At 31.0% G+C, this 121896-nt stretch overlaps 3 protein-coding genes and 1 long non-coding RNA gene across 8 annotated transcripts; 2 read left to right on the top strand and 2 right to left on the bottom strand.

Moving 5' to 3' along the window:
• Window positions 1–3127: 3127 nt before the first annotated feature.
• Window positions 3128–5443, bottom strand: LOC134706035 (membrane metallo-endopeptidase-like 1). The gene has a single exon (XM_063564744.1). The coding sequence runs from the start codon at window positions 5426–5428 to the stop codon at window positions 3209–3211; it is 2220 nt and encodes a 739-aa protein (XP_063420814.1). The 5' UTR covers window positions 5429–5443; the 3' UTR covers window positions 3128–3208.
• A 1948-nt stretch (window positions 5444–7391) lies between these two features.
• Window positions 7392–16627, top strand: LOC134708143 (uncharacterized). 3 transcript variants are annotated; one of them, XM_063568459.1, is made up of 10 exons: window positions 7392–7505; window positions 8483–8799; window positions 9479–9646; window positions 10101–10273; window positions 10611–10781; window positions 11659–11771; window positions 12328–12385; window positions 12726–12956; window positions 13439–13571; window positions 14243–16627. In XM_063568459.1, the coding sequence occupies exons 2-10, from the start codon at window positions 8492–8494 to the stop codon at window positions 14331–14333; spliced, it is 1446 nt and encodes a 481-aa protein (XP_063424529.1). In that variant the 5' UTR covers window positions 7392–7505; window positions 8483–8491; the 3' UTR covers window positions 14334–16627. The 3 variants fall into 3 exon arrangements, with proteins under 3 accessions (XP_063424529.1, XP_063424528.1, XP_063424530.1); XM_063568458.1 differs by lacking the exon at window positions 7392–7505 and adding an exon at window positions 7665–7820; XM_063568460.1 differs by lacking the exon at window positions 7392–7505 and adding an exon at window positions 7764–7852.
• Window positions 16628–36278: 19651 nt separating this feature from the next.
• Window positions 36279–78828, bottom strand: LOC134708142 (nuclear hormone receptor FTZ-F1-like). 3 transcript variants are annotated; one of them, XM_063568455.1, is made up of 8 exons: window positions 78798–78828; window positions 76481–76591; window positions 47283–47411; window positions 46108–46248; window positions 45165–45829; window positions 42969–43073; window positions 42333–42486; window positions 36279–41861 (listed from the first exon to the last, which is right to left on the bottom strand). In XM_063568455.1, exons 2-8 carry the CDS (start codon window positions 76578–76580, stop codon window positions 41614–41616), a joined length of 1542 nt encoding a protein of 513 aa, XP_063424525.1. In that variant the 5' UTR covers window positions 76581–76591; window positions 78798–78828; the 3' UTR covers window positions 36279–41613. The 3 variants fall into 3 exon arrangements, with proteins under 3 accessions (XP_063424525.1, XP_063424524.1, XP_063424527.1); XM_063568454.1 differs by lacking the exons at window positions 76481–76591; window positions 78798–78828 and adding an exon at window positions 49210–49450; XM_063568457.1 differs by lacking the exons at window positions 76481–76591; window positions 78798–78828 and adding an exon at window positions 48196–48694.
• On the top strand, window positions 64620–66247 carry LOC134705453 (uncharacterized). Its single transcript, XR_010105569.1, has 2 exons — window positions 64620–64750; window positions 65364–66247. It is a non-coding gene; the product is annotated as an uncharacterized LOC134705453 (long non-coding RNA).
• Window positions 78829–121896: the final 43068 nt, after the last annotated feature.

Here is a 121896-nt window from a genome sequence, read left to right as displayed (position 1 = left end):
TGAAAATAGAAGATGATGTAGTATGATTGCAATACCAAATCAGTACCAAATGACTTAATTTGTTTGGTGTTGGTATCGAGCTTTGTCAAATGTCTTCAAGTTTGTAGTTGTAAATCTTTTTTTTCTGTTGTATTATTACGTTGTGTTGGAGATAACTACTCATCCAGTTCATTTGGTAGATTTAATTTTGGATCAACGAAATTAACACTATATATTTGGTTTGCAGTTTGATCAGAAGAAACACCCACAAAGCTAGATAATACAATTACTACTACAATTAAATATTAATTGGCATTATAATTTCCAGTGTTATCAATATAAGTTAGATAAATCAAATCTTGAATTTCATCCAAATTCTTTCTTAATTTTCGAAACACGTTTTAGAAATATAAATGTGACGTCACTTTTGGCGTTGCATTGACTATTGCTAACAGGGCTGTGATTTTGTAATGTATTCGTTTTTATTCTATAGCTAGTCACAATTTAAGTTTAATCATGTATATCTATCATATAGTAATTTTCTAAAATTGACTGTTTGCAAATAAAGGCAACTGTAGTATACCGCGGTTCAAAACTCATAAATCCATGGACAAAAAACAAAATCGGGGCAACAAACCAAAACCGAGGGAAACGCATTAAATATAAGAGGAGAACAACGACACAACACCGAAACGCAACAGCACACAGAAACGGACCAAGCAACAGACAATACACCACGAGAATAACAAATATAACATCCAAACCAAATACATGAATATGGGATAGACAAGTACCGTGCCACGTCTTATCTCAAAAATAAGAGAAAACAGAAACGACTCGACGTTAAAATGCAACACACACACAGAAACGAACAATATTATAACAATGGCCATCTTCCTGACTTGGTACAGGACACTTTTAAAGGGGAATAAAAGTGGTGGGTTGAACCTGGTTTTAAGGCATGCCAAACCTCGCTCTTTAATGGCACAGTTAAATATAACATTGAAATGAAAACAAAATATTACAGGACTACAATACAAATAAAAAGCAGAACATATTAGACAAAGAAAAGCATGATTAATAGATAACAAAAAGCATCAGGTTTAAAATTCAATACGCCAAAAACGATTGTGCAAAACTATGTATTATTCTTGATAATAATGATTTTTTTGTCCTAGGCGGATAACCCTGGCCTCACAACTTTTTGGAAGTTTTGGTCCTCGGCGATCTTTTCCTTTGTAGTTGTTATGGCTTTCAAACTTTTACATCTGAGCATAGTTTTGTGTGGACGTAGCGCGCGTCTGGCGTATAAAAATATGTTTTAACCTATTACCTTTTGATGGCTATTATTCGTTTGTTTCTCTGTCCTATATTTTCTGCCATTTATCTGTTTATTTATTGTAACCATGCCGTGTAATGTTGTCATTTTAATGTTATAATTAACACTGCCATTAAAGTGGGAGGTTTGGCATGCCACAAAACCAGGTTCAACCCACCATTTTTTTTTCATAAAATACCCTGTGCCAAGTCAGGAAAATGGCCATTGTTGCATTATAGTTCGTTTCTGTGTGTGCTACGTTTCGGTGATGTGTCTCTGTTGTGTCGGTCGTAGTTCTCTTATATTTTATACGTTCCCTCAGTTTTAGTTTGTAACCCGGATTTGTTTTTTCTCTATCGATTTATGAATTTAAAACAGCGGTATACTACGGTTGCCTTTATTTAGATGTGAACAAACGCATGGCCTTTGACAATGTGATATTCCTATAACGTATAGTATGTCATAAAACCTAAAGGCCAGAAATGACCAAATGTAAAATCAAACGAGACGCAACATATCTGAAGATATGGTTTTATGTCTTAATATTTTGTCAGTCTTCGTACTTTATTTTGCCTTTTACGTTTGATTATTCGATTGTCACTGATAATTGTTTTGAAGAGGGAAAGAGCGAAATTTTAATTTTGATATCTTTGATGATTTTATATGGATGCTTCGTGGTTTGTGTTGATAGAAAAAAAACGATTTTACTTTAACCCATAGACAAATTGTAATCTGGCTTGAAACGAAATTAACTTTACAAGAAAATTTATTATCCATAGTTACACAGCAATGTCCTACCCAAAGTAAATGATTTATTATCATTTACAGAACTATTCCGTCATTGTAGGAATTATAACTTGCGCAGTCCTTACAGTATAATAAAGAAGTAGTGCTTTGACTGCCATGGTGACAACTCTTCTAATGAGACCAAACGACATAAAAATTAACTACTATGAGTCTCCGTACGGTCTTCATCATACCGCATAGTTAGTTATAAAAGGCCCCGAAGTGACAAATATAAAACAATTACAACGAGAAAAACTAAAGGACTAATAATATATGTACAAAATAATGAACGAAAAATAAATATGTGACATAGCAACAAACGAAAACCATTGAATTACAGGTTATTGGTTTGGGACGGGCACCCACATACAGAATTTTACGGGGTTAAAACATGTTAGGGGCGCCCAGTTCTCCCCTGATCCTGAGACAGTGGTGCAATAGACCAATACAAGAACTGTAAAAAACAAAAACAAACACTCAAGTACATGCGTAAGACTTGGGACATGCGTATTTAGAATGTGGCGGGATAAAACATGTTCGCGGGTGCCCATCCCTCCTCTGACCTCAGACAGTGGTTTTACAGTCCATACAAAGAACAAACAATAAAAAAGTTGAAAACGTAATCCCTCAATAGATGGATACAAATAGTAATACATCTAACAAAAACACAGAATGGACGTGATCGGACTGAGGGTACTTGTAGTCACTGGTAGTTCAAAGCCAATAAAAACTAATAAGAAAAAAATAGTTAGTGTGAAGAAGTCATTATCAATCGGAGAAAAACATGATCTTGTGCAGTGCCAAGATACAGGTATCGACATATTGTAGAGCCATGTATGTGCATAAGTATTTTACAATACAATTTACTTTGCTTTTTAATTACTAATAACAAAAGCAATATTAATCCCATAAAAAAAGTATTCAGTTATCTAATCACAGTGTTCAATTGGTACCCTTCTAGAAAAAGTTTATTTATAGGATCGACGATTTTAACCAGGATCGCTTCTAAATTTCAGGGCACGGTAAACAACGTCTCCATAAAAATGATTTTATTTGTAACTAATTAATTACAAACATATATAAATAAATATCTCGCATATGACTGGTACTGCTGATATAAACTGTCTACCAAAACCCACATTTGTTTATGGGATTCATAAATGAACCTCTAGGACACTGAAAAGTTGATGCGAATTCTGGGCTGTTTTGTAGTGGACCAATCACTCTTAACCTAGGGAGAGTATGATGGTCAATTAATTGTACTTTTCTTATAAATAAAGGTGATGAGTTACTACACCATACTCTTGCCATATTTATGAAGAACAGTTGGTCGTCAGTAAACGGTAGTCCTGGAACTTTCTCACTTATGTTTCTATCGCGCTGAAATTTTTTAAATGCATAAAATGCTGCTTTTACGCCCATATTGTCACACATATTTTCATTTAATGTTTTGTTTCCATTTGTAACATATAAATCTGCTTCCGGTATATAATATTGCGAGTATTGACGTACGTAACAGTCAGCTTCTTCGGCAAACTTAACAGCAGATTTATCGGACCAATATCTTCGAATAAGTCCGTTCCAGTCAAATTTCATCCCTATAACTTCAAATCCATGAGCGTATTCGTGTCCAATTAAAAACCCAATGCCGCCAAAATTCATTCCAGGTGAATAATAGTTTTCGAAGAACGGGTCACTTATTATTCCCAATGGTATTTCAATGGATGTTGTAGCCAAATTATGCCACGCATTTACTACCCCAGGACGGAGGAGCCATTCATTCTTGGGTGTGTTTACAAGTTTCAATAGAACAATTTTGTAATTTTCTGTTAGTGATTCCATCATGTTTTCAAAAAAATATTTTCCAATATCAAAATGTCGATAATAAAAATCGAGAAAACTATCCTGTAAATTTTCTTCTGGGAATCCTATCTTATCTTCAATTGATTGCATTTTTATAAGGAGTTGTGATTTTGTTCCCTCTGATAACCATTTTGATTTACTTATCATATCTGTAAAAACAAACCGAACGTATCCTCTGATCTCGTTTACGTATGCCAGAGTTTGATCAGAATCTGTTTGATTTTCTATGAATATTCGACTGGTTACCCAGTCCATCTGTTCAATAACTATATCAGTACAAAAGTCAGACCTTGGTGGTAACGTAGGTTCACTTAATCCGTTGACAGTCGCAATGTATCGAAGGTTTATATATTGTAGAGTTTTACTTATACTTGGTAATAAAGGCTGAATCGCTCGGAATAAAATGTAATTAGCCAAAGTTCTTGTTGATGTTTTAGTAAGAATTGAGCTTAACTGATCGAAGTAGGGAGAAGCCCAAAGGATAACCTTAGTTTGATAAGATACATGAATATTCGCTACGGATAGAATTTTCCTTAAAAATCGTAGCCAGTCAATTTGCGGATACCTAATTGACATTTCTAGAATACTTATCTTATTATATCGTATATTTACTAGTCTTCTCTCTTCCTCGAATAACATTATGTTTGCTAATGCAGTTTCAAATTTTACAACATCACACATGTCCTTCTTGGCGATGTCAGGATGTGCCCCCAGTGAAACTGCAACATCTACTAAATATTCTTCATAAGCCTTGTTGTACAAGTTTTTTCTCCCAAGCCGATAAACCTCCTGGTTTGGTAATCCAGTAAAGTCAAATTGTCCTAATCGTGGCTGGTCTAAATATATCACATATTGACCTTTTTTACCGAAATCTTGTTGCACCGTCACACCAATAATTACACCAGACATCTGGTAATGAAATTGAAAGTCTTTCAGTTGTGGTTTTGTTGCCGCTAACATGTCTATACAATCAAAATTCTTATCATCCCATGCTCCTAGCACAGGCAATCCACCCAAGGCAGACAAATATTTAAGGATAGGCTCTACTCCTCGGGATTCTATGGTTTGCTCATCCATGCATGACTGGAAAAGGAGTTTTGCTTTTTTCAGTGGAATTTTGTCATTTTGTTCAACGATACTTTGAAGTTCCGTCTTGACAGCATCTCTGATTTTATTCCTTGGTCTGCTAAAAGCCCACTGACCTCCGCTTGGCGGATTGGTTTCTTTAATATAACCACCACAAGCAAATTTAAAGAAATTATCACACGGGTTCACATTCATATCGAGAGATTTAAGAACAGTCTCCGTAATTGTTTGTTGCATAGTTGGATTTGGCTCAGGATTAGGTTGTTTCATCAATTTATTTCTATTTTCCGTTTCAAAAATGGAAAACTGGTTTTCAAAACGTTGCACGCTACCGGATTGTACAAGAGTTTTCCAGTAATGTGATCCCGGTACTTCGGCACGTACATCCGAATTCATGTTTGTGTCACCAGAGTGGACATTCTGTATGGAGTTATAACATCCCACATGTCTAGATACCAAAAGTAAATAAAATAGATATACACACATGTTTCCAATAATTATGAAACATGCAAGACAAGTCCCATTATACACAGAAATAAAATATCTGTCAATGTTACACTGAAGAAGATTTTATTGTCGCCGATCCATTACAAATCTGTGTCATGGTATAAAAATATGATATTAGTCCTTAGTACTAATATATCAAACTTTTTATACAAATAAATGTGTGACCCTGACTTACATTATTTGATGGTTTGATGACATCGACATACATGTGCGAATTCTAGCGTTAGTGGCAGTGTTGCGATTGTGGGACCGTTTACAACCTGATTTAAAACTTTTAAAATGGCATGCGTTACATTTTTATCAAGTAAAATAACTCTTATGTTCCGTGAGTGGGTGCAAGCAGTCGCGTGCAGCTTCGAAATCTATAACTATGTCGTGTTGTCTGGTGGACACTATTTATATTAAAAAAAGGCATACAGACACTGCAGTTAGTCACAACACAATAATGATGAAGGATAATTCTGATCAGTCAGAAAAGAAACTGAATACCATGACTGATATGGTTCTTCAAATATGCTGCATTTGGTATTCAATTTGTCAAGCTTAAACTCCCAAGGATAATTTGAAATTTAAATATTTGAAATACAAATTGGTTGAATCCTCAGAAATATGAATTGAATGCAGGTAAAGTATCAATATTTCAGAATATCACTGAAACGGATTAGAAATAATAACGAAAATACTTTAAATGCATTCATGTCTCGCCTTTTTGGTCTCAGTCCATTTTCACTATTCAAAACGTGAACTTTTAAAATGGGATCATCGGCATTAGGCTTTGACAATTTGGAACTTATTTCAACATGCATAGTCATAGACTCCAGAGGCCAAAGAGAAATTTGAGGATTTAAATACTAAGTAACAATTCAAATTTATTGACTCTTCTAATATATGAAACTAATATTTCAGTTGAATATATTACTAAAATTTGTTATAATTTTTAAATCCTTGATAATCTTTAAAATGTGCAAGACGCTTAATTGACACAAGAAATGTATCTCTAGAAATGCCGGTGTGCTTTTATAAAACAAAATGAAAAATTACTCATAATTCATATTCATACCATTGTTTGTGGGTTTTTTTGTATTCTCTTTTTTCTCTTATAGCATTGGGACAGGTTGTACTAGAGGCTGCATCCAAATCCAAATATTTTAACACAGAAATGTATTCGCTCATATGCATCAGCCACGAGGAAGGACTTAACTCGAAGTTTTTTTTTCTATAATGGATGTGATGCTGCTTCTGGTGCATGTTCAATAATCACTAACTTGAACATACAGGTTTTAATATGTGACCACATGTATTATTAACTCAATTTATATTTCATGTTTTTTGTCAAACGTATTTCTATTTTTATATTTGTTTATGGTCTATTCAGTATTGCAATTGTGTGATAAAAAAATCAATGTACTAATTATGCCTGTAATTAATTGGTCCTCTATTGGAAATAAAATATATATCTTATCTTATGGGGAAATGGGCTGTTATGTGTGAGAGCGTTTTGAATTTCAGTCCGCCAGAGAAATAATTTGAGTATGAATGCATCGAGGAATGCATCGTAATTCTATTAGTTAATTGTGCATTCATCGTGACATATGTCATATATTGTCAGCTAATTGTCTTAATTTTGTATGCCATAATTAACGGTAAACCATTTAATGTAAATGTGTTCTGTGCTAATAAATATTGTCCATTATATTGTTGTTGGCTCTAATTCTGACCAATGTAGGCTTAAAAACCTTCTGATTTCCTGTCATTTCTATTAATAAAGTGATGTTCACCTTTTTTGTAGGTTTGTAAAGCGAGGGCATTTAAACTTGTGACCCGATATATAATAAGTTTGTGTCAGCTAAGCGCTTTTTGTAACGTGTGGTTTATTAATAACTGAAGACTTTCCACGATGCAACCAATGTAAACAATAAGAAGAAAACGTGCAGACTGCATGCCAGTAAACACAGTTAATTAACAGGTAACCATGCAATAAAACGTTGTTAATTAAATCAAACATCCAGAGATAATTGCATCAAATTAAAACAACTAAATAAAACTGTATACGAGTGTTTGCAGGTGAACTCAGGTAAAAATAAACGTGTGTTTTGCTTGATTAATCAGGGATATTGTTATTGTTTATATGTCTCTGTTGGTTACGCGTGGCCGATTGACCAGTTACGACACATCTAAAGAGAAAGATTAATTAATAAATCAATACTTCCACATGATAAGAAACGACACGTCCGAAAGTCCCAGTAATTCCAGCCAAGTTATTTTAGTGAAAGAAGCGACGGTGAGTAGAATTGATATTCTAATGAATGACATGTTAGTTTAAAATTCCCTTTACTATTTCATCCTCGGGATTTCATCAATATACATGTATGATCAGCTGATAGTAACATGCATGTATAATCTAATATTTTAAAAATGTATAATATTCAATCTACAAAATAAGCAATGTTTTGTGTCTAATATCTTATTATTGACTATTAAACATCTAAATTTCAAACAGAATATACAATAACAGATAGGGGAAGTTATAAACATAGAAGGAACATTTTGATAAGGGATCTAATAAGGAAAACATTCTTTTATTACAAAAAAATATTATAGGTTCTGTATTTTTATGAGTCTTTATCCTTACATTACAGATCATTACAATGATTAACCATTGTTTTCAATTTATGACTGTCTATATATATAATATAAATTTACCAACATACACAAATTAAACCAGTTACTTTATATTTTTTGAAAATGGTGGCAATAGGTCTGCAAAGATAAATAAATGGAAAAAAGAAGGATGCAGCAATAAAAAAAAATCTGGAAATTTATTAAAAAAAAAATTACAGATGTCTTCCCAACCAGGTAATTGTTTTAACTATAATTTGCTGTAATATTGGTGACTGGAAATTAATTTCATTTTGGTTACATCCATACCATTTTTGATTACAGATTAATACAATGGCTACACAAGAAGAAGTTGAATTACCTAACATGGTAGGAGAAATGAAGCTTGATAGTGGTGTAACAAATGATAGCCCTGTGCTGGAAATCAACTGTAACACATCAAACCCTGACCAGACGGAGGATCAACAGACCACAGACACCCAACAAACACTCAATGATCAGAAGAAAAACGGCATCAATAATCCGGTATTTTCTGAGGAGGGAACAATTGAAGAAACAATTCCCCCTTTGACATATGTGGATTTTCTACCTCAGAAAACTCATGCAGAAATTGCAACTGATCCAACATTTACAGATTTTAGGTGAGTCTATTGATTAAACAGGTATAAAAAAAATTAATACATCTGATAGGTTCACTATAAAACAAGGAAGGATAGCAATACTATACCAATCCTTGGAACAAGGAACAATTTATTTTTTCAATCTGAAATAATTTTGAATTCTAGAACACTGATAATATAAAAAAGAAGATGTGGTATGATTGCCAATGAGACAACTACCAACAAAAGACCAAAATGACAGAGACATTTACAACTATAGGTCACCGTACAGCCTTCAACAATGAGCAAAGCCCATACCACATAGTCAGCCCTTGAAAGGCCCCGACAAGACAATGTAAAACAATTCAAACGAGAAAACTAACGGCCTTATTTTAAAAAAATTAACGAAAAACAAATATGTAACACATAAACTAATGACAACCACTGAAATAACAGGCTCCTGACTTGGGACAGACACATACATAAATAATGTGGCAGGGTTGAACATGTTAGCGGGATCCCAACCCTCCCCTAACCTGGGACAGTGGTATAACAGTACAACATAAAAACTGTATGATGTAAACTATCCAAATGAAAGTGGGTTAGCTATAGTCAATGCTGCTTACATTGCTATATGGTTCAAGTTTCTTTCACTGAATCAGATATTTATTTTAAACATAATAAACATTTAAGTATTGACATCAATGTTTTTCATTGACAGCTCCATCATTGAACAGGCCAATTCCTGGCTGACACTGAACCCAGAATACAGTTTGTGGAAATGTGAAACAGTGACATTTAAAATAAAGAATGATTTTACGTCTGACCAGGATGACCCTGTTTATATGGAATCAGCATTTGGGTTAAACAGATATTTATCAGGGTTAAGGTAAATATTTATATATCAGTATTTCCCCCCTTGATTCTCCCATGAAGGAGAGGTACAATTAGGTACTTATTAAGACAAGAAAAACATGGACAATTGTTATCCCACATATTATCAGTCTGAAATTGACTGGTTTTGCATTTTTCCTTGTGATTGAATCCGTTTTCTACCCTGAATGCACAAATATTAAAGAAATTTGTAAGTCTACTTAGTTCACTTTTTTTATTTATGTGAATTTCAATAAGTATTTTTTTATATAATGTATTAATTGAGAACTCCTACAAAATTTATTTGAAAGTCGGTTAAACTGTGAAAATTTGTCATAATTTTTCAAGGAAAAAGTAAAATCTTTCCATTTGAATGAAATCATTGCAATAACATGGAAAGGGAGATAATCCATCAAGTTTTCTATTTGTTGCCTTCTTAAATTATTTACTGAATTGTTTATTGCTTTTAGGTTATGGTTAGTTCCACAGATGAATTCCACTTTACCTGTAGCACAGATAGGTTTTACTACAGCGTTACCAGGGAAACTGGATGAATATAATAATGTTATTGCTTCATCTCATAGTACAATTCATGATTCCATTGAACAACTCAATAAACAGTTCATTAAAAAACCATTACCAGGTAAGATCTAGGATATATTTTTTTTCAAAACTTTATAGTAAAAGTGGTACAGCATTAACTGTAAAAGGAGTATCTATGGGAAATTACATTGTCAATATTTTACAAAAATGCAACCTATAACAAACAGAATATTGCCTGAATGCAAAGTGAATTCATGTTACTCAGTTTTGAAAACAAATGATTGTTGTTTGTTTAACATACAGAGGCAAATTGAAAAATATAATTGACTGGATCAGTATATATTTTTATATTGTGACTGCTATAATAATTATAAATAAAGGAGAACATTTCTCTTTTCACAAAACATATATGTACATCATTTTAATTTTTTTTTTAGGTGTAATTTTAAACATAGAAATGATTGAATTTCATGAGAATGAATCAAGTGGTTCCATGTCGGTAGATCCTAACAAGACCTACTGGGAAGAAAAGGGAACAGAAAACATGGTGAAAATATCTGCAGTCAGAGTCTACTTCATCATTGGTAAACCTGAATATGTAAAGATTGGTAAGTTATATGAAAGGAAAAATAGAGAGCCTCATTCTCACTTTGCAGAACCCAGGGGGAGAAATCATTGGAAAAGTAAATGGCCTGCCATTTTATTTATAAATCACTGAAAACACCATTTTTTTTCATTTTCCATTGATGGTCAAAATCAAAAGGCCAACCACTTATGACATATCCTTTCAATCAATATCTTTTTAACTTGTTCTAGTCCTAAATTATCAAAAAACAATTGCTGTGACTTTTAGGGAAACAATTGATCTTGCAAGAGTAGATTAATTATTTGATGCCCTTAGCCACATCCATCTGTTGTCAACATAAAATAAGAAGAAGTGGTATGATTGCCAATGAAACAACTATCACCACACTCCAAATTGTGTAAATGTTAGCAACTATGAGTTGATCCCAGTACAGTTTTAAACAATGAGCTTATACTGCAAAGAAATCTATAGATGACCCTAACATAGCATAATGTAAAACAATTCAAATGAAAAAATAAACAGCCTATAAACTTAAACTACAAATGATCGGAAGTGTCATATAATTGTTAGGTCTATAATTTTCAATTGTTTAAGGAAGTAAACTTTTGTTCAGGGAGATAACTCTTGAAATTAGTAACACATTGGTAAAAGTCCAGTTTCGTCAATGTATTTTTAGCATTTACCTGAAACAGATTGCAAATAATCATTGTCACCTAGAAGTTTAGAACATATTTATGAAAATGGTTGACACAAGCGTACTGATGATTTTAGGAGTTATATCCCTTATTCCAGGTCTACCTCCTTAAGGATACTCAGTCTTTTAGATTTTATCATTATCCTATGAGTTCAAAATATCAATAATCAAATCCTTCTGTTAATTATTTATTTTGTTTTTTTAGGTTTTCATGATGAACAACCAAGCATGCAACATGTTCCATTTTCGGCTGTTGTAAAGTTTGGACCATTCAGAGATGTAGTAACTAAAATGGGATATTGGTTGAAATCTCAAAAGGTATGTGATAGTTGAAATATTATATATGTAGGATAAAATATCTAATGGGATATGTTATACATGAATTTTATTGCAATTTTGAAATGGGTGGTTCCGTGCAAATTGATAAAATTACAAGCGTATCACTGGAAAGTCACTCAGTGATAATTTATACAAAAGGGTGGAAAATGTATATATTTTTGCAATTTAAGAACATTAAAACATGTGCTCATAGTGTATTTAGTTAATTATTGGCCTTTGGATACTATCAATTTAAGACTGAATGATCAAAAGCAGTCAATGTCTTTTGATTATTCCTGTATGTTTAGAAACCATTTCAATTGAATGATATATCAAGTTTTTTTTACAAATGTTGATAAAAGTCTTCTTTTTTTTTATTATCCTCCTTGTTCAGATTTAAAAATAAAAATAAAAAGATACTTTGAATCCTATATCTTAACTATCTTTCATCAAATTTTCCTTAGTAACACAGATTTTATAAGTTATCCCCTTTTTATACTGGGGTATTGAAGACATATTTTAAAGTTATATTTATATAATTTGTTTTGTGTTTCAGGGTATAAGAGTTGTGAATTTACAGAGTATTAATGTTGTAGTTAGTTATAGCAGAGATGGTAAGTACTAAATATTATTTATAATTAGTTCAGATCAAAATTTAACAAATGCTTAAAAGATAACCAAATTCATGATTTTTTTTGGATTTTATTATTTTTGAAATTAAAAAAGAAAATTAAGAGTACATCTGACATAAGGGTAAAGTTCAAACATAAGAAGAGAAGAAAATGCAGAAACTCTAGCAAATCATTTTAAAACTTAGTACAAGTTTCCTTGGTCCTCATGAAATGATTACATATTTTAAAAGTTACCTAGTACATTTTTTTGTGTATATTTTTTTATATGTAAGATGTTGAATTAGTGATACCTGTTTTAATATATATTTTGTAAATTTTGCAGTTAAAGCTCATTTAGATGCAACTCAAAATTGCTCCACTGAAAAGTCTGGAATAGAATCTCGATATGCAAAGGTCTTGAGAGCGTTTTATGTCCAACAGAAATCTGATGAAGTGCCATACTCCTCATTGAATCTGCACACCAGACTTTTTGTACCTGTCTTGAGGGAAGGAAAGCTGTTTGAAAGTGTCTCAAAAACCATGCAGAGGACCATTAAATGGCTTGATTATACAAGTAAGTTTAGTAATACTTAGGGCCTTACCAATCAGATAAAAAAAAATTATGGAGATGTAGGATGATTGTCGATGAGACAACTTATGTCCACCACAAACCAGGAAGGGGATGTAAACAACTTAAGATCACTGGACAATATTCATCAATTTAATCAATGAGCAAATTCTATCATTCAATAAACTATAAAAGAACTCAACATACCAATATATGAAACCCTGAACACAAAAAAAACAGGAAAAACTTATTTTAACAGAAAATTTAGGATATCCAGGCAGCTATTGTATTTCATTTCATTGAATTCTGTTAATTTCTCTAACAGACCAGCTATTTTCATAGCATTGATCTGTATTTGATTATATTTAATTGTATTTATGAAGCATTATAATTACTTAAATAACATTATGTTATCGTGCTTGTAAGTCCACTTATCAACACTAGAATACCAACTTCTGATTTTTTAATGAAAGTTTTAATTTTTCCAGGAGTACCACCATTTTCCGTAGAAACAATACAGTACCAAGTGTACCTCGGTGGAGAATCCGTAGGTAACCTGGAGGACAAGGTAGATAAATCTGTCAGACGTACTAATGGTAGATATCAGCTCAGTACCTTCAGGTTAGTTTATTAATAGAATAATTTAATATACTCTCTTCATGAGAGATATAATACAGAAGATATAGTATGATTGCTAATGAGACAACTCTCCACAAATTAAACCAAATGACACAGAAATGAACAACTATAGGTCACCGTACAGCCTGCAACAATGAACAAAGCCCATACCGCAAAGTCAGCTATAAAAGACCCAAAATGACAAATTGCATATCCTTTTATAGCTATTTAACTATATATTATTACATGTATCAAAAACTAACCTAGAGAGAATATATCAATATTATGATATATAGCCGGATAATTAACGGATATTAAAAATGTTTTAGAATTCAACAATATAAAAATAATATGATTTTGATTTATTTCAATTGGTCGTTTCAGAATCTATTAAGCATCATGGGTGATTTCATTAATCATACCCCAAAATGAAAATAACGTCACGTCATTGATTAAATTTCCATTGTCTGACATTTTGGTGTATACTTTTGAAAATATTACCCGTGATGCATTAGATTCTAAAACGGCAAACTGGGTACATGCCTTGAACTCTATTCTTTAGAATAAAGTTTTCTAACAAACTGTAGTCATGATCATATTATCAAAAAAGACTGTGAGAGAATAAATGATATGAATTTTATTTAACTGAACACATTTTATCTTTTTCATTGTAGAATTTACTTCCCAAGTGAGTTTTCAGAACCTCCACCAGAAATAGCACCAGAAGTTGATACTGCTGCCGGCTGGGGATGTGTTTTATCATAATATATATCATTTAGTAAACCCAAAACGTGTTCGGACTTACAATAATAGAAAAGAGATAATGTGAAATCATAAGTATTATTGGTGTACAAATTTCTCATTGCATTTGTCAGAACAGAAATGAAAATTAATCAATTAATCAATGAACATACATATCATAGGTTGATTTTATATTACCAAATAATTTAGCTATGATTGTGAGTGGGTTATCTTCAAGATACTGGCTTGCAACAGCTTAAAACCAATTTGTCCCCATAAAATTAATGATTTCAAAATTCCATATGGTTATTTTTTTTGCATCAAATCATTGGGAAAAAGGTTGTATTATTCCCCTTTTAACAGAAGGTCACAATTAGCCCAAAACAAAATGATCTTAAAAAAAAGATGTGCAATTTCTTTTTGACTTATTCATCACCGAAACTGGTAATTTTAACATTAGAAATATTCCATAATCAAATGAACTTAAAATTCATTATTTGATTAACAGTCAAAGAAGTTCAAATGCAGTATTACTGCCTGTCAACAGAGTTGTTGTTATATCATTCGATTCTAATCCAAACTTTTCCTGCCTGAAGTTGTTGTTTCTATTCAGGCACATCTTTGTCTTACACATTCAAAAAAAATTGGTGTCTAAGATATATCAAAGAAAACTAAATGTAGGATAATATAAATGATAAAATAAGTATATTAGTATTGTTAAAGAATTCAATATCAATCTCTTTCTGATTCACTTTCATTTTGTATAGTGCTTTGATTCATAAGAAGTTTAGTGTTTGTATCCATAACTGAATCATCATTCAAACATATACTTTTTGGAACCTACAAGGTTACTCCTAAATGTCTTTCTGTATGGTCAATTTTATATGACAGTCATAAACATGTATGATTGCATGAACTCACCCATTTTTCAGATGTTTCTCTTCAGAATAACACAAGTTATTTTTAAATGATTATGTAACCATGGTATATTTTCCAGAAAATAATTACCTTATTCTTACAAGGTGTATAATTTTGCATGTTTGAACTAATTTATCTAGTGCAATGTATTCTTTTATCAAGTGAGATTATGTTTGTAAAGGGGAGTTAACTTGTCGTAGTTGAAAAGGAAATATACAAGACCATCTTTTAAATCAATTTGCTTATACTTGATCTGTTTAAGATCAAATATTTTCATAAGAGCAGTAAAATTCACATGCACAAAGTTTGTGCCACAAACATATTCTTGCACATTTTTAGCAATGATTTGAATCATATGCTATTTCTTACATTCTTTAAAACATTTCTTCAATTTATCCAAAAGTAGTCTAGTTCATATAGTAAGCAATTAATATTTGATTGAATTTTATTTTTAAGGTCAGTTTGAACTTATTTTTAATTGTCTTCCATCTAAAATTTGAAATATTTGAACCATAAGCAAAAAAAGTGTTTTTTTTTTAAACGTTTGGATAAAAATATCAAGCACATCAAAATCCCTAGATATGGATGAAATCTTCCATTAAGGTTAAAACACTGAGAAATAAATGTGTTGGATTGTTTCCATTTGATTAAACCTTATGTATATCTCATGGACATAACACACAGTATAATTCTCCAACACTTGTCACACAAGAAATCTGCAAAGTCATATAATTCATGTAAATTCTTACAAAAAAAACCATTTCATATACTGTAAATTCAGAAATTATTGCGTGCATTTATTATTGCGATTTTGTCATTGTACACTTGAATGCGATTTTAATTTTTGCGATTTTGAGAACAGTCATGCTAAATTCAGTTAAAATATTACAAAATGCGAGTTTTAATTATTGCGTTTACAACCAAGTCGCATTATTCGCAATAATAAAAACCTCGCAATAATTTCTGAATTTACAGTAATAAAATGTATAGGGATATAATTTTTATCAACCCTAAAAAGAAAAAGGTTAACCAGGGTAAATATTCATAGCATTTTGGGGTTAATGAAAAATTTTATCCACCTCAGTAAAAGTCATTAAATGTATAATTTTCCTGATTATTTTGATGACATTTTGGTCTTGTTTGTATTTCTATGCGTTTATCACAGCTGTTAAAGGTCCTAATAGGTTATTGGACAATTTATTGAATTGGTATTATCTTATACAATGAAATCTTGAACCGTCCATGTTCTTTTTGTGTGTTCATAACAAAAGACAATATTGTTGATTTTTTTTTTAGATATATACTTTTTACTATGTATATTTATTCAGCTGTATCTTTATTTATATGTTAATATTGATGACTATTTATCAATGTTTACTATTAAAATTGTTGAAAACAAAGCTCTTTTGTCTGTCATATTTATTGCCATCAGCAGCATTCCAAATAGATAAGTTTGTCCTCATCCTGGCCTAATTGTTAATGGTTTCATTTTTGTGGAGCCTTCAACTTTAGTTGAAAAAGGGAGACTTAGGGATCCTACATTCCGTCTTCAGTGTCGGCGGCGGCTGCGGCCACAAATATTCACTCTGTGGTTAAAGTTTTTAAAATTTTGATAACTTTCTTAAACTATCCTGGATTTCTACCAAACTTGGACAGAAGCTTGTTTATGATCATAAGATAGTATCCAAAAGTAAATTTTGTAAAAATAAAATTCCATTTTTTTCGTATTTTACTTTTAAATGGACTAAGTTTTTCTGCCAGGAAATATTACATTCACTCTGTGGTTAAAGTTTTTAAAATTTTGATAACGTTCTTAAACTATCCTGGGTTGGTACCAAACTTGGACAGAAGCTTGTTTATGATCATAAGATAGTATCCAGAAGTAAATTTGTGAAAAGATAAATCCATTTTTTCCGTATTTTACTTTTAAATGGACTTAGATTTTCTGCCAGGAAACAACACATTCACTCTGTGGTTAAACTTTTTTAAATTTTAATAACTTTCTTATACTCTTTTGGATTTGTACCAAACTTGGACAGAAGCTTGTTTATGATGAAAAGCTAGTATCTAGAAGGTATCTTTTTTAAATTCTAATTTTTCGTATTTTACTTTTAAATGGACTTAGATTTTCTACCAGGAAACAACACATTCACTCTGTGGTTTAACTTTCTTATACTATTTTGGATTTGTACCAATCTTGGACAGAACTTTGTTAATAATCAAAAGCTAGTATTTAGAAGGAAATTTAGTTTTCTTCCAGTTCACATTATATTGATTTAATTCCTCATTTTTGTTGAGAGTAGGAGAGACACTGGGTTCCGTGGAACACTTACGAATTTTTCATGTTTAAGGTTGTTCTGTTTTTATTCTTTTATATAAAAAAATCTTTTTGGTTGTGCAGTTATGGTTTGAACATTTGGGAGATTGATTGAGTGTTGATTGCTAAATGTTCAATTGCAAACATTTCATACATGATCAGGACAATAATAAATTAACCGTAAACATGGTAAATACAATGTGTAAGTACTGTAATAGATACAGTCTGTGAAAAAGGTCAATACTGCAACTGGGGTATATTTGATAGGATAGACATTTTACCATGCAACAGACCACACGAGGACCATTCAAAGCAAACTGATAAAAGTTTTCAATGTGCATCGACCGTCACATTCTATTATAATAGGCACAATGCTTTTATCAGTTGTGTTATTTTTGTAGAAATTTTAAGTCTATGAATAGAGACAACAGTAGTTTTCCGGTGTTCAAAAGTCATAAATCTATTGAGAGAAAACTAGCCTTGGTAACAAACCAAAACCGAGTGAACTATAAGAGGAAAACATAGGAACAACAGGAAAACCAAAAAGCAACAAAAACAAACACCAACATACATAGAAACGAAGTATTTGATAACAACTGATATATTCCTGACTTGGTACAGGACTTTTAAGAAAGAAAAAATGGTGGGTTGAACCTGGTTTAATGGCATGCCAAACCTCCCGCTTCATGACATGTTAAATATATCGTTAAAACACTACATCACTGAAATACAGCACAAACACAGACAAGAATATTCAAAACAGAGAAACACACAAACTGATAATATAATAGTTGACACAACATGCGAACGGCAAAACAACAATGAACATCTTCCATCAACAAGATATATTCTAATATGTAATTCAGTTAAATGCTAATATCCGTCTCTTGAGTTTATATCTTTATCAATAATTGCAGTTGCATAAAAGAATTTGGTCTGTGCGTCCGTTAGCTCGTTTGTCCGTCTGTCTGTTCGTTCGTCCGTCCTTTCGTCCGTCCGTCTGTCTGTCCCGCTTCAGGTTAAAGTTTTTGGTCGAGTTAGTGTATGATGAAGTTGAAGTCCAATCAACTTGAAACCTAGTACAATGTTCCCTATGGTATGATCTTTCTAACTTTAATGTCAAAGTAGAGTTTTATACTATTTTCACGGTCCACTGAACATAGAAAATGATAGTGCGGATGGGACACCCATGTACTAGGGACACATTCTTGTTATCAATGTTTGCATTCGATTTTGGCCTCTTACTAAGTGTATATTTGTCTATGGTTTCGTGTCTTTTTTTTAATAATCTTTTTTTTTTTATAATCCTTTAAACGTTTTTTTTTTATTTTGCATGTGTGAGGCTCAGGGATATCTTTTCGTAAAGCAAGTATTTTAAAAATGGAGTAATGTAACCAGATTTTTCTTTTTTTTTTTTAATTTGAGCTTCCATCATATGTGTACCAATTGATTTCAGTCTGGGAAACAAAATTAATTTATTAGCTTTAGTTGGATTGAACTAGCTCCAGTAACTGTGAAACTTCTAGATCTGTTCATTGTGCGTTTTCGGTGTTTTTAGTTTTGCTTTGTGTTTGAACAGTGGTATACTACTGTTGCCTTTATTAATCTGTAGGATCCATTTTTTCCAACTATTTTTTTCTATATATATGCATATCAATAGTCCGGAACCTGTATTTTTTTGTCGCCTTTCGTTGAAATATATTGCATTTTGCTTTGCTAGTGCCAGTGTCTTTTTTAAGCTGACCTGGTGGAAAAGCCAAATAATTATTTGGTATCCGTCAGCCGATGTCGTTTGTTAACTTGTACTAAAATCTTCTCTAACACTATTTGACCAAAATTATTATTATAATATCTTGTTGAAAAACTGTGTCCGATGATTCATCTGTCAACCAAAAATATAACAGATGGGTAAACATGTAAGTTTTGCCTATCATTCCGAAAACCGCTTTTAATAGAGAAAATCTGCAATGCAAAACATTCTCAGCATGTTGAGCACTACCTTTTCTAATATTCTCATTTTAAATCAAAACTTTCTTTTTATAGGAGTTGTGGCCCTAAAATGACAAATTAAACCATTTCCTTTTAATTTTTTTCTCATAAATTGTGTAGAAAGTCATAAAATGATACAGGCAGAAACTGCAAAAATAAAAAGCGAACATTATCAGCAAGACAGGATCTACAAATAGGCCATCATAGCCGAAATCTTCCGTTGACTACTTATTAGATTTATTGCTCTTAATGACAATATTTTTGCGTTTTTGCTTATGCTTTAAGCTAAAGTAAAGAGATAGAAACTTCGATGAGGAAAAACTATTTTCAGGATAAGATCTACAAATATGTTAAACAAAGGCAACAGTAGTATACCGCTGTTTGAAACTCATAAATCGATTGAGAAGAAAAAAAAATCCGGATTGCAAACTAAAACTGAGGGAAACGCATCAAATATAAGAGGAAAAGAACGACACTACAGAAAAACAACATTAAAATGTGACACACACAGGAACGAACTATGATATAACAATGGCCATTTTCCTGACTTGGTACAGTTAATTTTAAGAAAAAATGGTGGGTTGAACCTGGTTTTGTGGAATGCCGAACCTCCAACTTTTATGGCAACATTAAATGACAGGACATAATACAAATAAATGGAAGAACATACAGGACAGAGAAACACACGAATAATAGCCAAAAACAAAGAACAAAGTTGAAGAGCACTGAGGACTAATAGTTCCACAAAGTTGTGCGCAATACCGCTAGGGGTTTCTAACTTGGATAAGAACATCCTTATTATCTAGAATAATTCATACTTTGTAAACAGTAAATTTTATAAAATGACTTTATAAAATATATACATGATAAAACCGATGTGGTGACTGACTACAGAATAAAAACGGATACATTACATGAACATGACTGACATTCAAGTGTAACTTAACTCCTAATAGAGTTATTCCCCTTAAATGCTGATTTTTTTTTAACTATGTTGAAGATGCAGATCAAAAGTAAAATTAAAATATCAAGGACAATTCAAAACGGAAATTCTTTATAAAACACATCAACGGAATGGAAAACAACTGTCATATTTATGATTTGCTACAGACATGTCCTTATGTAGAAAATGGTCGATTTAACCTAGTTTCATAACTAGCTAGACCTCATACTTGTATGGCATTCGAGTAACATTCACTAGAATCTTAATCACTGTAAAAACAAACAAATATGTCAACAAATAAAAATGAAAAGGCATATATACAAAGAACACTAGTAAAAGACGAAAGACAAGAATCCAAAAATTAAACATAGCACAATTACACAATTACGGAATGTATATGTACCGAACCACGGTAAGGGATTATAATAAAAAAGACAAAAAAATTCAAAGACAAAGAAAAGAACACTATTTGTAATTAAGATGATAAACGACGTCAGAACCCATAAACTGTACTTCAAGACTTGTGAAGTTGATACGGAATATTCATAAACAAGGCCTTTGTTTTTCGATGAAATTTGTTTAGAAACTTTTACACAATCCTGGTTCATCAACCTTTTGTTCAGACACTGGCGACTTTTATAACGTCTGAGTAGCAGCTGCACGCCCTTAAATGCCGTGTCGGTTGGTTTTTTTCAATTGGAGGATATATTCATGTAACTCAATCAGAATAGTTAGATTGTTCGTCTTAGTTCTTATTATTTTTGTAAAAGTGGCCTATTTGCGTATTACCTAACAAATTTATGAAAAATTTGCAGTCGCTAAAGCTAATTTAAAACAAGCACCGTAATATTTATTTTTTATCATATTAAAAGAAACATTTTTACAAAAATATTCACAGTATATTAATATTCGTACTTTATAGTACCATCATAAGAATGAATTCGTTTAATATACGTTGGCGATATTAGAAAAAAGACTAACAGTTAGAGTCCTGTCAAACTGTTAAAAAGTTTCTTCGTGAACTTTATTCATACTATCATATTATTATATCATATAATGAAATAAAACTATGAACCTTTGACTATCTCGTGAAAAACAAAGACTACAATTTTACAGTCCAGTCAAACTGCGAAAATTTGTTTAAGTATACATGTATTATCATATTATAATATGCACTAAAACTTTGGACCTTTGCATATCTCGTGAAAAACAAAGACTAAACATTCACATTCCTGTCAAACTGCGAACATTGGTTCCCTTGAACTTTATATATATTATAGTATGATATAATGAAATAAAACTATGAACCTTTAGGAATATTTTTTCATTAACACAAGCAAGATAATTAAAAGTCACCTGTTTTGAAGGAACCTCTTTTAAATTATATTTTAAGAATTTCGCAGGGTTACTAGTTTTCAGTACCAGATTTTTTTTTAATATATGACTATCTATTATAGTGTCATTAAAAAGTTTTATACATGGTATTTTATTATTTTGACAATAGAGGAGAAAGTGGTTTTCGTCTTCTATGGTTTTCCAAATTAGACATGTTATTTGGCTTCGTATTAAGACATATGCCTTTTTCTACAAGTATATTATGTTCACTGATTTTACTTTTCGAAAATAAATGTATAGTTTCATTGGGTATCTTAGATAAAAATTTTGGTCTTGTTTGTCCATTTAGGCTTTTATAAAGAAAAAAAGTTTTTTTTTGTTTAAACATTCTATTATTCAATTTTCAAGTTACTCTGCAAATGTTGATTGAAACATTCTTAATCCAAGTCTTAAGTTTTTTTTACGTCTTACATATGTTAACAGGACTTTTTTTGTGTATATCAATTTTCATTTCTTGTGTAGAATCTTTGATTAAAGAGGTCTACTACCAAAATGTTAAGGACAATTCAAAACAGAAAGTCCTTATCAAATTGTATAATCAAAAGCATAAACACACGAAACCAATGGAATGTGGACTATTCATATACTCCTCGTGAGCCAAGATGTCTACTTAATGTACACAAAACTGGAGGCTCTTTATCAACTGACAAAATCAAAGCTCAAACACACCAAATGGATGGACAGTAGACTATTTATACACTCCCAGTGTATCGAAGTATTACGTAGTGTTCACGTGTATCACATTATTTAATCTAGCCAAATGAAGGATTGCTTGTGATTTTTTTTTGGTATTGATTTATCTGATAAATAAAGACCACAGTATTATACTCTTATAGTCAGAGCACATTTCAAGGAAGTTAAGAAAGTTGTAGTCGTTTTGGTACCTAGAATAAAAGACAAATAACACAAATACCGGACACAAAATTCAAGACGGAAGTCACTGAACAAATGGCAAAATCAAAAGCTCAAATACATATTATGCGAATAAAAAACAACTGTCACATTCCTGACGTGGTACACACATTTCCCTTTTCTTTTGAGAAAATTGTGGATTAAACATGGTTTTATAGCTAGCTAAACCTCTCACTTGTATGACCGTTGCATATATTTCTATTATGTTGACAGCAATGTGTGAGCAAAACCGGCAGACATGATAGTGAAAAATGGCAATAAGACACTCTTTAAACAAAGCACATAAGCTAGCTGAAAGCAAGTACAAGAACACAAAAGATGACCATAAAACAAAAAACACGATGGCGGGATGTATAAATACTGAGCCATGCCGAAAGGATATTATCGATAATGGACTAAACAGTGAAGGTTGAAAATATACTAAGACAAATACAAAAATGCGCTTTTCTACATTTGAAAACGCCTGTATCAAGTCAGAAACATGACAGTTGATGCGTTTTATCATTTAATTTTGCCTCTTGATAAGGGACATTCCGTTTTGAATTTTTCTAAGAGTTCAGTACTTTTGTGATTTTACTTTTTTTTTAAAATATATTGATAAACAACAATACTAAGAATCTATACAAAATCAAGACCATCAAGTTTTATTTGTGAAGTTGATACGGAATATTTATCAACAAGGTCTGTATCTTTCAATCAACTTTTTTTAATGGACACGCTGTTTTTTGACATAATCCTGGTCCATCATCTACACAGACACTGGTGAACTTTAAGTCTGATTTGCAGCTGCAAGCACTTGAACACCAAATGATGTACATTGAGAGTTAACATAATGATGCAGCCAGCCAAATAGGCTTACGATGAACTAAAAGTGTATATCAGATATGCAGACAAAGTTAGTATATTACTGCTAATGTTTGGAAAATTTTATAATTAAAACAATCAAAATCGTCTTGTTATTCATAGAATCTGGTACTGAGATGACCGTTTATGTTAAATTCGAGGTTTAAGTCTAAAACTGAGGCGATTATTTCTTTTATACGATTTCAATTTCAATTTGACATGGAGAATGGTTGTATTTAGGGTAGAAGATCGAAAGTATTTATCTCAGAGAAATATCGAATTTCAAATTATCCAGAGTATTTTAGATTCAAATTATGATTATGAGATTACATGAAATATTAACAGGGAAATTTCCCCATTAAAGGTGGCTGTATTTTTATTCAGAAGGAGCTTTCTTAGCTTTTTGTCTTAATATGTTAAGCTCGCATTTACTGGTGAACCTTACTGTACATGGATCAAATTTTGAATTTCTTTGTTGGATTATCAGTTTTTTCGTTTATTCAATTAATTAAACATAACTGTCGTTTTTCACAGTAATTTGATTAGTTATTGAATTTTCTACACGTTAAGATAATAAGATAAGGTCATAAATGAAACATACACATATGTATATGTACGTATAAAAAAAACTATTTATGATATAGGTTCTCGACCGAGAATCCATTAAATCCAAGTCAATTCCTGTATACTCATTATAAGTTCTCTTGAAAAGGGTAAATTTCGTTCAATGAAAACGAGTATTTCGTTCCATGTAAATATTATTCCAAATGCCTCAAAACAACATTGATTTGTATTTCTACATGAACCTATAAGATAAGTTGATATATAACATAAAATAAATGCTATCATAAAGATATGGTATTAAAAGAATATTAACCATAAAAAAGCTCGGTTCGTGTTGCAACCAACAGTTTACGATTTTTAAATGATTTTTTTAAATGGGATTTGTGTTATATTTTCATTGAGTATCCAACGAATATTAACGAATCCATAGAATGTGTAAATGCAGGAATGAGGCAGACAATTTTGTATATGTATTACTTTTGTAACAACAAATTCAAAAAGATATGCAAGATCAACATGTTTTGCATTTTTCAGTAAAAGGACATCATTCTATAGCAGAACATAAAATTCAAAGATAACGCATATGCATAATGAATCAGGTTGACAAGTGGACGAGCATAATTGGTTTCACCTGAAAAATGATGACTGGCTTTTGATAAACACAACACAAAGTTGACAATAACATATTCAATCATCTATAAACCTTAGGCAATCTTGTCCAATTTCGAAGACTACAGCAGGAATAATTTCAAAGACCAGAAGACAAAGACAACTTCTCCAACCATACATTGCTTCATTCTTTTGTTTACCAATTTAACTTGGAATGGATAAATAGAAACAAAATATTGATCTGACCATAATCATCTACTAGTTTCCTCTGGACACTACTCCATTTCTTGTGGTTCCATTTGAACTCCAGAAATGATTAATTTTGTTCAGATCCTTGCCAAAAAATCTGGAAATGGCAAAATATTGTTTTGTAGTAGAGGGTTCATACTGAATTGAAACACCAAAGATTATATCATCGAAATGCTGTCCTATTTAATCAACAACATATTGATCTATTTTGTTAAAGATAGATTCATATTTGAGGTCGATTTTCAAATGGTGCACATTGTATTTATTCCCCTCTATCCGACTTGTTTTTTACACAGATTTAACAGATAAAACAGATTTATACATCACTTTATCAAACATTTGAATAAGACAAACAGAAAATTGATTTCGCAAAATTCTTTGGTGTACGTTCAGATGATGATGCACAGTTACTCATTAACCAACATTTTGCCCGACTTTTTTAATAATCAATCTGGCATATTCCAATGCACTTCTTGGATTATATTGAAACAAATGAGGTACGAAAGATATCAGAGAGACAGTCAAACTCATAAATCGAAAATAAACTGACAACCGCATGGCTAAAAATGAAAAAAAAAACCAAACAGACAAACAATAGTACACATGACACAACATAGAAAACTAAAGATTAAGCAACACGAACCCCACAAAAAACTAAGGGTGATCTCAGGGGCTGCGGCAGGGTAAGCAGACCCTGCTCCACATGTGGCACCCGTAGTGTTGCTTATGTGATAACAAATCCGGTAAATAGTCTAATTCGGTAAGTCAAATTCATGAAAGGGAAGGGTATTGTAGTTACGACGTAAGGAACATATCCGATATCATTTGTGAAACGGTTATTTCATAACGGTCAACCAACTCATGATGGCGTCCATAAAATTTACGACGGGATGATTTCAACTTCACCATTTGGAACTCTTGGTTTAATAGCTTCCTTGTGAGCAGCAACCCTCTATCAAGAAGTTCATGATAGGAAATACATGCACGGGAATATCGTATCAATTGGGAGATATATACTCCGTATGCAGGTGCTGCTGGAATGTTGCTACTTAGAAATGAAAAGATCACAATTGGAAAGCAGAAATCATCTCTTTTGGCGTAAAGTTTTGTTTTCAACCGACCCTCATTGTCAATTTCTAGATATAAGGCAAGAAATGAGGCCGACTTTACTGTATCTGGAGTATCCTTTATCTCTAGTTCGATGGGATAGATGAGTTCAACATAGTCACCAAACTTTGAATTATTTAGTGAAAGAACATCATCTATTTAGCGGAAAATAGAATTAAAGGATGATGCTAACTTCTTGTCCTTCTTCCTAAGAATTTCCTGTATGAAGTCAGCCTCATAATAATAAAGAAACAAGTCGGCAAAAAGAGGGACACAATTTGTACCCATTTGAAGGCCGACAGTTTGTTGAAAAAAACACGTCCTCCGAACGTAACAAATATTTTGTCAATCAATAAATCAAGCATCTTGATAATGGCAGTTTCAGAGAATTTTTTGTTTGAATCAATGCGGGGACAACAACATATTTGTCACAGAGGTAGGATAAGTGTTTTGCAACATTTGGGACTTTAAAGACTGACGTAGCATGGGCGTTTATAGATCCATTCAGGTTCTCAATTCTGATTTTTATCAACGAACTCACTGCTTTAATCCATTATGAAAGAGTGTCCACGTCTTGCTTCTCGCGCTTAACCCAGTGCCTGGCCTAATCCTCGACTGAATCCATTAAAATTTTAAAGTTGTATTTTCAATTGATTGCTTTAGGCTCACGATATTTCGGACCTTTAGATAACACAGTTCGCTAGGAAGTGTTATTAACAATGTTGAGGTTACCGGTAATAAAGTGTCCAGCCGGGTTATATGTGAATTGGGAACTAACACAAGTGAAATCAGGAGGTTAAGACTTGAAGTCGTCAACATTGAGAGCCTCCAAAAATTGTTTGTAATTGAAATTTTTTAGTTGCAATAGGTTTGGTAAAGATATAAGAAATGATTGGCACAGACTGATCTATGAAATAAAGGAGTTTTTTCAATGAAACTAATCTATGATGAAGAATATTGCCTAGGTTGACGCCATCGAGACCTTTGTTGGCAAAGGGAAGATTAAGGAAATATCTTTTTTCTTTTTCATCTTTGCCACTGCGGACTGGCTTGAAAAGTCTGTGACTTGCAATATCCGAAATCGAAGCTGTAAGCTTGTATGGGTTTAAATGAGGGTTTGTAACAGTGGTTTCAAACCATAAATTGAACAGAGAATGAAGTTTAGAAAGGGGAAATGAATAAAGTTTCGTGCGAATCTTAGGAATATCTAACGGCTTTTGCATAAATGGCAGCAAGTCATTAATAGAGACATCATGCAGAGTAGGTGAACACATCGAGACACATTTTGGGGGGATTTGATACAAATAATAAATTTTAAACAACGACTAGAACACACCCGTGATATAGCGGATCCGTGACTGAATTAAGGTATATAACTAAACGTAGCCTTATTTTAGTATTGGTATTGTCATCAGATAAAGGCATGCCGATTATAAGATAAACAGTTTTCTCTTCTTTTAAACTCTTTTTGTTTAAACCCGTCGACCTGGAATCAATTATTGATAATATTAATTATTTGGAAAACAAAGGTCCTGGAATTGAAATTGCCTTTATTTTTTAATCAACAGCATTTTCCTATATCAGTTATAAATAAAGTTGAATTCTTTGATTCGCTGTTTTTTCTTCATGCCTGCTAACAAATTGAAAACTGTACCTATACGCCTTATTCAAGTCCAGATTTTTAGTATCAGTATTGTTATCTAAGAAAGTCTTACTGATTAAATAACTACAATAGGGAACAATTTGACAATGATTGAATTTAGTAGTGTCAACCCTGTGATTATGACCCGTGTATATAGCAAAATCCTAAATACACCGTTAGGTGGTGCGCCTGTCAGATGCGGAACGTACAGATAAGATAAAAGGTAACAGGTGGTAAATATACTATTGGTATCGGTATCGGAATCGACCCGGAACTTGTTCTTTATTGGCAATATTAATTAAGTAGAAAACAGAAGGGTCTGGAGTGGTGTAAATTTTAATCTACACCATTGTCCTATATTAGCTATATATAAAGATGAATTCTTTGATTTGCCGTTTTTACCCCATGACGGCTGACAATTGGACCTCTTTATTTTAGTATTATAGATATATGACAAAAGCAACAGTTGTTTATAAATATACAAATCTTACAAATCGCGTAGAAACAGACAAATCAAGGTAAAACAAACAGAAACAAAAAACAATCTGTGCACTCAAAAAGATTCGAGACACGAGTAAAGCGACTCTTGTTATGTCGTGACGTATCGATGTCAATTATACAACTGTTATATTCTAATTTCTCCGAATTCCCATTGAAAGACGCGTCTTGCGTGACGTGCATGGACTTTCGCATTATATGGAATTCATTATCATGGTTGTGATCTGACGTAAACACTCTTCCATTAAGAAATCAGAAAGAGGGACAACAACCGGCACCACTCAAGTTGTCCGGCTCCTTTTTCGAATCGGTTGACTTATACGATGTGTCTGTATCTCATCGCATGAAAGACATATTAGTCCTCAGGACACCAGATAATCTTCCGATCAGTAAAATTGTCGAATTTTGAATTGGAGTGACCATTATTTCTTGAATCTTCATTTCAACGAGATGTAATGAGCAGTAACATTTATATGTCATTTTTATTATCTATATAGGCTGTGTTAACCATTATATTCTTTCCTTGTTCCCTTTAAAATTTCTACAAAGGCTAATGTGTATTAAATATTTGGATTATGTTTTGATAACAAGCAAAAAAAAAAAAACCCGGTAGGCCATATGTCGTAATAATGTGGGAGCATATGGTCCTTTCTTTTATTTCTAAATCCAAGACATTATGACAATAGATTGTTCTGGGCTGATGTACCCAAATTTCATGACATTTTAACTGTTATGTTCTTTGTTTTGCTCAGGCATACTTCGTTTTCAATATAAAGGAATAATATTTAAGTGAAATATTTAGCTAACTATTAAACCAGGTTTAATCCATCATTTGTTATCTAGGGAAATGCCTGCAACAAGTCAGGAATATGAACTTTGTTTTCCATTTGATTGAATTTTTTTAGTGTGGACATTTGATGATGGCTTTCTGATTTCAGTTTTCTTGGATTTATTGTTGTTTTACTCTTTACTCTTTACTATTATATTTTTTTGAATACCAATATATTACATTCATAAATCAAAGCTTGCTAAAACTGTCAAATACAATCAACTACAATCAGAATGTTGTCGTACATGTGATAACATACTGTCTGCTAGACGGACATAGAACATCCAGAAAAATGTTTGTCTTATGAACAATTGACAGAGTAAATGAAAAAATAGGGTCCTTAATGCTCTTCAACTTTGTACTTTTTTGGCTTTATAACTCCTAGTATATTGATCTGAACGTGTTATGTAGACGAAACGCGCGTCTTCCGTATTAATCCCGGTATCTTTGATAACTATTTATATTTATATGAGATTACTTTTGTCTGTTCTCATTGATGTCCAGGTTTACCGTATGGTCATTTAGCAAAATACAATAGTACGTACCAACAAACGCAAATGATTACCGTAACACACTAATTTTTACAACCTTACCAAGAAGCGAAAAGGTGTGTAATCACAGAACGATTTAATGAAATACACCATCATAATGTCATGGACGGAAACTGTTAAAACATAGCAAAGCGTGACAAACAACAAAGAAAAGAGAGGCGGAAGATAATTAAGGGATAGCTGAATCCTTAAGTCTAAAACGAACTATATCTTACACGCACGCAAAAAAAGGAAAGAAAATATGAAATACGACTAAAAACAAACAACAGTCTTATTGCAAAACATTTTTTTTAAAACAACCTGTCCTTTGATTTTAAACAGGATATATGGAAACGGTTACCCAGAAATGACGATACGAAATAACAAGAATTAAGTAATTTGACTAATCAGTATCGTAGATTTCCTCTGGCGGCCATGATTTCATTTAATGAGACCTCAATGTAGACGATTTAAGATCACCTTTCGAGGGTCTTCAAAACATTAATCACAACTGGAAAGGAAACAAACTATATTGATCACCATTGTAGTGTACCAAATAAAGGCAACAGTATTATAGCGCTGTTCGAAAGTAATAAATCGATTGGCAGAAAATCGGACATGCGTTATTGTCGAGCCCTGCAAATCCATAACATTTTCCAATCTTTCTTGTTTCACTCACTGAAATCTGGGTAACAAACTAAAAAACCCAAAGGAAACACTTTACATAAAAGAGGAAAACAACGAAACAACAGAAACACTGAAGTGTGACAAAAAAAGAAAACGACGATATATAACACATACAGAACAAACTATAAGATAACAACTGTTATTTCTCTGACTTGGTACAGTACATTTTAAGAAAATAATAGTGTGTTAAACCTGGTTTTGAGTCTAGCTGAACCTCTCACTTGTATGACAGTCACATCAAATTTCAATATTAACCACTGACCACTACAGGAGAGCACGCAAACGATTGATCACCAATACAGGGCAACAGAACCGTTGGTCACCAATAGAGAGCATTCAAATCATAGAACACCATTGGAGACAATCTCATACATTCCTGATTTCATCTGGTGGATACATAAATTGTTGTTCGCAATTTGAGGGTACGCAAACCATTGATCACTACAAGAGACCATATATACCAACCATTGATCACTACAGGAGACCACAGCAACCATTGATCACTATTTGAGGTCTTTGTAAAACGGTAATCATCATTTGACGACACATGAACCGAAGGTCCCTACTGTAGAGCACACAATCTAGTGATCACCATTGGATAACACACACACATCATTGATAATTTTTGGAGAGCACAGTAACCTTTGATCACAATAAGAAGGTAAATCAATATTGGATGATTCAGAAACCTTGATCACCAGTGGAAATTATACAAACCATTCATCACCATTTGAGGGTATACAAACCATTGATCACCATGGGGTGGTGAGGGTTAGGTGATGATTAACAAAAAGACATTATTTGAGTAATTACACTCTAGTGATTACCATTGGAGGGTCCAAACATCAATGATCACTATTTGAAAGCACTCTAACTGTTGATCTCTATTAGAAGCACAAAACCGTTGATCACACTTGGGCGGTTGAGAAAAAAGTAAAATAACAAAATATTGAATTCAATATGAAAGTCCCTAATCACATGGTTAAATCAAATGACAAAACACATCAAACGAATGGACAACAAGTATCATATTCCTGACTTGGTACAGGCATTTTCAAATGTAGAAAATGGTAGATTAAACCAGGTTTTATAGCGCTAAATCTTTCACTTGTACGACAGTCATATTAATTTAATAATATTGATTATGATGTGTGGACAAAACAAACAGACACGATAGGTAAAAAGAGCACAGATAAAGGTAAAACGTAGTGTTGTCAACGGTTAACCGGTTAACCGTTTAACCGTTTGAACGACCGAAAACCAAATACAAAAAAAAAGAAATACCGGTCTACCGGGCATTTTAAAATTTTGATATATTTGCATTGAAATCACTGAATAGTTATGTTTTCTTAAAAAAAAATCGTCGTGCTAATTAATTTGACAGATCAATTGTCCAGTATATTAATTGCTATTGCTAATCCAAAATATAAAATTTATTAGAACTTGTCTATCAGCTCGAGACAATATCTTAAGGAAACATAATTAGTATACATGCACATGTTTTTTTTAACTGTAACTTTAAATCAGTAAACGATTTAAATTTATTTATTTCATTATTTCATGTTTGTTCTAATATTGTTGAGACTTAAATCTGAATGTAAAATCTCCGACGTGCAAGACTTTGTCATACTTTAAACGAAATGCTAACTCAATAATTGTGAAATGCAAACCAATGTAAGTGTTATCAATGTATACTTGGTAGTACGAGTAACAAGCCTTGGCATAATCATTTCAAATTGAAACATCCACATTCAAACTTATTTTCGGAGACAACAAGAGAAATTGAAAGAATCATGGGTTTCTGACATATTAAATTCTACGGGATCACGAAATTTTGTTATTTTTTCCAATCTGAAGTTAGTACAAACGCCGTAGTTGATACGGTGTGTTTGATTATCAAAAGCCAAACTTCGCCAGGAATCTTTTACAGACAAGCCTTATAATACCGAAGGACAAACTTCAATTCATCGTAATATAAAAACGTAAATGTATAACATATATGGAAGGTTGTCACATTGACACTTATACTACATCTTTATATATATATATATATATATATACATTTATGTGTAAGGTACTATAGATAAGGCCGTCAACCATAAACTAACATAACCGGTTAACAGGTTAATCGGTCGAACGATTATCCGAATAGCAGGTTAGGCAAAAATGTACGATTTGACAACACTAGAAAAAGTCTAATTCTGTAGGTCACATTCGTGAAAAGGGAACGGGATTGTAGTCAAGACATAAGGAACAAATCCGATATCATCTATATAACAGATATTTTATAACGGTCGACCAAGTCTTGATTGCGTCCGTAAAATATACGAAGTGATGATTTCAGCTTCCCAATGCTTCACTGTTGGAAAAATTAAATCATCTTTTTGTCGTAAAGTTTTGTTTTCAACCGACCCTCATAGTGAATGTTCAGATATAAATTATAATAAAGTGACAAAATCAAGAGCTCAAACACATCAAACGAAGGGATAACAACTGTCATATTCCTGACTTGGTACATGTATTTCCTAAGAAGAAAATGGTGGGTTGAACCTGGTTTTATAGCGCTAAACCTCTCACTTTTACAACAGTCTCATCAAATTGAAAACATTGATGACCTTTGCAGGGCACACACCGATCATTCACCGTTGGAGGGCACACAAACGATTGATCATTGTTGGAAGCCTCACACCCCATTGACTACTGTAATAGGGCGCAAAAATCATTTATCAGCATAAGAGGTCCACAAACCATTACTACCCAATGACCCCCATTGAAGGTTGCACAAACACCCAATTGATCACCTCAATCTAGCCATTGGTCACCAGTGGAAACACCCTCACAATTTAAAGTCACACAAACCATTGACCACTATTTGAAGGCACCAGAACCGTTGATTTTCATGGGCGGGAACACAAACCATCGAACAACGCTTCCATCGGAAGGTACCTTCACCTTGACCTTGTTCATATATATTCCGTAACAACATCCCAAATACCCGGTAATAAACGATGGTCTTGAAGTAAATAATCTGGGAACTGACGTTGTTTATCATCTGAATAACGTGTAATAGTATTATTTTATTTGTCTTTATGAATATTACTTTTACTGTCTGTTTTGGTGATATTTATTCGACTCGTCATTGTGTTATTGTGCTTTTCGAAATGTTTGTATTCTTGTCTTTCATTTAATCTTATATGCTTTGTCTTTCATTTAAGCTAAATTAATATACTTTGTCTTTATGCCTTTTTGTGCTTTTTTGTTACATATTTGTTTGTTTTTATAGTCAAAAAGATTATTACACAATGTTGACTGCTGTAACCCTATTTTTGACGTTTTACCTTTTATGTCCAATATAATGGAATTTGATGCTACTGCCATACAAGTGAGACTCACTGAAAGGTTTAGCTAGCTATAAAACCAGATTTAATCCACTATTTTTTACCTAAGAAAATGACTGTACCAAGTCAGGAATGTTTCAGTTGTTTTCCATTCGTTTAATATGTTTGAGCTTTATGTTTCGCCATTTGATAAAGGACATTTCGTTTTATATTTTCCTTGGAGGTTCGGTTCTATTGCTATGTAGCTTTTTGGAGACCAATATATGATATTCAGAAATCAAATCTTGAAAAAATGTCAAGCACGACCAACTGATGACAACATGTTGTCGGACATTTTATAAAAACACTGTCCTCTGGATGGACATTTGAGTTAATTTATAAATAAAGAAATGTCGGTATACACCATACGACATTACTTTAAAAAAGAGGGGCGAAAGATACCAGAGACTTAGATAAAAAAATTAACATAAAAAGACAAACAGACAAATAAAAGTACAAAGACACAACATAGAAATCTAAATTGTTACATGGGAGTTTTATCTAGACTTAGATAAAAAAAAAAACAACAACATAAAAAGACAAACTGAAACAGACAAATAATAGTAGAAAAGAAAACAGCATAGAAAAGTAAAGCTTTACATGGGAGTTTTATCTATTGGTGAGTTTAGATTTTCTACTGGTATCTGTAGTAAGGCTCCCAAAAATGCCTCATCTCGCTCTTTTGAAATATAACCTCAGGATCATGTATGTTAGTGATTATTCTTGGTTGGTGTTAGTTACTTTGTATTCATTGTTACATACCGTACTGCAAATTCTAATTTATTCTAATGTTTTTATTAATGTCTAAAAATGGGACAGAAGCAGGTTCGAAATAGTAAAACTGACATTCAATGTTTCAGTAATGATTTACCTTCATTAAATTTTCGCAATGGCGTAAATATCATTTCACATTTTTGCCAGTCCTCCCGGATTCGCAAAATTAATAGATGCATTGGTTTTTGGAATTTCAATAAGGCAAGTTTGTATGTTGGGAAATATTATAGGTTTTAGTACTATAATATATGGGTTTTTGTCATTGTTTAAGGCTTTGCGGTGAACTTTTGTATCTTGAATATTGTTATTTGTGGGTAGTTTTTTATTTATACTTTGATTTGCTTCTTTGTGTAAATGTATTTGATAATGTTTACTTTTAATTCTTTTGTAGTATATTGAGTATGCTTAATTTGTAAATACATAATTTTGTCTTGTTCATCATTTCAATGTTTTTAATGACTTTTTTGTAGACAGCAAATCATTTAGGGTTTACAAAAAGTTAAAGACGGATTTATAAGTTACAATATTAAAATAATTTGATTGCTCTGAATACTCATATATCTTAATAGTTTCAGTAAGGTTTTTGGGTTTGTTTTTTTCTTTTACTCCAAGTTTAAGTAAATCCTGTCTTATTGCATATCATTTTACATTTCTAATATTTTATATTTTTTTTCTCTTTTATCTACCAACTATAAAGTTTTAATTCATTTTCCCAACCAGAACAAAGATATTCCCATGATTTCGGCGAAAGCAATAATAGGAAATGACAAGCCATACAAGTCATAAATATCTATTTTGAAAAAAGACTATGGAAAATCCAGGCACAATAGATATCAGGCTTATAATTTAATGCGCCAGAAGCGTGTTTCGTCTACATAAGTCTCATCAGTGACGCTCATATCAAAATAGTTATAAAGCCAGACAAGTACAAAGTTGAAGAGCACTCAGGACCCAAAATTCCATAAAGTTGTGCCAAATACGTCTACAGTAATATATGCCTGTAATAAGAAAATCCTTAATATTTCAAATAATTCATACTTTTACAAACAGTAAATTTATGAAAATGACAATATCATTTATAATTTTCCAACACCAAGAGCTGACTACTGGGCTGCTGATTCCTTTGGGGACAAAACGCCCACCAGCAGTGGCATCAACCCAGTGGAATTAATAGTTAGCAAAGGTACATGGCTAATAATTTGATATGCCAGACATGTGTTTCACAACTGTTGTAGATTCCAAACTGTCCAGGTCACGTATTAAGGAATTAAGGTCATTAACTAAATGACTAACATAGATTGGTAAATCAGAAAGCTTCATTGGGTGACATATACAGATATATGATAACACAAAATGCCAGTTCTATACCTTGTCCTGGCTACTGAAGGGTTTACATAAAGAGTGCTAAAAACATCCATCTCTTCAAGTTTTATACTTGTTTAGCTTTCTACCTTTTCTTTATCTAGGCTTAACTGATGAGTCTTTTGAAGACCAATCGCATGTCTGGCATATCAAATTATAAGACTGGAACCTTTCATAACAATACTTTGAATTTTTTTTTTTTTTTTGTTACCAATTTTCCAGGATTGAGGAAAAATTATATTTGCCGTGAGATTAGACTTTGTGGATAAACAAAAATTCGGACAGACGCCTAAAGACACAATGTAGAACTATGAACTTTCTATAGAATTTTGTGTGTGGTACAATTCTTTCATAACATCATCATCACCAGCTCTCAAATGGAGACCAAATATTTTTTCTTCATGAAAACAAAACAACTTTGTATTTTTATTTTTATCTTTTATTGTTTAGATTTCTCCAGAGAATCTCTGGATTAACAAGTCTAACAAGAGAATGTACACATTATAAATGCTACATCTGAAAACATTAGTAATATTTCTCTACTTGTTAAAGACTCAGTCAAAGTACAATCAACAATATATATATTATTATCAATATACAATTTTCAATGAATGAAGCCAAATTGTCTCCCTTGTTTACAACATAACCATTAACATTATCTGATTTAACCAATCACAATTGTTCATTTGTATACATTTGTAGATGAGCTGTTGGCTTAAAACTTTCAAATTTAATTTAACAGACAAACTTAAAAATGGAATGAGTTGGGTTTTTTCACAGCAAATTTTTTTTTTATCAAAAGGATCTAGTCATAAGAAAATATATGTACTACAATTTTAAGATCCAATTAATAAATTTAAATTAAATCAAAAAGGCTAATTATTATTTCTGCATAATAGATTTTGTGTGACTAGAAGATGATTGCAATTGCTTTTTTTTTCTAGGTTTTGATATCCTATAAAAAAAAAATTAAGAATGAAAAAATAATTTCACCGAATAGGCTAGACTATTGTCAGGTTCAAACCACTAAAATCTGGAATTCAAAATAAATTTTCTTTTATCCTTGAATTTTTTTAATTTTTGGGGGTAAATTTTTTTTGCAAAAACTGCCAGTTTCACATCATAAATGAACTCTTCTTTCATCCTTCAACAAGCGAGATCAGACAAAATGCTCTTCAAAAAAGTCTATTTTATCATGTTGATGGCAAAAACATATAATATCAAATTATCTGTGTGAATATACATTGAAATAGACTTAAAATGAGGCAAAAAATATGAAATAAAAATTTTTAAATCATTATAATCTTATAACTCTTAAATGATACTTTCATAATAAATACACCTAAAATACACCTGATGTGTCATAAAAATTTCATCATTTCTATAAATACATCATAAACCTTCTTAACAATCATACTTATAAAATAACAAGAAAATGTAATACATACACACACATATATATAAAATGTAATGACCCCATAAAAACATGGCACTAGTTACTGTAATATTTACATCATCTACATCACAAGTCAATGAGTTAGCATCTGATATGATCAATCCTATTTTTCTACGTGTAATGAAACTTCAATCTTTTAGAAATTTTTGATAATAAGATTGTGGTTTTTTCTCTCTTTTAATTTTATTATTTTCCCTTAAAATGCTTTAATTTTGATAACAGTTTTATTTTAATTTTGTATTAGTCAAAGAAAGCTGGGATTTGACCATGCTCCTATTATAAGTTATCCAAAAAGCTATAGTTATAACACTTAAGGGTGTGGTAAAAAATTTATTTTGAGTAGTTTCACAATGCTTAATACAATGTAATTACCTGTGTAACTTGCTGTTATTTATGTCTTTTTGATACAGAAACATTATTTTTTTATAAAATGAAACGAAATATACAATTGATCATAACAGATGGAAAGGTTCGATATAAATTCACTTTTTCACAATTTATGAAGGTATGAGATCACAAGTGAATAATAAATAAACAATAAGCACTTTCTGATTATAAATAACATAAATTATACATAGACAGCAGCACATTAGAGAAATAAATGATTTTCATCCTCATCTATGCATCTGCAATCAGCTTATTTGCTCAATAATTAAAAACCTGTGTGTGAATTCATTTTAAATGATCACAATTTTCAAGATTTTTTATAACCATTATTATATTATCATGAAGAGAAATTCTTAAATGTTAAATTTAATATAATGTTGAAAATAAATGTATATGCAATTATTCCTTATAAGCAAGGAAATGCAACAAATTCACAAATATATATATATATCATAAATATCAATTACACAGGAAAATTCATAAACATGATTTTAGTACTTATTCTGTATTAGTTTAAATGAAGCTAAAACGCTATCTAAAAATAAAAATCTAAGATAAAAAGCACTTTTCTCAGAAATAATTAACAATAGAACAAATTAAAAATATCTCTTAAAAATATAACATTTGTGATGCACTAACAAAATGTGTAGCACTTTTCCATGTTCATCAGAAAGTAAATCACCAAGATTGTCTGAAAAACATCCCATATAATTTTGCAATACAAATTGCTGCCCTATTTCATAACATGGGTATGTTTATCAAAATGCAAAAAAGAGAATGAAATAGCACTTATATATGTAACTAGAAAATTTAATAATAGCTACAGATGTTTGGTCTTCCTAAAAAGAGAAAAAAATGATTTTCTTTACTTGCCCAACTTTGAATAAGTAACTCGGCACAAAAAACTACTCAATCAGTAAAAAAGAATTAACATATGACCTTGTTTTCAATTAAATTATTCCATGATAGTTATCAAATAAAATACTATCAATTCAGATTTGCATATCACCTTAAGCATGGCTACATGTAGATCATGTAAACAAAAAAAAATGTTGAATAAAATCTTCTATTAAAAATTGTTACTGATATTTTTTCTTTTCTTTTTAAATAATTATTTTACATTTTCAATTCTATGAAGTCTTTACTATTTAAATTTTTCATTTCTATGGACAAATAAAATATCTGCTACCTTCATTTAGTTAATTACTTTCCTCATATGCAATAAAAAACATTCCCAAAATAAAGGGGGAAAAAAGTTCATGTGGACCTCTTATGAATAACAAAAAAAAGAGCAAATAAAGTAAATTAACGGGAGAGTATTTAAATCAATTGTATCTTATTTAGAATAAAAACCTGAAAGAACTTAAATACCATCATGGTAAACCTATGCATTGTTTTAAAGTACCATATATGGTACATGTATCTTTAATATTCAAAGGAAAAAATAAAATCGAAATCCATCACAAGTCTAAAATATTTCTTCAATAATTATGTCCTAAGATAAGGGTAGACATTGCTTGCTTTCAATTTTAAAATCTGAACGACAAACAAACATATTTTCTTCATAGAAACTTCATCGAATTTAAGTAATAATATCAGTGCAACTATTTTATTTTGAAGAAAAAAATCTAGACTTGGTACTTTTAAATAATACTGCTTTTAATCAGAGATCTATTCCTTTACTTTTCTTTTATATATTTTTTATATTATTTTTGTATTCATGGACACCCATCCATGCCATCCCTCAACATTTTCTAGCCCAGCCTTGAACCCTGTAAATACTGAAACACATGCACAGTACATATATTGTAATTTACATATTGGTAGTTCACCATTAGTAAGTCAAAAAGACATTTACATTTGACATATGCATAGTACCATAAAAATCAATAAAAGATGTTTAATTTCCATAAACTGTTGTTGCATATAAAAAAAATATAGTTTGAGCCAAATTTTGTAAAAAAGGAGAATGAATGCTGAAACAATTTTCAATAATAACTGTTTAAAGCTACTTTTGTGCCTTTTCTAATAATGTTTCCAAACAAAATCTGCCTAACACAATGAACCTTTGAAGAGTAAGCTAAAATTTTGATAAAATTAATTTTAGAGTAATTATCTGGAAGATTGGTGTTATTCTGCACTATTGTAGATTCAGGGTTTTAATTTTCAAGGATTTCATTGGTTAAGATGAACCAAGTATTTAAATGTTCAATGAGGTATCTGTTTCCTATAGAAGTTAATTCTAAAGATGGACAAATCCACGAAATCTAGTATCCATGATTAGATTTTTTTCTTCTTTAATCTACAGGATGTAATGTAAAATGTTTCTATTTTTAGGATAATTACTTTGTTTACTTCGTGAAATCTTCTCACATTTGAGTGACACGTGTGAAAGTATTCTTTAAGATAATGTCAAAGTTGACTGATATTTAGAAATATCCCAACTTATAACAAGTTATTTCTAAAAAAAAATTAAACAAAAGGTGGCACATTATTGACATTCTATCAAAATGAATTCGCAGTAAAAAAAAGTAAAATATTTCTATTTTTAGAACCAAACTTTGTTTACTTCTTGACTTCTTCTCACATTTGAGAGACACATGTGAAATTAGCACTAAAGATAATGTCAATGTTGACTTTGATATTTACAAATATCCAAATTAATCACATGTCAGTTCTATAAAAAGAAAAGAAAAGATATAACATCATTAACAGGTATTGAACAACAAACATCTGGAAACTCAAGAAAAACAGGAAACAAAACTTTAAATAAATTCTCTTTAAAAAGGACTTTTAATATAAGACCCGAAAAGGGCAAAATGTGTGAAGACCTGATCAAAACGACAAACGATATATCACTTTATTGATATTCCGCTGAAAATGTTAATAAATAGTCGTACATGAACCTTTAATGAGTGTTTTGTTTAGACTTGCCAAAATAAAACCAAAATTGATGTTGATAAAAAATAATCGCTTTTTTTTAGTTATACAATAAGAGTTCACTGTATTAAATATTTTTTTTTTAGAAAAAATATTCTCATGAGCTGTATTACAAGAGGTAGACCACAACAAAATGCATTATCTGAAATATACAGACAAATGTGATTTTATAAGTATAATATTTGATTTCAATAACTTTTCAGGAGGGGGAATATACACATTTTGAAAGCTTGTAACTAACAAAAGGAAATTTACATCCCTGAATATTCATTCCATTTGTATGCATTAGCAAGAAATATCTTTATGCATAAATGCACGTCAACAACAAAATATACATATATATCATAAACAGTATATATATGAATAATGGAAACGTTATTTGTCTTTTGACTTGTCTAATTCAGCATTCTCACAAAAATATAACATTTTCTGACCAAGGTCAAATCAAAAGTCAAAACCTGAGCTGATCTGTATGAGGGAAACCATGAAACAGTATAAAAACTTCATGTGACAAACTATACGGAAAGAATGATATACACCAATACAAAAAGAAAAGAATTTACAATTCAGACTGAACACAAAGTTTTCAGACATATTCAGGACAACTATAACCTTTTTAGAAAATCTGTAAATAGTTCACAATAATGCTTAATCTATTTGAACAAAAATCTATCCCTTATCCCTGTCTATCATTGAAAAGCTCCTTTACAGCTCTCAGACTACTGGCCATGAATATCAAATAGGCTCTAACTTCAGAAAATACAGATGAATTAAAATGAATATTGCAAAGATTTCATTCTGAGGTCATCATCTGCACAAACCAGTAGTACATAGTACACGTTTCATTCTCTGAACAATATATATCGCTGCCGGAGCTTCTTACCATAACCATGGTAACCAATATTCTGATTTTACAAAGGAGCAGGCGTCACCTGTCTATGGCACAAGTTAATCTAGTTTATATATATATTTATCACTATTTTTTCTTTGAATGGAGCATTTCTATCAAAAGAGTCTGGTCCGGAATTTCATTGTTTAAATGCTTGTAGTAAAGAAATTCTTCTGCACGAATACTTATAACCCTAACTTCTGGTAGCCGTAGTAAAACTTGGCCAAATTTGTCTTTTAAACTTGGATAAAAGTTAATACAGTATTCCATTAATGCTGCATTGATATTTTCTTGGCACTGCTCCACATGTTGTCTGTTCTCTAGCCCAGGGACATCTAAAATAAAATATGAATACAAATATTTACTTCTCAATTCTGTTAAAATTTCTTTCATTCAAAGAAACAACTTTAACATGATAAATGCAAATATCCTTATAGATATAAATATATTAGGCAAAAAAATCATGACTATTTAATGAAAAAATGTATGGAACACCTCAACATTTTTTCTAGGGGTTATTAATATTCCCTCGTTGCAACTGAATGAGAAAAAAATCATAAAGAATTGTAACAATGCTTTAGCTGGTTTATATCAACAATGTTGCATGTTTTGAAAAAAACAAGTGAACATGGTGAACAGTTGGTGAAATATTTTTGAAGAAATCCTAATCAGAAGAGGTTCTGCTTGTATTTGGTTCTACATGTATGTGTATTTTCCTGTGTTTTTATCGTTGTAAATTTTTGTTCATAAACATAATAAATTAAGTTAGATTTTACAGTATAAAGAATTTCAACTGATGGACTTACCTGGATTAAGGAGAATCAGGTATTTCAGACAAAGATATTCGTTGACATCAATTTTCAATTCTCTCATTTTTCGTACCATGTCTCTTATCCTATCTTTACAGTCTGATAATCCTAGTTTATCTAAACAATCTATATTTAGTCGCTGACCATTTCCCTAAAATAGAAATTAAGTTTAATAATCCTAATTTATCTAAACAATCTATAGTTAGTCTCTGACCATTTCCCTTAAATAGAAATAAACAGTCTATAATCAGTCCAATACTGACCATTTCTCATGAATTCACTGGGCAAATTACTGTTGGCTTTAACATGTGTTTCAATCCCAACATTTTTAGTATGATTTTATAAAAGTTTTGAAATCAATACCAATTCCATACCATTAGTTTAATCATATATACATACTGTTAACAATATACAAGAGCTTTGGAAAGCTGTTTGACTGTAATCACAGTTCAAATGTAACTTTTTTAAAACATTTTTCAATGTTAACTTTACATTGACTAAAATTGTTTCATTAAGAATAAAGATTTAACTATTTTGAAAAGTCTTCTAGTGGAATAAATATCTTGTTGACATTTTTAAAATGAACATGAAAAAGACTACACAAAAACATTTTGAAAATAAATGAAGACTTACCATTAATACCTCTCCACTCCATGTATCATGAGCAAGTCTATGTACAAAGTCTAATATTAAAATCTCACTCCAACTGTGTTGTAATAGTTTCATTTGGTCTTCAACCTAAAAATATAAACACATTCCATTAACTATGATCATATACAGATAGAACAATAAATGGAGCGTTCTGCCCTAGCTACTGAAAATTCAAACTGGCTTCTACAGTTTTAAATATATATTGCTTATATACAGCTATACATGTAGGATCACAAAAATTACAGTTTCTGCTTCTAACTGTGAATTCAAAGAACACAAACTGCCAACAACACACAAATCTACATTTTTTTGTACATAAACATTATAAACACACAAACTGTCAGCAACACTCAAATGTTTATAAACAAATCAAATTTCCATTTCTGAATGAAAACTCTGTTTAGCATAAAACATAGTGAGGACATCTAATCGCTCATTTTGTTTGCTTCCTCGTGATATGCTAGGTTGTAATTCATTACATTTGTTACTTTACTAGAAACTTTGTGTTTGCTTAGCATGCTTAGAAACAATGCAAGACTTAAATCAAGGGCCAGCTATATAAAATATATTAACTATTTCTACTTACAGATACTTAGAATGGAGTGAATAAAAAGTGTGTGCAATCATATCAATAGACAATATATTATTGTACATGTATAAAATACATGTTTGTATGTACAAAATACATGTTTGTAAGTACATTTGTACATGTACAAAATGTGTATGCAAGTCTAAAGATTTTTTAAAACCTTTAAAATACATTGAACTCCCCATAACATGCATACATTTTTTTTTATGGTACCGGTCTTCAATCATGACAAGTGTATTTCTAATTTATACTAAAAACAACCATTTCCATTAAAAAGTCCATAGAGCATTTACAGTTCTTTAAGCCATTATTATTAGTACATGTACTTTCACCTATGTACAGTTGTACTTAGCTAAATTTACTTGTACATTTTTTCTACCACCTAGAGTCTGCATGTACTTTGATGTAGCACACCTACCCATGGTGTTTACAAAAATGTATGTAATTATTTAGTTACTTGTATAACTATTTTTTTTTTCTACTTATGAATATTATGTAATTGTAATTTATGACAATGTAAATGTATTAGTACACAGTATTAAGTTGTCCCTGCAGTACATCACCTGAATGATGGAATGTTCTTACAAGACATGCAAGATTTGTGACTAATATTCTTTTTATTTAGGGTAAAACACATATATGTCTGTTTCCTGCTTACTATAAACAAAAATATGGGGATGGAAGGCACAAAACTTCATTTTCTATCAAAAATCTGGATAAACTATCACACTTTTTATTAAGTACAATCTGAATTTACACTATATATGTCCTATAATTTTGCACATCAAACTGTTTCCAAAATGTAATGTCAGATGTAATTATAATCCATTGTTTTGCAAATAAATTTGATTATAAATTATCTGAATGACACAACAAAATATTGAGAAAATCAAACAGACATACATTATTTTTACTACAGCATATAATTTTATAAATGATTATTTTGTGGAGTTTTAAAGTTTTGTGTACTTAATTAAGGGACTAACTACATTTGTACTTCAGTTCTTTAAGTGCCTGACACATTAGCCACATGACAAGATAACAAACAAATAAAATGTTTAATCTATCTTCTTCTTCTATGCAAATATATGGTCAAGTTACATTCTGAAGTGTCTGCTTACATTTTTACATCAACAGGAAAGTGTGCATCCACAACATGTCATCATACTCATTGTGATGTCACTTTTATAACTAAAATTTTTAATATTCAAATGCACATATTACAAAAAAGTAATTGGTATTAGGCTTGATTGATCTGATTCCTTTTACAATATACATGAAATATGCAACAGTTGTAGCTGATTATCAACACATATACATTGTATATCTGTTTATAATTTAATGGACTTTCAGTGGCGGATTCAGAACTTTTCCTAAGGGGGGGCCTGCTGACTGATCTAAGGAGGGGCCCGCTCCAGTCATGCTTCAATGATTCCCTATATAATCGACCAAATTTTCCCTACGAAACCTGGATCCCCGCATGACTCTCTTGTACAGCTACAAACATTGTTAAATGTAATTTAGCTAAGAAATAAACCTGAATAAACCCTACCTCTAAATGTATGGCTGTGATTTAAAAGTATACTAACCTTAAGTTCTTTAAAATAAGTAGAAGTCCTGGCCCACTCCACCATTAGAAATAATAGCTGATCTGACAGTTTACAAATCATCTGTAATAATTTGATTGGCTGACTAAGAATATCTTCAGCACCAAATGCATTATGAAGAAATGATAAAAGTTTGTGTTTGATTTCCATTTCATCAGTCATATTTGCTTTCATATTTATAATAGTCTGAGGCACAATTGGTATAACAGGTGGTGCCATCTGGTGATGATATTGATATGATGGCATGGAGTAATGGTTCCTGGGGTCGTGCATCATCGAAGGTGGATGGAAGTTCTGGGTCATGGTGTATGGCGATTGTGGGTGTGACGTAATGGGCGACGGCTGGGAGGAGGACACACAGCTGATGTCAGAGTTAGGAGAGTCAGGCATGGAAGGTGATGGCATGCCGGACATGTTTGAGCTGTTATATCCCATGCTGTTTGAGACCATCTGTGAAATATGTTGTAACATTGCTGGGTCTGGTTTAATATCCTCATCTGGACTTGTCATCCCATTCTGTAGTCGTATTTGGCATTGTGCCAGCATCTGTTGCTGTTGTCTAACTGCTTGTTGCTTCAGTGCTCTGTCTCGTTTATACATTGGGCCAAATTTGTTCCTTCCACCTCTCATCCTGTCTGCACGTACAGCTAAAAAATATTTTAAATTTAATATACAAATTCAAAAAAAATCAATCAATGAAGTTAGTAATTATATATATACATTAAGAAACTATCAATGCATTAGTTCTGTGTATGTACTAAACTATGAAATAGTTTTTTCTTTAGCATTTCATGTACATTTAGGTAGGTCCTCTAATTTTCTTTTTACATGTCTGAAGTTTGTTATCCTATGAATACACAACATATATGAATTTCACATGTATTAAAGTAATGTAATTATCTATCATCTAAAGATCAAAACTTACCTTCTAATTTCATACCAACATTCAAACATTTTTGAAATCTACAAAAGGGACATCTCTTTCTTTGTGCTTTGTCAATTAGACATGATCTATTATCCACACAGGAGTACACCTTTTTATTTTGAACTGTTCGTTTAAAGAAACCTGAAAATGTTAAAAGTTTATATGTTAATAAATGTACAGCATATAGACAAGATTGGGTACTATTTTTGTTTGCTTTGGCAAATTCCTATTTTAACATTTTTTACTTCATTTTAACATGTTAATATGTGAACAATTTGTACAATAACAGAAAACAGTTGGTGTTAAGTGCCAGTCTTTGTAAAAATCAGGCAATTTAGGTAAAATTCAAAACATGATCAGAAAAAACCCACTGAGCTAATCATGCTATTTATTACTAACCATCGTCCTGAGTTAAAAATAATTAGTCTTTCGTTTGTGTGTGTCTGGTAATATCAAATAACTTGGTTAATAAATTGGTTAGAATGATAGCAAATTATAGCAAATTACAGAGTTATCTCCCCTTATTTGTTAATTTCTAGTGCATTTCAACCAAATTGTATCTTCTATTACCAGAACAGATAACGGATATAAATGTTATTTTTGTCCATAACTACATTTTATGAACTGAAATCAATGTCAAATTTGGTGGGTTTTTTTGGTCATGTTTTCACCACTGCCTGATTCTTAGGCAGACTGGCACTTAAATCTTAAATTGAATGCAGTGTTTATTGTTACCTTCATTGTTTAATGTACAGGAGTCTAATGGTTAATACAACCATGGTAACAGAAATTAAGAATAATTGGTTACAAGGGTTTTTCATACAACATCCTATAAATTTGGATCTGCTTTATGATTCCACTTTTCTTATTACAAATAATACAGGCTTAAAATATAATTTTCTTAAGAATAGATTTTGTACCTTCAAGTTAATAGGTTCTTCTATGCAATGGGGATATCATAGATTTTGCTCAATTAAAAACAAATTGTGAGATTTAATTATTGTGTCACATGTGTCAATACATGTAGGTGTACATGTGTACATGTGTATATTGATGTACATTTTTACCTGTACAGTTAAGGTCATTTTCATGTACCAAAATATATCTATTTAATTCTAACACATAACTCTGTCAAAGAGAAATATGAGTTGTAAGTCTGTCAGTAATATATTTACCTTTACAGCTTTCACATGTAAGTAGACCGTAGTGGTATCCAGAGACCTTGTCACCACAGACTGGACAGAGCTCATCCCATCCAAACTTCATGTCACCAGAGTACTGCATGTCATTACTAGAGGATGAAGCTAAAAATAACAAAAGTTTTTCTCATTAAAATTATCAATCACACTCACATTTTCTGTGAAAACATAGATTCAATGAGGGAGTAATATTGGTCATTCAAATGACAAATCTAGAGGATATGCATACACTTATTACAGTGGATGTACATGATGTATAACCGAACATAAATAAATAAATCAAAACCATTGAACTTAACATTTCCAGTTTAAAAAAATCTGTATAGGGTTCCCTCCATGTAAAATCACCCATAACATAAGCATATATAAGACAATCTCCAAATTCACTTTCAGGCCTTTGTACAATGTCAATGTATGTAAATAAGTTACTTAAAATGTTATTGATACATGTAATTAGAAAAATATTTGAAGTTCTCCTGTGGAAAACAGGAAAAGCAGATCATAAGATGTGCAAAATGTCCATTTAATGAACTACTGAAACCCATGATGAACAAAGACTTTAGTGGTAGAATTTATTACTCTTGACTTGAGTCTCTACTTTTATTTTTAACATGTTTAAAATTCCGCTTGATGCAGTGAAAGAACAATATTTTCCATACTGGCTTACAGTGTGATATGAAAAGAATTTTATTAAACCAACAGAAAACACATAATTGAAAACTTGTTGAAAGTTTAAATATTTATTTTATCGGGGTTATTGTACTCTCGAACAACCAACACAGGGCACGACCTCTGAACTACTTTGTGTAAACAGCACATCAGGGTTTCACGGAGAGGTTATCTATGATCAACGTAACTGTATAAGCAATTCTGTATCGTTTCTACTAACTTTTCAAATTAACTGGCTCCTCTGTTTCGTCCATTTTGATGAAATATTGAATTTTTCATCTCATCAAAATAATGACAGCATCCATTTTAGTGCATAATTAGGGCACCTTCAATTTTTAAGAGTTGCACTCAAGGGAAATAATTCAAAATTGTATACCAATATAATGCCAACATTTCAATAGACCTGTTTTGAAAGGAAATACTTTAAATAAAAAAAGAATGATACATAAGATTTATTTAAAGGTTGGTTTGAAAAATATATCTAATCGGAATAGTGATCAATTTCAGAGTTAAAGGGCTATATTTAACCCACAATCAAAACAAATAAAATTACCAAGAGACCGTCAATGCCACAAACTGTAAACGAATTACCTTCCAGACTGTTTAAAATGTCAAAATTTATAGAATACACAGTACATTATCTAAATCAACAGATCAAATGATGTCATACACAATAAACTATGAACCACAAATCATACTTTAATAAACATGCACTAATCATGATTAAAAAAAAATCAAAGATTCAACATGAACATTCTTTCAAAGATAAATATCAACGAATTTCAGAAATGTATCCCCTACCAAAATTATTCTTTAAAAAATCTATGTTTGAATATTTGCATCATGTTCCGATGTCCATCTATTCAAATTTAATTTATTATGTTTTTCTAACTATATTTTTTTTTATGAAATGTTTTTAAAAAGTAACTTCAATATAAAAAAAAAAATTGAAAAAAAAATTAAATCTGCATATGTGTCATGTTGATTCCGAAAGAAATTTTCAATCAGCTGATTTAACCCTTGGCGGACCTCGCGGAAAACCGCATGTCAAACTTATCTATGCCGGCGAACATTTGGACGCTGATAAAACCGTTTTAAAACCAATAAAGTCGAATGACAACTCATGAAACAGCAAAATGTTAATATAAAAACTATTATTTAATAGAAATAAACAATATTTGAACTTAAAATTAAAACATATAAGGATGCCGCAATTATTTGTATTCCTGCTTACCTTCAACGTCGAGAGGCCCGTTAGTAGAGCCAGATTCAACACCATTTTCTCCATTCGATAAGGAATTTTGAGCCGAAATATCTAAATCAAGTCTTTCCGTATGTTGAATCATTATTAGTAACGTTCATTAAATTTTAATTAGTTATTAAGACATCCAAATATTGAGAAAGAAAACCAAATCATCTGTAAACTGTAATCCGACCTGAGGTTTTAGTACTGAACAAATAGATCTAGACACCAACGCGCATGCTCAGTCCAGAAAGTAGGACACATTTGGACAGTGAGAGTAAACAACTTAGTCAGTAAACCGAAAATAATAAATTTTGTCGCATTTAAGCATTTTATTTCAAGAAATATGTATATTTTGATAAGATGTTATAATTTTGACATGAACAATGGAAGGTAAATTATTGAAGTGCTTCGGTTTATTGATATTCAATTAGAAGGTGTAACAAGGTACGAGCAGGTACTTAACCGTTACGATAGATTGCAATATTGATCTTTATTGACAACTATTACTGCAAATTTATCTGCAGGTACAATTATAATATGATAATCTAACCATCGAAGAAAAAACACGGTAACTTATTCCATACATCCTCAAATTATTTACAGGGGAAATCTTGGTATCAGATTAACTAAAAATTTCATTATTTAACTTTTGAAGATGATCGGAGATGCAAAGCTCAAAAGGCTGCTGCTGCTGCTGCTAGCAAAACAACACAAAAAAATTATAAAAAAAAACAACACAAAAAAAAATGCAATCAGTGATCCCTAGCGTCTGCACAGTGAAGTGCCTACTTCATGATTAAGAAAAATTACAAGCGGCTCTTAAGGAACGATTATGCAAAAGTCAACAAAAACACGAAATATTATTCCAGAAAGATCTGGAGTTTCAGAAGTTTTGAAATGAAGGTAATTCAAAGCTTGATTAAAAGAAAGCTGAAGTATATGGGCCATGTCGGTTATTACGCGATCATTATGCAGTTGCCGTTAAATTGCACTGCTTCACAATTTTTGCCATTTCATTTAACCATTCAATATGGATTCAGTATAGACTGAAAATTGAAATTATAACTTGAAGACATAGTACAGTACAATTGACACAATATACTAGTTGCATTATTTATCGCAATGTAGGTGTCTGGAGTTCATCAAAGTCTACCACCTATTACTACAAACATTTGCTTAACTGTTAGGAAACATAAGGAAGTCAATAGAATACTGAGAGGACACGTACAAACAATAACAACAACCTGTGCTTTGGTATTAGCATTGTTACCGTGTTTACAAACAACCGGTGGTCCCATATGATTTTCATTTTTCTTACTAAAATAAAACCGGTAATAGTTTTGTTAGTTTTTGTAATTATAATAAATAAAATTTTAACTCTCACGGACAAAGCTAGCCCTAGAAAAAAATATTTTTATGTTATGTTTCATTTATGTCCCGTACTATCAACTATAGATGTATTTGTATAGTTTTAAATAACTAAGCTGCAATGAGCTATCCCGGAGAACATTTATGATAATGTGGATGGATACATGGTCCTTTATTTATTTATTACATATTTAGACCATTTCTCTATTCTTTATATATTATCATCCCGTTATTCCTATTGTTTGCCATTTTTTCTATCCTTTTCCCAACAGAATCATGTTTTTACTATTCTGTTATCCCCATACAGGTTCTCATGTATCCATGCAATAAGCGACAAATTAATACCACACCTTTAGCTACACCGAATTTTGAACTAAGCATACATTTGTCACACACTTTTCGTTTACAGTTTATATGGCAATACATATTTGAGATATATAGACACAAATCCAAATACAGAATAATGGAGAGTTAAAAGCGGGTCCAATGCAACACATCTGAAATGATTGACTGTAATATAGATACAACAACATCACACCAATAAGATTCAACTAAACATTACCATTCACGCTTCCTTAAACAATCAAAAATTGTACAAAATTCATGCAATCTGTACTAGGTTTATTGAGAAAAAAATCTCTTTAATTTTTTTTAGATATTCAACGAAAGAGTAAAACTTTGCCATGTGCAGATAAAGATACATTGTTTTGTTTGTGTTGCTTGTTAATGTGTCAATGACGTAGAAGCAGTTTTTAACAGTTTCTTTTAATTATAATCCGAGCAACAGAAAAGTCACTAGCCTATAGCAGGTAAAACCATAACTTGACCTTTAATATTGAAAATTATAATATTTATACCGAAATTTTTGCAAAAATTCTATGTGACCGTAACCCGAATATTTCAGTCTTTAATTGTATTCCACCGATCTACGATTATACTACTTTAACTCCCAAGTAGGAAAGATCAGGGAGGGACTGAATTATTAGGATTATACCGCCCCATGCATCGAAAATCACAAACTGACAAGACGGAGGAGGATAACACTGTCTGTGTTACAAGTAAAAGGTCGGCTATACGTATAGGATAGGTAGGATAGGAATAGTGACGGCATCGGTGATTATCGATGAGGAAGACTGAATTTATGACAAACAAACCACGCAAAAAGTTAAAAAAAAAAAGACATATAAAAGATCACTAAAATAAACATAACGCAAAAAAACGAAAAAAAAAAAATCAAAATTGAATTTCATGTTTTTTTTTTTATTATACCTTATTCGTTTGATATCGCACGTTTCTTTTATTTTTTGTTTATTTTTGGGTGTTGTTAGCGTTCCTGGTGTTGATGTATTCGGCCTTTTTTGTTCTACAATCAAGTAAAGTATTTCCTTTTATACGTTGTTATCCTGCATTTTATCAGGAATATGACAACTGTTTCCAATAACTTTGATGTGTTTGAGCTTATGATTTTGCTATTTGATTACTGAGGACCTTTTTTGAATTTTACTTGGAGTTCGGTATTTTGCTATTTTAGTATTTTTTATATTATACTAGAACACACCCGTGATATCGCGGGTTAGTGACTGAATTAAAGTATATAACTATGCGGAAGCCTTATTTTAGTGTTAGTATTGACATCTGATAAAGTCATGCCGATTATAAGATACACAGTTTTCTCTGCTTTCAAATCTTTCTGTTTGAACCCGTCGAACTGGAACTTATTAATTATTGGAAATTTTAATTATTTGGAAAACAAAAGGTCCTGGAATGGAGTATTTTTTAATCAACAGCATTGTCCAATATTAGTTATAAATAAAGTTGAATTCTTTGATTCGCTGTATTACGTCATGCCCGCTAACAAATTGAAAACTGTACCTATACGTCTTATTTTTAGTCCAGATTTTTAGTATTCATATTGTTATCTTAGAAAGTCTTACTGATTAAAATACTACAATAGGTAACACTTTGACAATTTAGCAGTGTCAATCCTGTGATTATGACCCGTGTATATAGCATATTAATCCTGAATACACCGTTTGGTGGTGCGCCTTGTCAGATGCGGAACGTACAGATAAGGTGATAGGTAACAGGTGATTATACTATTGGTATCGGTATCTGACTTGACCCGGAACTTCTTAATTATTGGCAATATTAATTACGTGGAAAACAAAAGGGCCTGGAGTGGTGTAATTTTTAATCTGCACCTTTGTTCTATATTAGTTGTATATACAGTTGAATTCTTTGATTCGTCGTTTTTACGTGATGACGGCTGACAATTTGGACCTCGTAATTTTAGTATTATAGATATACATGAGCTTTGTCCGGAATGGTGACATCAAAATATTATCACAGATTTGAAACCGGGAAATAATCGAGCGATGATTCACCATGGGGGAATGATTGCATCCTCTTTGAATGTTAATTAGGTTAATTATTTATAATTCATTGTTATTTGCTGGTCGAAAGAGATCCCCAACAAAGATGAGAAGTGACAAGAAAATATTTTAAAGACCGTCTTCTTTTAAATTTGTGTTTCTAAAGAAGGCAAATTATAACTAAATCCCACCCCTTGTAATGCTATCTATTTTCCTCTCACTTCTCAATATAAAGCCGTGAAAATGGTGTAGAAAAGCCAACAATTTGATCGAATCTATTCTTTTCTAAACCATTGATCCTCAACATAGGTTAAAAAACAAAATTATATTTAATAAGGGTGACAAAAATGTGATAATGATCGCTATGTCTTCTCACGCGAACAGACAGATTTTCCTGTTGTAATGACTCATTTGGTATCGTTCATTTTATATATTAGGCCTTAAAATACATGTTTAACCTAATCTTATATCAGCCGTAATTCTTTGTCCATACCTCATTTCCTAAATAAAATAAGTCACTTAAAAGTATTGTTAGATCAAAATGTCACGAATGTAACTAGAATGTTTGCATTACTTATCCCCGAAATTGCGCTTCTAATTTTGAACAACACGACGGGTGCCACATTTAGAGCTGGATCTGGTCACCCTTTAGAAGCACTTGTTATATATCCCCGAAATTTTTGTTAGGTTCGTGTTGCTCAGGTTTGAGTTTTCATTGTTCTGTTTTGTGGACGATTGTTTGTCTTTTTTTAACATGACAGTCAGATCACTTTAAAGTTGAACTCTTTTAACGTTTAATGATCAAAATGTTTAATCCATATACTTGAAATTTAATTGGATTAAAATATATGAAAATTGAGATTTGTATAACAATTTTCACCACTAGTTATTCCCCTTTGTTCACTCACAACCGAATGTTAATTATATCTATATATGTGTAAGATTTTAAAAGCTGATTTAAGAGAACAAACGGAAATATTCATGTAAGAAGGATATGTGAGTGTACGAAGCTTTTATTTTTAAGACAAACTTTCCACAGAGTCTGCAGATCTATATTGTGAAATAAGAGAATTCCATAATTTCATTAAACATGTTAAATCTAAAAAAAAACATTATTTAAAAAAATCTAACATTTTTTTAATTTCATAAAATCTAATGTTGACTTATAAAAGATGTCAAGACCAAGCAAACAACGTCTTTTTTTCTATTCAAACTTTTTCTGTGCACACGTGGTTTGATTTAATTATATAGAATCAATTAAACAATAAGATTTATTATCTGATATTATTCCTTTTTCGAACTTCTTAACCCTTGTTATCGTTTTTCTGGAAAAGCTGCATCAGCTGTTAAAATCAAATCATTAATTTTTCAAACATAAAAAGAATGCACCGTTGTAAAATTAAATTATGCATCATTGTTAAACAACACAAATCAGGATATTCAGATTTTGAAAAATATAACTAAATGATAACATCATCATATCATCATTTATCAATTTAAGCATGAATGTGACCATTGAAAAGAATTAGGATAATGGTTTGTGGTCTTCCTTTCATTTCAATGGTTACGTCATTTGATAAAAAGATAACCACACTGTATTATTATTATTTAATATGAGTCTGTATAGAATTTTCCTTCATTAAAACCTGTCTCAGTCAAAAACTTTACTCGTTAACCAGTAAAATTTAACAGTAGTTTACAGCTTTTGAAATTTCATGAATTCACATAAAAGATGCAAATCTTGGTTAAAAAAAAGTCGCGAGGATAGTGACTTTATCATCGGCGATTTAGTCTTTTTCCCTCAGAACTCTAATGGAGCTGTACAAGATGGTACATTATTGCTGAGAACTAGATTGTTGAAATGATTACGTTTGCCAAAGACACAAAATTCCCTTTAAACAGAACGTGTGCAATCAAAAATTAAAATTCAATATTTGTGAAAAACATATGATTCGTATTTTTTCAGATGAAGAGATTTGTTTACATTGCTTTTTAATCTATCATACATAGTCATAACCTTGACACATATGCAGCTGACATCTCTAGTCATTACATCTATTTTATATTTATAAAAAGAGGCTTAAATTGAAAATGTCGTATCCCGCAGATATTTGTGAATCGAACAAAAATACTGCATTAAATACAAAATTAGGTACATATTCCGTCCTTGAACTTCTTAAAGTCTGATAGGCAAGTTATGATATTGAAATGATTATGAGGTTTATTACATTTGATATGTCTCATTAGCATGTGGCATATATACATTGAAACATTCAATAATAACATAGTATAAGTACAACAACACGATCAACCGAAGTGGCAAACAGCGACCCTTTTCTATAAATTTTTATAATGTCGGAAGGCGAATACGGAAGATAAAAAAAGTCCGCAGCATAAGATTGTAAAATAAAGTTATATCCAAATTGATTTTGTGTGTAGATATAAAAGTAAAATAACCAAAAATACAGAATTCAAAGGAAAATTCAAAACGGAAAGCCACTTGCCTATTATCAAAATCAAAAGCCCAAACACATCAAACGAATGGAAAACAACTGTTATATTTCTGACTTAGAACATGTATCATATGGTATGATTAACGATATCAATATAATTTTCTTTGCTTCAAAATCAGTAGTACACAAAAAAATGGCAATGTCAATAAAGTAACTAAAATATTTTGAAAAATTATAATTTTCAGGAAAATGGCAGTTGTTATCTATTAGTTCGTTTAAATGTGCGCTGTATTTTTGTCGTTTGTTTTTTGTTGCACTCAAGTGTTTGTGTTGTTACTTTGTTTTCCTCTTATATTTGATGTGTTTCCCTCAGTTTTAGTTTGTAACCTGGATTTGTTTTCTCTCAATCTTTTTTTTACTTTTATAACAGCGGTATACTACTGTTGCCTTCATTGGACATATTTTTATAAATTTGAAATCCAACTGACTTATACATGACATGTACATATACATATTCTACTCCCACTCTGTTGGTTTTGATTAAATCTTTTGATAAAATAACGCTTTCATTTTTTCCTAGTTAAACGTAATCCGCACCGACAGACTTCTAATAATATTTTTTATCAGATATAAATTCAAGAAAAGGGTTTGCAATAATTATTATGGGGTCAGGTTTCGTATTGTTCCGTATTTATTTAAATTTATCATTTCGAAAAATCAAGAAACAAAATGACAAATACGATTGTCATTTTAAAAAATTCTATTTTTGACATTAAAATTATCTTAAACAAACTGTGTGGTCTGCTTTGGGTGCAATACTTTTTTTCTAAATTCCATATTACTTTGATATCATTTTAACATTTTCTATGTGAAAAGATAAAACAAGCCCCATGTATTCTTTTGAATACAGTTTACTTTAATATTTGATATCCACTTGAAATTACACAAAAGCCATACTCTTTTGGTAAATTGAAAGGAATGTATTGGTGTTATGTTGTGATGACTGGGACACTAGAATTCAATCTTCCAATTAATCGTCAACATGCTGCTGTTGAATATTACATGTACGCTGTTTATACATTTTTCTAATGTTTGTGTACATCATCTGACAACAGAAATGTTTTCCTTCTTGTGAAACTGATACAAAATAAAAATCAAAACCATATATTCACCAGGTTTAATCCACCATTTTCAATATAGGGACACGCCTGTACATAGTAAGAAATATGACAGTTTCAGAAGCGGATCAAGCATTTAAAAAATAAATAAAATGGGTTTCAACAAATGCCCCCTTTCAAAAGAGTTGATCGTCAAAAAAGGTGTGGTTCCAACCCCCAGAGCTTAAACATCTTTGGATCTGCCACCGATTTGTTTGACCTGTTAGAGCTTTTGATTTTGAAATTTTTTAATTACATAAGTCAAAATTCTAATATCATTTTTGTTGTTGAAAGGGTATAAGTTTTCACTTTTATTGTTTTTGTATAAATATATATAATGAATATTGTAAAGTTTAATGATACTAATTAAAATGAGACTGGGAATTGTGTAAAAATCAAAATGTAAATCTGACTGTTTCTAGACAAGTTCACAACAGTGTATGAGTAATTATGATTTGAAAATAATAAGTAGTATTGCACTGTCTGTTAAACCATCACATTCTTCATTACGAAAGAAGTATACACATTAATGTATATTATGGTATTTAGTGGGAGTATATTCTTATTAATATTTTTAATTTGTTTTTAACTCTTCATTAGTTTTCAACACCAAAAAAGCTCGAGAATATATAATTTAATATAAAGAATACATAAAATTAAATTATATTTGATGTTTTGGACTTAAGAATTTTTTGTTCAGAATTTCCTGACTTTGTAGTGAGTTAAAGTGTAGTTGGAATAGAGGATTTTAAGTACAAGTGGTAACACTTGAACACACGATATACTAACCCTTTTGAACTGTTGCTGGTGGTCTCTCTCTGATGTTTTTACAAACCTTTTGGCGAAAAAATTGATAACACTTAAACCACGCCTACTTCACTTTTATGTGTGCCAAAGAGTAGAAAAGAAGAGCAATTGAAATTGTATTTTGTAAAGAGCAAAAGGGATACCCTGTATTATACACTGATAATTGATATATCAACAGCCGGGAAGCCACGGAACGAATCGATCAATCAGATCATTGGATGTCAAAATTCGCGGGCAAAGTGGAGATAATCGGCAATTATCTTATAGGTGGCGCTGTTTCGAAAACAAAACAAATCTCTCGCTAGCGTCAACAGTCGGTAATACGATGATTACACGTTACTACCTTGTAATCGTGCCTGTTTGTACGTGTTTTTTTTAAAGATAAATGTCACAGAAACCAGACTGCACAGCTGAAATGTTATTTGTTTTGGAAAACATTGAAATTCAAGTCGTTTTCTCGAGTCAATTTTCCTTTGACTTCTGTGTCTAAATTTATGGCGGGTAAAAACCCAACCTAAATTTAACTGGCACACTTGCATCCCCCTAAACCAATCAAATGGTAGATGCTAAAAATAAATGAATTATATATAAATGCATCAGGGAAACCTCAAAACTACCCAGCATTCATCCCCAGCTTCCGCAATTTCACCTTCAGAAAGCAGTTTCAAGATTACAGATATTTTCCATTATTGCACCCGTTTTGAACCATTTATAACACCGTTTTTATAGGTTTCCTTACAGATACAGTTTACCTTAAGATAAATATATAATATATTATTATTTTTAGATGTTTTAAGACAACAAAAAACATTCCCTTACCCATTTATTAGCGAGGTTACCCCACAAACCCGTGGCTGAGGCCGTGAGGGGACGAACTTGATAAAAAGTTAATGTGAATTTTCAGTATTTCAGACCAGCTCCTCACTAATATTTTTTTCAATTCAGTGATTTGTTCCTTTCTAACACATGAAAGCACGATGTACAGATTATCTGATGTATTTTTGACTTTCTATATTAGAGTGGCACAGGTTCTGCTGACTAATGATCCTATTTACATTTAGGAATACTTTTTATTTGTTCATCTGTTTTTTTTGGTTGCATATATGTTTTGATGACTTTCTTCATTTACCCATAACCATGTCTGGTCGTAGCAGTTGTAGTAAATTGCACCCAGAGAGAAGACCAGGACCATGTGCCTATTGTAACAATGATCATGTATCAAATAGATATATTCATTTAATTCAGAAAGCGAGTGACTTGCCAGATTTTACCAATTTTGTTTCTTTAAGTTATAAACTTTCTGATTTAGACTGCATATGCAGAAAATGTGAGGGCAAGTTAAAAAAAGCTTTTTCCAGACAACAGAATGATTCCCACACTGTCACTGAACCAGAGGTTTCCCCATTTAAAAAAATATGTACTGAAACTGATAAATGTTTTTTGTCCAATTTTGCAGATGCTGAAGAGTGTACTAGTTCAGATATTCATCATTACACTGAAATCAATGTTCCAGTTTTTGATAAAGCTTTTTCAGTTTCTATCCATACACAGTTTCCAGAATACAGTACCAGTGATACCTTTTTTTCTCATCTTTGTCATTCCCATTATAATAAATTAAACAAATGTATTAACTTAACTGTTGTACAATGTATAGTCTGTGATAAATTTTCTGGAAAAAATACTGGTTCATTTAAAACTGTCAGTGAGGATAAACGGGAGCTATTTTCTCGTTACTTTAACTTTGATATGCATGTGGAAAATTTAATTTGTTGTCCATATTGTTACAATAATTTTAATTCATTTTCTAGATCAGATGCTGCAGAGGACCAGTTGTCCAAAACCACTGAATACTTATTCAATTGTTTGGAAAATTTTACCTTTATAGACACTGAAAAGGTTACATCAGAAAATATAGATATATTTTCTTTCAGGTCTGTCCTAGAATCTGTAATAAATTCTTTTGTAGAAGAAAAAGCCTTGCTTTTACCAAATTTATTTGAGCAGTACAAATGTATTTTACACAAAAATGCAAACAAATTAGGCTTATGTGTTGAGCAGAAGGTTTTTCATCGTCCACAGTGGTTATTTACCATGTTAAAGTCGTGCCTTGGCAGAGCCCTAGCATATTATGTGCCAAACAAGAAAAATTTAGGGAGGATGATATATAGGAATGGTACTGATATATTTGCTTGTTTACATACACTTGTTGTTGAAAATAGTAAATGCATTGAAGAGAATAAAAGATTAAATAAAGAAAGCATTATCCAAGCAGAAAAAATGGCTTCTACTGTATCAGAGGAAAATAGAAAAAACAAACAAGAGCAAAGTCTAGAAGATGCTGTAAAAATCTTAAAAAATTATGTCAAAATATATGTTTCAGATAAAATCAAGATGGACGGACTTCCTGACATAGACAATTTTAATTGTAAAGATGAAATTTTGAAAATCCCCCCTATATTATGGAATTTTATTTTTCGAATTTGTTCTACAGATAATGAAGAGAAAGTACTGAAGAAGTCACAGTTTACTTGGAGTTCGCATTATTCTGAACCTCTTTTTAATATTTTCAGAATGATGCCACGTTTGTACATTTTGAGTTGTATTTTTCATTTACAGAATTCTCAGTGTGTGCAACCTTTGCATTTGTTATGTACAGACATAGCTGACAAATTTTCTAATTCATCAAGTACATTTCTTTCTATTAATGCTAGATTAGGGGCTGGTATCTCTAAGGACTCTCTTAGAAGGTACATCACTAACAGGTGTAGAGAGTTGGAACAAAAACAGAGGTATATTTTATCAGATAGTTTTATTGTAGCCTCATTTGACAATCTTGATAAAAACCAGGCTTACTCTGTAGTATGTGCTGGAAAAGATAGAAGTGGCTTTCATGGAACCACAATACAGACTGTGGTTCCAAAGCCCAGTCAAAAAATTAATATGTTTGATGACTCTAATCTGATTTCTAATCTTAATCATGTTAATCAGACTAACATTGAACATGACATATCTGAAGTTCCCAATTCCAGAGACCGTAAACTGGAAAAAGGAATTATTCAGAAACTTGTCAATCCAGAAGACAAATTTGGACTACCACCTGTTAAAAAGCAAAACAAGTTTTCTGACATGTCACCATCAGATTTAGAAGAAACAGCTGCAGAGATTTCAGCATGGGATGAATTTTATAGAAGTATTACTAAATATGGATTTTCTAAAAACTTTTTTAAGAAAGAAAATATTGTTTTACCAGGTATTAAAACCTTTTTTTCTATTCCTGTTGAATCCACTGAAAAATCAGATTTTTCATCAGTGGCCATATTGGACGAAACAGCAGATAGCAAAGATACAGTATTAAAGGTTTTGAATATTTTATATGATAAATTTCAAGTTGGTCAGTTAACAAATTATGTTATTGTTGTAGGTGATGGAAAGAGTTACGATCATTTGATCAAACTGAAATCTGAATATGGGGAACAAATGGATTGGGTACTTGCCTACCCTGGGGATTGGCATATTTTAAAAAATGTCCTTCCCATATTTGTAAAGATTTATTTTGATGCAGGATTAAAGCAACTTGCTACTAAACATCATCATGGAGCTACATTAAAAGTTTTAACTGAGTGTAGCAAGTTTGCTGTAACTCATAGGTTTTTTATACAAGCTTGGGAAGCAGTTATGAGACATCAAGTGAAATCCTTTTTTGAATACAAATCATGTGAATCACCTTATGATATTCAAATTTCAGATTTAATACTAAATATTATTTCAGATATGTCATTAGATGAAGAAGAAGATGAGGTTTGTAAACCTGATGTCTGGGAGAAGGTATGTGAGAAAAAAAAGGAGATTTTTGCTTTATTTACAGATGAATTATTAGAAGAATATAAAACTTGGCGTCATGAGAACTCCTCAGTCAACCAAACTTTTGCCTTTTGGGACAATTTTGTACATTTAGATTTTATGGCTTATCTTGGTTTGTTCTTCTCCATACGTAGTAGAAACTGGCACTTGCGCAATGTTTCGCTGAAAAAAATTACTTGTCTATTTCATGCTTTTGATAGGCAAAATTATCAGAGACTAATACCATACCATCTTGCTGATCTCCACACCTTTCCAGAACCTGTTATTCAACATTTTACAGCTGGCTGCTTCTCAGTTTCAATTTCAGGTAAACATTTGTATTCTGTAGCATTAGATGAAGCACATGAAATGGAGATTAATTTAAAGTCAAAAAATGCTCTAAACTCTTTCAGCCAGTCTTCTTTAGCTAACCTCACTTTTTATTTACCTTACCGAGCAAAGACATTGCACAACCTTAAATCAGAATTACAACTTGAAAGAGAAGAAGGTTTATACCAGAGAGAAGGTACAATGTCTTATGTTAAAAATGCAGAAAAAACAGTTTGTGAATACATGTGCAATTTAGAAACATCATCTCTGTTTGACATAAACTGTAATGAACATTTACACCATATTTTTACTAGAACTGAAACTGATCATGAACAAACTGACAGTTTGATAAATTACAGAAAGTATGGCGAGGAAGACATGGCTAACTATTTGAAATGCTTTTTATTTAGGACTTATGAAACTGCAGGAAAGCCTCCCTCAAGAAAAAGAAGAAATTTAAAAACTTTTGCCCCTATTAAAATAACTATTCACAAGCAAAAGAAAGAAATTAAAGATCAAAATACAGTGATTTCTTGTTTAAGAAAAAAAATTGCTTTTTCAAAGCATAGTGGTAATGCAGTCAAAGATTTAGACCAGTTTTTACAGTTACCTCGTGCTTTGTGCGATGCAGAAGGAATTCCAGAAAAGGGTCAAAAAGCCACTGCAGCTAATGTCTTTAAAAATATTTATTCTGATGCTTTTTTATTACAGGTTCCTAAGGCTCCAGTATCAAGTAAAACTACTGTCATTATTGATGGTATGTTTATTATTAATACCAGTCCACTTGCCTCACACCAGACCTTTGGTGATTATGGTGATTTTCTTTTTAATAGATGGATTATAAAGTATTATAATCAATATACAGCAAATGAGGTTCATTTACTGTTTGATGATCCAAATAGGAATGGTGTGAGCCCAAAAGACATTGAAAGAACACGAAGGAATACAGTTGTACAGGAACCAGTGGTACGTACATGTATTTCCTCTGACACCCCATCGCTATCAAACTGGAGAAATTTTATTGCAGTTCGGCATCAAAAGCGACTTTTGGTTAACTTTTTGTCTGAATATTTTTTATCTCTTTCATTGACTTATTTCTCTACTAACCAATGTTGTTTTGTTACAGCTGGAGGATTCGACGATGACAGAAAAGACAGAGCAATTTCCATATTAAAGGGTCAGGTGGTAGATTATGACTTGGCATCTGGCAATCATGAAGAGGCAGACACTAGAGTATGGTTACATGCATCAGTAACAACAGCAGATCAAGTCATAATCTACAGCCCTGATACTGATGTATTTTTTATAGGTTTGCCACTTGTACCTGCTTTGAATAAAACTGTATATGTGCAGTTGAGAGATTCACCATACAACAATTCATTTCTTTCCATGGACAAACTGGTAAAGTGTATTACTTTAAATGATTCGCTTTTACAGGGAATTGACAGTGTTTTGATATGTATGCAGTTACTTTTTATCTATAGTGGATGTGATTTTGTGTCATATTTCAGAGGTTGTGGTAAAAAGACATTTTTTGATGTATTTAGAAAGCATGCCTCTTTCATTGTGGGAAATGGAAGCTTTTCAGATGTTCAGGGTAATAATGGCCTTTATTCATTTTACAGGTTGATATGTTCTGTTTATTTTAGTAAACATCGTGCTGCATTTCAGCCTTATTCTACCCCTAAATCATTATTTGATTCTATTTCAGAGGGGGACTTACATGAAAAACATTTATCTTTTATTTCAGCTATCAGAGAAAAGCTGTGGGAAAGAGTGGTCACTGAAGTGGAAATGATGCCAAACCATGAAGCCCTCAAACTACACTGGATGCGGTGTTGCTGGGTGTTTGATTATTGGAGTCAGAGCACCAGCAATACCCATGCACTACCTGATTTGTCAAAATGTGGATGGCAAATCACTGATAATAGATTAGAAATTGTTTGGGACACTGTTTTAAATTTTCAGAAAGTCGAGAAAACTGTAGAATGGTATACTAAAGGGTGTGGATGTAAGACTGGATGCAAAACAAATAGGTGTAAATGTAGAAAGGCACAAAATGAAAACTGTGATGGTTTTTGTGGTCCAGGTTGTAAATGTGTAAACTGTTTTAATGTTCCAGGTAGTGGAGATCAAGTACTAGATATGTCTATTGACCTTGATGATGATGTCATTTTAGATGACACAGAAGAGTTTGAAGATCCAGTTGAGGTTGAACAACCTGAATTAGATGGATTAGTAGAGGAACTTGATCAAACAGATGATTATTGGCTTTTCAGTACTGAAGAGATTTAATTTTTATTCCTTTTCAGACAAAAATACTTTGATGAATGTTTTTCATGGCAAATCTGTTCAGTTTATCACAGACACAGTGCTTTCAGATGAAAAGTGGAATCAAGCTTGAAATATTGTAATAGGTATTCTTTTAATGTTCTGCATATTTAGTTTTTGATGTTCTTGAAATTTGCATTGGTGGGTTTCTGTCAAAATAATCTATATCTAACCAATGCTTTTACTGAAAATAACACTTCTATTTTGAAAGAATGTTTCATTAGAGAAGCCTTGAACCTAAATTTGATAAAAAATTTGCAAGTCTTGAAATCTTGCTTGTCAATATTATTTGATTCAGTTATCTAACTGCATTTGTATGAAATAATTTGATAAAACTTTGTGTATATAATGTTTAGGATTAAAGTGTTATGTTTTTTTTATATTTTTGTATATAACTTTCATGTAAATTGATAATATTCACTGATATTTTTTTGATTTTATTAATATTCATTAGTCGTATTGGTCTTGTTCATTTCAGGTATATTGGGGCTTGATATATTGAAATCTTATCAAAGAGAGATAACTCTTAAAATTTGAGCTATTGGAAAGAACTGCATTAATTATAATCACTATACATGTATTTCTTTTAATAGGACTATTGAATGGCTGTTTTTGATGTTTATTTTAACTAGACACCAAAGGAGATTAGCAAATACTTATGTATAATGCTAGATCTGTAATGTACATGTTTTTTATGCCTTTTTTTTCAGATAGCATCATCTATTATCATAGATATTTTTCTGTTATTATGTTTGTACCACAAATGATCAAGAACAATTGTCTTCACTAATTTGCTTTATGCTTTGTACAAGTTTCAGATCTGTAAATACTGGTTTGAGAAAATTTTATGTTGGATGTACAGATAATAAAGGTATGTATATTATATAAAAATGGAAAGGGCAGATACAGGAGTTTGAAAATACAGTAAAATATGTTATCGCTAATTTTCACGGCAAAGTATATCAACAATGTGAATTATCAGTTGCCTATTAATAGCAACATATAACATTCAAATATATTTGAATGTGGACTTAATCATGTTAATCAGTACAAAGATTAATGCAATTTCACAAATAATTTGACTAGCAACTTTTAGTTTTAACAATATTGATTAGAAGTACACATTTACTTATTATATGAATTGAATGGACTAAAGATCTGAGAGTTTTCTAACTTGTTAACAAAATAAGGCCTTGTAAATATATAATTTTAAAAGGATTGAATTGTTATTTCTTGCAATTGAATATCATTGTTTGTATATAAATATGTATATTAGTTACTAGGTTTTACAACTTGTGTAACTTTTACTTTTATGAAGCTAATTTTGAGCAAAAAAAACTGATGGAGTTGTTTGATTTAAAATGAAAAAGTTATGAAAGCTAAGCAGTTTATTATATTTGTCTGCATGCTATGATAATAAGAGGGGCATATTGATGCTTGCCTTGCAAAAAGTTATAAAATGTGTTTTTTTCTTTTTATTTTAGGTAAGTGAATTGGAATATAGAGATATTGGTTTGCTGTCTTTGAAGGATTTTCCATGGATAGTGAATGAACATTTTAATCAAAAATAAGATATATGATATCTTGCATAGTATTTTTCTCTATATGTTTATGTAATTTGCCACTTTAAAAAAAAAAATTTTAAATTCTTGGATAATCATCTCTGAGAGACAAAATTAAATTAATAAAAATCTGAAGAGGTTCAAATGTGCTCAAAAAAATAATTGTGAAAAAGTTTAGTACAATACATTACAAGATATTCTTTGAAAAGTTCAAAGGAGAGAAGTTTTTAAAGATTGAATGTTTAGTATAGTTAGCACAAACATGTGTTTACTTAGAAAGATGTGCTTATTACATGTCATTATTATTTCATGTTTTAATGATTCAGGTAATATTTTGTGTTGTCTTATTTGTGAATGCTTGTCATTCTGTATCGTCTTGGGAAAGTTGGTATTGCACCTTTAGTACCTCTATGTGTGAATGCTGGTCATTTTGTATCGTCTTGGGAAAGTTGGTATTGCACCTTTAGTACCTACTGTGAATGCTGGTCATTCAGTCTTTTTTTGTGAATATTACCAGTTCATTATTTATTGATGTAATAATCTTCTTTTCATACATCATACATGTATACATTTGTGACCAGATCTGGCAGATCATCAATTTTCTTTTCAAAAAGAATTTGCTGAAACAGGACAACATACCTTTTTTGGTGTTTTATTCGAATAATAATAAACCTCTTATTTGGTCCAACAGATATTTGGTGCTTTTAATGTGATCTTCTGAATATGTGGCAAGTTGTATAAGATGTGTATAGTACCATGTGTTTCAATTTACAATGTTCTTGTAGTTCAATAAATTGTTCATCAGATATTCTCATTCTTGTTTTCTTTTGTGTATGCATCAATACATACATGTATATTTAATAAATATCCAGCAGTGATTAGAAAATGAGTACACACCAACTTTATATGACAATTGAAGTTAATCTCAGCTACCTGGTAGATATTAAGACTTTGAAATTGGTTTAAAAAGTATTGGCTGCTTTTTTCTCCTTCTTTATTTTAAGATTGGAAAAATCAATTGTAACCTGCTCATTAATGGATGTGAACTATTGCTGTATTTGATATATTTTAATCATAAACCATAGTTTGTGTCTCCTAGAATTTCTTTTGTTCTATAAAAGAAACATTTCTGGTAATTCAGTCTTTTTTGGTGAAATAAAAGGAATTGTGAAGAAACAAATATTTGGTCTATCATAAGAAGAACTTTTTACTATTTCCATCATTTTTATAGATGAAGGTGAATGTGGTATGATTGCCATTGAAAAAAAATTCCACCAGAGACCAAATGATGAGCAGTAAAAAAAGGAAGGCCACTGAACTGCCTTCAACAATAAGCAAAACCCCTACCATATGATTAGCTATAACAGACCAAAGTCTTGCAAATCTTATCATAATACAAGACATTATTCAATTGATGCCTATAACTAGACAGTACAAAACTGGATTTCAAAAGAGACTCACTGGCTTCTGTTTGGTTAACTAGTATGTTATATGACATTCAAGATAATTAATGTCAATGTTGTATGTAAAATCTGTCATGATTTATGAGTAAATATTTACATGGTAGCTCTAAAGGTTCTGCCTACTATTGTCTGCTCTTAAGACTACTAAATGGTTGATTTTGGCTGAGACAAAGAAAAGAATGTGAGCTGCTGGAATTTTTCTACATTAAAAAGAACCTCAATAAAAAGGTTGTTCCTGAGAAGATATTTCCTAGATCTTCATAATATTATTTATATTTACTAACCAAATATTGCTGTACATGCAAGCATAGAAAAAAAAACATATTCAAATGACAGATTAATTTCACAGCACCACCCCCTCTCACACACACACATAATATGTACAACATGACAGAACACAAAAAACACAACTTGAATATCAGAGAGTTGGGAAATCAATATGCATGTGTTCAAATTCTTAGCCTGGGCATAGTTGATACTGATTGTGAATTTGATATAAGAACAAATAAACAATAAAAAAAAACACCATGTGTGTATTTGTACTAAAAATATGGAATTAATAAAAATTATAATATTCTTATAATTTTTTAAAACTGGTTGTGTCCAAATGTCTTGCTTTAAAAGGAAAATTAAATACCAACAGTTGTCCCAATTAAATTTTGAGTAACTGTGCAGTGCCAAATATGTAACAATACGCCATAGAAGGTTATTATATTGAAAGAAATTTAAGAAAGGAATAATATTTTTTTCATTTCGGGCATCATTAAGGAAACGTATTTTTCTCACGAGTATTAGGGAAAATCCAGAGGTGTTACGAAGACCTGGATTTCTACCGCTTCGAGTCAAATTCTGACTCTAGGACTGGCACTGATAACTGACACATTTTCATCCCTGAACAAATATCCGTCTTTTATTAACATAAACACAATCTGTAATAATTTTTCTACTGAAAATAAATGAAATACGACCAGCATATCACGATTTAAGGGAATAAATAACTATTTTCTAGGGTGTCAACGCCGGAAAATACTGATTCAACTTTTGTCAGGACATCATTTTTACGTCACATTGTGAATTCTGAGCGGAATCGCTTAAAACGGAGATAAACATTGTTCATATTAAACATTGTGAAGCTTCAATACCAACATAGAATCAACACATGAAGAGAAAAAACGGAAAATTCATTCCCGATTTTGCAGATCAAAAACGTCATTTTGTTTACGTCTAAATCACGTGATCAAAAACGTCTAGAGGAACTCTCCTGCGTCACTGGCTTCCCGGCTGTCAATACAAAACACTTTCTTTATTCTCTTTTAAACTATTTTTACAAATATGGGTCACAGACCCTACAACATTATTATAAGTAATTAAAACTTAAAAGGAAGTACGGCTTGTTATTTTGAATCTTGAATACTGGTTATATCTTACAAAATAATAAATATAGATGAAAAAGCAAATATTGATTTAATCTATTACACCGGTTACTTTACTTCGTAAAAAGTATTTTAGAACACAAGTCTTTCTTTACACATAAAATCACATATCGAAAAAGCGTATTGACATATTTTTTTAAATATTAAACCAATAAGCTTAATACTTAAACATGAACAACATGCCAGCAAGTGTACATATACATGTCAGTAAATGTATTTATTTGGTTTAAAATAGTATTAACTGATGTTCAACAGTAAACGTATGTACATTAAAAAAAGAATTTTTCACTAACATAAAGGCGGAATCAACTAAATATTACATATTTGCGTTGAATTGACTTTAAATTTTACATGTGTTGTATCTTTTGATTTTGCCATTTGATTAGGGACTTTCCGTTTTGAATTTTCCTTCGGAGTTCAGATTTTTGTGACTTTTTAAAAGCTTTGTCGGAGGTTGTATACATTTTGCCCGGATACTCATTGTTTTCATGACTTTCAAGACTTTCATTTTCTTAAATCTCTTGTTTTCATCATTATTTGAAAAACAATAACATCTAAGATGTCAACAGTATCAGAATGAAGATCTCTTCCAACTTTTGTTTCCCTTTCGTATATTGGGTTACTAGTTTTCGTCGCCTGTAGTGTATGTTATAGTTAACACAAAGCAAGCGCACTTGATGGTCTACTAATCAACATAATTAATCAGCAGATTGTTATCAAGACATCATGTCAATAGAATGTAATTTTAAAGATAAAAAACTAATTTTTAACTGCTGTTTTTATCTTTCTAAAGTCTACTTTAAGAAAGGTTTCTAATTATAGTTTTAAATTTTTTATATATAAAATCTAAAATCTGATAGGGTTCAATATATTTGTAATTTTAATATAGGGAAGAATATCAGAATAAAAAAAAACAGTTATTATAATGATAAAATCAACCCTAAAATAATAGCTATTTATATACATGGAATAGGGAAAGGAAGAGACATAAGGTTTATATCAAACAGTATTCTATATATTTCCTTCTTAAAAATTGAGTGTAAACAAAGGTCTAACCTCTCCTTTGTTCATTATATTTATATTTTTTTTTGTAATTGCATAAATCTTAATTGAAATTACGGGGTTTTGCGTATCATGATAATTAAACTGTTTCATATAAGATACATAACGTCGTGACTCCATGAACTGGGATAAAAATAATTTCTATTACATCATTTTACAATCATTTTTAAAAACCGCAAATTACAACCCAGTTCTTTCCTATGTATAATTTGGCTTTGCTCTGACTTTGTGTTAGGAAAACCAGCATTTGACTTGTCGTATTATGAGGAGGAAGATCTGTGGCAGATGGTTTCGAGTTATCAGATGTCTAATTTTTAACTGTGCAAGATAAAGTCTTCATACATAAAAAAAAATTGGTATAATTGTCATATCAAATATCGCTAAATATGTTGCTTTGCGAGTATGAGATTAAAAAAAATGGGCAATACGGGGGAAATATATATTCGCTCTCATTTTTATCTTTGATGAATTATAAATGCAAATGCTGTTGTTAAAGAATATCAAACTTACCCCCAAGATTTGCAAAGGACTTTATGGAGGACTTTCCAAGTCTGATGACAAAATTTGAACCAAAAAACTGCATGAAAATATATTGAATATCAAACATTGACTAGACAGTTACACTGAGGGGGAAAAGGGCAACAGTAGTTTTCAGCTGTTCGAAAGTCATAAATCGATAGAGAGAAAACAAATTCGGGTCACAAACTAAAACCAAGAGAAACACATCAACTATAAGAGGAAAACAACGAAAAAGAAACACTGAAGTGAAAAACAAAACCATCACGAAATTGTGATATGATTACCAAGAAGACAACAGCGAACTTATGAATTATTAACTAAAAGGCTGTGTACGAATTTCAACAATGCATAACATGCACACAGCATAGTTAACTATAAAGGCTCCCGGCAATACTTGTGAATGGATATATCAACAATTGTTATTTTTTGAATGTCGAACCTAAATATAAAAATTTGCTAAAATCAGACAAGAGTTATTGATGGGACAACTATCTAAAGAATTATTGACCGACCCAATATCTATTCTATCTTCTACGTCAATGCTTATTAATTTTTAAAGAAAATATTAGCGTCTTATGTGTCATATTGTCAAGCTGTTGGCATGCTACTTTTTTTAGTTTAAATTATAATTTTTATCTAAACTTGTCTTCTGATTTAAGAAATGATTTGCATTGTTGCATTATTTACCCAATAAAATAATATTTACTATTTAGATAGTAGCCTACTGTTAGGAGATCAATAAACACAAGGCTGCATATGGACAATGAAAGTCGGTCAACACACATATGGTTGGGAACATATTATTTTTGGTCTTCGATTCATCAAAATGATTTTGAACATAATGATAGATCATTTACCTTTTCGATTCACTGATGAATCTTTTGTAGTCGAAGACGAAATGCGCGTCTGGCGTACATAATTATATGATATTAGTTTATCTACAGTTAAATATGATATGAATTCTGAACGGACTGTTTGAAAGACAAAAGTCGAAGATTTGTTGAGAGTTTTCGAATCCTATCATGAATTAACTGTAATGTAATACCTATTACAGCTTGGACATTCGCCCACAGTAATCAAACGACAAATTGTTCGTTCTGTTGTAGGTAGTGACAAAAGATTGAAATTTTTTTTTCATATATTATTTTCAATTTCAATTTAATGAATAAAGCGTTACTAAGTAATATGTACAATGTTAATCTAAGGTTTAACAGTTTTATTTTTTATCAATACATGGCCAAAACTTTTAACAAATATTTTCATTTTAGTTCACTGGTTATAATATATCGATCTGATAGGTGTCTTTTGAGTAATCAATTCTGCGTTTAAAAGTTGATGAAAAGCGTTTCACTATGTCATTCGATACAAGTGAGTAAACGAACGGTTATTTGATATCTTAAGCTCGTAGAACGCCTTTCATTCAAGACCCGACTAGACTATTCAATCGAACTTCAATAATGTCATTTCCATGTTGAAATATGCTTTCATTATTTTTGTATACATGTATCATATAGCAAAACAGCGAGTATATATCATTGTGTTGTTAGCATGTGTTATTATGGTACTTTCTGTTCTTTATTGATATCGATTAAAAAAAGAATAATGTCCACATTTTAATTGGATTAAAAATTGTAAGTTAATGTGTCATTTTGCAGCAACATGCTTTTTAGCATAACACATTGCTATTTAGCGAGTAGTCAATTTCTGTTTTAGTTAAAATTTACAATGGTACTAGTGAAATACAAACATCAGATAATAATGCAATTTTCCTGTGATCGAATGTCTAAAAACTTCGGCACTAAATGTGAAACAAATAAGTCTACTGACAAGTGAGTAAATGGTGGTCGGAATTCTTATTCATTTAACCGGAACCTTTGATAATAAAAGTAAACTTTGTCCAATTATAACAAACTTTGTAACCATTTAAATCTGTGTTTTTTCATAATTGTGATATACAATCTGTTTCAGACAAACATAAACAAATGCGTGTTTTCGTACATATATTATTTTGTAGTTGTACTTTTATTTTTTAAGTGAAAAATAGACATTAGGAACTCCTTTAACATTCTTTTTAACTTGCAATAAGACAAACTAGGCATAAATTGAATTAATGAAAGACTTTTGACGCTATTTCTATTACGATTTAGAAGTTGATAACCTGAAAATTGACACTCGGATAAGATAGGCAAATGATTCTTTATGAGATTGCAAATGAACGTCGGGTATGTCTATTCGCTGTCAGTTAAACCCTAGATAATATATGTAAATTTGTGATTATTTATTGCATGTTCAATCATAGTGACGTAGAGCTTTGTCATTTGTGATGATATTAGTAATGAGAATTTAATATCGTTCCGCACTTTCATAATTTTATGATTTTTTGTAAATTGTATGGAATTAATTATGATGTATGAAATCAGTTCCATCAACTATGATATGATTAACGATGTGGTATTGCCATTATTAAGGGCAATCTATCCTGTCAGAAGTCAAATTTCAAACAATATAAACGTTTATTTTTTCAAATTAACTTCGTAATGGGACAAGGGAAGGCGCAAGATACATTAACATATTCAAATGTTAAAATTTGTGGAAATTGTTTGATAGAGAAGAATACCCATTAATTATTTTGAAAATAGTTTATAATTTGAAACGATATAATCACACTTATGCCTTCTTACCAAAGCATGGATGATGGCTCAGTCCGATTTTGCACATTTTGTTTGATTTTTTACCAATACTCTACTGATGAGTCTTATAAAGCCGAAACCCGCGTTTGGCATAGTAAATGTAAGCCTATTGTACTACATGACTTTATTAATAGATTGCAAACTCATTCAGGCAAAGATATTTTGTGGTGATTCCTCCAAGTATACTGGTTTCTAAAAGATTCTACAGATGGTGTGCCTTAATACAAAATATCAATAACTAGGGCAAAATATTAAAAAATAATTTATGATCTGAAAATCTTGATGTCAATTAAAAATCAAAAAGATAATTTGCAATGTCAATTTCAGTCGTACTACCTCAAAACTATGTTGGAGCATTATTTGTATTAGGAGCTTATCCCTCCTGTATATAAAGTCCGTATGGCAAAATGAGGACGTAAACAAACAGGATTGAAAAGCTAACCTGGCCTAGAGAACCGGATAAGTCAAGTAAAAGAACTTCACGATTTAGATATTCGAAAACGTATGATTAGGTAGAAGGATCTTTATTATAACTCGCAATTTAAAGGAAAATCTTTTCACATTGAACACACTAAATGAAATGGAACTGTTAACGTTTCTAATTGTAGCGTTTCTTCGTTGATTTAATGTATGAAAACAAAAATGTGCTAATCAAAAAAATTAAACCAAATGCTTGTTAAAATTGTGATCAAATTCCACTTAATAGTTATTGAAATTAAAAAGTTATTATGTTAGAACGGCAAAACCGTATAGTGCCATCAATCATTGAATGTATTATATCCAGGCGATATCTTTATGGTGAATACAGCCCATCTATGTTTGAAGTGCGGATTTAAATGACAATTTTAGTATAAAATAATGAAATAAATCTGTCACTGGCGTTACATAATATGACGGAGACCAGTTACTAAAGAACTTTGATCATTGGAATAAAACGTCAACTAAAAGGCAATCATATTTAACAAAACATCTCAATTTTTAGTTATTGAAATGATATTGATTTTTGTTTCATGGTTTTGCAGAATTTTAGAAGTTCGAACATATAAATCAAGCAATTATCATTCTACAATTTGTTGAACGGCCATTAAATATTAGAACACCAACAGGCATAATTATTATCAGATAATTCGTACAAACAGATAAATAGGCTTTTTTGCAAACAATTATATTTTATGGATAAATATGCTAACATAATTTTTATAGTTAATGATGTAATACAGCAGTAAATAAACGACTGCTATTTACATATTATTACATAACAATATGACGCTTGAACATGAAATTAGAATTGACATTATAGTGCTCTTAAATAAAATAAGTCAGAACAAAAAGCTTATAAGAACATATCTATTTTTAGGCGAACTCGTTTCATTTCAACACTTTATTCTTCACTATTTTATTCTCATTTTATGGAAACAATTAAAGTTTTGTTTGTTGGGCTATGATGTATACTGCGTTGGTATAAATAACCAAATATTTAAACGAAATATAAAACAAGCCATAATAAAAAATGTACTGTATCATGCTTTCCAAATATTTTAATATTCAATGGTTTTTCTCAATTTTGGTTTTCAATTTGTGGAAGTTATATTTTGCCGGACACAATTAACATATGTGTTCAAAGGAAGAAATGCAACCAAAAGAAGAATAACATTTATTGAATGTTATATTTTTTTAACCCCCCCCCCCTTAATTTTCCTAGGATTTAAAAAACTGCATTAGTTCTAAGATTTCCTGATAAGATTGAACAAAAATATGATTGTTACGAATGCTATCATTCACTAAGTAGCAAATTTGCTGCACTTACTGTACATTTGCGGAACTGATAGTAAATTCGCTACCCTAACTGTAAATGATCATGAATATTCAAACATTCTATCTTTTTTTATTTTTAAATATTTGCGAAACTTGGATTCCAAATTCTATAGACATTAAAAGGATTTTGTTGATATGTTAAGCGATTGTAATTTGATCGCTACTTGTAGTTCTGATTATTCCTGACGAAGTTAAATCATATGATAGTACAAAAGGATGTAGAATAAAGTTTTTTTTATGCACACAAAATTGTATGCTTAATAACTCAGATTAAAAGTAGTCGTGAATATATTTTCAATTTTATCAATTCTGAAAATTAATTGTTGTCGTATTATTGTTTTCGCGTCAAAACTTGACCAACGCATGTTTAATTTATTATACATATTTACTCTATCATCTTATTATTATAATCCCTTTATTAAAAACAAGCGGAAGTAACTAACTGTTAGTTATCACATTGGAAATTATCATGCACTTTTGATATGTCTCGCCGTATGAGACAAAAAAGGAAAGGTCAAAATAATTCAATAGTAATTACCTGTACTTAATATGATTTGGATGTTGTTTATTAGTACTCTTGATATTGGAGAAACAAAGGCAACAGTAGTATACCACCGTCCGAAAATCATAAATTGATTTAGAAAAAAAAACGGGTTACAAACTAAAACCTTGGGAAACACATCAAATGTAAGAGGAGAACTACGACACAACAGAAACGCAACACTAAAATGTAACACACACAGAAACGAACTATAATATAACAATGCCCATGGTACAGTACATTTTAAGTAAAAAATGTGGGTTGAACCTTGTTTTGAGAAACGCTTTCAAAACCTGGTATATATGATGAGTTAATTTGAAGACGTTGTTACTAAGTATCTAAATTTGTTGACATTTTCCAAAAGAGTACACATATGCATACATTCATAGATCCATTAATTTCTTGTATCATTATGTGGTCTGTAAAGACACTTCAAGATTTTAATCAAGAAATAATTTTTGCTGTCAATATCTAGTAGATTTTTTTTTATATTTGAATTGTTTAAATTGTTAACTTTAGGTCTTAAAACGTTAGCAATACTTGATAACGCATTTTATCCCCCACCCCATTCTTTCGAAAAAAATTTGGAACAATTTAGAACACTTTTATGATTAAAGCACACGCATGAGTCACATCAGACCGATCACATTTTTTTTAATTGAGAAAAAGTATTATAAAAAAATGTTTTACAATTTCAGAGAATACTAACATTAAGATTTTCATTTTAATAAAGTGTTCTTGTTTCAAGGCAATTAAATGTCTCTTAAAAATACGTATAGCGTCGTACAAATAATAAATGACCTGTAATTGAACCGATTGTTTAAACAATTTTTGATAAATTGAAACAATCAGTAGAATTCAATACCTTCCCTTTTACAATTGAAAACCACAGCAAATCATTTACAAGTGATATTTCTGGCAGAGCTGAATTTTGGCAATTTTTTTTGTTATACCTAATAAAATATTGATGTCTTACATATAACATTTAAAAAGTCTTACAAAACAATCTTAACTCTAAAAAAGAAGGGAGAAGCCGACAAATCCTGACAAATTCTGGATTAGGATATGTCTACTTTTTCGGAGCACATTAGTTAGCCCCTTATTTTGTTGGGATTATGTTACTCATTTTATGATTTTCTATGTTGTGTTTGTAGCACTGTTATTTGTGTTTTCCAGGAAGCTCATATCCCAAAACCATGACTGTCAAGGATTTGTAACTATTAATTTAGGATCAAAGGGGAAAAACATATCTTAAGAATAAAAACTAATACTGACTAAGTTTTCTATACATATATTGGGTTGAAAAATAAGAAGTTTCGAAAACGTATTTAGCCGATCCTAATAAATCTTAGGGTAAGAATTCAGCAATTATGTCTATATAGAGCTAACGGTGAGTTACTATTATCGGTACAGCTCAAATTGTCAAACATGTCATCAATCAAGTTTGCTACACATGTGGTTGACAGTCGTATGTTATGTAACAGTTAAAGTATAGAAGTAAAAATGTAACTAGTACCTTTGAGAATGTAGTCGACTACGACCGCGTCTTCTTCTTTGCACGCTATAGCATCCAGTGTCAATGACGTCATGGGATAATTCGTCAAATATTCCGGCATATTATCGGCTGCTGTTGAAAAGAAAACATTCAAATACACTGTGGGAAATTGGTCAGTTCTTGTCTTTTTATTGACTTTGAAAGGTGCTAATTTGTTAGACGAATTTTAGAAACGTGTGAAATAGACATACGATGTCACAGAGTCACATGATAAATCAGGGGAGATTTAACTGATGCAAAATGTTAGCGTCTAAAAAACTTGCAATTTGGTACGCTAGAAGATGGGTCGAAAAAATTTCTGCATTTTCATTTTTCTCGAATAACTGTTTTTATGTAGTCTTTGTTCGTGTTATAGAAGTTTTCAAGCCTATAAAGTGACCGTTAGAAAAAAAAATCACAGTTTTCATTGACTGATATTTTTTGGTCGATTTCCGTTTGAAAATAAATTTAAAGTCTATATGAATGCAAAATGCCAAGTGGTGGTAACTGGTCCTATTTATTTTTTGCATCCATTGTTGTCACAGATTGTGGAAGATTACATTAATTTGTTTGTTCGAACTATTTATAGAATTAGCATTACTGTTATTTAAATTAAGCTGATGAATATTATAAGTTGATTGAAATAATTTTGTCCATATGAAAAATGATACAATTGTTATGTTTTCATATCATGTGATATCAAAAGATATGTGGGGTTTACCTCAAGGAGACAGCTACCAAATGAAAATATCAAGTAAACGACATTCAAATGGGCTATCCACATACTTTAACATTATAAAGGTGTCTGTATAATTGGTCAAACACTTAATTGTCTTAGAAAAGTAAGAATACATTGAATTCTGCCAAAATAAAAATATAGAATAAGACAGCAGCTGAACAATTTCTTGATTATGACAAATAGGCCTTCATAGATGTGACAGGTCTAACCGTATTCGATTTTTATATCGCAATCCTCAAATTATCTAAATAAAAAAACATTGACCAATAAAAAAAAGTACACAAAAAAATACAATGAAAAAAAGTAAAATATTTTACTCATCACTATAATAACGTTATAAAAGATATCGAAATTACAAGTACCAAAAAATTCAATACACAATATTGTTATTATATACCGTATTAGCATTAATATCTGTTTAATTCCGACTTACATCTTATATAAAATCTAATATAATAGACCTATAATGAATCGTAAGTTCAAATTGTTTGAAATTGGAAGGTTTTTTGTAAGTATCTGTAATAGACGGCTATTAAACATTATATAATATATCTAAAAAAAAACAATACCTAAAACATATACATTATATTTATTTTTTATAGTAATAATCAAATATACATTTTATATTGTAAGCCGCTATACTTATCAGTCAGTGTTTCGTCTATATGAGAAGGTTTGTCACTTTAATTAAACTTATCCTAGATACCATGCAGGCTTACAATTTTGTATGCCAAATATGTTTTCTTCTACACAAGGCTCATTGGTGACGCTCGAATATAAAAATAATAAAAGGTAAAATAAAATTCGAAAAGTTTTTTTCAAACATTGATGATGTTAGCTGTTAAGGAGGTGAAAAATCCTTAGTATTTCGGAAAGTTTTTTAAAGTGAGTTTACATTTCATCTAAAAAATATAATGAGACGAGGCAAATGGCAGATTTTTATTTCAATATAACGTACAGTAGTTATAGAATAAGACCAATTTCAATACCCAACCCCCAGCGACCGAAACTATCTTATGTGCATTATAAGAACATGAACAAAAATCAAAAGATGTCCATTATTTTTATTTGCATTCAGTATACATAAGACACTCACACTATTAAGTGATATTTGCAAATATGCTATAAACGTGATGCACAAGTTGTCATTGCTTAGTGTAGTTTAAAAGACAATGAAACAAACAGAAAATGAATAATGCAAACTATCAATACATGATGAAAGGCACACTCCGTTGTTATAAATGTTAGTCTCTACGAAAAAATACTTTTCTATCAACATTCCAACATTTATTCAACATTGTATCTATATAGTTGTTCTTTTAATCTTGCTTTGTATATTCAAAATGAATAAACGAAACTTGAACATCATTAAACTGCTATTGCTACAAGTTTGATAATATCTTAATTTTATTATCAAAAAGATTTTATTTCGAAAAATGAGTTAATTTAACTAACATTAAAAGCTCGGATTTAAGTTGTCGTTTCTAAAAATAACACCTCAAATGAAATAAACAAATATCAATTCAACGTTATTTTGCAAAATGTAACATGACTACTTACTTATTCTAGAGGCTCAAACTAGAACCTCGTGTCGTTGAGTGATATTTAATTTTTACGCAAATACGTTTTGTAAATACTGATTGTAATTTTATCCAATGAAAACATGGTGACTATTCAATACAAGATATTGACAAAATAGAACAAAAGTGACATCAATCTGTGCCCACCCCTCACATCATCTAAAGATATGCTCCACCGAGTTCCTACAAGTTGACTAAATAATAAAACCGTTTGAAATGATATGCCAGTGATGACATGGGTAATTGAGTGTTAACGTTCAGTCAATGCATATTTAAAGCTTTAAACTTCAACCATAACATACATTATAAGACGAGCGACACTCTCTTTTCTCTTTCTATCCATTATTCAATTTCACAATTTAAAGGGTAATGGTTTTACAGAGATCTTATTTATTCTTTTGAAGCTAATTAAATCATCTTTAACGAAGCAGATCTTCATAAAGTTTGTTAAACTTTTTGTTATCTCACCCAGAAGCTCTTTCGTTACTGACGTTAGTTTTTTTTCTCTGAAAAAAAAAATCATTTACAAACGTTAATGGTCATTATTATGAACGTAAAATACTAATTTCAGATTACGCGATATTTGTTTGAAGAATGTTCGTCTTTTGGTTTTCTGTAGATATTTTTTTTCAATACTACCACATTTATACTCTTTTTTTAATCCCTCTTTTTAAAATAAAAGGAGCCTGGATTTCATTTTTAAGTTGTTTTCTTTATTTATTTGATGTATGTGCTTGTATTTTGTATGTATTCACCTGTTGCTTCGTTAATGTGACGTAGTGTTTTTGAAATAAAGCATTATGTACTATTGTACTAAGGACAATAAAACATTGAAACAAATTGAGTAAGAAATATAAAGTCATATTTGATGCATGGATATATAACCATAGTTTATATATAATTATATGATTTATAAACTATCAATTTGAAAAAAAAGAGTTTCACTTGATTGATACCAGAAAACACTTAATACATTAAAAAAGATAAGTAATAAAAAAGTTAAATAACAAAAATACCGAACTCCAATTAAAAATCAAAATTAAAAGTCCTTTATCAAATGGCAAAACTAAAAGGTCATACATGTCAAACAAATGGAAAACAACTGTCTTATTTCTGACTTAGTCTTATGCAGAAAATGATATAAAAACTCAGTTTAAATTGAAAGAGCAACCAATTAAGGGAGGAATTAAGGGGAATTTCGTATAAATCACTTAAAACATATATATCTTTTTAACACGATCCAGTCATACTGTTTATTTAATCCTCCGCAGCCAAATTACCAGGCGTATGATAAGTTCAAACGACTGCAATCTGCAAGTTGGAAGGCATACTCAGTAAAGTTAAAGGGCATTAAAACCAATAAGAATTTTTTTTTTGTCAAACTTAACTCATCAAAGCATTGGAGTAGAAAAAGATACATATTCGAATGATTTGTAAAATTTTCAACAAATAATTGCATCAATTATATAAATATTATTTTCATTAACGCTAGAGTTGATGTTTATATTAATGACACATATTATATACATTCTGAGGTTAAATATGAATGACACATTAATGACGAACATGAAAAAACACATACATAATTAATAAAGTTTTTAAAAATGATATCATAACCATAGTGATGTAAAGTGGACAACCGAGGAAACAGTTTTTGTTATATTTCTTAATATATTTAATATTTTTGTCGATATACTGGTATGCGTTTTGTTTCTTTCGGTTTTGTATTAAAAAAAACAAAGGTGGGATTTTTTTTTATGACCGTCAGCATTGTCTTCGAATACCCTAAAAAATGAAATAATTGTTTTCATTAAAAGAATTATTATTTAGCATCTTGATTTAAACCGAATAAAGTCACACTAGTACTTTCTTACAGCAACATAGTATCTATGTTATGTCAGTAAATGCTAGTAGTCCTTTGTTAATTAATGTGTCATCGGACTAGAACTTCTTTTGAACTGAGTTTTACTCGAGCGTATCGGTGTGTGTTTGGTTTTTCTACATTGGCTAGTGGTAGTGTGGAATGGTTGATATTTAAAAAAAACCCACATGTTTAACCCGCTGCAATATTTGCACCTGTACAAAGTCAAGAGCCTCTGGCCTTTGTTGGTCTTGTATGATTTTTAATTTCAATTTCTTGTGTATATTTTGGAGTTAAGTATAATGTCAATTATCACTGAACTAGTATACATTTTTGTTTAGGCTGAAGTACGCCTCCGAATGCGGAAATTTCTTGCTGCATTGAAGACCTATTGGTGGACTTCGGCTGCTGTATGCTCTTTTGTCAGGTTGTTGTCCCCTTATCCATATTCAACATTTCGATTCTCAATTTCATAACTCCAAACATACTTCGAGAGCCAAATAAAAAAACATTACACATAAAGTGTTTGTCTCCCTTTTAAAGCGAAATTCCAGGGCGGAAAATATCCTACAATAAATAGAATGATCCCGGTAACTGTTTTGGATGGAATCCTGTTTTTAAAGGAAAAATCAAACTTCACCATGATAAAACAGACGGACATGGGTTAAACTTCATCAAATAACTACCCTGGAGATGTTCAATTTATCCCAGCATTCATGTTTTCCTTTCCACGTTTTAATTTATCATGAGATTCGTACCTTCTTACATCCTGACCAATACGAATGTTGCAATCCATACACATACGGAAATCCAGAACAATCCGAGGGTTGCAATCCTTAACCCTCAGAAAACCATTAACCAGACGAGGATTGGTATCCGTACCACCTCTGGAAATCATCTTTTGGTAATAAACAATTTGCACTATATGTAAGGTCCAGTTTAACTGTCATATCCCTTGAGATCATCAATGTGAATGTCCCTACACTGGATCTCTATCATTCAACTGTTGAGTGTTGCTGCTGTCTGTCATATTTGTTTTTATTTTAAAGTTTTACACAAAGTCATGTTCCTTTTAAAAAATATTTGACATGTTGTCATGCTGGTATAAGTTTTGCTTTCTATTGGAGACTACAGGGAGACAAAGAGATGTTAACATTAAAGTCAATTTGTTGTCCAGTAGTTGGTTGTCTCATTAGAAATCGCAAAAAGCAAACAAATCATGCAGATAATTTTTAAATAAATGTCGAATGAATGAGAATCTAAATCAACTACAGGAGAGCAAAGAGAAATTAAATTTCATATAAAGAAACCTGTATCAGCTGTTCATTTGGTACAAAAGATATCGTCGAAATCGACAAATGTCTGACAAAACACCGTAGTGCAAACGCAGTGAACATACAAATCAATTAAAAAATTCAAAAGTTTCAATTGAAATTGTACAACATATGCTAAGTTTTACACTGTTAAATATCACAGTAAAATAAAGAACATAAAATATTTAAGATGAAATGAAATGGAATCAGAGACACATAAAACATAATTTTTGGAAATGGTATTGTCGATATTAAATAGTAACCGTGTCAAAACATTTGTCTTTGATCGGGACAGTATAAACTGATTAAAAGAAATGAAAAATAAGTTAAGTATAGTTTTGAAGCAGAAGAAAATGTGAAGAACATACTCTGAACATTTATGTTTCTATCTTTATAGGAGTAATGTTGATGTAGTCATACCGTGCATACATCGTTCTTGTAAATGATTAAAACACCAATTCCGAAAACCGAGTTTCTGGTATTAAATGTATACGAACATCAATATATAAATTGAATCATAGTTATTCCGAAAAAAAAATATGTTAAATTCCAAACCTTCGTTTATGGACATATATTCGGATTAGAGAATTAACCTGACCCAAGGTTTATAAATTGTGTAATGTCTTATGGTTAGAGAAGATATATTGACATAAACTACTATATGAAAATATCAACGTATTCTAACAAGGAGAGTAGAATGGCGTCACGAGCAAAGCCAGATTTGCTGATCATTACAGAGCATCTAAGTTCACATTTGTTTTTGTGCGCAATTCATTTCGATATATATATTTTTTTTTATCTGTTTGATAAACCGTTACTTGCTGATGATACAGAAGATGAGTTCGATTCGAAGGCTAGCTATACAACCTGGTTTAATCCATTGTTGTATACAATAAGAAATGCCAACTCAGGAATATGGCAGTTGGTTTCAATTCGTTTGATATATTTGAGCATTTGATTTTACTATTTGATAAGGAACCTTCTGTTTTGAATTTCCTTGGAGTGAGGTTTTTATTTTTAATGCGTTTTTCTGTATACGTCTCTTTTTCGTTTAGCCATTATGTTTACAAAATTTCTTTGAATTATGTTTTTTATTTTAACAATTTAATGAATAATGTTATAAATTCAAAACATTCAGAACATAATATAATATACTCATTATATATGTGGGACCCACATCTATGGCGGGTTCCAAATCTATGGCAGATTCCTAATCTATGGTAAATGGGTTTTAAACACCAAACAACTCAAATATATGGCATTTTTTTTTCTCCAAATCTATGACAGATCTGGAAGAAAGAGTAACATAAAACGTCACTATTGAATAACGCCATATTACATCTTCGCCGGTGCTAACGATGGCGGAACTCATAGATTTAAACACCATTCAAGATGAAGGTATTTCACTGACAAATATTTGCGAGTGGTTCAAAGGAAGATGTGACATCCTATTACGAAGAGGGACACATTTTGATGTACCGGTTGATGCCTACGATAAATAAGGGCACCGCTATTTTCAGTACCATATATTTTAGAAAAGGAGTTTCAGTAGTAGTGTACTGTCTACGGCTGTCACAGTTTGTTAAAGTGATAGATAAAAATATCGGATACAAATTAAATTTTAATCGTCAACACAAGAAAAATATGTATTTACGATATCGCTGATATAAATATTTTTTGAAAATTCAATTAATTTTTTTGGTTACTTTTTTTTTTTTTTTTTTTATATATAAAGCGACTTTCTTTGTTTAATAAAGGACTTATGAGTTGGTTTAATGAATGGGTTTAACAGTACCATGCTAACATTAAAAAAGGTTAAGTTTTAGTTTTTACAAACCACTTTATTTTAATCTTGAAGTCTGTACTTGAAAAACAATCCGCTATAAATTAGGAAATTACAAAACTTGCAATAGATCAGGTTGTAAAAATCTGCCATAGATTTGGAATGGCATGACGTCACATTTACCATAGATTAGGAATCTGCCATAGATTTGGAACACACCATAGATTTGAGTCCTACATATATACCAGGATTAAACTTTTGTACAACCGAGACTCGTTCCGTACAAAAAAAAAACCTCATCATTCACGCTCGAATAACAAAGTTGCAATAGTACGAAGATAAATAGCACTGTAGAGCTAATATTTCGAAAAATGTTTCTAATTAAAGACAAGGTAATCTGTTCCTTGGGTAGAACATCCTTAGGGTTTTCGAAACAAATAATTCATAGATATTTAGATTAGATATCAGTGCTAACAATCACATCCACAAATATTTAAAACTAGAATAGAACAAGAACAATTATCAGGGACTTTCCGTTTTGAATGATCCTCAGAGTTCAGTATTTTTTGCGATTTTACTTTAGTAAAATAATACTCTGTAATAAAGTTATACATATACCACTGCTTATTTTACAATAATTGAGAGTAGATAACACATTCTGAAACTTCAAATTAAAAAAAAAGATGATTTTACAAAGAAAGGATAAAATTCAATCAAAGTGCAATATATAAATCAAATGGAAGTATTTATGTGAATTTATTTGGGACTATGGTAACTTATATATTTGTACTAGTTCTCTGCAAGATATCCATACCATGGTCTTCAATTTAGTGTAAGAAAACATTTGATTTGTCCATTCATAAATCGAGAAATTTTTACAATTATAACAAACAAATTTAGAGAAACAAATCGCACTCAATGCATTCATACCAATGCACCTTGAAGTATGTTAAGAGGGTTTATAACTGAAAGGAGTTATATATATAAACTAATCAAATTATAATTCTGATATGAATTAAGAAGTGGACCACAAAGTTCAAAGTAAAAACATAAGGACTAAGATGATAATGCTTTAATGTTAGTTGTGTTAATTTTTTTTTAGAGATATCTACATCCTGTCACGATTGTAATAAATCAATTTCTAATTAAACTATCATTATATCAAAGTTGCCTTTTTAAAAAATAATATCATTGTGCACCATTGGTGCAAATTTTGCACCTTTTCATTCAAATATTAGAACTTTAAATCATAAATCTGTCCACTTTGAATATAATCAGTAGCTATCATCGAGTTTGATCTAGTCAATCGTAGTTCAACGAAATGGTTTTACGGACATCCAACGTTTATTTTCTAACGATCAAAGCATTTTCTCCCGAATACTATGGCATTTATGATAAAAATAAGGTTTTCAGTGCAGTACCCAAGGTTTTTTTATTTGTAAAAAATTATTTGCAAGTCATGTTCAAACGAAGAGGTTGTTTCACTGATAAATATTCTGTTTTCAACTCCTAAATAATTTGAATAAATAGCGTTGTTGTTTGGACTGTTTTGCACTTAATGAAGTTTAATGGAAAAACAATAAAAAAAAAAAAGGAAAAAGGAAGAAACATATACTTACATTACGGTATACACTTGTTATACTGGGTTTGTTTCACTAATATATGAGAAAGAGATGAAATATACAGGGACAGTCAAAAACTTATTAGAAAAAGACAAACTTACAATTCATTTGCAAAACGGAAAGAAAAACACGATCAAAAGACAATCAGCATTATACAAAACACATAATACAAATCTAAAGACTAGAAACACGAAATCTACAAAAACACCGGGAGTAATCCGAAGATCTCCGTAATGGTAACCAGATTCCGCTCCATACGTGGAACACGTCGTGAGGATTATGGTTACGACAATTGGTAGATATCCGTGGCTATAGGGAAAAAATATTCCATACCGTTCAACCAACTCGGAATGGTGCACTGAATATAAAGAGTAAAATACAGTATAAGCAAAAAAATTAATCGAAGTGTTAGTTTTTGCACCAAAAAGACATAAAATGTTAGTAAAATCGTTAAATTGTTTTTATAAAAGTTCTCTTTTTTTCCAGAACCTCGTTGCCACAATCCATAGATATTACCATTCGATTAATGTTGTTAAGAAATTTCTCATACGTTTAAATTTCGAACTATGTTTAGGTGTAGGTAGCAGTGATATTCAGAATCAAATTGATATAAATTCAGTAACAACAAGCTATTATGATTTGGATGACCGATACAATTTGTCAGGGTCTTCAAACACTAGCCAGATTTTTTTGAGGTCTCAGAAATTTAAATGTAAGTGTAGTCGTATGCTCTCTAATTTCGCCGATTTTAACATCGGTAAACAAACCTTTATTGAATTTAAATCAGGAAAATAGGAAATGATGTTTTCAAAATATTTTCATAAAATCGAGCCCAAAAAAGGCATTTTGACCTAGGCTGCTAGGATATAAAAACTTTGTATTACAAGACTGATTGTTACAAGTTTCAAAACCTCAGATCTCATAGCAAAGTCAAGGCGGAACGAGACGCCAACACCAATATTACTTATTTACAACGTTTATCTTACATCTTATTTTGTAACAATATGTTCAAGTGCAAAGTGAAAAATTTTTATTTTGAAACATATCAGAACAAGTTAGCGATGATTTGTCGAAATACAAAAGTAAGGAAAAAATTTAATCTATAATTGAAGCATTATAATTTTCTTTTTGAACCGTTTGTTGAAAAATAACTTTTAAATTATTCGGTAAACAAAGCCGAACATATAACATTTAAAAATATTTGTGACATATGTAAAAGTTAGATTGATATGAATACAACTATGTCTAATCATGAATTAAATTTAAATAGAATTGAAAGTAGAAAAGATTGTTATCATGTAGAAATTATTTATCGCGCGGACATCTTATCTCAATCAAGTGAAAAGTGTCTGATGTTTGCCGAGATAACTTGTGGCAGCGTGTGCCACTTCTCCAAATGTTATTTGGGTGGTACACATCGAATGGGCGGTAATTTATGTAAACATTTTATTTTCTGTTTTTGTTGAAATTATGGGATAATTTAATGCATGTTTTAAACTGTTAATAAATCCATATGTTTATCGAACTCAATTCAACAATAAAAATGTAGTGGTATACAATTATCAAGATAATTAGCTAGCTCTGCATTCAATAATGAAAATAAATAAACTTATACCAGTCAGCATTGTATCAAAAAGTAAAATCCCTAAAATACCGAACTACGAGGAAAATTCAAGAAGGAAAATCCCTAATCAAATGGACAGAATTATAAGTTTAAACACACCATACGAATGGAAAACAATTGCCATATGCCTGACTTTGTACAGACATTTTCTTGTGTAGAAAATAGTGGATTAAACATGGTTATAAAGCTAACAAAACTTCTTACATGTATGACAGTCGCCTCAAATCCCATTAGATTGACAACAAAGTGAGAACAAAATAAAAAGACAATATTGCTAAAAATGTCCAAAATAGGAGTAAAGCAGTCAACATTGTGTTATAATCTTAAACACTAAAAACAAATATCAAGTTGCTCGTTCTTTTAAACTGGAGATGATCTACAAATGAAAACTTTATATGGATATAAGTACTTTCACACGTGTAATTTTTATTAAAAAAGATAGACTTTGACGACGGTCAGTTCCAGCGTCAAAACTTTGTTCTTTCTATATAACATTTTTTTTTATCTCATTCTCAGTTTTTTGTTAATCGGTATCAATACAAAACATCTTTAGACTTGTTGTTTTGTTTGTTTCGTCATTTCAATGTGATCTGATATGTTTTGTATGCAGGGTCTGGTCAACTGCCTTTTAATGTTATCCTCTACAGGTATGTCGTAACTACAATCAACTTCCATTTTCATAAATGTGACCTACCGAATAAGACTTTTTACAGGGTTTGTAATAACATCGCGTGTCACACGTGGAGCAGGATTTGCTTACCTTTCCGTAGCACCTGTAATCACCCCACAGTTTTTGATGGAGTTTGTGTTGTTAGTGTCTTTAGTTTTCGATGTTGTATCTTCCTTATTATTATTTGTCTGTTTTACTTTTTCTGTTTTATCAATGGCGTTGTTTATGTTCGATCTATGGGTTTCCTTCTGGTATCTTTCGTCCCTCTTTCACATAAGAAAGTATCTTCTAGTCTGTTAATGCCCCAGTTGATCACTTGTGCTTCTAATAGATGGTATCTAAAGGAAGCTAAAAGACTCACACACTCAATCGATTTATTAGATATGAGCATCGTTAAACTTCTGTTGCTAAAATGTATCTTAACAGTAACATTTATTACTACATATAGTTCAACGAAAATTTTTTTACAGCCTGCAATACTTGTATTGTATATGTAAACTTAATTGCAAAAGCTTAAGAAAAAAACATAAAGTCAACCCATGAGCAATATAACCACGGCGAGAAAATAAAATGGTCTAGAATTACAACATATGAAATTTAAACAGTCCGTCTCGTTCATTTTTCTTCTACAAATGTTGACTTTAATTTTAAATTGTAAAGCTCTGATCTAACTTGCAAAATCTCACACTTTTCCTCCTTTGCTACATTTAAATTTTTCCGAATAAGTAATTTGGACTACATTTTAAAATGGGTACTCGAGGCATCTCATCGTCTACAGCATATGCCCCCTGTGGAGTTTGTGACACTTTTAAACTTTCTTTTGATATAATCTTGAAACGAGACGATAACTTTGGCTTAACTTTTTTCTATCAGATAAAAAAAGCCACAATTAATAACAGCTGGAGACTTCCATGTCAATTGCTGAACTTTTGTTTGATTCTTCCTCGGTTGAGTAATGACTGATATAATTGATGTACTTACTAATTAAAACCATCAATATTTACATTGAGAGATTTTTAAACTGTCGAAATAATAAAATGTACCGCTATTGAAGTGAAGAAACGGAAAAGGATGGAAATTTAAAAAGATTGACTACACTGATTTGAAAAGTTTAATGTAAGACTACAGTACGTTGTTAATATATAAGAACATCTTCGAATATCTACAGCATTAAAAATAATATAGGAGTCTATATTAAAAATGATACAATTTGTTCATATTTTGCCAAAATATAGCTTATATTGTGATATGTTCACAAATATAATAAAATATAATAAAATGAAAGGTCACTGGGCATTTTCTCAAGCTACAGATTGTAAACTGACATATTTGGTATGAATTATGAATGTGACCTACCGAGTCAGACTATTTACCGGATTTATTATCTAATAAGCAACACGACGGTGCCACATGTAGAGCAGGATCTGACTACCCTTCCGGAGCACCTGAGATCACCCCTTATTTGGTGGGGTTCGTGTTGTTTATTCTTTAATTTTCATTGTTGTGTCATGTGTACTATTATTTGTCTATTGTCCTTTTCATTTTTAGCCTTGGCGTTGTCAGTTTATTTTCGATTTATGAGTTTGGCTGTCCCTCTCAGCTTTATGTATTAGAAGCTAAACTAAATTCTTTAATTGTAAAATAAAATACAAGAAGATAGCTTTTATAAAATGCTTTGCGGAAACCAAAAGAAAAGATATGGTCATCGTACATTTTTTCCGGCTAAGATAAAATAGCAACTTTCATGTAGATTCCTTCAGAAATGCACTGTTTCGAAGTAACCTTCCCTTCAATTACTAATTTTACAAAACATTAGAAATCAAGTAAAAACAATTTACGCTTGAAAAAATATCATAATTAATAATTTAAAATTTAATCATTTAAATGAAAATTCAGAATTGTGATCTACATTCCTCATCAAGTTTTGCTAACTGATTGAAAACCTAGACCTTATGTTCTCTGTTATTTGCAAACTAAGATCGCGAAAGACACACATACCACCTTAAAAGAGGGACGAAAGATACCAAAGGGACAGTCAAACTCGTAAATCTAAAACAAACTGACAACGCCATGGCTAAAAATGAAAAAGACGAACAGAAAACAATAGTACACAACATAGAAAACTAAAGAATAAACAATACGAACCCCATCAAAAACTAGGGGTGATCTCAGGTGCTCCAGAAGGGTAAGCAGATCCTGCTCCACATGCGGCACCCGTCGTGTTGCTTATGTGATTACAAATCCGGTAAATAGGAGAGATTTAAAATATTAAAGTATATTCATTCGTTGAAAATGAACTGATAATGCCTCGGAACAAAAACGTGAAATTTTGTTTTTACACCAGACGCGCGTTTCGTCTATAAAAGACTCATCAGTCCGCTCGAATCCGAAAAAGGTAAAAAGGTCACATAAAGTACGAATTTGAAGAGCACTAAGGACCGAAATCCCTATACAATACATAACAAAGTAAACACCATAATGATCAGCAAAATTGTGGTGATCTTATATTCGGATGCTATTAAACCAAGAGTTCCAAATGGTTAAATTGAAATCATCCCTTCATAAATTTTACGGACGCCATCACCAGTTGGTTGACTGTAATGGAATAACAGTTTCACAGATGCTACCGGATATGTTCCTTACGTCGTAACTACAATCCTCTTCACTTTTCATATGTGTGACCTACCGAATTGGACTATATACCGGATTTGTAATAACATGAGCAAGACGACGGGTGCCACATGTGGAACAGGATCTACTTGCCCTTCCGACGCACTTTAAATCACCACATTTTTGGTGGGGTTCGTGTTGCTTAGTATTTAGTTTTCTGCGTTGCGTCATGTCTACTTTTGTTTGTCTGTTTGTCCTTTTTTTTTTTGCCATGGCGTTGTCAGTTTATATTCGATCTATGAATTTGACTGTCCCACTGGTATTTTTCGTCCCTCTTTTATATAGCATAAAATTGAGAATGGAAATGGGGAATGTGTCAAAGAGACAACAACCCGACCAAAATAAAAAAACACAACAGCAGAAGGTCACCAACAGGTCTTCAATGTAGCGAGAAATTCCCGCACCCGGAGGCGTCCTTCAGCTGGCCCCTAAACAAATATATACTAGTTCAGTGATAATGAACGCCATACTAATTTCCAAATTGTACACAAGAAACTAAAATTTAAATAATACAAGACTAACAAAGGCCAGAGGCTCCTGACTTGGGACAGGCGCAAAAATGCGGCGGGGTTAAACATGTTTGTGAGATCTCAACCCTCCCCCTATACCTCTAACCAGTGTAGAAAAGTAAAAGCATAACAATACGCACATTAAAATTCAGTTCAAGAGAAGTCCGAGTCTGATGTCAGAAGATGTAACCAAAGAAAATAAACAAAATGACAATAATACATAAATAACAACAGACTACTAGCAGTTAACTGACATGCCAGCTCCAGACTTCAATTAAACTGACTGAAAGATTATGATTTCATCATATGAACATCAGGCACAATCCTTCCCGTAAGGGGTTTAGTATCATACCATCATAACATATATGAGAAGAACATAACCCGTGTCATGCCAACAACTGTTTTTAGAATAAATGTGTTTAGTTCCGACGCAAAGACCTTATCAGTGACTCAATATTAACGCCAAAATATGCAATCTTTAATGACTTGACAACAGTATCGTAATTATATCCCTTCTTAATAAGTCTATTCAAAGGTTTTGTAAGTTTATGAAGTGAATACTGACACCTTTGTGCTTTATAAAGAATATTTCCATAAAAAATTGGATGTGAAATACCTGAACGTATAAAAAGTCTGCATGTTGAGCTATATTTACGAATGATGTCTTTATACCGATGATAAAATTTAGTAAATGTTTTGACTAGTTTGTGATATCGAAAACCCTGGTGTAATAATTTTTCAGTAATACATAAATTTCTCTCGTTAAAATCTAAAACATTGTTACATACACGAGCGAATCGTACAAGTTGAGATATATAAACACCGTAATGCATATTTAACGTATATTAAACATGCATATTTGTGTTTATTTTCTTTAAGTCGATTTGATCGCCAATGACGAGTCTACCTACCTAAAGTGAAAACAAAACAAGAATAAAAGCTTTATAGAAGCAAAATAGAAACTGACAACGATTTTACATAGTTTCACAAATTCACATTCTTGAAATATCTTTGCAAATAATATCATAAAAATAAGGCAATGTCCTATAATTGCCTGCGAGACATAAGAAAATGCCTGTACCAAGTTAGGAATATGACAGTTTTTATCTATTCGTTTGAAGTGTTCAATCATTTTCGTCTAGCCATTTGGGTAGGAACTATTCGTTTAGAAATTTCCTCGAAGTTCGGAATTTTTGTTTTTCCAACAACGACAACAGAAGTTAAGACAAATCATTTCAGATCAGCATGCGGCCTTCATATCAAAAATACCTAGATTATCGACAGCTAAAAAAATGCCGATGGATAACACTCTGAGGCGTTTCTAGAGAAAGCTAATAATAGGGGTTTTTTTTAACGAAAATTTATTAAGGCAAAAGGCAACCAACAACAAGCCTAAACTACATGCTACTTTGGAGAAATTTTATAAGAGCGGTGGGACTATAAATGTCTGTTAGAGCCCATTCAACTCAAACATGTCATGTAGTAATACCAAAACAATTTAACAAACTGTAATCCTATACATTTAGGAAATATCGACGGAATACAAATAAACAAAAAACAAATGATGTTTTCGTAAAAAAAATTTACATCACATTTTTCAAAATGAGTTACTCATACTTATGAAGAAATTGACAGCTGGTTTAGAATTCAAGAAAATGTTTTGTCAAATTAGATAAGTCAGTTTAACAGCATTGTTAGCTACTTTTTATCGCACTGAAAAACTTTGTAATTTTCAAATGCCAACACATTTCTCAAATTTGTCTAAGATTTTTTCATTCAAGGTTGCTTTTTTATTATAAGTGTTTTTTCAAAGTTATCACAAACCATTGCTAGAGATTATACCAAATAAGGATATCTTCTACAAATAAGTCAAAGACAATAACAATTAAAACCATGGAGTAAACAAAGACTTACAAACCCAAAGGACATACAGTTAGAAATAATAAGTAAGAAACAACACGAACTCCACTAAAAACCGGGAGTGAAATCAGGTGCTCCGGAAGGATTAGCATTTTCTGAACCGTATACGACACCCGTCGTGTCATTTCTTTGTTCAGTTCGGTAATGATGGAAGGTAATTATGACTGAGGAAGAATATCATATATGATTTCTGACACACTTTTTTCATAATGGCCAATCTGCTCATGATGGCGACCGTAACATTTCTTAAGTGATGACCTTAATTTGATTGATTCATAGATTCATGTTGGCCAACTAATCAACAAATCAAATAATTTAGAAATAGATTTTATGCAACACAATCCAAACCATATTCAGGGGGTAAAATCTCAAAAAACTAAACAACTTGTTTGTAGCACCATACAAAAGCCGTGTGCATACTTAAGATACAAATGTATAAAACTTCGGAAGTCTTATGATAACAGATACAAAAGACCTTTATCGACGAAAAGTGAACATTTAACTTCGAAAAGTATCCACTAATTAAAAGTTACTACTTTGTACATTCATTCCGTAAATAAACTCTTTAGACCTAAAAAGATAAAGACGAAGCAGGCAGCATTAACTCCCTTAAAGCAGATTGATTTAAGGAATGACTGTAATATTTTTTCTGTCTATGAAGAAATAACATAAAAAAATTAGTGCACACTGAATAACGCGCGTATCGGGTTATTTAACAGTGTGCACCTCATTTTTTATGTTATTTCAAATAGACAGAAAAAATATTACAGTCATTTCTTATAATTTAATTCTAAATTCCATTTTAAACCGTAGAGAATCATGAAAAAAACGTTGATGACGTTCCGGTCACATGACTAAATTATATCTATGGGCTCATAACAAAATAACGTCAGCCAATCAGAAGACGCGTTAAATCCAAAATTAAATTATATGACAATGACAAAAGGCATTATGTGGCTTAATCTAAAGATCACAAACGTTCTTATGAAACAAGTTTTAAATTGTTATCAAAATATTTTTTACTCCTTAGACAACCATTCCCCTTCTGTCACTATTTTATAAAGTGCAAAACTCTCAAGAGAAAATGAAAAAATCCCAAAACCAAAAAACTTGTTAAAAGCAAAAGGGACGAGTTTGAATTTTAATTTTATTCTTATAACAATTATGTTGATTTATTTGCACACTGATCTGTTTTAACATATAGGTTAACTGACCCAGCTTGATCAAACGTGTAATTTTAACAAAAAACAGTAATTACTTATTATTTGAAAAATGCTTCCCGCTTATGAATCATTCCTTTACACATTTTAAAGATTAAACCACGATGGCGGAATGAAAATCTCTGACAATAAATACACCAATTAAAGTAAATATCTACAAATTAAGATTTTGATCATTATAATTAAACCTAATTATCACAATTCTAATAATTCATATCTGTAAATCAGCGTCATTAGGTCAAATGAGCGTTTTGTTACGCGATATATTTACACAAATTGTGTTATGACAAGAATTCGGGTCGAGACTGAAGATTTGAAAGTTATTATTCTGGATGAGTTGACAATCTAAATGCGCCAACTATCTCGTTAACGATGGTTGTATTCATGTTTTACAATATGACAAAAGTTTATTATAGGCGATATAATGAATGCACATATCATAAAAGACCCCGGTTAGATCTATATGTCATTATTTAACTAATTCTTAAAACATCATGAAATTGTCAAGCACATTATCTAATTTGAAGATCGGCGTGAAATTCTGATACCTATATAGATAGGTAATAGATCTTTGATTATCTATGTGTGGTATATTTTGTGTTCTTTATAAAGTTGTTGGTATCAATTTTACAAATTGAAAAGAAGCAAGCATTATCTTTTTACTCCGTGTTCCGTTATACTTAATCACAACTACCATATTTAACTCGAAATGAACCAATTTGAATTTAACATGACCACAAATATGTTACACGACACCTTTATTCCTGTTTAGATTTTTGAACTGTCGTACGCGATCTAAATTGTGCCTGAAATAAACATTGTTTGTTTGAGAACAACCTGGTCAGTCTTTTATATCAGTCTCCGATGGAATCATTAGCTCAGAAGTCAGTACTTCGGTACTGACATAATTTATAACTAACCTTTCTAAAATTGTCCGTTTATAAATTTTGAAAATATAAAGAAACTAAGGTTTCAACTCCCTTAGGCAAAGTTGACGATAGATAGATAAACCTGGCTTTTTGTTTTAGGTATCTTTTGTCATACATTTCTTGAACTGTTTCTGTACTGATAGATCCTCGGATTTCTAGTGTTTGGCTTTGAGCGTTCCTGATGAAGGAAAATCCAGAAAAGTGCTTTGGACACATGAAGTTATTAAATGTGTTGTTTCAATTCTATACACTAAATGCGCGTATGGCGGATTCAATTTTGTTACTGGTTTCTTTGGTGAGTTTATATGTAAAAAGTTACAACTTCTTTCACAAAATTTATAAATGTTGTTTTTATTTCCAGCAATGGTTCGATACCGCTGGTTGTGGACTGCTTGATAGATCTTGTGTCACCAACGCAATAGTCCGTGCTAACGATTTGAATGGATTTATAACATACGTTTTCTTTAAATTATGCGTTGATAAGATTAAATATTCCTTAGGTAATGAACATTCATTTTAATTCTCTTTGGCAACATTTACCTTGGGCTGATTCGGCTACTGTTTTTGTGACCGTATTGTAAACATGTTTTTTATTATTCAGAAAACAAAGAAGAGTTAAATGCTCAAAGTGTAAAGGGATTGGAAACAATAATCAAACATCATCTACAAAAATATTGAAGCTGTTGACAAAAATCTACTTGTTATTATGAGAAATAAGATATAATAAAAATAATTAACGCACTTTGCAAATTCTACGCATGTGAAATACACAATATGGGTTTTCAAATGTACTCAATATGAATGTTTGTGTATGCAAAATATCAATGTTCAGGTGTTCTTGTCCTAATGGTTTTATATAATTCGCACAAATAATGTGTTACTTACTTAATATAAATGTTCATTTTATAATCCAAGACTTATTAATATTTCTGACATTTAGTATTTATAGTAAGTGAGTAGAAAAAAAAATCTTTATTTTCGGAAAATGTTTCCTGTAATATTTTATTTTAGACATGAACTTTTTATTTAAAGCTATTCTAATGATATTAAAGATGGGTGATAAGAGTATGGCCTTGTTAACTTCAGATCAACGACAATATTTTTTTATTGATAAACACCTGAAACATTTTGTTCAACGTATCCATAGACTGTAAATAAAAGTGATAATTGAAGAAAAACAAGCAAACAATAAAAAAAGAAAAAAAAACTAAAAAAAACCCAATTTTAACGGAATGTGTAAGTTATAAGTTATTACCAAGCGTATATATATGTTTTTGAATTTGTAAAGTTTAAAAGGTAAAATCACAAAAATACTGAACTTAAAGGAAATCAATTCGGAAAGTCCATCATCACATGGCAAAATCAAATAACACAACAAATAAAAAACGAATAGACAAGAACTGTTATTAACCAGCACTATATAATTTTGATAAATCTCTAAAAGCCGATCAAGTTAAGACAGGATTGAATGATTGTTGCTTGCTTTCCACCAAGTAGAAAATATTTAGAAAAATTAGAATGGAAATAAAGAATGTGTCAAACGACAACAACCCGACCAAAGAGTAAAAAAAACAGGAAAGGCACCAAAGGGTCTTTAACACAGCTTTAGTATCCTTATGACTATAAGAAATTGATAAATACAATGTGTATGTCCTGTAATGGGGATTGATGGGGATAAAGGTCGGATTTTTTGCTATCACTACAGTTGTAATGGATATTTAATGGTTATTCGAAATTAAGCCTTAGATCAGGCAACTTACGGACCTCTTAAAGAGTTGTTCAAGTGGTGCTTAACATGCAGAGAAAGTAAAACTCTCTCTAAACGCGGCATTGGATTTCTGTCCGTATCTATACACAATAATATAAGAAGAAAGTATAAGAAACGAAGCATAACTTAAATTATTAGCCATACAAATGTATTTTTGATATTGTCAGTCCGCTAAGAGTAAAAAAACAACAAATCAAATAAAAGTTAGGCAAAATAAAACCATCAAGCAAGCATTTTTAATTTGCCTATCATTTGAAATAAAATCTAACGTTCAAAACATTAACTGTCATTTCAAAACTAAAATTAAAAAAACACCTGCAATGCGAATGTCCTTTTTAACAGGTAATTGACAGATAAATCTTTTATGTCTAATTACTATGAATAAACTGTCGAATTGTATTTTTCTTAAACGTCTTATTCAATAACAGGCTGTTTTAAAAATCATCCAATGTGATGCTCTTGTAAGAACATACCTAGTAATAAAAGATGAGCTAAAGATACCAGAGGTACACTCAAACTCATGATTCGGAAATAAACTGACAACACTATGGCTGAAAAAAAACTAAGACATACAGACAAACAATATTACTCAAAACTTAATGTAGAAAAATACAGACAAAATCTATATCATGAAAAGGGGATAGGATTGTAATAACATTTGGAACATATATGCTATCATCTGTTAAAAGTTAATCCCATAACGGTCAAATAAATCGTGATGGCTTCCGTAAAACTCACGAAGGAATTATTCCATCTACTCTGAACTCTTGGTTTAAAATCCTACTTGTTGGTAGCAACAGCCTATCAAGGAAATTATCAAAGATGATAGTAGCCCTGGAATATCGTAAATATTTTTCATACTTATGCCATATAAAGTTTTGCTTTCGAACAACTCTCATTGTCATTTTCTAGATGTTAGTCAAGATATGAAGCAGATTTAACTTTATCTTATATACCTTATCTCAAGTTCGATTGGATTGATTCGTCCACTTATGTCACGAAATTTATAATTATTTAGTTAGGGAATGTTATCTACTAAGCTAAATGTAAAGTTAAAAGATCCTGCTTACTACTTTTTTTTCTTTCGAAGAAATTCCCGTATGAAGTCAGTCTCATATGAACAAAGGAATAAGTCGGCAAGAAAATGCCTTATTCCTTATTGTTCTGCAGTTTGCATGTTGTAAAATTGAGAATGGAAATGGGGAAAATGTATCGACTATTACATTATTTGTTTGTGCATTTTCTCTGAGATGAATGTTTGAGTTGTATTTGTCATTTTATCTATATTGATTTTTTAATTTTTAACATTGTCATATAAGCGGGAAGTTTGGAGAGCCGTTAAACCAGCTTTAACCCATAATTTTTTCTTAAAATGCCCAGTACCAAGTCAGGAATATGGCAGTTGATATATAATAGTTCGTTTCTATGCATAAAGTTAAATCACATAAATACTGAACTCCGAGAAAAATTAAAAATGGAAAGTCACTAATCAAATTGCAAAATCAAAAGACCAAACACGTCAAACGAATGGATAATAACTGTCATATTTCTAACTTGGTGCAAGCATTTTCTTATATAGAAAATGGTGGATTGAATATGTTCTTTTTAAGCTAGCTAAATAGTTATCAACAGTACCAGGATTGTAATTTAGTACTCCAGACGCGCGTTTCTTTTTTTATAAGACTAAACATTTCACTGGCATGGCAGCCGCATCAAATGCCATTATATACACAACACTGCGTGAATAAAACAAACAGACAATTCAAAAATAGGGGAACAGCAGTCAACATTGTGTTTTAATCTTAATCACTATCAACTATTTTGTTGCACTCCAGTGTTCCTGTTGTCGCATGCAAACAAGACCGGAAAAGGAAGTAGATTTTTGCGCAGATGCGGGGATTTAAAAAAAGTCTGAAAAAGGGAACGATTTTGAGTTCATTAGGCGAATGAAAGAATACTTCGTCCCCATATTAGTATTTATTTTAATATCATCAATGTTGAAAACATTACGTTTAATAACTTTAGAATTTTTTTTCAAAAAGTCCAATCTATTTTTACTTTTGTTGGTAAATAAATTTCACTTTCATATATCATATTTATGTAAGACAATGGAAAATAGATTTTTTCTTACTTATTCTTATCCAACACTTGAGAAATAAATTGATGTGTTAATATAAGAGCATTTCAGCATTCATTGAAGAGTTTGATCTAAGGGCATCTTGATTAGAACGAGAACAAAAGTAAGTGAGTTATTGCAAATAATCTATGTGTCTACAAGAAAAATAAAAACCAAATTAATTCAAACGCAAGTTTAGATACAGTTACAAGATATAGTTATTGATTGTTTGATTAATTTGTCTGGTCTTATGTCTCTTTATATCGCTTCATGATGGAAATGTAATTTGCGCACGAGCTGTCTTTCCGGAGCTGCATTTATCAGGTGTGTTTAGGACAAAAACGTGTACATCTCATAAATAAAACATTTCATAGGAACAGTAACCAATACTCCTGAATATCGTATAAACGAAAATAGTTGACTAACAATTAAAATATGATTTCATGCTGAAAAAAATAATAAGGTTTAGAATTTAAGATCTTTAAAAAAATAAAATGAAATTATATACCGCTTGTTAATAGCTCTGAGACAAGCTATGTATGAATCTATCAATAATTTGATATGTATTCACACAAAAGCCATTTACATTTTCACAATAGAAATTGCAACAGTTGCCATTTCGTCAAATTGAGTTGATAGCTTGTTTTTAATCAAAGATTATTCAAGTTGAAAAATGAAACCATATTTTCCTTTCATCTTGTCAAGAAATGGGTATAAATGACATAATTATTATAAATTAGGATTAAATAGACATGGAACGTACTATTTCTGGCCAATATGATGTACACTTTACGTCAATTAAAATTAATATGATACCAAACTATAAATTTATAAATTTTATCATATTATAATAAAGTCCTCTTCATAAATCACCACCAAGCACTTTCGATCTCATTCGGTGTTCCTTTGATATGTCTGTAATTGTAAACCATCAGCTTAAAAAAGAAGAGAAAACAATATGACACACACCAAGTAAAAACCGACTCATTATGTCAGTGTGTTTATTGATAAGCATTTAAGATTAAAGATCAGAGACTAAGAGGTTTCTGATTTGAAATGTCGTTGAGTTCTTATCTTTCTGACGTATTACCCACATGTTTTATTCGTGGAAATGAAAACCATCTAAACTCATGTAATAACAGGATAATGTGTCGTCAACCATCGAACACTTTCAATGTATTGTCGAAATGCGCATCTGGTGCAAGAAAAATGGTATCGTTTATTTTATTACTACCACTGGGTCGATGCCTCTGCTGATAGACTATTAGTCCCCGAGGGTATCACCAGCCCAGTAGCCAGTACCGAAGTACTGGCATGAAAATACGGATTTTTTTGTGTTAATAAAATTTGCTTTTACAAAATATTAGAAATTATTATAAATTAAGGAATGTATCTCCCTCATGCAAAGCTCTGATTCCCTTCACGGATTTGGCTATACTTTTTGGACCTTTTGGATTATAGCTCTTCATCTTTTATATAAGCTTTGGATTTCAAATATTTTGGCCACGAGCATCACTGAAGAGACATGTATTGTCAAAATGTTCATCTGGTGCAAGAAAATTGGTATCGTTTATTTTATTCAAAGTTATATCCTATATAGCTAAATCAAAGCAACAGTAGTTTACCATTGTCACATGGTTAGCCCGTCTTTCAGTGGTTGTCATTTGTTTGCAGTGTATCACATTTATTTTTCGTTTGTTTTTTACATCAATCAGGTCGTTGATTTTCCTGTTTGTTTTATACATCAATCAAGTCGTTGATTTTCCTGTTTTGTTCTAAGTTTAAGCTTGCAATACCGAATATGTTTCATCATTGTTAAAGGTAGACATATGGCAAGCATAGCTGCCTCCTTATTTTGTATTCATATCCGACTGTAGAATTAAAAGACAAGGGATGAAAATACAGCATAATTTCACTTCGATCAATAAACACATTTCAATTTTTTAAAACTTCAATTGACTGTTGTGAATTTGAACATTTGGGGAAATATGCTGAAAATGTACAGGAAAAGGATTAAAATCTAATATTGTTTATAACATGAATTTTACATAATATAAACTCCTAGGTCTTATTTGATAGTTTATTCAACTACTTCTTAAAAACAATTTGCTTAGTTAAGTAATTTCCAAATGTGGATAACACAGTCAAGTAGTATGACATCTTCTCAGTTGATTTCTTTTCATAACAATACATTTTTCTATATTTCTTTTAATCCGAAGCTCAACGATGATAGGTAAATGGTTATATTGAATAAAGTCTTTAAGTATTAAAAACTTGAATTGAATGTAATATGATTGGTTAAGATATATATTCAAAACATATCCTTTAATTCAACAAGACTACAAGATACACACCCAATTACCAATAAAGCATATTTAAGTAACAAGAAGAACGTCTAAAATAATCAGCATTTCTGTTCACATATGAAAAAAGTATTTACATGTTTTTTATGTGATACAAAATATAATTTAAGATGCCTTTTCATTCAATTTTACAATGCAGACACACCAGTCTAAGAATAACAATACATTTTGTTTTTAAAGTGCTCATCTGTTGATTTGAATCAAACCCCAAAGTTTCCTTTTAATTATGTTTCTGTTTGGTTAAAACGAATCTGTTCAAATAATACTCTTCATATGAAGATCAAAGTGAAACTGTTCCCAGTCCTTTATTGACATATTAAAAAAAACCAGCACTAGTTGACACCGGAAATGTTTAAGAATTGAAAGGAAAGTTTTCAAAATGGTAGTGCTCAATCGTACAAATAGTAAATTGATATATTTGGCACATTCAATCAGGGTAATAACAACAACTTCCATTCACACAACATACGTAGTGAGAGCTGGTAAAATACCTTCGTTATTGATATATAGACCAAAATATGTAATACGGAGTGCTATATCATGCAACAAACTAACAACGTTATAACGTAAATAATTCCGCTTTTATAAAGGAATCGCGCGAATAACTTTTTTAATCAAGTCAGGGCATACAGCAAACAACCTTTACTTAGTACTCAGAGTTTCAAATTTGTGCTCAAAACATCAATATCAGAATTTTTAACGCTTAAATTCTTAGTCTAATAAATAAACTCAGTATTCAGGAAGAAACTATTGTACTTAAGATGCGCGTGAGTACGATGATCATATTTAAAAAAAATATGACCTCAGGGTCACAACGCCGGTTGGATCTGTACAAGTATCTAAATCTTAATAGCTACTCTGCACATTATATAATATATCTTTATTCTTTTAGACCTAATGTTAACTTTTAGATAACGTTTTGTATGTCAGTTGGTTGATTGCCGGTTCATAGATGTATACTGTAAATTCAGAAATTAATGCGAGGTTTTTATTATTGCGAAAAATGCGACAGAGTTATAAATGCAATAATTTAAACTCGCATTATGAAAAATTTTATATGGATTAAACAAGATTTTTCTCAAAATCGTAAAATTTAAAATCGCATTTAAGTCTGAAATGACAGAATCGCAATAATTAATGCACGCAATGATTTATGAATTTACAGTATCCAAAATACATTTTTTTAAATTTGTTTCTATTACATGTACATATCTCGCTTTTGCGTCATTAGTTAATCAAATATTTTTTTCCCGATAATCTCAATGCTCTCTAAATTTGTTCTTGTTTGGCTTAATTACTTTTTTTATCTGAGCGTCACTGATGAGTCTTATGTAACAGAAAAAAGCGCGTCTGGCGTATAATCCTGGTACCTTTGATAACTATTCTTTTATTCTAATATCATTGTGTAAAATGCGTTTCTTCATTTCCATAAAATAGTTATCAAAAGTACCAGGATTATAATGTAATACACCAGACGCGCGATTCGTCTACATAAGACTCATCAGTGACGCTCATATCAAAATAGTTATAAGGCCAAAAAATCATATATTTTTCAATTGTTGATCTGAGTAGGTACGTGCTGACATGGCGTTAGTTTACCTTAGGGTTATCCTTTCGGAATATTAAAACATCGGAAAAAGTTGAAGTTAACGAGGCACTGGGGACGGATTGAAACCGTTACCCTAACTGGGTATGTGTTCCCTTCTATGCATGCACCATCAACTACAGAACTACACGTAACACCCTGCGATATCATTAAACATATCTCTCAGATAAATAATGTCAAGTTCCTAAAGATATTAGTATATATGGTATGAGTGCCTAAGAGACACTCTCCATCCAAGAGGCAATTTGTAAAAGTAAACCAATTATAGGTCAAATTATTGTCTATAAAACGGAGCCTTGGCTAATACCGAACTGCAAGCTATAAAGGGCACCAAAATTTACTTGTGAAACCATTGAAACCGGTATATGTTTTTTTTTTTATATAGATTAGACCGTTGGTTTTCCCGTTTGAATGATTTTACACTTGTAATTTTGAGGCCCTTTATAGCTTGTTGTTCAAATGCACAAATAAATATGTAAACACTTCTATTATTACCGTGACTGTCAATGTAATGATATACAATTACACTTTATCAAACCTGGTGTATTGTGAATATTACTAAAAAGATTAAATAAATATAATAACCTGTTTCATTTTGGATCAAGAAAACAATGAATTAAAGCAAACCTAATATTTACAAAACAGTTGAAGTTTCTTTGAAAAAAACTTATTTGAAAAAAAGAAAAACCCAAAAATACTTCCGACACGTAACACCCTGCGATATCATTAAACATATATTTCAAATAAATAATGTCAAGTTCCTAAAGATATTAGTATATATGGTATGAGTGCCTATGAGACAACTCTCCATCCAAGTGGCAATTTGTAAAAGTAAACCATTTATAGGTCAAATTATTGTCTTTAAAACGGGGCCTTGGCTAATACCGAACTGCAAGCTATAAAGGGCACCAAAATTTACTTTTGTGAAACCATTAAAACCGGTATATGTTTTTTTATATAGATTAGACCGTTGGTTTTCCCGTTTGAATGGTTTTACACTAGTAATTTTGGGGCCCTTTATAGCTTGTTGTTCGGTGTGAGCCCAGGCTCCGTGTTGAAGGCCGTACATTGACCCAAAATGGTTTACCTTTTTTAAATTGTTATTTGGATGGAGAGTTGTCTCATTGGCACTCACACCACATCTTCCTATATCTATATGAAAAACAAGAAACAAGAAACACTTCAACAAACGACAATTATGTTAAGACTTGTTTGTGAAAAAGGTACTTAAGGACGCCTCCTCAGGGTTCGGGAGTTTCTCGCTGCACTGAAGACCTATTGGTGACCTTTTTCTGTTGTCTGTTCTATGGTCGGGTTGTTGTCTCTTTGACACATTCCCATTTCCATTCTCAATTTTACCTTTGATTTACAACAAAATGCTGAGTAATGCTTAATTAAAACAAATGCAATTAAAAAAAAGAAATGTGAAATAAAAATAAGACAAAACAACTACTGAATTGCAAGTAACTATCGCAACAATCACGAGACAGGGTTTATTTGGGTTTGTAAGTGCTCAATTATCCTACGGATCCTCTGGTCCGAGTACACAGTTATTTCGTAGTGCATTTCTTTTAGACAATAAATGTAAATAAAAAAAATCCCACCTGCGCTTTCTCAATAATATTTTTACAGTGTGTTGAACTACTTTTGGGACAAATTATATCAAAATTGTAGAAAACTTCATCAGCTCTAACTCAAAATATGGACAATTTTGTGTAAAGGGGGTCTTGAAATCTTTTGACAGCTGCCGAAGTGCTAATTTTTTACCTTTTTCAGCTGGACCTAATCACTACTTTACCTAAATATTTATGAGCCAAATTTTTGTACAGTGTCATTTCACCCCCCCCCCCCCCCCCAACTTGCTAGATGAGGCATAAAACATGGAGAATTAAATTTGGAAGGGGTATAACAAAAATTGGCAAGTAACACACTGTCCAAATTAAGGACTATATTCGTAGTTAAGGACAGTAAGGACAACGAAAATCAAAGGACGATAACTGTGTACTCGGACCCTCTCAAGTTTTGTAACAACTCAACATAAGAATTGAATGTAACATCCAGTTGGAAATGCCTTTTTACACCCGGTTTTGATTTGTTACCTGGATGAGTTTTGTTCTCAATCTATTTATTACTTTTGTATAGGTATTAGTTGGATACCAAATCGAAAGAAAAGAAATCAAGAACCTTCTAAAAGTTTGCTTCTTATATGAGTTATTTTAAAGGTCTTATGCTAAAAGAAAAATGGATTTTATGAAGGAAATTAATTTTAGTTGATGAAAAAGGGAATCCGAATGATATCAAAAATTGAGAGGGGGTACAAAATGTAAAGGTATGTCATCAAGCATAAGTACCCATAAATACGTGTTACTTAATATTACTTTAACGACACTCATAACGAATATTGCATTTGACTGTTGCATATAAAATAATTATTTAAAGCTATTGGTTGGTGAAAGTAATTAATGATGTAAAGCAATGGGAGATGAGGAAGGTGATGTACATAATTTTAAGGTTTATTATATAACATTTGTACCCATAAATACATGTTACTTAAAATGACGTCAAATGTCAATCATTGCAAGTATCGCAGTCGACTGTTGTATATAAAAACAAAGTATTAATATAACCGTGTAGCTCTTTCGAAACAAATCTCTTCTAACAATGCCAATTGAAATCATTATATATTGACTGTTGTAGACAATAAATAAACTCATCATAGATACCAGGACTAAAATTTGTTTACACGCCAGACGCGCGTTTCGTCTACAAAAGACTCATCAGCGACGCTCCAAATTGGACCAAATTCCTAAAAGTGTTGCCAAATACAGATAAGGTAATCTATGCCTGAGGTAGAACAGGCTTAGTATTTCAAAAAATTCTAAATTTATCACTATAACCATACCAATGACAATTCATGTCAGCACAAAAGTGCTGACTCCTGGGCTTGTGATACCCTCGGGGAAATAAATCTCCACCAGCAGTGGTATCGACCCAGTGGTAGTAAATAAACTCATCATAGATACCAGGACTAAACGTATCGAACATTGATCAATTGAATGACATTTTTCTCGCTTTTAATTTGATATTGAGTCAACGTCCTAAATTATAAGTTCTTATATATTATTATTGGAGGCACATTTGTAATAATATGAATTTAAAAGACTTTATTATTAAAATATCTTTATTTAGTTCTTATGATTAAAACACATAGATATCAGAAACATAAGTGTAATCATTTTCTTTTTAAATGTCTTTAATTGTAGTATTTACTTTTAGATATTTTGACTATCAATTTTCAAATTAATTTAATTGAAGTGTTTTGATAATGGTATCTCATTTTAATACAAACTTAAAGTTATTACATCAAAGTTGACCATTATATAAATAGATATTGATACCCTTATTTCAAATTTACTTAAGTTTTCACACCTTCGATAATTGGTTGATTGTATATAAGAATTGAAGAGTGTTAAGTGTGCATCAAAAAGATATCTTAAGTTTTGTATGTGTCATGATAGAAACACTTTAAAGCAAAAATGTGGGAAAATACAATTTGAAGAGAGTTTCTATTGTTCTAAACAAAGAGGATCGTGTGTTCTTAAAATGCATAACTTTTTTACTCTGATATTTATATAAACGGAAAATATAGAACAATGATAGAACGCATTTACTAATGTGGAGAAATAATAACTACATAAATTTAAAAATCCTTTACAAGTTAAAAATAAAACACGTGTTATTAAACACATATTTCTAGACGAGCTTATCTGTTGTTATTTTCGGTGTTTTTTTTTTTATTAATCACTTTATTGCAGCTGCTGCCCATTCTTTATTTCACGTCACCAGTTTCTGGGAATAACGTTGATGAACAAGGCTTATGTCGAAGAACGTTTAGTCCTTTTTCTTTAAAATATTTATCGAATTATACCATTGCCTTGTTTATATATATTCCGTATCAACTTGGCAAATTATACATGCTGGTCTTGAAGTATAGATTCTAGGTACTGACGTTGTTTATCATCTTACGTACGTGTTATTGTGCTTATATTGTAAATAATGAACCTTTACAACTTTTACTTGTCTGGCTTTATAAATTTTTTGATATGAGCGTCACTGATGAATCTTATGTAGGCGATACGCGCGTCTGGCGTACTAAATTGTAATCCTGGTACCTTTGATAACTATTTACTGTTTATGCTATTTTTGCAATATCCATTTGACGTGGTTCCGTATTTATATCCCACCAATGTATTGTTGTGCTGTGGTAATTTTCTTTATTTGTGTCTTTCCCTGAATTTACTTCGATATTTTTGTCATTTTACTTTTTATAGGAAAAACAGCTTTAATTACCATTCCGTTTTTACTATGGCACATACTAATGAATCCGCATTGATACATAGTTTTCCTGCATGGTACAATAGTCAATACATTTCTTTTTATAAAAAAATCCCAGTTGTCATAATTCCTATTATTCCACAAACGTTAATTTACATCAGTTTCATTTTTTCTCAACGTTAGAGGAAAATTTTAATGCTTTTATTAATAACGATTTCAAGTAAATTGATAAATACGAATTCATAATTGTAATGATGAGTTAATACGGATCAATTTATAATTTTTCACAATAGTATAATGAACCTTCTTTGAGGGTTTCAGTAGAAAATGAATTAAAATAAAATCCTACAAAATTGAAGTATACAATAGTTTGTATGGAAACAAAATCCATAAAAAATCAAAGCTTATATCAATCAAATGATTTCTCGTTTTTTTTTTTAACTTAAAAGTGATACATCACTTTTTTTAAACTAGCTATCTTTAAACCGCACAAGTGCATATAACATTCTTATTGACATTCTATTCATTGTATGATTGGCATTTTTCTATTTACAGAAAATTCAGACCTTGAAAAATATTAACGGGTTCAAATGCACTGCATCCTACATATTTTAACATATCGTAATGATACAAGGAATTTTATTTGCACTTGAAGGATTCTAGTTATTTGCTAAAATCATGGCTATTTTAAGTCTTTCAATATTAATTAAATTCATATCATAACAGCCAATGGTATTTCAAAATTCATAATTCAAAAACAAACTGACAATTCCATGGCAAAAAAATTAAAACGGCCAAAAAATAATCAAAAGTCTACAAATCCAAACAGAATAACTGAAAACTAAGGAACACTTACCCCACAACCAAAATTTGGCTTGTCTCAAAACATGTCGTCGAGCTATAAACGCTTGACGAATGCCAAAAACACTGATCTTGTTTATTTATCCCAAAAATTTCAAAAAAGGACATTGTTGACTTATGCTGGTAGTAAAGCTTTGTGTTGTCTTTTGTTAACACATTAATCTATTATTGGATAGTGATATACCTTTGAAGAATATTTGTGTCAAAAAAATGTTTTTCTTCAATGTCTTCAGCAAAACATTTGGATTTTATAAGAGATGTGAAAGATATCAAAGCTACTTTCAAAGTCGAAAACAAACTGACAACTCCATAGAACAGCTTACTAAACCCAACACAGAAAACTAATGTATGAGCAACCCCACTTTTCAGCAGGAATGGTGAGCAGATCAAGCTCCACATATTCAACCTGTCGAAGTACTCGTGCAAGTACAAAATATGTTAAAATTTGAAACTAGATTTTGAGTACATGATAAAGACTCTTTAATTCAATTTCTAGTAGAATTGACAACTTTTTAATTTTGACCCTGTGAGTGATACTAATACAGGGTTATGTCCAAATACCGATCTTTCAAAAAAGTGAAAGTCTTGTTTTCATCGATATTTACCTGATAAAGAAAAATGTTAGGACACTTAGGATAACCATATGTATAAATAGTAGTTTCCGATAAAGTAATATACCTTTTCCCCCGTAAATGTGTAAACATGAAAGTCAGTGTATTCAGCATGTAAGAGTGAATGTTAAAACCATATACTTTAAAATGTAGTCATCTGCATTTCCATGCCAAACGGACATCAGTTTGAAAAATTAGTAACGAATATACAGAACAACAAGGTAAAATTAAAAAAGGGAAGTCCATAAAAATTGATCAAATGAAACGTTAGACTTTATCAAACATTGATAATAAACGAATAGAAATAACTGTCTTATTCTGTAGTTGATACAGACATTTTCCGAAGAAAATGGTGGGTTGAGCCTGGTTAAATAGCAAACTAGGAAAGATTGTAATTGAATGAATTTTAGATGCAAAAAATATTATGATTTTAGTGACCATTTGCTGTTAATACAAATAAAAAAAGACATACATTCCACCTCAGGGAAGAACAGTATTTGAAGTTAAATGAGATGCCAAATCAAACAAAACTTAAAGATAAAGCTTTAGGTTCTGGTCTTTAAGCATATTTGGTAAACTAAACTACTTGTGTTGTTGCCAAATATTTCTCTGCTCATTGTTTGATAAGTTGAAGAACAGTCATTGAAAACCGCACACAAATACAAAACCAATCTTTACTGCAAAATCAGTAATACACAGATCATTCATGTTAAGGACAGGTAAGTGCATTAAATTAGTGGTAAACTAAAAAGGTTCATCTGTGAGAATGCGCAAATAATCAGGCGTCTCCGTTTAGGATTGATATGCATGTCCGTTTTGCATTGGTCGCTATATACTGAGGACAAAAACCATGACAGAGATTGCAAAAAGAATACATCCTCTTGCACATACCTCAACTGTAGTGAAACGTGTAGATATTCCATAGAAAAGAGAAATTACATATCAAATCAACACATTTTAAAATTCATAACAGAAATACAAATATATAGAAATCATCTAAGTATGTTTACATAGATATATAAAGATTTGGATACATAGGCACTGATATTCCAATCATTTTAGCACAATTAACAGGAGAGTTATAATCGTCAATGTCCTATGTAAATAATGGGAATGACATTTGGTTTTCCACATCCACAATGATCAACGTTATATTAAGTATTTTCTAAATTACATTCGTACTTATGCAATAAATAGTAACGTGAATTAGTTAATTGCTACACAGTCTATTGATAAACTTTATTTATAAGTTTAATTACTTACTAATTGATTATGATCTAAAAATAGACAATAAGTGTTATATAAATTTTGACTGATTTACTCTTGTCCTATATATTTTTTTCTTTTCCGGTTTAACGTAGCAGATGAATGATGGCGCGGAATATTTTAAATGATACCATTAACGTTTCAAAGTGGACCAATTAATGAAAAGCTTGGATTCAGATAACTTTGATGATAATCAATTAAGTGATGAGAAATTTATTGAAATGAGTACGATTTTACCGTATTGAAATTGTATTGTTTGCTCTTAATGCCAAGATACGGATCGTGAATCGGGTTTAATAGTACGTTTAATTTAAATATCATATTTAGAAATTAGGATATTACATAATTATTTAAATTCTAACCATAAATTGCTCAGACCAGACAAAGCCATGTTTATAATAAATTGGGTAAAATACTAATTAGAGAGAAAAATTAGACATTTATTTAAATATTTTGGTCATATTGCCACCTCTCTGAACTTAAATTGACAGTTTTGTATTAATTGAAGTTTTCTTCATATTGTGTGTATCTGAATAATTTTACTAAAGGAAGAAATCAATTGTTATCTCTAGTATAATGTAGTATATATCTGTATATAAATTTATTTCAATTGGTTAACCAAATGATTAAGAAGAAAACATCAATTTTTATTATTGACTTCAGCTACAACCTTTTGAATTTTCTACAGAAAAGATGAGCGTCGTTTTACAATTTATGCTTATTTTCCTGATTTACAATACCAGGCCCTAAAACTATCTTAATACTTTTTTTTTGCATTATTGTTGTTTTTCCGTTCCCACATTCACCTCATTAAATAACAATAAACTCATCAAATATACCAGGATTAAAATTTCATGTTTGCACCAGAAGCGTCTACAAATGATTCACGAGTGTCGCTCGAATAAAAAAATATTAAAAAGGCCGAATAAAGTACTAAGTTGAAGAGCATTGAGGACCAAAAATTCCTAATTTATTTGCTAAATACAGCTAAATAAATCTTTTCCTGAAGTTGAAAAGCATTAGTATTTCAAAAATTCAAAATTTTGAAGATAATATAGAATCAAAATATACTTAAGGGATATTATAGCTCATAAGTCGGAAACAAACGGAGAATGGCATGGCAAAATCGTTAACAACCAAAAGACATTTTACAGTACACACAACACAACATGGAAACAGCTGAGCAATGGGAACCCAACAAAAACCAGGGAAACAATCAGGTGTTCTGGTAGGAAGCATTTTGATTAGAAAAACAAACAGATTTAAAAGGAGGAAACAAATCAGAAAATCAGAAATTATCTTATTTAATAATTATATAAATTGAAAGTTTGACATAACAAATATATCCCTTTATTATAATCAGGTCCAAAAAAACTGTTGGCTTGAATATAAATATTTTCATAATTCGTTCCTGTGTGTGTTGTCGTTTGGGTTTTTTTTATGACTTTAATAGTGTTTCTGTTGTTTTACTCTTAAATTTTGTGTGTTTCCCTCAGTTTGAGTTAGTAGCCAGGATTTATTTTCACTCAATGGATTTATGACTTTCGAACAGCGTTATACTACTGGTGCCTCATAAAGTATCAAAGTTTTCAAAGGTGGTTGGTTAATTTTTCTGACGTTTCTAAATAAGCTATATGTTAAATCATTTCGATGGCGGGAGGTTTCTTGAATGATTATTAAAATAGTTGTATAAGTATATTTTGATGCGACAAGTTTTGATGGTCACAGTGAGAAAGATAAGTTTAACAAATATTTTATATGAAAGCGATCCTTTTTGGCATATTAAAGCAATATTATTTTGCATCTGAAAGCGATATTATTTTGATTAGAAAGCGAAATGATTTTGCTTGCAAGTGTTAATGTACACGATGAAACATATTTCTTTCCGAAAATTTATCTTGTCTCATTTGGAGGAAATTTTAATCTATGCAATAAGAAAAATCTGCACCATTGGCACTGTCGATGATAACCACAATATTATCGTATACTAGCAGGACACGGTTTCAATAAAAGACAAGGACTGCTTTTACTACATAAGAATATGACAGTTGTTTTCCGTTGGTTTGATGTGTTTGAACTTATAATTTTGCCATCTGAAAAAATGACTATCCGATTTGAATTTCCTTGGAGTTTGGTATTTTTGTTATTTTAGTTTTTCCTTCATTTAATATGTCAAGGTTTAACACACTTCCTGTTTAGTATTATTAACTGAAATGAATAAATAAATAGTTCAAACATATAGTTATAAAAGGTTAAGCTAGCAATGGATAAGAAAACGTCTGTAGTCAGAACTATGAAAGATGTTTCCATTCCTTGAATGTGTTTAATATAGGCAACAGTAGTATACCGCTGTTAAGATTTTGATTTTGCTACTTAAAAACGGACTTTCCCTATTGATTTTTCTTGTTATTTTTTTTATTTCTTTCAGCACATCTTGGTTCTCGAAAGATCATTATAAACATTACAATGAGAAACAAAGGCTTTTTTTCTTCTTTTTTTTTGTCGTCGTACCCCACACCTCCTTTTATTCATATAGAAAATCCTTGAATTGCAGTATCAATAATTATAATTATTTCATAAAATTAGGGGAAAGTTGTAGTTTAATTAATCTGGAATTGGTTTGTAAATATAGCTATCATATCTGGTTCATAGTTAGAAAACAGGAATGGGAACTTCGTTCTTACCACTTTTTCACAAATATATTTAGCATATTTGTATCCATAGCGTCTACTTGAAACATCCAACATTTTATTCTCCGTTCGTTGTCATTTCTTCCATATTATTAAACCTGAGAGTTTTATATGAAAATTTCATAAGTAGTTTTAAAACATAAATAGTGGCATAAACGTTATATTATAGTAAAAAAAAAGAGTGTTACGTAGTAATAATATTGAACACTATTTTGTTTAACAAAACACTTGAGAAGCAGTATTTTATATAGCGAAGTTAACTTCATTTGAAAATTTGTAATAGAAAACCAACTACTATTACGAGAAAATAAAATCATTTCTGTTCATTAATGAACCTAAAAAGTGGATCCCTCTAAAAATCACAAAAAATGATTTATTTCATAAAAAAATAGTTTAAATAAACATTTTTACCAAAAAATGTAAACAAATAACTTAATTTTGTTTTAGAAAATTAATGACATATCTAATTATTTTTTTTAACTTTCTCAAACAAACAAAAGTACATCAGATGTGATCCTGACGTCTTAATCAAATATTTAATGAAGTTTTGAAGTGCCCATTATCTAAACCATATGCAGATTATGTGAAATGAAATCATACCACAAACTGAATTAAAACGGCGATTTGCTTAGCAGATTGTTATGTGTAAATATTTAATGGTTGTTTTTTGTCAAAGCGCTTTTGATAAGGTATGCTATTAGACAACTCATAATTCATCTTTCAAAACGTTTGATTAATAGAAAAAGAACAACTAATGGTTTCAACAAATAGTATTTGCAATCGCGTTTGTAGAAGTTATGATGTCTCCTTTTTCAAATCAGAATATCTTAATTTCTTTTAAATTCAAGTCACGCATATTGTATGACTATATGAAAATTAGGAAATGTATGACTTTTTTATTTCTATTTAGCGTACAATGTATTAAACATATATATTTGAGGCGTGTGAACGTTATTCTGTTTACAAATTATAATGTATAGATTGTTTTTACAATTTATATAACTGTTACATACCCTATCTTTCACAGTGCATGGAGGCGAAATATCTTGAATAATGAACCAGTTTGAGGTTTTACTAACACATTGACATATTTCAGTCTTACATTAAACACTTTCTAATAGGAATAAAACTGCATACTAGGACAACGAATTGGGTTCGATTCTTTTTTAATTTTTTGCTATACAATATGCTTTTGCTATTTTTTATTTTCGTTATACAAAATTATAAGTCCCTTTGATATCTCGAAGAGAGGCCAAAGAAACAAAAGAGTGTAAAACTCATCAATCAAAAACAAACTGACAATGTCATGGGGAAAAAAACGAAAATCGACCAAAAGACTAACAACAGAACCCCAAAAACATCGCTAAAACTGAAGAACACGAACACCACCACACACAATGGTGATCTAAGTGGAAAAAGCAGATACATTAAAGTATAGTTAAGATGAAAAGTAATATCGTTAAAGTACTGAACCCTAAATAAATGGCAAAATCAAAAGCTGCAACACAGCAAACGAATGGATAACAACTATATTGGATGATATATGTATTCCCTATTTTTCTGGTATTTAAGAACTTGCAGCTACAGCTTGATTAACCAGGCTTGTTCAATATTATTTTTTTTCTGAAATTGTTTAACGTTTCACAGCGGTATAATACTATTGCTTTAATTTTTCATTCCTTATGTTATTGATTTTGTAATTATATTATATCATAGATCAAATTTAATCGTTCAGTGTATGTTCACTTGTGTTAATATATCTTTTGATTGAGTTAACCCACTTCAATGTTGTCATGTAGCACTATTGTTTCAGATAAGAGTGCAGGTTGGCACCTATTTGAATGTTGAAACCCGCTGCAATGTTTTGCAGTTGTCCTTATAATCCTGGTACTTCTGATAACTACTCACTCAGGAATCTGATGTTGAGTAGTTGTCGTTTGTTGATGTCGTTGAAATTGGTTCATAAGTGGTTCTGGTTTCTCGTTTCTCGTTTGTTAGTTTTTTTTATAAAGATTAGACCGTTAGTTTTTTCGTTTGGATGGTTTTACTCTAGTAATTTTTGGGTACTTTTATAGATCTGTGTGAACCAATATCCCATGTTGAAGACCGTACTAAGACTTTAAATGGTTTGCTTTTGTAGATTTTGACTTAAAAGGAGAGATGCCCCATTTGGCACTAACAGCGCATCTTCTTATATCTATTCATTATGTCAAAGAACGTCTCGTCCTTTTTCTTAAAAAATAATATACCAAGACCTCGTTGTGATTATTCCGTATTAACTTCAAAAATAATACATTATGGTTTTGAAGTATACATTATATGTACTAACGTTGTTTATCATCTTAATTTTGTGTTATAGTGTTCCTTTAGTTGTCTTTCTAAATTATTAACCTTTAACTGTGTAGTCCATGTTTGGCAATATCCTGTTGGCGAGCTTTGGTACTTTTACATTTTGCCATTATGTTATTGTGTCATGGTCATTTTGTGACATATCATTGTAGATTATTTGCTTTGTCTGTATGTTATTTTGTTTTTCTTTGTTGACACATTTCTTTGATTTTATAGACATTAGAACTAAAACACAATGTTGACTGATTTACCTCTATTTTTGACACTTTTACTTTCTATGCCTGTTTGGGGTTTTTCACACATTGTTGTCAATATGAAGGAATTGTATGCAACTGTCATACAAGTGAAAGGTTTAGCTATCTGTAACAACTGGTTTAATTCACCATTTTTTACATAACGAAATTTCTGAACCAAGTCATGAAATTGACACTTGTTTTCCAATTGCTTGATGTGTTTGATTTTGATTTTGTCATTTGGTCAGGGACTTATCGTTTTAATTTTTCCTCAAGGTTCGGGGTTTCTGTTCTTTTCCTTTTAGACTAACCTAATATCAGTGTTATTGAATGTGTTATGCGATCGTGATAACCTAAAGCAAAGTCTTTTTTTTTTAATCAAAGAAGCTTGTTCTGTACAATTTTGATTTTGAAACATCGGCTATTTCACAACTTGAACACAACAGATGTATATATTTACTATCATTATTAAATATTCTCAATAGAGTGATTCCTTTCAATTATTTGGACATTTTTTATTTCTGCTTAGTTGACTGTTGTGGGGGTGTCTACAACATAATTTACCACATAGTTTATCGGTTGCATTGGGGTTTCATTGAACCACTACTTTAGAATTGAGCTGAATTGGGGGGGGGGGGGGGGTAAGTTAAATAAAGACTATTTATATTAATAAGTAATGTCTTTTGGCATTTCCAAGTGATTATAAAAAGGAAGATGTGATATGATAGCCAAGAAGACAATTCTTCACAAGAAACCCAATGACAAACGTAGGTCACTTTACGGCCTTCAACAATGAGGAAAGCTCATATCCCATATTCAGCTTTTAAAAGCCCCGAAATGACAAATGGAAATCAATTTAAACAAAAAACTACTGGATTAATTTATCTACAAAAAAAGGAACACCTCCTTCTTATTTCTACGTCTTTCTGATCTCTCTTTTTAGTTAAGTAAGGTTTAATATACCGCTAGTGTCTTCATTTTTTCTTTTTTTTTCGTTTTCATGAATTTTTTGGTAGATCTTTACCCTCCATTATTAATGATTGCTGACAGTTTTTTTTATGTCAATGTATATTTTTTCTTACTTAAAAGAGACCTCCACACAAACACACACACGTTTGTTTACAAGATTTAATCATTCAGATTTTCAATTTGTGAAAGGGGTTGATGAAATGCGGTTTTATTCCCTTTGGATTTCGCACATTCTTTTTACAAGTTTATGCTGATTCAATTTGTTAATTTATACAAAACACATGCTTAGTATGACTTAACTCTTTTGTAAAAGAGGGACAAAAGATACCAAAGGGAGAGTAATATTGATAAATGTAAACTATTGACTAGATCTGTGAAAACATTCATTAATTACAAATCAAGTTAACATTTTTGTGCTACATGTAAATTAGAAACACGCAATTGTAAATAAAGCACTGTTTGCAATCGTAAATAACATCAATAACAAAACGTACGCAAATGTAATTCGTCCAGTTGATTGATGGGTTGTTTGTATCTGTGAGTTGGCAAAAGTGGTTTCAATTCTTATAATGCAATGTACCCTCATGGAAACCAAATGATTTGAAATGTATCATATTGATTTAAAGTTCACATATTAAATGGTTTAAGATATAAAATAGAAATTAGTATTCTTTATTTCAATATTTCACAAATTTAAATGTGTCTATAATTTTGTGTAAAGGTTAATAGCCATTTGACAACATGCCGCATTTAATCAGTCTTTAACTTGTGATCCATGTACCATTCTACGTTCACAGTAAACAAAGAACATCGTTTATAGCTTTATCTTGAAAAAAGAAGATATTCAAAGCAGTCACAATATCATTTACATAATCAAATGCATCACCACAGCTTACGTCTAAATGGCCTGTAATAATACTATTCAAATTCTTCACAACGAGAAACTCGATATATCATAGATACTGGATACCTTTTCAGAAAAGCACAATTTTCCACATGTAACATACGCAATCTATTGAAAATAATTCTCGGTTAAGTCATCCAGTTAATTACCAACAATGGACCAATCAATTAAACGCCTTTGATTTGCTGCGGCACATGTCCATATCGCGTAAAGTGTTAAATTTGTGTGAAAGATGAGTCTGGTTGCTGGTCTGAGTATAGATATTACTGATAACGTTAAATGAAGATGTAAAGGGATCATTGAAATTGTGGCGCAATATTAGAATGTAAAATAAGTTTACTTTTCCCACAAATGCGTTGATTTCTTATTGCTTGCACAGAAGAGAGAACAAAAACTATGGTTAAAACAGCTTCCTTCTTTTTTTCAATCTATGGCCGTGTTTATACTGCCATGTTTACATCTTTAAAAAAATCGGCTGTAAAACATGTATTAAATTTTATATTCAAAAAAAATAATGATAGTTGCAAGTGTTTCCAGAATAAACTCGGTATATATCTATAAGCAATGTTCCAAATCTCATTTAAACTTGTTACAAACTTGTTTGAGCTTCAGTGTGAACATGGCCTAAATTGAATTCAATATAACTGTAAACAGGCAACATTATCGAATACCTTTCCTAAAACAATAAGGCTATTGTGTAGTATGTTTGTTTACATCTATGTTTGTGTGTCGTTGGGCCATTCCCGTAGGCAATAACTTGAAAACCATAGCACTTAAAAGAGTAACATTGTACATAAATTTAGCAACGGACCAAAATTCTCTTCAAATGAACTTGCTGTGTACTTACATACAGACTATCCATGAGCGAAAACATACATTTTTAGTTTTAAAAGTACTCAGTTGGAGCAGTACAGTGTTCATTAGTTGTTTTTATTCTCGAATTTTTGTTGCTTAGTTGTCAAATGCACGATCATACTATATCTTCTTGTTTTCTTGATATAGAAGATAAAGGAAATAGTAGTATATCGCTGTTAAAACGATGGCCAATTATGAAATTGCTGTGTATTTTCAAATCTTATCAGCTCATCATATTTCATTAGTACTACATTCGATTCTTTGATCTGAAATGGATTGTAATAGAGATGGTGTCTTGAACGTTCTTATTTCTTACTCCCAATTATTGCATTCAAATGTACATTTATTTTGATGCTGAATTATGTAATTTTTTTTAAGTAGTGAGTATCTTTGCTGATATAGACTTAATATTTTCGAAAGTTGCGGGACGGTTGAGTAATAACAAACATGTTAAACCACGTCACTTTCTTTATGTGCTTTTTGAAAGTCGTGAATATCTCATTTTAAAGTCTTCATTTTTCTCTCTGTTTCTGTCAGTCCTATTTGTATTTCGTTCATTTTTTTAGCATCAATTAAACCATTTGTTTTCTCTTTTGAATTATTTCACATTTTGTCATACGAGAGACTTTTATAATATGCTATATTGTATGTATTCTGTTTGATGTTGGAGGTAGTACAGTTCTCCGTAGTTGTTTTCATTCTCGAACTTTGATCTTTGGTGCTTGGTTGTCTGATGCATAATTATACTATATCTTCTTGTTTTCTCGATAGAAAATAAAGGCATTAGTTTTATGCCGCTGTTAAAACGATGACCAATTACGAAATTGCTGTATATGTTCAATTACAAGATTTGGTAACAAAAGCAGTTATTCATGGTGACTCTCGTATGCAAACCGAGATTTACTTACCATTTTTGTGCTCTGATTCTCGCTCAAAGTTTATTGGAGTAAATATCTTCAAGTTTTTAATTTCCGTTATGAAGGTTTCAACTTCACCAAACAAAGATGATCTCTGGTGGAGATTACTTTTATTTTAGGTCCTTTTTTTGTCATAAATCTCTTCAACTGTTTAGGTTCTTATACATACGTGTCTTTTAGATATTTTTATATTGTAACTGAAGAAAAGAAAGACAGAGGAAGATTAGTGTTTAGGACACAAACAACTAAAATGTATAGAGTGTTTTTTTTTTATTTCAACACTGTATCTTTACCACTGCTTGTTAATTTATTTGTTCCTGATTGTATCATCAGCTAAGTAGTAACTCTATAACAAACCTTTCTGAATTATCTGCTTGTACATTTTGTTAAATAGGCTTCATCTCCCAGCGTCAAATTTACCATTCATTGATTTGATTTGGTTTTTTTCTTGTTATTTTTGATCATATAGTTCGTTTACTAGTTCTGTCCTTGGCTATCAAATACTTATCTTTTAGCAATCTAGAAAAGGATTTTAGAAACATGTAATTTTAAAACAGTTATTTACATTTTATTGTTTACATGTGCGAATGACCTATACATCAGTTATAATACTGTGCTTCGTTCTAAACTTATAAATATAGAGTTTGACATTTGATTTCCTTTTCACACAGGTCAAGGTGTTGTTATGTAGACCTAGAAAACAATACAATAAACTCTATAATCAGAATTTAACTGAAAACTTTGTTTACATCTATACCACGAGAAAGTTCAAGTCGATACTATTTTGATCAAGAAAACAACAATAAAATAAACGCTATAATCAGATCGGAAATGAAAACAATGTTAACATCTTCAACGATAATAAGTTCTATTCGATCCTTTTTTTGTATGAAAACAAAAGATAAGATTAACACTATCCGAAATTTGGAACTTAGAACTACTGTGGGTTAACAAAAATTTCGTGGGTTCCAATTTTCGTGGTTTGAAGAAAACTTGCATATTCGTAATGCCCTTGTACCCACAAAATTTACGACAATTGGTATCAAACAAATATCAACGAATCAACAGTGTGTCTACAACTTAACTATGAGTTAGATCAATTTGGTTCCAATTTTATCAAAACGGTTTCATCAGCGTTATAATCACTGTTTGTGTCATCACTGAATAGATACCACTGCTTGTTTATTATTTGTTCTTGGTTGTATCATGAGCTATGTAACTGTACTCGGTGCTGACATGATTGATAACAAATCTTTCAAAATTTTGTAATTATTTCAAAAATATTGATTAGCTTCAAACGGCAAAGTTAACATTATATAAATTTGGTTAGTTCGGTTCTAACACATCTTTGACTCTCAAATATTCGATTTTGAGCTTTCCGCATGAAGGTTAATCCAAGAAAGCGCTTCGGACTCGTGTAACATATAAACAGCTGTTTCCATTTTATTGTTTACATATGCGAATGACCTTGATATCAGTTATACTGCTGGGCTTCATTCCAGACTTCTTAAATATGGATTTTGACATTTGATTTCTTTTTCACACAGATCAAGGTGGTGCTAAGTAGACCAAGAAAAAAATGAAATAAACGCTATTATCAGAATTGAAATGAAAACAATGTTAACATCTTCACCGAGACTAAGATCAAGTTGATACTATTTTGATCAAGAAAACAAACAACAAGATTAACACTTTATCTAATGTGGAACTTGAAATTATGTTAACATCTATACCATAATAAGTAAAAGTCGGTTCCAATTTCATCAAAACGGTTAAATCAGACAGGTAAAGAGCAAAAGCAAGTCGGAACTATTCAGACCAGGAAAATACTTAAATCACACTTTAATCCAGTTTGAATTAAAGACTACTTGGTTTTTCTTATATTCTTTATTTTCTCCTAGTTTTTTTCAAATATTCGAGCCTCACTAAAGACGCATTTGTCGTACAAGTGAAAGGTTTAACTAACTATAAAACAAAGTTTAATACATGTATTATGATAGATGTTATTCATTCGTTAGATGAGCTTCAGCTTTTGATTCTTCTATTCTGATTAGGGACTTATGTTTTAAATTTTCCTCTAAGTTTGCTATTTTTGTGATTCTACTTTTTATCACAAAATACGGATATTTTGTACGATTGACAGTGAGTTCATAATAAGTTCAGTTTGAATTTTGGTGGTAGGTCTATAGTATTTAGTTTGCAGATATATAAACATTGGCGTATATATTTCCATGGAGATGATGGCCCACGACACCACCCCACATAATGATTCATTGACACTGAAACTTTTTCATTACGGATTGTTTTACAAGTTAAAGTTGGTGTTAAATAAAAGTTTGAAAGGAACCATTGATGATAAGTCAATTGTAGTTGGTATTCAGCTTTAAAAACATTGACATATTTTATTTCATTTGAGGATACTAGTATATGGCTCTGTACCTTCAATAGAGTCAACAACTGTCATAGTCCTGACTTGTCTCCCGCATTTACTTATGAAGAAAATGGAGGATTAAACCTGGTTTTATAGCTAGCTAAACCTCTCACTTGTATGATCGTCGCATCAAATTCCATAGCATTTACAACAAGGTGTGAATATAACAAACAGACATATAATAGGTAAAAATGTTAAAAAAAGTATGGGTACATCAGTCAACATTGTGTTGTAATTTAATTATCACTATAAAAACAAACAAGAATCGATTTTATTATGTTTTTGTCAAAGGTCCCGATTGTGATAGATTACCTTGGTTGTATATTGCTTTTTTGTTGATGTCTTTGTAGAACCATAGACTCGACTCTAATGATGATCTTTTTCTGTTTGGTAATATATGACAGAGCTGAGTTTATCCAGCACCATGTTAAAGACAAACCGCTTTAAAACATATATTTGCTTACATGGAAATTACAACCGAGAATCATAACCTACTACTAACATCCTTTTAAAATTTGGTCAACTGAAATTTCCTATGGAAGTTTTTTGTTGTTTAAAGTATTAGAATACTAAGTATGCCGAGTCTTTTGCAATTCGATTATAATCATTGACAATAGATTTCGAACATTTCCCTGTAATTTGTTATAATTTGGATTGGTTAGTGATTGTGCTCCCAGGTGAGTC

The sequence above is a fragment of the Mytilus trossulus genome, chromosome 2 (assembly GCF_036588685.1).
Source record: "Mytilus trossulus isolate FHL-02 chromosome 2, PNRI_Mtr1.1.1.hap1, whole genome shotgun sequence".
Taxonomy (NCBI): domain Eukaryota; kingdom Metazoa; phylum Mollusca; class Bivalvia; order Mytilida; family Mytilidae; genus Mytilus; species Mytilus trossulus.
This window is presented reverse-complemented; position numbering and strand designations above follow the sequence as displayed.

Excerpts from the sequence above, each read along its gene's own strand:
- LOC134706035 (XM_063564744.1), bottom strand. The coding sequence starts at position 5,428 with ATGAATTCGGATGTACGTGCCGAAGTACCGGGATCACATTACTGGAAA.
- LOC134708142 (XM_063568454.1), bottom strand. The coding sequence starts at position 49,321 with ATGATTCAACATACGGAAAGACTTGATTTAGATATTTCGGCTCAAAAT. Across the intron at positions 46,249-47,282 it reads TACATGTGAAAGCTGTAAAG|GTTTCTTTAAACGAACAGTT; the intron begins GTAAATATATTA and ends TAACATTTTCAG. Across the intron at positions 42,487-42,968 it reads GGAGTGGAGAGGTATTAATG|GGAAATGGTCAGCGACTAAA; the intron begins GTAAGTCTTCAT and ends TTTCTATTTTAG.
- LOC134708143 (XM_063568458.1), top strand. The coding sequence starts at position 7,752 with ATGATAAGAAACGACACGTCCGAAAGTCCCAGTAATTCCAGCCAAGTT. Across the intron at positions 9,647-10,100 it reads AGATATTTATCAGGGTTAAG|GTTATGGTTAGTTCCACAGA; the intron begins GTAAATATTTAT and ends TATTGCTTTTAG. Across the intron at positions 10,274-10,610 it reads CATTAAAAAACCATTACCAG|GTGTAATTTTAAACATAGAA; the intron begins GTAAGATCTAGG and ends TTTTTTTTTTAG.